This window comes from Trachurus japonicus, chromosome 20, assembly GCF_045865225.1.
Source record: "Trachurus japonicus isolate A0001 chromosome 20, Traja_1.0".
Lineage (NCBI taxonomy): Eukaryota > Metazoa > Chordata > Actinopteri > Carangiformes > Carangidae > Trachurus > Trachurus japonicus.
This window is the reverse complement of record NC_140926.1, coordinates 13,989,932-14,110,200: the sequence shown is the minus strand read 5'-3', so window position 1 is coordinate 14,110,200 and position 120,269 is coordinate 13,989,932. Positions and strand designations below refer to the sequence as shown.

Sequence of the window (120,269 nt, the reverse complement as noted above, 5' to 3'; positions counted from 1 at the left end):
ATAATAAACACTTGCAATAATATTTTCACAGCAAGCTCTAGCCTGCTTCAGATCAGACCCTCGCACAGCTGTGGAGTGGAGTGGAGTGCAGTGCAGTGCGCTCCGACCTACACACATGGGCACACACATGCAGACACAGACACACACACACGCAAACACGCACATGCACTGGTTCCCTTGTCACGCACATGTCACGTCAAGCTCAAGCAAAAACAACATTTTAAAGGCTGAATTAATTCACAAACTGGTTTCCACACGTGACAACACACACGGTGTCTGCAGCAGAAACTTTACTGTAAGGGAGTTTACTGGGATGTTCATTGTGGTTATTATGAATCGTTATAACTCTGAGTTACTTGACTGCTTCTCTTAGTTTGTCATACCCATTCGTTAAGTTGGGAAAATAATGCATTGCGTACAGTACTTGCTGTACCACAGTGCTATTATTTTTCTTGAAAAAACAAACAAACATTTTATCTTATAGATTTTTTGATGCAGTCACTTTTTTCGTTGTTGCTATTTCTCCATGTTTACTTGTAAAGACTAATAAAACATCATGGAAAAAAGAGAGGGAACTGGGAAACAGTTCAAGTTAATCTCTTCAAGACCCAAACTGAGCCACTGCAGCACTGTGATATTGCCCTCTAGTGGCGTCAATTTAACACTGCAACATTTGAAGAAAAGTGAAATCAAGCATATGAGATCATGACTATCTTTTTTTAATTTTTTTTTTACCATTCTTAAGAAGAAAAAGTGTTAACAATTTGACTACAATAAACTACGCAAGAAAACCTTTGACCAACTTTGCAGAAAGAAAAAACACTTTTACCAAATATTCTATTGATATGTATATCCCATTCTAACTCAATGTGGTTCAAATGCTAAAACAATACAAGGAAATAAGGATTAGTACCACTTTCCTCTCTATATAAACAACCTGCTGCTCAGATCTCAATGACAACTGGACAATGCCTATATGTCACTTTGGTCTCCATCAAAGGCAGCAATATGAGCCAGTGTGTGTGCAAGGTTTAGTGTGTGTGTGTGTGTTTTTCTGAGTGACTTCAGCCTCCTTCACTGAGGTGAAGTGGGGGCAACTTGAATGTCATTGTATGTGTGTGACGTGGTCCACTCTCACTGCATCTCATACAGCATAGGAAAAAGGATAGATAGATAGATAGATAGATAGATAGATAGATAGATAGATAGATAGATAGATAGATAGATAGATAGATAGATAGATAGATAGATAGATAGATAGATAGATAGATAGATAGATAGATAGATAGATAGATAGATAGATAGGGAGTAGAAGAAAGAAATGAGAAAAAGAGACAGAGAGGGCGATAATAGATAGAAAGTGGTAGATAGATAGAGATAGAGGGGGGTAGAAAGAAAGAAGTTAAAAGCCAGAGAGTGAAAGAAAAGAAAGAAAAAGACAAAGAGGGAAGGGTAGAAATAAATAAAGAGAAGTAAAAAGACATAGAAAGGGGGTGAAAGAAAGAAAGAAAGACAGAGAGGATAGATAGATAGATAGATAGATAGATAGATAGATAGATAGATAGATAGATAGATAGATAGATAGATAGATAGATAGATAGATAGATAGATAGATAGATAGATAGATAGATAGATAGATAGATAGATAGATAGATAGATAGATAGATAGATAGAGGTATGAGGGAGCAGTCACATGGGAAAAAGACAAAGAGGGAGGGGTAGAAATAAATAAAGAGAGAAGTAAAAAGACATAGAAAGGGGGTGAAAGAAAGACAGAGAGGGAAGATAGATAGATAGATAGATAGATAGATAGATAGATAGATAGATAGATAGATAGATAGATAGATAGATAGATAGATAGATAGATAGATAGATAGATAGATAGATAGATAGATAGATAGATAGATAGATAGATAGATAGATAGATAGATAGATAGATAGAGGTATGAGGGAGCAGTCACATGGGAACTTTCCTCCGGCTCTGCCATGAAGGAGGGGGTGAATTGAAAGGCACTGAGGTGGGGTTAATCCCCATTCACCCCGTCCTTCACTCACCCCGGCTGGGCACAAAAAGCCCCGCCTGCCTCCCACTGCGTCTCCATGGTGACCTCTGACCCCACGTTTATGGCTGCTGTCCCCGGACCCTTTATGCCTCCATTCTGTGATTATCTGCAATATTTACTCCTTTTAAATTTCCCTGCTTGGCATTGTCGTCGCCCCCACACAGCTCTCCTGACTGACTGGAAAACTCAAGTGCTCTCATTCCTACTCCAGCGTCACCCCTGAAACCTTAAAACCCTGAGCACACACTACCTGAAGTGGGAGTGAGTCAGCTTAGCTTACCACCACTTATTTATGACTTCTTGATTCAGGCGACAAGGAGCTACACAGAAGAGCAGCCGTCAGTAAGTGGAAGTGAAAGAGGTCCTGTGTACCTGTGGCCTAGTGGTGGTTACCATGTAGCTGCAGCAGCCCTGGTTCAGTTACAGCTGTGGTGCTGCTGCTGCGTTGTATGGCAGGCAGATTTAACATTTAAAAGCTAAGTTTGACTATACGGAAGTAAAATTGTAGATATCAACAACATCTTTCTGACTAGTTGTAATTACGATTTGGATAGCTGGATTTTTCATTCAAGATATCTGTAATTCAGTTTTGTCTAGTCAAAAAGAACATTTCAGATATCCGCAACTACGTTCTTCCTAGGACAAATGACGTCACTTTTGCCATTCATGTGTATGAGGTTTGTAATTACAGATATCTACGATTCAGTTGCAGATATCCGCTATGTGAATTACAGATATCTGTGAGTGAATTATGACTATTCCTAATTCCAGTTTGAGATATCTACAACGTCATTTCGCCTAGTCAAACCTTAATTTAAGATATCTGAAAAGGGACATGTAGATATCTTTAATTGAGATATCTTGTACTGGAATTATGACTAGTCAGAATCAAATTGTAGATATCTCAAACTGGAATTAGTACTAGTCATAATTCAGTTACAGATATCTGTAATTCACATAGCAAATATCTGCAACTGAATTGTAGATATCTGTAATAACAAACCCCATACACATGAATGGCAAAAGTGACGTAATTTGTCCTAGGAAGAACGTAGTTGCGGTGTCTGAAATTTTCTTTTTGACTAGGCAAAACTGAATTACAGATATCTGCAACACATTTCCAGTCTGGCTTTTAAATGTTAAAATGGCTTGCCATAGTGTTGCATATTTTTTACCTCTCCAGCTCTCCTACTCTACGTCTCCTGAATATCCTATATATAAATATATAATAATGCTAAATATAAAAAGAAAATGTTTCACGTCTCTACCACTCGAACCACTCACTTCTTAGCTCAGGAGGAGGGAAATGATTTCATCTCCTCCTGCCGATCCCTGCAGTTATGTAGTGGTTGCATTATGTGTGCACCCACTATGTGTCAGTGAATCACAATTGAACCTAATTGCCTCTGAGTGTTTAAGAAAAACAGATTCATAGTAAAAGAGTGAGAACTGAAAGAGTTACACACAAGATTAAAGACATGGACATGAAAGAATCAGAGAAAAGAAGAAAGAACAAATGTTTGTGTGCATGTGCATGCGTAGTATGTTTGTGTACCATAAATAGCCACAAGAGGCCATACTTTAGTCAAAGCCACAGTGGAGAGGACCTAATGGGTTGAAGCAGCTTGTCACTCCTCCCCCTCTCCCACTGTCGCTGTTTTTTCTTCATGGCTTTTAGGCACGCAACCTCCATCTCCCTTTGAAAAACACAAATTAAACAAAAATGCAAACTTGTAATATCAAACATGTTTCAGAGATGTGGTGACAGACTATAACTAAACCAAACCACAGCCTCTGGAACAAAAAGACAGATGGACGGACAGACAGACAGTCTGAGTAGACTGAACATGGACCTTAATGTGGATTTGATGAGGCTGAAGTTTAAAGTCTTTAGGGGGCCAGTGCCTCTGGGCCTGAGACTCCACCTCCACCACACTGCATCTCAGACACACACACAAATGAACAGTCTATTTTTGAAGTGACATACGTATACACACATGCTTTGCAATCAAACTTTGAGAGGATTATCTGTGGAAATAAATATAAACTACTATTTTTGCATAACTAAATAAACCTGTGATTCAGTTATTTCATGTTGGGGATGCATATGAATCTGCAATTAATGAAAACAGAAACTTACTATTCTTTTAAAGCTGAATGGTTATTGTTTTGATGTAGATACAACTTTGTTTAGAATAAATGACACCATGAGTTCATTCAAATGTTTTAAAATTAAAATCAATTTAATTCAGTCTTTAAAATGCATAGATAAAATACCAAAAGATGTGGTTTAAATAAAGCATGCTCAGGTTTCTCAGGGTGGATAGGAAGCTGTCCTCTTGTCATCTCACATGCGCAGACAAAGAAAACCATCCTTCTCTCCCTCTCTGCTTCTCCATCTGTTGTGGGGAAAAGAAAATGTGCATTTTTAGATGAAAGTGATTAGAGTTTGGAGAAATCTGAGCACATCTACCTGAGTCTCTGTGTGTGTGTGTACCTGTGCTTTTCCATCATTGATTTCTCCACTTGATCTGTAAGATTCAGAACCAGCAGATCTGCAGTATAAAAACAGTCCAGGGCTCATAAATGATGAAACAGAGACACGTGCAAATTGTAATTTATGAAAAGATATGCATCCTCTTTCTACTGTATCATATGTATATCTCACTAACTTACAATATCATGGAGGTCAGCAGCAGCCTTCCCCATTATAGCGTAGCAGACCATAAAAGCTCAGGAAACCTTTTTCAGGTGTTTTGAGTTAATTATCTGATTACAGTTTGTCTTTTGTCTCTTTTGATTTGATGAATTTTGTGTTTTCATTAAATGTAAGCCGTAATCATTACAATTGAAAGAGATAAAGACATAAATTTGTATTGTACTGTATTTTGCAATGAAATTCAGTCTGTGTGTAATGAATCTATATAATATATGAGTTTCACTATTTGAAAAATTTACTTTTTCGTGATATTCTAATTTATTGAATTGTGCTTGTATATTTCATATTTCAGTTAGTCAGTCGAAATTATTTTGTGAGCTAATACTCACATTAAAATGTTAAATTTATTATTAACACTTGTTATTAGCATCCTTCTCATCCAGCTGAGCCACTCACCGTCTGTCGCCATGACCTGCCTGCGCTGGCAGCAGCATCGACACTTCAGGACTTCCACCCTCAACTAGCAATGACAAGAGAACAATGATTTTCTAGCCATATGAGATGATCAGACGGACAGAGACGCGTCAGATTGACCCACTGTACCTGTTCTATGTGGGCTGAAGGCAGAGGCAGGGATGGGGGAGACAGAGGGAGGAGCTTTGGAGGAAACGCACTGTTGCTGTTGCTCGATCAACTCCAACAGTCGACCCCTGGCCGCTGCACTCTGCCTGTTCAACTCTAGGAGGCGCTGTTCCACTTTGTTCACACTGAAGGTATTGGGAGATGTTGCCTGAGCAAGAAAGAAAGAGTGAATATGATCAACCCTGAAACTAATGAATGGTGCTTGGTGCAGAGAGAGCTCTGCCAACGTCTCATGTGTTGAGTTTCAGATTATCAAATAAAGACTTTCAGACTCTTCCTATTTTGCCACATTCAGTTCGTTCTTCACGCTCCTAAACACGGCTAAAAAAACATCTTTTGTTCATAGCATTTGATTTGGCATACTACAAATACATCATCATCCTCTGATTTTGATTTAATTGCATCCACTGTTCTTTCTCTCTGTCCGTTTCTCTTTTTATATTCTTTTGTCATTGTTGTTCTTGTTTTGCACATAATTGTAAAGCACTTTGATTAACATTTGTTGTTTTTAAATGTGCTCTATAAATAAAGCTGACTTGACTACTCCTTTGCTAATTTGAATGTGAAGTTACCGGATTTCAAAGATGAAAGAAATATCTACCTAATGAAAATGAATATTATTCTGTACCACTGTCATTGTGACAAGGTGAGAAGATGCTTCACTCACATTTAGATTGTCTTTTAATTTCTTTTGCTAGATGATTAGAAAGTGCTGCATATTATCTGTAAAAGAGGAATTCTATCTTCATAAAAAGACATTTTTTAACGTACTTGAAATGTGTGTTTTAGGCTCAATCCCACCTGATGAGTCCCACTTTCAGCGACCTGGATGTTCTGGCTCGGTCTCCCTGTGCTGCTGGACCCTGACGTCCTCCTCTCTCCGATGCTTCGAGGAGAAATTCTTTCACAGCTGCTGGAGCTCAGTCTCCTCTGCTCGCTGCTACTGTTGGGCGAACCTCTGCTGGCCCGTGACCCGAGCCTCTGGGCCTGGCTGAGCTGGGCCCTGATCAGCTCATTCTGTCTGCTCAGCTGTGCTATCTCCGCCAGCATGGCCTCTGGGTGGAGCTGCGGGTTTGGAGGCTCAGAGGCCAGTGACGGTGAGGAGATGGAGGGACGGCTGGTCAGAGGGAGGCTGGTGAGGCTGGAGGCTGAGCCCTGAGCTCGGACGTCCTCACGGGACCGGAGGTTATCAAACTGCTGGTACGACGGTGCAGGATGAGTCACTGTGAAAAAGAAAGGGCAAAAGCATGATTAGATTTCTTGTGTATGACCATGGGAGGATGGCGTTGGCACAAACTGTTGAAGATAACCTTTACTTGGAATATGGTTCCAGTTGTCTCCTTGTCGAGGCGGAGAGAGCAGGACGGCAGGAGAAACAGATGCTTGCCTTTGCTCGGGAACAGGTGCAGGCTGACAAACTGCAATTCAGCAAAATGTAAATCAAGTATCCACCATTTACGATCCACAAAATGATCTATGCACACACACACACACACCTGCAGCTTTGATATTAGAGTCTGGAGGTGGGTCGGTGTTTGTTTCCAACAGTCCAAGTCCCCCAATGACCAGCACCACAGCATCCACCTTCTGCTCCAGCTCTGTGATCCGCTGCTGGACGCCTGCCTGTGAGGAAACAACGGGAAAGAAACAGAATTTATCTGTGCAATTTGAATCTGGACATTAACATAATGTGAGGCCATGAGGTAAACTCTGTTTCACCTTCAGAGTAGCAGCCTCCTCTTTCAAAGTCAGAGTCTCTGCAGTGAGCGCATCAATCAGCCCTCGCTGCTCCTTCAGCTCCTCCTCCAGTCGCCTCCTCTCCTGAGCCTCTTTCTGAACTTCCCCCTCAGTCTGACACAGAAGGAGAAGAGATTTAATTAATTTAAAACAGATGCCATTTCAGTAAACATTATGGCTGCATTGCCTCTCCTTAGAGTTCCACAATTATTGCTTACAAATGCAAAAGTAAAAGAAGAGTACATGAATAGTTTACATTGCATTTATCACTATGCAACAATTAAGTAACAAAAAAACACAAAAACTAAATGACTGGAAGTTATCTGAAGCTAATGCCTGCTTGCAAATAAGAACATTCAACATCATTCACATGTTCTTCACAACAACAAAAAAAGATGATATGTGATACAAAACGCAACAATGCTACAGTAATATTTATTTCATTAAGTTTATGGACAGTGTACACAGACGTTAAACAGATGATGAACAGATAAAGATGCGTGTACCAGATTTAGCAGAAAGCTAATTTCCATCTGCCGTCCATATATGGTCCTATAAGCCCAATAATGACAAAACTATGATCTCCTAGTGGGACTTGAATGTGCAGAATATACAGTATGCTCTGAAAGAGGGAACCAACAAAGACATAAAGTTGCTGAACCTTTTTGAGGAGATGCACCAAACGTCCGAGGGTGGAGACCAGCGCAACAGAGAATCCAGTGAGGCCTTGTGTCCTCTGCTGTTTTGGACTCTGTGCCGAGCCTGGTGCCGTGTCAGGACTCAGAGTGTCCAAGTCTTCCTCCACCTGACCCAGCATCGACTGCAGCAGGCCCAGACTAGACTGGTCCCCACTCAGAGAGCCGACAGTGGAGCCATCCAACTCTGAACTTTGAGAATTACACTTTCTGGTCCTGCTGGTTTGATTACTAATCCTTCCTGTGGAACACAAAGAAAGAAACAAAAACACTTTTTTAATACAAATGCATTTTATAGAATATTTAATTTTGATAATAACATCTTTCCTGATAGTACCTGATTGGGTAAGAGGCTTGTCAGGGTTTAGGACCTGACCAACCAGGACAGACGGCTCCTCCTTTGCTTCCTCCGATTTGCTGTGTCTGGTCCGAACACGCTGAACAGCCACCGTGGCATTGAGAGCTGAAACAAAGTGTGATCATGAACGTATGTGTTGTAGATCTTCCACAACTGATCAATCATTCATTTCCTTTTAATATCTTACCTGTTCGGTCTGGTGCTCGGCCTGATGTGCAGGGGGTTGAAGGAGCACTTCCTCTGTTGCCCCGGTCAGAGATGGGATGACGGACTTTCTTCTGTTGTGTCACTCTGCCCCGCGCCTTTATTTTTCGTGTATTGGCCCTGCAGTGGGATGTAAAGCATTACTATATTATTTTGCCATTAACATGAAGCATACATTGCATTACAATTTCTTATCGCAGTGGGGTCCACTGGTATTTAGGTATTATCTGTTCTGCAGGTATAGTACCTCCGGATTACAGGATATCCTGAGCTGCCAGAGGGACAGGCATCTTGATCACTGTAGTCTTCCTCTGAGCCTTCAAGTTCATTAAGGGCCTGGAGTAAAAAATTCAACACCACACATGTTGATACATGAAAAAATAATTTAGGATTCAATAGACTTGCAGAATATTATTATTACCAGAAAAAAACAGATAGGTGGGTGAAAGTTGGTGACAACATACTGTGAAGTGTCATATCCCAAATTTATAACATTATTGTGATGCACACAAACCTGCTGGTCCATCATAGACTGGCTGAGCAGTGACAGCTGAGTCGGAGGATCTGGTCTCTGGAGAACAGGCAGCTCTGAGTCTGAGTCACAGTTTGGAGCCATGGTCACACTGGGATGTCCTGTCAAAAATACACACAGGATTATTTGGACAGAAATAACCGAACTTAGTCCTTCAATTTCTTTTTCAAATGAGTAACTGACTAGAGGAATAAGTATGTTCTCCATCTGATCACTGTGTCTAAGTATCTATTTTACAAAACAAGTTGCGTGCTACCAGTCTGCCTGCGTGGAGCGTCTCCAAACAGGTCTTTCACAACAGCCATGGCTCTGTCAGAGCGGGCCAAGACATCCTGCAGCAGCAGCTGGTCAGAGAAAACCTGCAGCATCACAACACACCACAACCATCATGGTAAACTCAGTTGAGGGGAAACGTTTGGTTAGGATTCCCATTTTTGTTTCCTTTTAACAAACAAAATTGTATTCCCTTTTATTCTAACAGCATCAGGTCAGCACAGAAATCGCAAAACATAATAGAGAAGTCATCTTCACTGACCTCCCTGATGATGCTGAGGCTAGCCTGGTCCAGAGGTGCAGGACTCCCTTCGTGTCTGAGACGCCGTTTCAGAGCTTTCTCTCTCAGCTCCCACTGAGCTGCAACCTTGTTGTGGGACTTGTGAATCTCATGCCGGTGATTCTGCACCAGAAGAGAACAATGAGGCAAGTGTATACAGACTGCAGCAAATACTCCTTTTAATTATTGGTGGTTAACATTTAATTGAATAATTAAGGTCTAGGAGGACTGTTGAAAAATCACTGCTATAACTACTGCTGTAAAAATTAAGAGCCCCAAATATCCAATTTAGCTGATATGAAACAGAAAAGCATGAATAGCTTTGCTAGTGAAACTCAGTACTCCCTCACTATTTATGAACTGTTTCAGTAACTACTGACTATTCTCATGTTCATTTACTATTGCAGTACATAATAAAAGATGAAACAGCAAACTCCTTCTCTAGTGAACAAAAAACAGGCTATTTTCCATAAAACAACTTGATGGTCAAACATCTTACCAGTTCAGCAGTTGTCAGCTTGTGCACAGACAGGTCATTGACAGTGCTCTGAAACCAACAATGGATAGGTGACATTAAAACATCTCTCTCTTAAACTGAAGCTTCAAGCTAGTAAGTGAAATGAACTCTGAGATTTAATCATTTGAACAAAAATGTGTATGGTCTCAAGTGAGGCAACACATTTAGTAGTGGGGTAACTTGTATTGAAAGCAAGCTTCACTTTAAACTCATTTGTCCTTGAACAGGTTGAGTAATATTCTCAGTTATAAGAAAGAAAATTGTGTTTTTTGGGTATTCTTTGTGGGGCATATGCATGCTAAGCTTTTCTTTACTCACCACCCACTCTCTCTTGGGAGCTGCTGCCTTCTTGGGGCGAACAGGCCTCTTCCCTTTGCTGTGTTGCTGTAGTTGTGGACGCCCCACTCTCGCAAACGACATCTGTTCACAGGTAAAACATGAAGAGGTAGGCCTACATGATGGTTCACAGCCTAAACACTGTGTTGTTTTCTAACTCAGCTACAGTCAGCCAGCCTACATACTACTCACTGGTAAATGGGAGCAAGCAGCAACTAATTAAGCCAGCTATTAGCTACGGTTCCTCCCCGATGATCATGTGAAGTCTGAGCATTGATGAACTATTGATGCGTTAGCGAAAATGTGTTTAGCGACAGAGCTGCCCGCTAAATACTGAAATAACACTTACGTTTTCTGTCTGAATCCGCTGTTTGCTATAAAGAGCAGCGTGTCAGACTGTGCCCGTGTAGCTCTGCCTCTTCAGCTTTCAGGTTGAGGGAGATGAACAACACCAAACTCTCCCCTCAGTTTGTTGTGGCAGTTTTTCAACAGTTGCGCGCCACTTCCTCCGCTGTTGCCACGGACACCGCTGCTACACGACGGAGGGGCATGATGGGAAATGAAGTACTGGTGGCGAGCAGCAGGTGGCATTCAAGGTGGATCATTAGTAGGCTAGCAGAGGTATTATTGACTTTTTCAGTGTTAATACCGACAGAGACCAAGAAAGTAGGTGTGTAAATTAATTATTAATATGCCATATAAGCAGACTACACATCGAAGTAATTTCACTTTACGTAAGTATGTTTCTATTTTATGCTATTTTTGCCTCCAATGGTTCGTGGATAGTGTTGGGAACTCTGCTAATATGCTAATAATGTTTCTTTAGAAACTCAGTTTAATGAGTTGGGTGAACTCTCGGCAGTCAGTTTATTGGAAATTCAGAGCAAAATTGAAATACATTATATAAAAGTTCTCATATTTAATTCTAGCTTGGTAATAACAATATATATATTTTTTTAGCCACTATGGCTTGCTTTGGGGCTAAACTGGTTCAACTTTTACTGGACAATGTAAGAGACTGTTTCTATGTGATCTCAAGCTCTTTCATAAACTTGAATCTAGCACCACTCATTCTCTTATCCATCCAGCTCATGCTTTTTGCATTTTGCCAGATGTTTGCACAGGCGCAAACATCTGGCAGCACCACTAGATGGCAATGTCAGCATGAAAACCCCCTTCTGTGTCTAGGCTAACAGAACACATGGAAGTGCAGTGACAACTTGATCAAAACAGAGAACTTCTAACTAATATTGACCAAACTCTGCTTCTTTTCACCAGGAGAAAACTGACAGACTAGTTTACTCAGTCTGGGAAAGTGACATGAATTTATGGGAATTTAATCCAAGCAAATCCCTGATGTTGTACAATGGAGGGATTGACAGCAATATGTGACCGGAAATCTGGCATATTGCCTTCAAAATAAAAGCGTATGATCCTTTTGGTTGATGGGAAGGTTGAGAGTGAGGATATCAGCTTTTGACAGGAATAAATAGCAACGATTGTGGTATATATAGGCTATATAGGTATCCACAATTGACATCTAGTGCAACCAAGCGAAAGTAGGCTCCTCAATAGAGCAACATGCACATTGTGTTTTGAGTGTCAGGGTTTACTTTGAAGAATCAAACAGGAAGTTGTAACTAAGTTTAGCCTTTGTAACTTAACACTGGTAAGTTTATTGTTGTATCGTGGAGAGGTGTGTATTTGCATCTGACTTTTTACACGCCCCTCTCACTGTGACTCTGAGGTGGGATAGACTGCGCGCTTCAGTTCAATCTGGTTAGACTGCTCGGCTGACTGACTGACTGACTGACTCCTGCTGCCCGACAATGCTGCTTACGGAGCCACTGAAGTTGGAAAAGTTGTCTTTACGCACGGGGCTCGCGGTGAGTGGACTCGGGAGTGACAGCAGCTGTGCGCACATGGATCAGACTACAAGTGGTGGTTTCTCTTCATCCCTGTGGAAAGTCATTTGAAGAGTCAGGACGGAGACACGAACAGCGTCGCCACAGTGCCAGAGGAGAGCTATTAGTCTGTCAGTGTTGGATTTACCACAGCTCAAAAGCTTACAGTTGGACTTTGTATAGTTTGTTATAATCTCTGACTGTTTTTTTCCTCCAATAGTAACATTAAGTGTTTTGGACAATTATTGGATAATAATCTGCCGAGAAGTCACTTTTGGAGACTTTGGATCTGTTTTACGCACGGGATTCCTCTAACAAATGACAGCTTCTAAGTGGTTTGTTGCTCTCCCACTTCACCCCCTCAGCTCCCTTCTTCATCGCTCTGATCACCCGTGTCACCCCCTCCACCTCCACCGGGTTAGACGCGGGGAGTGAAAGCCTCGCCGTCTCTTCCAGCGAGCCAGCGTGCGGCCGCGGCAGGCCACCTGGCCCAGGATGTGGGGAGGAGGGTTCCCGATGTCTGTCACCGCGATCGTGACAATGCTCCTGGTCATCATAGACGTGAAAGCCAGCGGGGAATATTGCCACGGCTGGCAGGACTCCCAGGGCGCGTGGAAAGAGGGTTTCCAGTGCCCGGAGAAGATCGACGGAGAGGATGCGATCATCTGCTGCGGGAAATGTGAGCTGCGGTACTGCTGCTCCAGCACGGACGCGCGGCTGGATCAGGGCAGCTGCGACAACGACCGACAGGCTCAGGAGCCCGGGACGGGGACCAAGGAGAACAAGGACAACGGTGCAGGTATAAGCCCAAAACTTCTACTGCAACTACCCCAAAATACTAAGAAAACCAATCACTCCTTTTTGCAAATAGCCAAGGTAACTTGTGCGTAAAGGAAAAGGGGAAAAATCAATTTAAAAACAACAATTAATGTATAAAAGTAGGAAAAGTAATTTAGTGAACTGGTGGCCTGCATATGTTAAAGTTTGTTTCAGAGTAGCTATAGAGACTGTCAAAGTAAAAGCCTGTAATCCCCATTATATTCACTGTGATTTATGACAAAGAGAGACAGTGGGGTAACTTAAGAAGGTGAATTAGTCTCAGCCAAATCTTTGTTTTTTAAATGAGCTTCCATGTCATTACAATAGGAACGAATTAGCAACTTAAATAAAAGTGAGGCCAGATGATGATGTAGGCCACAGTGGGGTCCAGGCGTCTGAGACTGCTTTTCCACTCTGCAATATATTATGTTTATTTGCACTTTGAGCGTGGAAGTGAGATCAGATCACAAGTGGTCACTCGAGACTCATGTGGAGCTGCCAGGTGTGAAGTGACGCGCTTGGAGGTGTCCACTGCTGATCGGATAACCATGTTAAAGTTGGGTCTCTGAACAGGGCCTAAGTGAGTTAACGCCGTGCCCAAGGCGCATCCACTGCAGGATGTCTTAAATTTGATATTGTAAATTGCAGACCTAATAGAGGCTCTGGTTTCCTCTCATAAACCCAGCACACCCACTGTATCTCCTTGTTATGGGCTTCATCTGCTCCGCGTCCCGGTTGGCAACGACAGCTGCACAGGAGACAGCAGACTCCTCCAAAAACGAGTTAACTGCACTCACAAATGGCACACTGTGCCGCGCTGCAGCACTTTATAAATAGCTGTGTTTGTCCTGGCCTGTAACAGTGCAAAGAGGGGCCGGGCTCAGATCACGCTGTCCCCACGGGGATCAAGTTTGGACTTGACCGGATCTTGGACAGTGGCTCACCCAAAGGCGCTGACAGCTCTGTTCATAAAAAAACACAAATCACGTTATGTATCATTTCCTACCAAGCTCAGGAGTCGTTTTCCCATCGTCAAGTTGCTGCTGTAATCCCTCCCACTGCAGTCTCCCCTGTGTCTGTGCTCCCAAGGGATTCATAGTCTGATCTGCTTTAAACACATACATACATAAAAACTGCAGTTAAGAGAGGCGTCATTACTGAAACCCTAAGGCGACATACAGTGTAACCCATATTTTCCAACTTTTATGGTGGATTATGTGACTATACAACATTTCTTTCTCTACCCTGGCTCCCCATTCATCAGTGCTTACGTTCCCATGTGCTAATCTACAGTAAAGCCTCTTGAAGCTGCATCATATTGTGAGTAAAAGATCAAAAAGTAGATAACAGCACTCCAGAAAAATACAGCGTATATTGGACATCAGAGGAAAGGGCAACACAGGCTTATTTCATGTTCCCCTGGAGGATATTATGCCTTCTTTTGGACCTCCAGCTACAATCTGTCATTTGCTAAGACTATCATGCCTTATCACTACAGGAAGAGGTATATACATTTCGTTCAGTGGCCTCCAGCCAAAATAACTTAAAGAAAAGCAGCTTTTTCCTCACAAAGAAAAAAGGAAATGTGTTTTTTTTTACAGAAAGCCCAGCTCAGTTGGTGTATTTCATTCATTTTTCATATGCTTGCAGCTTATTAATCATCCAGGAAAGATACACACTGTAATGTCAATGGGTAACAGGCAGGAAATTATTAATGTGCTCAACATGAGGGAACATATGGTATTTAGGAACAGAAGAATGCCCGTGGGATAACAGAGGGGGAGACGAGAGAGAGTCCAGCCAGCCGGTCACAAAGACTGTGCCCAAAACAAGAGCTTTAGGAGAGGGGGGCTGCTGCGGCGGCATGGCTGCCACAGCTTAACTGCAGCAACAGGTGTGGAGGAGTGACAGGGAACAATAGGAGCGTTTCAACAACCATGTGCACAGAAAGTGATTCCTGCGCTTAGAAAATCCCACAAAGCAAAGAGGCAGAGAAATAAATTCCTTCTTTAAAAAAACTGTGGTCGATGATCTGGTGCTGAAAGTTTTCATAATATCTAACATGTTTTCTTGTTCAGCGGTGGAAAACTAGCCTATTATGTATATTTATTCAAGTAAAGCTACTTTACTTGACTTAAACCTCACCACTACAGCTCAGGGAGGGAAATACTGTAGGCTATTTTTGTAATACAATGAATCTAAGGAAAACATAATCAGACAAAGATTAAGATTTTACATAGCCTAAGCAATATATTATAATCTTGATGAATGTTTCAGGTCTGTGAGTTGTTAGCATTTCCACCTAAAAGCAATTTTGCTGCTAAACTTCTCACATTGTTAAACTAATGACGTAATTGGGCCCAGCAATGTAAAAATATCCAATACAAATGGGGCGTCATGTTCTCACACACATATTCACTGGCGCTGGTTCACAGCCAGTGCTAATGTAAGTTCAAAGTTTCAACACTTTTATTTACGACTAAACACCCTAAAAACTACCAACGCTCCCATCAGCCTCTGCTCTGCATGTGTTGTCATGCTAAAATGCAAAATTAACATGGCTAAGGTAATATAGTGAATGTTATACCTGCTAAACACATTAGTACTGTATGTTACCATGTCATTGTTAGCATTGTTAGCACTGTGCCTTTGTAAACCCTATAGCAACAGCTAGTAGCTACCTCCTCACACGATCTATTAATAGGCCTACATGATAATATATTATTCACAGGCACCATTTTACTACCTAATGGGTTCTGTTTTGAATAAAATAATGATGCTTTTACTAAGAAAACTTAGAATAGTTTTACTTTAGTACCCATTTGGGCATTTTGGGCTTACTTGTACAACACTGTTCTAAATAGTTGTATTTTTTTTTTACCTAAGTGAAGGATCTGAACTCGTCTTCCAACAATGCTGAACTTTTCCTTCCTTCGTTGCTGATTTACTGCTCAGTATTTTGGATGAACAAACGCATGAAGAAAGTTTTTGCGATTACTAATCCTCATCAACCATGCAGAGAAAAGGGAGTGGAAGCAGAAATGCTGAGGTGGAGGCAATGAAAGAGCAGGAAAAGAGTGCAAGAGTGGAAGACTCCCTGGGACATTTCTGCTCTTGTAACTCATATGTGTTGCCATAACAGAGTTCTTGTTAAAACCTATTTACTGGAAGGTGTGTAGCTATGAGGTAGGCCGACGTACGCCTCTGAAGTTGACACCACTTCTTGTCAAAGGGAAATGGGTCAAGGTCCTGGCTTGCTTCATGTCACAGAGTCTCGGCCTCCTCATGCTGCTGCTGCTGGCCTGTGTCTCTTGACACCTGGACTTAGCGCCTGAGCTGGTGAATGTCCTCCAGCTCTTAACAGGTCCCATGCAGTAATCCTTTTAATACCCTGCTACTTTTGATGAACATTTTGAGAAGTTTCTCAAGGCTGTATGGATGCATTTCAAAGAGCACCAGAGACAAAAGGAAACTGGAGCCAGGTGCCACCTTCTCTCTTTGGCATACAGTTACACCTCATAACACATGGGCACATTCAAAGCAGAAAATAAGTACACCCTGTGGGAACAATAAAACACAACTAATCACTTATAATGTAACATGGTCGTTTTTTTTGTGTGTTTGTAAGGTGTTTGTGTGAGTGCGCATGGGAATGGGCGATTGAGGAGAACACCTCAGGGCATGACCTCATCTTGCCCGTCACCCTGTTTCTGCCAAAACCATTCACTCCGTGCCTTTTCTGTTTTGACTTTTTTTTTTAAAAGGTACAGTTAGTGAAACAATGTGAATTTGTGAGGGAAAGTTATTGTTGATCATGTTTCAAAGTTTCTGTTGGACCGTCTCCTGCTCACTTTGCAAATTTACAGACTGAAATTGAAATAGTCACGTATCAAAATGTCAAGACTTTTCCCCATTTGTTAATGTGTTTGCTGTTTGACCTCGCAAATGACACTGATCGGCAGAATATTGAATTACACAACTGTTCCAGGGCTGATTTGCTGTTTTACACAGAAAGAACGTAAAGGTCAGCGAGAAGGGAATTGGCCTCAGCCCCCTTTGATAGAAAGGGGCTGAGTAACCTCACATTCAGCTATATTAAATCAGTCAACTCATAATACCCTGCTTTAAATGGACGCCAAGTTACTGCATTTCAACTTGAGTAACTTATTTTCAAAGGCTTGGTCATAAATAGCTGAAGAAAAAGAAGGGTCACAAATATCTGCTGGCAGCCCGGCCCTGCTTAAGAATGTCACCCGAGCAAACACGCACACACACACACACACACACACACACACACACACACACACACACACGGGTCTGCAGGGTCGAGGAGGCTGGGGACACAGCAGGGTGCCCAGGATTAAAACAGATCAAAACAAAGTTAATAAGTGCTAATGAGAGCCTGGGGCTCCATGGGGACCCAATCCCAGTGTACCGTTCATTCTTCTACTCCAGTCCAAACACTCCTCTCTGCTCAGGCTTTTGTTTGACTGTCTTACCCGATCTTAACTCACATGTGGGAGCTTTGCCTTTGCTGGGAAACGAGATGCAAGAGTGTGAGGCGGCATCGCTTTGAAGCTTAATGTGCAACTTAGAAGTCAATATTTTGCCACCATAAAAGATGTGTGAACATGTCTCCTCTCTCTCTCTCTCCCTCTCTAGTGCCCATTTATGTGCCGTTCCTGATCGTGGGCTCAGTGTTTGTAGCTTTCATCGTGGTGGGGTCTGTGGTCGCTGTGTGTTGCTGCCGCTGCCTCCGACCCAAACAGGAGCTGTCATCACCCGGCGCGTCAGGAAGCGGCGCCAGCGGCGGGCGTCTCTTGGAGACCATCCCCATGATGGCCAGCACCTCCAGAGGCTCGTCGTCCCGCCAGTCCAGCACCGCCACCTCGTCCAGCTCCTCCGCGCCGCCCGCCGCCCCCCGCCCCGCCGCCCCTCAGCTCATGCGGGCTCAGGCCTCCTGCTGCCTGCCGCCCGACGCCAGCGTCTTCGTCAACATGCCCACCAACTTCTCAGTACTCAACTGCCAGCAGGCCACCCAGATCATGCCTCACCAGGGGCAGTTCCTGCACCCACAGTACATTGGCTACGCTCACCCTGTGTCCGCTACCGCGGCCTTCCTGGACCCCACCCAGGGGGGATACAGACCCCTTCAGTCCCCGTGTCCTCCTCCCACCGGAGGGTCCAGTGTCACCAGTGACCAGAAATACCCTCCAGTGACAGTGTGATGAGGGGCCAACATGCAGACCACTCTGCCACTTTGTTGTGAAGACTAACTTGTGAAGTTTAACCTGTGGGGGCTGCGCCACAGACCTCTTTGGGGGATGCTGCCAGGATGGAAAAAGAAAAGCAGGGAGTCAAACTCACATGAAGGACTCATAAAGCCATTGCTGGCAGCAGGGCCTGCCCTGCTATTGTGTGTGGTGTGTCTGTTTAGTGTGTCATATGATCTCTTGCCAAGCTGGAATGAGCTAAGCTCAGTCTATGAGCGGGTAAGAAGGATGCATAAACAATTTTTTGTCTTGATGCAAAGATTAAACTGCATATTGGAGAGTTACACAGCCCAGATGGGTGATAATGCACAGCTCACTGCAGCCTGCAGCTCACATAAAGAATGTGCATGTGTATGTATGTAATGTATGTATGTGTGGGAGAGTGAGAAGAAAGGATTTGTTGGCTTGTATCTGCTTGAATGACTGATGACTGGATGATTTATAGCAGTGGACTGTATGATAAGTGGCTCTTGGGGCAGAAAAAAAAATTGTGACCACATGCTGTGTTTATGCCATGTACACATCTGCACTTGTGAATGGTTGTGAAAGGTTTATACAATACAGTATGCTGTGTGTTTGTGTTGAAAGAAAGTATGTGAAAAGATGTTTGTACTGTATGTGCGTTAGTTTGGGAGAGAGTGTGAAGTGCGGAGGGATGTGGTCGCATGAGTAACTGTGAGTGAACTCTGTGTAATGGGAAATGCAGGTGGTGTGATGTGAAAGGCAGTTGCAGTTTCCCTGCAGACCATTTAAACTCTAATGAAGTGAACACAGGACACAGACTGTGACGCTCCACCCTCCTATACAACCTCCCTCCTGCCACCCAAAAAGAAAAAACACACAAAAAAAAATCTCTGCCCTTGCTGCCCCGAGCGGAAACACACAGGCACAAAAAGAAAAAAAAAAGACAATTTGGTGGTTAACGTACCTGAATGTGTGACAGAGGAGGAGTGAGGCAGATTACCGAGTTAATTATACAACAAAACGTCCCCTTCGCTTCTCTGTCGTGAGAGGTGCGTGTACATGTGTTTGTATTTAACACTCCTACAGTTCAGTGCCTTAGCAGAGGGCATGGGCAGCTTTGAGTCATTATTTTCCACTTAAGAAAGGCACAGAAATGGCTGAAATTATTGGGTTATTAAACAAATAAGTAAATAAGAGTGAAACCTGCATTTTGTTTTCAGCCATTCTGGGTCCTGTCTGTTGTGCAGCTGGGTCACTGGTAACTCACAATTCACGGTAATATGCAACTTGAGGAATGTGCTGCTCCAGTGAGTGTGCAGCCTCATTGGATGTCCAATACAGTGGTACAGGAACCGGTATAGGTCTGTGTACCTCATCTGTACTCCGAGCACAATGTCTGTAAGATGCAGTAGGCAGCTTGTGTGTGACAAAGTAAAGAGTTTCTGTAAAAAAAAAAAAAAAAACGGTGGATGAACTTTGGTCCAATGTGTTTTCTCCCTCTGTGAAATACAATGATTTGTTGCAGGAGTGACACTTTTCATATGAATTTAAAAATAAACGACCTTTAAAACAGGAAACACGTGTGGAGACCCATATGTTTCAGTGTTTTATCACCATCTACTGTCAGAAATAATAAATAAGAAGATTAAAAAAGGAAAAAAAAAAACTTGGGGGAAATTTCTGTTTCGCTTTTGTCCAACTGAGTGGAAGATATTTACAAACCAACACATGGATACAGGACAAAAAAACAAACAAACGTGCTGTGGATGGATTTGTGCAGACCTGTCTCAAATCCTTAATCCCTTGAAACAAAAACACTCTCTTACTTCATCTATTAGAAACACAGACACTTCTACCACCCGCAGAGGACAGAACAAATACCTGTCACATCACCTGCCACACAGACAGGAGGAATAATAAACCGCAACAATGGACAGTTCAAAGCTACGGTGACGCGGAGGTGTAGTTTTGGCAGGCAACTCGACTGCAGTAATGTGGAAAGCGGAGCGGGCCTGGGCCGTTGGGGGAAGTCACTGGGGAAGGAGTTGAAAAAAAAGCATAAATGGCCTCTCTGGCTCCTGCTCGGCTGTGGACCAATGGATTCTCCATACTGGAGCAGCTGTAATCGGTTTGGGCTGGGCCACATCCAGGAAGGTGGGTGGGAAAGGGATCTCCAGTTGGACTCCAGTGTCCAGTGAGGCTGGGGTGTGCATTAATCGGCTAATGGTCTATCTCCTACAACTCTCCCGAGCTTAAAGGGAGCGTGGGAGAGGTTTAATTCTGATAGTATAAAAGGTTATACGCACCTGATGCACAATTCAAACCTTTTTGATCCATTTTAAGCACAAACTGTGAACCAAACCTCCTCCCCACCGCCCCGCAGACACAGTATGACTCAGAAAATCTCACCTGATTGCATGAGCAGACAGCTTACAGTCAACAGACGGAGACATTTTGTCAGGCCATGGATTGATTAGATTTAATGATTAGGACTCAGATGGACATCCCCCGTCTCCCACCCCTTCTTCGGTCTTGCATTCCTTAACCAGTGTCCTCAACACAGAGCACACAGACAATGGACTCTACATTCAGACAAATCCCAGAGCCAGAAAAACACATGATCCCGGCAAGAGTCTCAATCAAATCCCTTCTGTTCGAACGCCTATTAGCACTAGTTCAAGTAAAATATTCCCTCTAAAACATGTTTTGACATATGAGTACAAAAACAGGCATTAATGAAAAGAGAAAAAATATAAACACATAACACATTAATGTCCACTTTTAATAAAAAAAAAAAAAAAAAAAAAGACCAGTCCAGTAAAGAGTGGGAATCCAACAGAAGTGAAGACGGAAGTGCTAATGCCAGGCTCGCTGATCCTACGTCAGCTGACGGTGCTAGACAGGCGGCATCAGAAATCACAGGAGCGGTCAGAATTAAAAACAGGAAAGACAACGTGAGTTTTTTGGAAGTTTTTTTTTTTTCTCTTCTTTTTTTTAAAACGGCCCGGGGCGATGAGGAGATGTATGTATGTATGTATGTGCAGCAGTGGAGGAGAGATGTGGAAGCTGCAGAGCGGCGGGCGGGCGAGGAGATGGGACAGATAGGAAGTAAGAAATGAAGGGAGCGATAAGCAGGAGGAGGAGATCCTAGGGGGGGAGGGAGGAGGAGGGGGAGGGGGAGGAGGAGGAGGAGGTGGTGGTCCAGTTTGGGGGTGAGTGTTGTGCCTCAGTGGCATCTCTGTGGTGTTTGGCAGTGAGGCTTGTAGCTGCGATGAGATGAATGGGGGCTGTAGCCGGGGGGTTGCAGGGCTCCGGTGGTCCTCGGTCGACACTTCCCTTCCTCCTTTTTTTTTTTTTAAGGAATTCATCTGCATGTGTGTGCGTGTGTGTGTGTGCGTATATGTGTGTGTATATATGTGTATGTGCATGTGTGTGTGTGTTTATTTTGACGTCCCTTCCCCTCCTGCGTCGGGCGTGTGATGACAGACTCACAAGATGAGAGTGGGGGGGAGGGGGACCGTGGAAAGCGAACACACACAAACAAACGCACGCGGACCGACACACACATGCACACAAACACGGGAGCGCCAATGCGTGCAGACATACATGCACAGGCAGATACAAACGCACAGGAATGCACACACACACGCACACACGCACACACACACACGTACGTTAACACACAGTGGCATGATCCAAACCCAGTCTGAGGGGTATACAGATATGAGTATCAGTCTGAGTTGGACTTGTCATGTCTGTGCGTAGATATGATTGCTCATGCCTGTGCAGCTCGTGTGAGAGTTAGAATAAAGTTTATTCCGTATAATCGGCCTGGTCCCTTCTCTCAAGTCAAGTCCTCCATGCGTCAGCGACGGCCTCCACACCTGACCGTGACCCCCACCCCCGACGAGGGGTCAGGTCATAGTTCCAGTAAGGCCACAGCGGGGGTCGGTCACCCAGCGTGAGGGTGTTGCATGAGTCTGTCTCCGCTGTCACCTTGACAACTGTTGCTATGGATGAGCCAAAGCCTTGGTCAGGGGTGGGGGCTAGAGGCTGGGGCGCTGGCGGGTGGTGTCGTAGGAGCGCACTACCTCGGACTGGGACACCACACCGTGCTCCTCCTGAGAGAAGGCGTAGCCGTCTGTGGAGAGAGGAGAGGAAGACGGATCTCAGGTTAAGAATGAAGTAACAGCTTTCCTTTACGATATCTGCATTTTTAAAGGATTAGTTCAACATTTTGGCAAATTGGCCCATTGCCATAATCCCTATAGTTTTAGGATTTACCTTTGTTACCTTTAATTGTCGGTGCAAGCTATTTTTAGAACGGCAGAGCAGAGCCGTGAGCTGCTCAGAGCTACGCTACGGAGGCTAATGGGATTTCTTGGTTTCCCTCATCAAACTCATCAAATACACAATCTAACAACTCCTAAATGCTCTTGTGGACAAGCTGTGACCTTCACATTCACCACGCTATGAGATAATAACAGAACGTTACCAGACAGAGCTGTTTTTGAGGTAAATTCATGCAAAACCGATGCTACACGTTCCTGTCGGGGGCAGTTTTTCGGCAAGCAGTCTCTGCCTCGAAAACAACTCTGTCTCGTAATGTTCTGTTATTATTTCGTAGTGTGGTGAATGTGCAGGTCACAACTTATCCATGAGAGCGTTTTGGAGTTGTTGGATTGTGTATTTGATGAGTTTGATGAGGGAAACCAAGAAATCCTATTAGCCTCCATAGCGTAGCTCTGAGCAGCTCGCGGCTCTGCTCCGCCGTTCTAAAAGTAGCTTGCACCGACAATTAAAGGTAACAAACCTACTGCTAAGACTATAGGGATTATGGCAATGAGCCAATTTGCCAAAATGTTGAACTATCCTTTTAAATAAGACTGAGAGTGCAGAAAGGACCGACAACTGAGAATCTGAAACCAAGGGAACTTGTGCAATTTGCTTGAAAACAACAATCGATCAGTTCCTAAAAGCAGTATGCAAATGTATTCCTTGTTAATACACAAATGTATTCATTGTGTCAGCTCTGAAAATTGAGGGTTTGTGTTTCACTGGTCACCATGTGTACGCATGTGTTTGTGGCCAAATATTGTCAGAATATTGGAAGTCGACTTCACGAGGAGAAAAAGGAGGAGCTGTGCTGCTACATAAAACATTCATTTCTTTCTGAATCCTATTTATACTGGCAGAATATACGTTGGCTGTAGAGCTAGATGGGGCTTTCCAATACTCAAACGAGAAAAAAACACAACAGTGAGTGACAAATCTGGACTTATATTAAGCCCAGGAAGATGCATAGATTAGTCTTTGGTTGTAGTGTGAGAAAGTAGCCTCAAGGCCTGTTTTTGTGTGTCTGTGTGAGTGTGTGTGTGGACTCACGTGACACAGTCTGCTGCACAGAGTTTGAGCGTCCTACACTTGAAGGTGTTTTCCTAAAGACTCTTGTCAGCAGATGGGCCCGTTCGTTTAGACTGCAGAGAGATGAAAGGAAGAACGGTTAGTCCCAAAAAGCAGCAGAGAGAGTCTCTGCTACTCACACAACTACACAACAACGTTACTGGCTACTGGAAAATATCTTTTAATCACTGCCAACAACTATGCATACATCTAAGGCACCATGGTGATTAAGGGAGGAGCCCCCCCCAAAAAACCCTTCAGTGTACCAAGAAAAAGTGAATTTCACCCAAAAGTTTGTAGGAGGTGGATTTGATATTGCTTCTGACATTCAATTTAACCCAACCGTAATTCATAAACCGCCTGCAGGGCAACAGGACATCCACAGTAAACTATTCCTCACTCCCCACTCCTCTCTCCTCTCTCCTCTCCTCTTAACTCCCCCTTTTCCAAGAGGAAGACTGGATCCTCTGTTCTGAGACCACACGCCGTCATGGCTCCTCTCCTCCCATGACCAAAAATAACTAACTCTTTTCCAGATTTTGCACACAAATGCACGCATGCACACACAAGTTGTTAATTTGGTACACCTCCTCTCCGGTTTCATCACCCTAATTGCAGCCATTAAAATCATTAGACAATGGTATTACATGTGCACCTAACACTTGACAAGTCCGGGAAGTTGACTTTTGCCAATTAAATGTGAAAAAACACTTTTTTTTTAAAGCTTATCTGCCAATGGAGCATAAAATTCATACAAGCGGGGTTTCCCTGGAACTAATGCAGCAGTGGTGATGATCAACGAAGTAGTTATGGGGAAGAAAAGCAAGCCTCCCTGAGGTTAAAATTTGGAGCAAGCAGTTAGGAAATTCTTAACACTGAATGTGACTGTTGGGAACTCTCACTGGAGTGTGAAAAAAACATAAAAAAACATAAAAAAACGAGGAGGTCTGAAGTTTGTTCAAGTTGTTTTTTGGCCAAAAACAGTTAGAACGACTCAAGATGTCCGCTCCCTCCCTGTGATGTTTCATCCTGACAACCTGGTCCAAGGATGTGCACCGTTTGAACTCCTCCCCCGAGACACTCCTGCAATCTACCTTTCCAAACCTTCCCCATGCCTACCCCAGGAACTAAAACACAGATGTGCTCTTTTCCATTTTGCTCTCTCTGCCCACCCTTACTTTACACTTTTTATTCTACATGGAGACGGACCAAAGAGCCTGGGTTTTAACGCCGGGTCAGTCCAGGACGGGGCCCAGTGTAAGGGTCAGGAGGAGTGCTGTGGTTACCCACTCATCCCTCCCCGACCTGAAAAACATACCTCAGCGCTCTCCAGTCTTGGTTGACTCACATCTGACTCATTTATTACAGTAAGTCTTAATATCAGAGTCTCATATAGTCTTAATAATCCTCATTAGCGAGCAGTGGTGGTTGTCAAAACACAAGAGGTATTTACTGCAACGAATGGTATACGGTTAGACTTTGGCGCTGAGGGATCAACTCCAAAAAGCTCCCTGGATCTGACAAGCCCATGCTATGTCGCTCCGGGGAAGCACAATGAATAACCCCCCCCGCAGGAGTGGAATCGAAGCAACTCATTTGACTTAAGAGCCATTTTAGACACAGACTGAGCAGGTGGAGGCTGGGGTGGTGGTGGAAAGCTGTGCCCGAAGCAGCGTTGTCCGTGCAGCTTAGGTGTAAATAGACCGCCTAATGTGGGAGAATGGATGTGATTGGGCAGAGACTCATTGGCTCGCTACAACTATGACCTCCGTGTCCTGCATGAATTGGTACAGTGCTTCATTTATCATCAAAATATACATCAATCAATCAAAAGTAAGTACTCATTGTGCAGAATATAACTATCCATAGTGGAGAAATTCAATTTCTATTAACATATTTTCTGTAAAATTATAAATGATTGTATTTAGGTGTCTCGTTTTGATGTATCTGATCAAGAACAACTTTTCTATTAAAAAATAATATATTTATGTTGTGGATTATGTTTTAAATTAGAAATCAGAATCTGCTAAATAAGATGTAACTAAAAGCAAACAAATAAAGGTAGTGGAGCAAAAGGTATACAAGTTTCATATGAATATATTGGGGGTTAAGAACATAAATGTACCTCAAAATCTTACTTGTATACAGTATGTGTATACTTCCAGAGACGTCTACAATCTATAAACTATATAAACACATCGCTAACGACACCACGCACACAAGACTAGGTCACAGCAAGAGATCTACAGGCAAATCCAGTAAAACACACCAGGTCTGTACAGCAGTTCAAATTCATCCAGCTATGAAGCCATCCAGTGAGAGAGGAGCAGAAAAAAAAAATTGACATAAGAGGAAATCCAATTTGAACATGAGGGGAGAGGGCGATTGAAATATAAACAGGAAGAGTTGTGAATGGAAAAATAGGTAAGAGTCACTCCAAAGCAGCGAGCAGTTGGGGCACACAGGTCGTTTGAGGTCACAGTTCACACAGCGGGACAGTGCAAACCCACAAACTACCTCAGTGAGCTTGTGACAGCTCTGGCTCTATGGCACCTCAGCCTTGGCTTTGGCCCTACGGACGGTGCCACGGGGGGAAGCAGGAACACCGTTTATTTCACACACACAAACCATGTCACATAGTTTTATACCCAACCTGCACATGTACATGCTGTGAATACTTTAATAACCACTAGATAAAATTATTATTAAAGGGATAGTTCAACATTTTGGCCATAATCTCTATATAGTAGGTTCGTTACCTTTAATTGTCGGTGCAAGCTGTTTTTAGAACGGCGGAGCAGAGCCGTGAGTTGCTCAGAGCTACGTTATGGAGGCTAATGGGATTTCTTGGTTTCCCTCATCAAACTCTTCAAATACACAATCCAACAACTCCAAAACGCTCTCGTGGACAAGTTGTGACCTGCACATTCACCACGCTATGAGATAATAACGGAACGTTACGAGACAGAGTTATTTTCGAGGTAAATGCAGAGACTGCTTGCTGAAAAACTGCCCTCGACGGAAACGTGCATCAGCGGTTTTGCATGAATTTACCTCGAAAACAACATTTTGGAGTTGTTGGATTGTGTATTTGAGTTTGATGAGGGAAACCAAGAAATCCCATGAGCCTCCGTAGCGTAGCTCTGAGCAGCTCGCGGCTCTGCTCCTCCGTTCTAAAAACAGCTTGCATCGACAATTAAAGGTAACAAACCTACTGTTATGACTATAGGGATTATGACAATGGACCAATTTGCCAAAATGTTGAACTATCCCTTTAAGGTAAAAAAAAAAAAATCAACACATGACGATGCAATAAACTGGATATAAATGCAAGTGGTATCCCATGATGCTTTGCTGAGTATTTTATATACCTGCGGCCGCTGGAATCTCGAAGTACAGCTGCGCCTGGGTCGACGGCCCGAGCCTCCAACTCCTGCACCTCCTCCAGGAGCGACTTCCTCACAGTGCGACGGGTGCTGCACGGGAGAGAGACGGACTCATCAGACCCGTGAAGGAAAGTCTGAGTGTTCGACTTCACAGACACGTGTGATTCATAATATAAAAGTGTGCGTAAGTGTTGACACAGACTCAGTATGGGTTATGTAAACGCTTGGGTTAAGTTAAATGGTCTCTGTATGGAGTTCCCATGTATTTATATTAAATGTGTTCTACTTACGCTGTCCAAGCAAAGTCTTTGAGTAAACACGCAGTAGGCACCAGGACCAGGCCCAGCCAGAAGTGCCAGCACTGCATCACCCTGCCAGCCTGCAATGACAACACACAGGGCTCCATTTATTTCGCTCCTATATTAATTCAAATCGAGTGGTAAGTCATTTTTCCTCCGCAACGAACACCGACACACATGTGGCATAGGCAGAGAGAAATGTGAGACGCAACACACAGAGCATAAAGAATCAAGAGTTTGCCAAAAACTGAATACCCCATAACAACGTTGGCCAAACATAGTTAAGAGCTTTCTCACACCCCGTATCTACACCACAAACTGGATTTAGCGCAGTTATCCCACAGCTGAAATACAATGATGCCAAAAGATAAAAATGCAAGCAAGTAACCACAGATCCGCCCCCCCCTTTCACCTTTCTCTGCAGTCCAGCTGCAGCCAGCCTCGCTGACCTGTGACCTTTATCCTCAGTCCGTCTCCAGGGATTAATCACACATCCAACCACTGTCTCAATTTGTCCGTCTGTCTGTCTCCCTGCCCGCTCCTCCTACGCACCTCTGCTTCTCTTCAATCTCCCTCTTTCACAACTTCTTCTCATTATTAGCGTCTCTATCTTCTGTTGCTTGTCCTCGCCTGTTTCCACAAATCCCACAAAGTTTTCTTTCTTTTTTTTTTATTATTACCACCACGTATCTCCTCCTCGCTAATCTGTGTGGCGTCTCCACAAAAACGGACTCTTTGTTTCTTGGCGTGAATTCTCGAGTCAATGGTCGCAAACACTTTATGCACCATGACATCTCTTTACTTCTACTGCTTTATTGCCTGTATCATGTGTTTCCTGTGTCCTGCGCTTTAGTTTGGATCCAGAGAAAGAGAGACAATTTGGTTCCCTGAGGGGGGAGGCAACAAGGAAAAGGAATCAGAAAGCCATTAGTGTGTGTATCCCCTGCAGCAGCTGGAATCACAACCAGAGTGCGGATGATCCAACTGGACTCACAGACACTGTGTCTTTCTGTGAGTGGCAAAAACCTAAACACAGAAACACACAGTTCTTCCTCTTTTTTTCATTTTTAGCAGCACTGGACACACGGTATATCACATGCTCTTTACACCCTGTGTGGACGGACTCGGAGGGAGGCTAAATGATTTTCTATGCTTTGTTATGTCCATAGAAACGGACTGTTGGTTGGTTTCCACCGCTTTACAATCAGCACACATAGCTGGACACATAATATTATAGCGCTTTAATTCTGACACGCACACACACAAATCTACACAGAGTTATTCTGAGAGGAAACAACACACAGCTCTTTTCCATTACTCTGTCCCCCCATGGACAGATGGAAATATAGATAGCGAGGAGCTGGGAGAAATAAGAGAGGTAATAGGGTAGTTAGGGGGGATGATGGAGGGTTGGTGGTGGTGGTTCAGTGTCTCTGACCATTCCCCAGTTAGACCGAGCAGCTGCAGAGATATTTGACCGCATTCCTGATTTCTGACACAAATTGAATTAATGGGCTGAGGGGAGCTGAGACGGCCTGATTCCCCTTCCCCTACCCGCTCAGTGGGGCACCTCACCTCCCCCCGCCCACCCTGCGTTTATCCCCAAACTCTAAAATGAGTCTCTCAATCAAGGGGTGCCCCATGTATGCTCTCCTCGCCCCCACTGGACCCTCATCATCATCATCCCCACCACCAGCAGCAGCAGCAGCAGCAGCAGCAGCAGCCCACCCTCTTGAGTCAACACCTCCACAGAGGGCAGTAAAAGACCGGGGGGCTCGGGTGACACGCAGCAGGTGCGGGGAGCCTGCTGAGAGGGGGCTGGAGGGGCATAAATCTCCCCCCGGGGGTTCCTGCGGTGCCGACGTGGAACACCCAAGAGGTGAGTCTCCAAGGCGCCATGCAGCGGTAACCAAGAAGATGGGAGGGGCCGGTGATGGAGGAGGTCGCAGGAAAAGAGATGTAGAGGATTGGACGGGCTATTTTAACCCCACATCACCCCCCGACCCCCTCACCCACCCCATGTTACTGAAATGAGTGACACATGTTTACGGAGAGCGGACTAACCTGGCCCAGCATGTCGGGGGCGATGGGGATGGTGGGCCAGATGGCCGAGTAGACGGCGAAGAAGACCATCCAGAGCGCCATGCTGCCCCAAACCGCCAGGTGGGAAAACTACAACAGGAAGAAGGAGAGACAGAAAGAAGAGGAAGAAGGAGAAGAATGGGAGGGGTAAAGGAAGGAGAAGACGGAGATTAAGACGCAGAAAAGAGAGACAGCGTGAGGTCAAATAGTTTACATACAGCTCATCCGGATATAGACAACCTTTCCCTCCCTCCTTCTCCTGTCTTCATCCCACTCTCTGTGATCTGCTGTAAGTGGACACTGTGTGAATTCCTGCGGGACCCTGCTTCATTACTGCCAGGCTGTTGTGTGGACAGCTGAAGGGACAAAGGTGTCAGCGCCCCTCTCTGTCCATCCTGCCAATCTCTCCCTCTCTCCCTCTCTCCCACCAGCAGAAGCAGTGAGACAATTCATGTCAGAGTCCAAACTACGACTAAGTCATCGCTGCTGACTTGACCACAGATTAAAGTTTGAACTAAATCTTCTGTTTATTCAGATATTATTAGTGCACAGTCTTGTAAACTGTTTCATGTGCATCAAATATTATACAAATCATAAAACATGTGGCATATATCTAGTATCTGGTGTATGTTAACAGTCAGGAGTTATTCAGCAGAGTGTTTGGGGTGGGGGTGGGGTCATTGCTCTTAACCCATGCCGCCTGTTGATGATCTGGGACACATGGTGCGTTGAAAACAACTCGGAAGTCTTAAACGGTTAGAATTAAAAAATTATAAGTTATGTGTTTTGGTTTTAATGCATATTTTTTGGTGTATTATTGCAGTATATGAAATAGGTTTACATTAAGCTGTGATTGTTGTATTGTATTAAATTGTGTAACCAGGGTTCTAAATTAACACCCGCCAACCCGCCAAATGCGGGTAAAAAATCATTTTGGCGGGTGTTAACAAATACTTACTAGCCAGTTTGGCCGGTGATGCACAAGGCAATCATCACGGCCAGAGCCGCTCTACTGTTGTCAGTCAATTTTCCCCCTGGCAGTACTTACTACATTTCCCATGAACACTACATGCTACGTGATGACGTATCAGACGCCCATTGGCTGCGCGCAGGCCGGTGTTTCACGCTACAGCAGAGAGGAGACTCCAACACGTCGCTTGCGACTCACACCGGCCCGTAGTTGAAGCGTGTGTGCGTGCATGGGACCGTTCAGATGCAACGTGTAGACGCGCCACATGCCCGCTCACAACTAGGTGAAGCCGTAGCGGCGGCAGACGATGCGTCACGGTTTGTTTGTTTTTTCATCCGCGGTGCTCAACTTTTTGGGAGGCAGCAAGCAAACTGCATGTCATGTGAATCGATCAGCTGCTGCACGGACCTGCTTGTCCTGCAGTAACATGCTACCTGGCTCTCAGTGCTTGTCGGTGTTGTGTCAAATCCTGGTTCCCTGTCCAGCTGGTTCTCCCCTGTTTCCCACAGAGTTCTGCCCCCACATGTAGAATGTGTTTTATAGAAGAGAAACACTGAAATATCCCCCATGTCCACCTCTCAGTCTTAGCCCAGTCCTTCATTGACAATAGTTACTGGACTAGTTTTTTTTTTTTTTTGTCTAGCTAACAGAATACAGTTGTGTGTAAAACTGAATAAATAAATAAATGATAAAATAAAATAATAAAAACAGGATTTTAGGGTAAGAGTAGCTTATAAGGTTTGACATCACACATTACCTGTAGGCTACTTAATCATTTGCAAATATGTACGAAGACATTTAGGCTACAATGTGATGAAATTAATGAGAAATACAATTCTTTTGTGAACATTTGCCAAGTGGTTTGGAGGTTTGTCCATGTTGTTTTGAGAATGTGATTTCTGTTTTGAAAAATGAGCCAAACCAATGGAGAAAAACTGTAATAGAGGAGGCGCAATACCTGAAAGTAATTATTTCAGTTGTCAGTATGATAGCTAGGCTAAAAACATGCTGTTTTCATGGGAAACACAGTATGAACGTAAAGAATCTCTCTTATTTTCACCGGAAAAAATTTGGCTAGTGGAAATCCTGATTGGCTGGTAACTTTAGAAAGTTACCAGCCAAATTGGCTGGTGATCTAAAAAGTTAATTTAGAACCCTGTGTGTAACAGTTATCTAGGCTATGTGCACTCATCTCCGGTCTCTCCTCTCCTCTTCATTTGCCTCCAAAATAAACATAATTTGCTGCTGCATATATTTTTCGTATGGGTATCCATGTTTTTTCTCTTCCAAGTTCCTGCAGCGCCGGGAACGCAATGATGTCGGAAATTTCTGAGTTGGGAATTCCGACGTCCAAGTTGTTTTGAACGCAGCAACAGTTCACTTCAGTGCAATTATGCGTGCCATGTTGGTTAAGCTAGGAAACATGTGCTGCATGTAAATTTACCATTTTAGTGTTTTCCTGCAAGCTTGATTTTTCATTTCCAAAGTTAAAATTTCAATATATCAAAGTGCTGTGATATTGTGGTTCCCATTTTTCTTGATTTTGTTTGTTCACAGGAAATCTGCTCAAAGCCCCTCCGGCTGTTTGGTTCACAACCTTTATAATATAAACTTCTACAGATGAGTGTAAAATTATATTCTTAAAGGAATGAGGACATCTGTGTTCAATTAAATCTGTTTCACTCTCTGTATTTAGTATTAATCTAACAGATGGTAATCTCTCTGTTTTCTGATCTGTTTTTCTCCTTTGCTTTGTCTGAGCTGTAACGCCGCCCATTCATGCCTCACAAGACTCATATGTTAGAAGAAAATTCAACACTTCTCGCAGGTTCATCACAGTAAACGCCTCGTGATGACGCAAATGGTGAAGAAGTGTTATTTTAACGAGTTTTATTGTCAGTGGATAAGGTTGAAGTATTGCACAGTGGCGATGAGGGAGAAAAAATATTTTAAAAATTGCTGTTCTCCTACCAAAGGCGTTTGGGAAAAAAAAAAAAAAAAGGCGCAAGCAAGTGCAGTTTGAGAAACCTCAAACCTCGGCCACAAGATCAAGGTAAGCCACATCTTTTCCCAAGCCTTCCCTGACTGTGAAGCATTTAGACCAGGTTGTATGAGATCCTCACAGAGCGCGCCCCTCCTCTTTATTTATCAACGGTTCAGTAAAATACAGCGCATGTGGTGTGGCATATTAGAGTGTGTTAATGTTCCTACCCTGGTCCAGGCGGTGGTCTCCATTCCAGCTTTAAGACACACTGTAACTACCACATACTACACACACACAGACACACACAGACACACACACACACACACACACACACACACACAGGCAGGGGAGAAGGAAGGCAAATAAAAAAAACAAACAGAAAAAAACAGAGAAACCGGATTAATTCAGTGGCGACAGTGCAGATAATAAACATTAATGTTTTGCAGTAAACTCAGCAGAAATACTCGAGGCCCCCGCAGAAGACCCCTGCAGTCTACACACACATAATACAACAAATAAACATCACTGACATTCACATGAGACTGTTAGGGAGTAAAATGATAGCGGTGGTGACTGGGAGATGGAGAGAAAAGACGATGAAGAGGAGAGGAGCCAGAGTGGCTAGACGAGTGAGTTCAGATTGACTGGAGACTCATAATGACTCGGAGGAAGCTGGTGTGTACACAAATACTGTGCAGATGCAGAAATATGAACGCATCTGAATGCCAAAAGACACACACACACACACATTCGAAAGAAAAAAAAGTAATACAAACAAAAACAGACATAGTAAATACAAGTGAGATGCTTACTGTGTAGACCATGTTTCCTGCAAACAGGTAGTCGTTTCCTTGGCCGTTCTGGAAAGGAGAGTCTGGAGAGGAGGAGAGAGAGAGGAAGAAGATGCCTCATGACAAACCGCTAACCTTCACGGTTTGGGGCCGGTCAGTAGAAATTACTGCGCTTAAGTCACTTACCATGCTCTAACATCTTAAGTGGAAACCAAAAGAGAATAATTGAATGAATCAGTGCGTTGATACAATGTCCCCAAAACACCTGAAAGACAGAGACAGAGAGAGAAGAGAGACGGGCAGAGACATGTCAGTGCTAACTAATGTCAAAGCACATTTATGCCCACACACATACAGTAAAAACATACAAAAACTGCAATTCTTCACGCTAACACACAACTGCCACTGTGTTCTTGCCTCCTGTACTGTACACACACACACACACACACACACAGATTACCACACACTCACACACATACAGTAGCTTGGGTTGCTGCTGGTGGTGTACCCTCTAAAAATGAAAGACTTCCTTATTCTGGCCCTATGAATCTCATTAGGGGTTGCCATGGGAACGTCCCGGCCTCCATGCCACACTTGTTTACTCGCCGGCGTCCCAAACAAACAGCAGGCATCACTCATCGCCGGCCCCCACCGAGCCGCCACGGCCACGCGGTGCGACGGGGGCGAACGCAGAGGGTAAAAAAAAAAAATGACATGACAGATTTATCTTTGATTTTTAAGACGCAGCACGTGGTTCGTTTGCGTGCGTTGGTGAACGTAGACCGTCAGTGCATGCACGCGTGTGTGCAGTAGGGATGTCACGATTATAGATTTTCTTGGTCAGAGAAATAATCACGGTATTACGATTATCACAATTATAATGCATTAATTAATTTCACAACACTATGTATGTGCAAAATAAATGTCAAACTAATTAATTAAGCTAATCATTTACACAAAGTATCTATTAATAAAGGACCAATTATATTCCTCAGGGGAATTAATTCTCATTTATACCAAATGTTTAAGTTTATTTAAAGCAGAAGTAAGCGATATTTTTGTGTTAATATAAGTCTTAAATAGTTATATCTTCCGACAGCAATCACTTACATAGAGTGTTTGGACCGAAACACGGGTCTGTCAGTCACTCTGCTCTGCTCTGAGCCGAGGAGAAAACTTTTCTCGTATCCTACAAGTTTTATCCAATGAGGAGAGAGAACGGCATGCAGGGCTGTGTGTGCAGCCAAGGGATGCGCCTGAATGTGGTGACGTAGGGACGAGGGCGGGGGTTGCTAACTCCATCGGCTGACAAGACGTAATGGTGCGTTCAAGGCAACCCATAACTCGTGTTTTTCCGACCTGTGAAGTCGTACCAGTTTGATCTGGTACGAGTTCACGGGTCAGAAGTTACGAGTGGCCGTTATAGTGACTTTCACAGGTAAAACAGGTCGGAAAAAATTGAGTGGGTTGCCTGGAACGCTACAAAGTCGTAAGTCGTGACTTGAAGCTGTAATTTACGGTTTCAAAAGCCTGCCTGGAACGCAGCATTAGCCAAAACGACCGGATCGCTTACTTCTGCTTTAAATAATTGTTTTTTTTTCAATTACAAATGACACACAAACTTTTAAATTCGTACCAATTCAATGTTACATTAGGTAAATGGATCAGTATCTGTGCATTTACCTTTACTTTGGCGCACATCTGTCGAGATGGTTCCGACATAATCTTTTTTGGAAAGTGACGGTATTTAGGAATCTTTGCGATAAATTAATTGTGGCGTTTAATACCACGATTAATTGTGAAAGCGTCTGCAGCTCTTACCTTGGTGTTGAAGCCCTCGGCATTCTGGGTGATTCGGTAGAGCTGCGGGAATCGGAGCATGTTCTGCTGGCTGCACGGCCGGTCGAATATCCCCAAAGTGAACGGAGGCAGCGCAGTAAATATCTGGATCACACACACACACACAAGAGACGTATTCAATCATTAATGGACATAAAGACTGAGCTGTGTGTATACGAACATTTCAATTAGCTGGAATATCGATGTTAATATCAGGCTCAAAGCAATTAAAAGGAGTTTAACGTGGGGCCTGAAGGCAACACACACACACATGCAAACGAATGTCTGGCATGTAGAAAGAGCAGCGATAAGAAGACAAAGTGGAGTGATTGATGGACAGATAGGCGGAGGGTAAGAGAGGACAATTAACATCAGCTAAGTGTGTCTGGGGGCTGATAAGAGAGAGAGAGAAAGAGAGAACAGGAAAGGAAAAGAGTGAAAGAGTGAAATAGCATGTGTGAGGACGGATACTCACCACGTTGTAGAGGCCGATACACCAGCGCTCAAACAGGATCTGGCCAGAGAACCCGTTCACAAAGGCAAACCAGAGCTGGGACACAAAGAGAGGGATGAGAGAGGATGAGAGGAACAATAGTGGAGGGTAAAGCCGCCTTAGGGAAGCACTGATAGTGGGAGATGGAGCCAGATTTATGCCTCTGTACACAGTTTACCTTGAAAAATTAGCTAGAAAGTTTGTGCACAAAGCTTTTTCTATCTTATAGCGGGTGAAGAGATGAGATCCTTCTTACAAACTGAGCAGAGGCTTTCGGATTTTAACTAAATGACACATAAAAGGCTGATGAGTAATTCATCCAAACCTCATTAGGAAATATCACCTGTGCATCAGGAAGCAGCTGGGTCGACATTCACGCTCCTATTTTTGGAAATTGCTTTGTTTACAAAAGTTATTCCACTTTTGGTGATGACAATTATCTTTACATTGCCTTTTTTTTTCTTTCTCGAATATAAAATACACTCAGCTGCACTTCCTGTGGCTCCATTTAAACATCTGGCACGAGGTTTTAAAAGCATTCCTCGCGCGAGTTGTGGCTGGCTCCTAAACCACTGTCTGACTTTATAGAAGTTCATTTACTGAAACACGAGGCCTAAATGTGACTCTGGCCCAAGGGAAACCTTCATTAACACCTCGCGCTCTCTCTCACGGTTACGCAGCAGCAGCAGCAGCAGACACAGGCTGATCCAGGGGCAGATAGAGAAAATGTTTGGGGCCACTAGTGGGAGTTTTGGCATTCCTGGGGCATACAGTGGAGCATACGGCCCAGGGGTGAGGTCAGATACACAAAACAACACTCTCACACACACACCCATCCCCCTTATTCTGTCTCCACTAAGTGGACAGAGACCGTCTCTGACCTTTGACCCCGCAGGGAGCCAATCATGTGAGATAATCATACTAACACACACACAGAGTGGTGGTTTGAGTGGGACAGTGGGCTAAAGGCTGCGGCTCCCATGCCGACCTGCACCTGCTGGCATCCTTAATGTCAGACAGAGGGTGATGGGGGGTTTGGGGGGTGGAGCACAGCTGACAAATACCCATCATAACAGGCAGACCAGGGCTCCAGTGTTGCCCCCTTCATCTCTCACACACGCACACACACACACACTTGCACAGAAAAAAAAATGTTTAGATCAGTAGTGACAAGACCTTGGCTCCAAGGGTCGCCTGCTGTGTCTATGTCTATGTGTGTGTGTGTGTGTGCATAAGAGACAGAAAGCAGACACCAGAAGGGCACCTCGTCCATCACTGTCAGCCATGTCGACAAACAGCTGCAAAACGTCTCTGTTAATGTAACTATGTGTGTGTAAGTGCGTGTGTGTGTGTGTAAAGCAGAGAGGGTGTGTCCTACCTCGATAATGTAGAGGACCACGTTCTTATAGAAACAGTAGAGGATGCACTTTGTCACACGGTTGTAGCTCCACGCCCCGTGGACCAATAGCAGCTTCTCCAGGTAGGAGAACTGCCAATCGGAGACAAGAGGGGAAGAGAATGAAGATTAAAAGGAATAAGAAAGAGGAGACATGGGGGGGGGGGGGTGAGCACTGATAAGAGGTAAGCTGTGTAAGACGCCCGGGGGCTGTGGTAAACAAGTCAACAGTGAAAGTGACAGAGACAGACACAGAAAAGACGAGAGTCCTGGTTGGATTTCACTGAGCTGTCACTGTGATGTTATTTAAATTATTGAGAAATCAACCATTCAAATCTAATTCTAATTTATTCTCGTCTATTATTTTTGCTTGTCCAGTACATAAAATAAATACCAGATTTTCAGACTTCAAATTTCTTATTTAAGATATTGAATTAAAATGACATAAAACAGAGAAAAGTTTACTCAGATATGCAACAAAAGAATTTAAAGCTTTTAATAAGAAATATTCTGTAAGTGTGTTTAAAGCAGAAGTAAGTGATATATTTGTGTTAATATAAGTCTTAAATAGTTATATCTTCCGACAGCAATCACTTACATAGAGTGTTTGGTCTGAAACACGGGTCTGTCAGTCCCTCTGCTCTGAGCCGAAGAGAAAACATTTATCGTATCCTACAGTTTTTATCCAATGAGGAGAGAGAACAGCATGCAGGGCTGTGTGTGCAGCCAAGGGACGCCATGAATGTGGCGACGTAGGGACGAGGACTGTTATGGTGCGTTCAAGGAAACTCGTATTTTTCCGACCGTGAAGTGGTACCAGTTCGATCTGGTACAAGTTCACGGGTCTGAAGTTACGAGTGGCCGTTATAGTGACTTTCACCGGTAAAACAGGTCGGAAAAACACGAGTGGGTTGCCTGGAACGCTACAAAGTCGTAAGTTGTGACTTGAAGCTGTAATTTACGATTTCAAAAGCCTACCTGGAACGCAGCATTAGCGAAAACGACCGGACCACTTACTTCTGCTTTAAGTATGTAAAATCAATTTGTTCAAAAAAAAGAAAAGAAAAAAAAAAACAGAGAAAAGTTGTAAATCACCACATCAGCTCCTACAAGGCTCCTTGTTATGTTTCACTTATGAGAATTTAACGATTAGCTATCTATAACAATCAATTTCCTCAATAAATCAATAAAAAAAGAGAACAAAGCTGCAATTTTTATTGGATAAAAAATAAAATCATGCCTCAATCAGCTTAAATGTCATTACTCATTCCTCTGTATTTACTTTCAGGCTTTCATCTCGACTCAGAATACCAACACTGACATGATACTTGAGGGACCTCCTTTCAGCTGTCCCCCCAAAAAGCGAGGTCAAAGGTCGGGATCAACTGAACATTTGAGCAGGTAAAGGATTCAGTGTCTCGCCTGAAGACACTTCGGTCCTGGTGGACAGCCAACCATGTGTCCATTGTCTCCGTCCATGTAAAGCCTGTAATGTATCTGACCACATGTGAATGAATGACTCTCTCCACCCCCCACCTGTGCTATGGAGTAGTCGGAGGAGTTGGTGGCCTGCATGCCCTCGTTGCCGCTGATCCCCACGCCTACGTGAGCCGTCTGGATCATTCCCACGTCGTTGGCCCCGTCGCCTATCGCCAGCGTGATGGCTTTCACGTGTTTCTTCACCATATCCACGATCTCCGACTTCTGCAGCGGAGACACTCTGAGGAACAAAGCAACGGGGGAGACGGATAAGAGGCGGGGTGGTGGTTGATATTAAACGCACACAGCTGTCCTCTTTTTTTTTTTAAGGGGGCTTGAGGGTGGAGACGTGGGGGAAAATTATAAAACACTGTGAGAAAGACAGAAGGAAAACAAGATAAATTTAGAGAGAACGAAAGAAAGAAAGAAAAAAAACAGCCATTAGGAGAGAAAAGAACAAAGTCTGGGAAACTAATAACTGGAAACAGTTGAAAGGGGAAAAGTGGGAGATGGATGAGCGGCTGGCACGGCTCTGTTTACTGCTCTTCACCAGGTATTAGGAAACAATGATTCACTGTTCTGCTAATAAGACTCCGCATAGCTCGCGTTTGCTGTGTTTATATACGATGTGTGTGTGCATGCCTGCGTCTTAGAGTGTGTGTGTGTGTGTTTCCAGTGGTACTCCACCCTCTTGACCTGTATCACTGATCCTCTGTCTGTAACCGGTTCTGTCTCTCCGCTGACAATGGAGGACAGAGGGCGGCTCCATTACAGGCGCATCCCCTCCGGGCCGCGCAGACGAAACGACGGCTGCCTAAGTACTGTGGATATTTTTTCAAGTGCAGCGAATCCATCCCACATCACCCACTCTACTGTGTCTGTTATTTCCCTATTGATCCTTTAGGTAACACTTTACTTGAATGGGTATTCATAAGATTGACATAACAGCTGTCATAAACATCAATGAATACTTATGACAGCTGTCGTTAAGTGTCATTCGGTAAGTTATGTCACTTTTGATGCAAAGTTGACATTATTTCAGATGTTTTTGTTATGAGAACTTGACATCATTTTTAAAGTTTGGCAATTAGGTCTGCTATGACAGTTTAAATTGTCTTTATGTCAAGTTGTCAGAACCAAAACATCTCAAATAATGTCAACTTTGCATCAAAAGTGACATAACTTACCGAATGACACTTAACGACAGCTGTCATACGTATTCATTGATGTTTATGACAGCTGTTATGTCAATCTTATGAATACCCATTCAAGTAAAGTGTTACCATCCTTTATTATCATCACCACCCCTCCCCTCCTCCTCCTCCTCCTCATCTGCCATTGGAATAAATGATGAGTGAAGTGAATACAGTACTGTACGTATCATGTTTAACCGGTTTGAGGAGGTTGTGTGAGAAAAATCCAACCGCACACGGTGTTTACGCTCTGGACCCTGAGAATAAAGACGGGATTTGTCTTCATCTCTGTTTTCAAAACACACTTTAGTATATGAGGAGGCGGTTCCTGCTGCCAGTTCACTGTCATTCATTCAGTGAGTCTTACCTTTTATTACCTGCGACCTGTACAGTGAAAACAAATACATATCCAAGAGGAGGAGATATGGAGGGGGAAAACTGATACTGGAACTGGGATTAAACTTGGACAACAAAGGAAGTTATATTTCCCGCAGTAAAGGACTGAGTTTATGTACAGCGTTAGTGCCAGAAACTGTCAGTGGTAAAGGAAGGGCAGATTTTTCACAGTAGCACAAAGAAGCTGTGCAACAAACACGCCACTGCATTTATAAAGATTAACCTGAATCCAGATATTAGATATTTATATTACATTTTACTTGATTATAGTAATTACTGGAGCCTCAGTGATGCATTAGTTCATAGTAATTTGAGCATCAACGTTGAACTATCCACTTCAAACAGTTCCTAGAGAGAGGAGGAGCCACTTACACAATGACTGTGTGTCTATGTGTGTGTGGGTGTGTGTGTGTGTGGGTGTGTGTCTGTGTGTGTGTGTCAGGTACAGCTGTAGCACTACATCCGCCGCTCCATGTTTGTCAATGCTCTGATAATGATATTACAAAATTAAATTATGTGCGGCCGCATGAGCCATCACATGCAAACAGAACACAACTGGATGCTTTGATGAAGATACGGCAAAATGAAATCATGAGCAGATGTATGACTAGTCGCACACATGCGCTCTCTCACACACACACACACACACGCAAACACACACATACACACCCTCAGGCTGTAGCCCACAGGTCATAAAGATGGTTAATCTTCTATGAATATGGAAGTAGGATCATATCCCGGTCAAGTTTGAATCACAGAGCTGGGTGGTCTGGTGGTTAGCATTCATACATTTGTGTCCACAAAAACACACACATGTACAAACACACACGCACGCACGCACACACACAAACGCACTCCTCTCGTCTCCCACTGCACGCACTGCCAGATATTTCCAGGGGAAAAACCTCAGACAGAGTCTTGGCCTCTGAAGCCGCTGCTGAAGGATGGGATCAACCTCTGCTCTTTGTTTTTCCTGTTCCTGCGTCTGAAGTGTGTGCGAGTGCGTCTGATCACAAATCTCCCTTTATCTCTCGCTCTCCCTCGCTCTCGTTCCCGCTCTACCTTTCCTCTAAACACTGCTAACAGTGTCTGGGATTGTGTAAAGTGGCATTGGAGAGATGAAAGTCTCCCGCCGCTCTTCACGGTGGAACTGAGCAGAAAATAAGCAGCAGCTAAGTCCTCCTATAAACAAACGCACAGTGAAGTCAGGAACCCATGCGTACGAGTGCACTCCACTCTGCCGCCCCTGAGACGCACACACACACACACACACACACACACACACACACACGGACACACATTCCCAAACCATCACGTACATACAGCAGATGAAACCTTATCTCACAGACACCTCTATACTTAAAAGTCAAAGCTATAGCTCATCGGACGCGGGCCGGGCGCCTAATTAACAAATACAGAGAAACGGATGCACAAACGCACTCATTACAGGATTCACCCACAAATTTGATTAGATAGACACACACAGACCTCCCACGGGGTTGTGAGGTAAAGCTAAGGTTTCTAAGGGGAAGAACACAAACACAAACTTTTCCTCTCATCAGTATTTTCTTCTTCGTTCTCCTCTGTAAATTAATCTCATGAGGTCTCTAATGTAACTTATAATGGGACATTATAAGAGGGTGCATGTGCATAAGGATCAAAGCAAAATATAAATATTTACCGGTATCCAGTCAACAGATTTTTTCCTTTTTTCCGATTTTTGTGTAAATATTTAACAAATATCTAAAATGTTAAAAGTGTAAACACAAGCAGCTTAAATAAGATATGATCTAAAACAGAGTTTTCTGTGTAAATCTTTGGTTGTGTAGTATTGAACAAGCCTCATACTAACAAACAAAAGCTTTAAACCATCGGTTTTCTCTTATGCACATGATCAAAACTCAAGAGTTAATTATCGATCTCAACACTGGAGATATTAAATTCAAACATTCAATACTTCACATGCTTTCAAATTTGGTCCTGCAGGCACATTTGGCTTTGAATGAAAAAAGAATTGATGTTTGATACGAAGCCGCGGCCGAGGATAGAGCAACAGAGGGACGGAGGTGCACAGAGAGAGGGATGGAGGGGAGGAGAGAAAGCTGGAGGCTGTTTGCAAGGCCTGTGAGACCTGAGTCCGGATATGGGCTGGATACGCAAGAGAGTCAATTACTTCCCTCCTGGCTGCAGCGCACACACATACTCACACACACTCACACTCGCACGTGCACACGTACTTACATGCGCACACACAGACAAAAGACGAGTGGAAACTCTTTTATTAAACATCACAGCTGGTGCTGAATGGAACATGACCAAAAAAGGGAACGCGCAGTAAACATCGTATGAACAGAGTGCACTTTGTATCAATGGCAGTGCCTGTGTGTGTGTGTGAGTGTGAGAGTGTGTGTGTGTGTGTGTGTGTGCATTGGTACCCTTTCCTGATGTACAGGCAATAAGTGAGTCATGACTTTGACATTTCCATGCAGCTGATTGTATTACATTACTCCTGCTGAGCAGCCTTTTATCATCCTCATTCATTTGCTGACCGTGGGCAACCGACAACCTTTACACCGACACATGCAGGTATGCAGCGGGCCCATGCATGGACACATACACACTAACACACTCACACACTTCTACCTTGCACACAACACTGAGAATTATCCTAACTGTGCCAACTAAGATTCACAGTTGTTAGCTTTTCCAAAGAAACCCAAAGGATTTATATCAAAGATGTCGTCTGTTGTGTTTTTACAGTAAAAACAGGTGCAGGACAAAAAGAGGCTTTAGTGTTTTTGTGAAAAAAAAGGCATTTGCAGGTCCAAACAATGAATTAAAACGCATTCAGGAGGTTGTGTAGACAACATCTCTTCCCTTTTCTCTGGACAAAGGGGAGTTCCCACAATAGCACAATGATACTGTGTATCCGTAAAAAAAACAAAAATGTTTCTGATACAGAAAGCTCATCCTCCTGATAGATTAAAATTCCAGACTTTGTCTAGACTTCTTGCGGACTGATTTGTTTCAGCTTTTTTTTTTTTTTTGGTCACAAGACGTAAGCTTTGTCGGCAGTGACATCTTTTACGAACATTGTGCGCGTTTGCGTAGGATTTTCTGCCTTCGTGATCCTTTTACAGGCACCAAGTGCTGATTTAATTTGCCCTACTTTTCCATGCTCGGTTTCAACAGCATGAAATTTCATCAAAAATGACCAAGACAAATCGTCATTTCCTTTTCGTTTTGAATGATTCCATTTTCTGAACCGAGGATAAATTTGCTTTTCTTCCAAACAATAGTTCATTGAAAGCTGAAATATCAATAAACGGATGAACGCTAATACTGTAAAGAAAAACACCTATTTATATCTATATTTTTTGTCAGAATTAAATCGTTTTCCAAGCTCTCTACCCTGTAATAAATCCAAAGTGTGTGTGTTTTTGGATGTGTATGTGTTAGAGTCTCCCCTACCGGCAGCAGATGACAGCTTTGCAGGACAATGCCAAGTCGAGGAAGGCCTGGCGGAGCTCGAAGGACAGTGCATATTTCAGAGTCTGACCATCGATGATCAGCGCCAGCTCATTTTCCTTCCTTAGAGAGTCACCCAGCGACGAACAGTGAGTTGTCAGTGTAGCTCGAGTGGCCTGCATGGAGACAAAGACAAAGAGACATGAGTTTTCTCTGGAGAGGAGGATGTGCCATTTTTCACCTTCAACTTCCAGAGGTAGAGAAGAGTTATAGTTTATAGTTGGGTTAAAAAAATGTGTTGCATATAGTCTGTTACTGTTTGCCCAAGACAGCACATAAACACATTAGCACTTTTGATGAATTGCTATTGGCCACCAGTGGAAACCTAACCTCTAACCATCTTAAATCCTACTTTGAGTCGTCCTAATCAATCTCAAATCTAAACCTCACCTTGAAAGTGAAGCTTTCTCTTATGAGATCTGGCAGCGGCCCTTTCTAACTGTCCACATGTTCAGGTTATATGTTTTTTCTGGGGATACTGTGGGCTCTAAAGTGGTGAAAATACAAATCACACAAATCAAAACACGCAGACCAATTTGTTGAAAGGTCAAAACCACCGGCAGTAAATGGAAGACATATGCTCCGGGTTGCACGGGCCCCTTTCATCTGGGGGGGAAAGAATTTGCTTCTGTGTGCGCTAAACAATTAAGAATGGCAATATAAACTTCACAGTTGTTGTAGAGATTATCACAACACGTCGATGCAACGAGGTCCAGAGGGCGAATTCAGCCCTGCAATTAAATCGCAGAGCAGCAATACGTCACCGAGGGAAGAAAAATGGCAAAAAAAAAGAGGTAGAATGGTAAACTCCGACTGGACGGGTTGGACTAACATGGAGACTAATGTGCTGTTCATTTATAAAAGCAAAGTGTAAAGTGTGTGAGAGAGTGTGAGTGTGTTTGTGTGAATGCCAGCTCTCCTGAAGGGCAGTCGTTTGGGGCAGTTTTGATGGAGCTCTTGATAATAGAGGAACAGGGATTAATAGAGAAAATAAACATCCCACAGAGATGTAATGAATTCCATGTGGAGGAGCAGGCACGCTACAAGCTACCAGTCAGGCCCACACACACACACACACACACACACACACACAAACCTCCACCGTCTTAAATCACGCTTTCCATGAGATCCCAACGCTCGAGAGCATAAACAGTCTAAAAATAACAACATATGTCACATATATAATAAGATGCATCAACGGTGGCTTTTGTTATCCATCACTGCTGGAAATAAAAATAGTTTATTGTCCGATTTCAATTATTAATTGTCATTACATCATGTCAAGACCGTTGACACTGATTTCTGCTCAACTCTCTGACTCGCTGTTTACAACCCGCTCTGTGCATTAAGAGCAACATGGGATGAATTCAGGTGAAATCCTTGAAAAATCACTGCAAAGCTGCACAGACAGAGCAGGAATGTTTTATCCATCAAGCATCAGCCAGTATTGTCGCAAACAGCTCACTTATTTTCTATCTGGGGACAGATTTGTCAGCCGTGCATGTGGAAATCAGCTTATACACATAATAAATAAAAAGGGACGACGCCGAATGCGACGCCAGATAACATGAATTGTTTGTGGAAACATGGAAAATTTCAACTAAACGCACGGCAATAAGCTACAGAGACTAAACCCGAGACACAAAAAGGCACAAACATTCGAAAATCGGGCGCCGTTATGAATGTGCATTGTCCTTTTCCAGTGTGTTACTGGCAGCCATCAGACCTGAGAGCAGCACAGAGACGACTCCTCTGTCAAACAACCAGCATGTGTAAGAGATAACACGGCACGCACACACACACACACACACATATGTAATACCATCACATCAACAATGCAGCCTCTCTTCTTCCTGCCAAATAACGACGCACACGTGTTCGCTCTACACATTAAGTATCCCCTCCTCGTCCCAAAAACTCCCTGCTCTTGTTTTCTCAGCCTGAGGCCGTGTGTTTTTCTTTGTGTGCCGGAATTCCTGTTTGCATTCACCTTTTTCCCCCAAACAGGGCAAAGGAAAACAAAAACATAATGAAAGGATTAAAGGAGATTACAGGTTGTCAGAGTTGTGAAACTCAAAGGGGTTATGTGTGTATATGTGTGTGAAGTGCATGTGTTTTTACAGAGTACAACATGTGTATGCATGTGTGTGTATGTATGTGTGTAAATGTGTGTGTCTGCTGCGCACATATGTAGTGCATGTGTGAGAGATAAGAATCTGACGATATCTCTTTTTCCCAGCTTGTCCTCACCCTGTCACAGAGGAATGGACACAGAGTAAACAGCATTGATTGGATGTTGATATGATATCTAACTAAATCTATGTATCATTCAATTTTACTTAAAGGAATAGTTCACCAAAAAATGAAATTCACCCTCATGCTGTTGAATACTCCGGAGTAGTTTTTTATTCCTCAAAGTGCATCTGGAGACCCGGGAGGGGGGTTCGTAGTCCAACGAAAACGTTATAATATGAGAATCAATAGAGCCCGACACAAAAACATCCATAAAACTACACAAAAACCTTGTAATATTCCTTTATACTGCTCGTCCGCTGCAATCCAAGTGTCCTGAAGGGATACAGTCCAGAGTTTACTCGAAACTACGTCATTTAGGACATTTTTACGCAATACAGGACTGTTTAGGCTGTAAAAATGTCCTAAATGACGTTGTTTCGAGTAAACTCTGGACTATATCCTTTCAGGACACTTGGATTGCAGCGGACGAGCAGTATAAAGGAATATTACAAGGTTTTTGTGTAGTTTTACTTTGAGAAAAGGGCTTATTTGAGTATTCATCAGCATGAGGGTGAGTCAATATGACTGAATTTCATTTTTTGGTGAACTATTCCTTTAAGAAATCTGACAATGACTCAATGGGTAGCTGTGAGATTTTCACTATAATATCAGGCTGTGTAATGATTGGATCATAGAACAAAAAAAAAACAAGAGTCATTTACACGGATCAACCCCCACGTGAACGCAAACATTCGCCAGCTTAGCATCGAGGTGCTAATACACCACAGTGACTTGTCACAGCAGGTCCAGTCAAAGCTTCAGCAGTGGCTAAGATATCCTGGGATAATAACCAGGCTAAGTCTGCAGGGAGCTACAGGAGATTAAAAAGGTAACTAAGGTACAAACGCTAGTTAGCTCCTAAAGCTAACAGCCACTGAATAGGAGCAAGTCCAGACTGAACTGTGTTTCAGTGAAGAAACAAAACAAAGACGCTGCCTTAACATGAAAAGAAACAGCTCACAAGTATCCACTGTGATCTGTTGGCGCTTTTCAAAGAGAGCAAATATGAGACCAAAGAAAAATGCATGACTGTGTAGTTTCCCCTCTTTCTCACACTAAATTAGCTGCTATTTCTGGAGAACCTTAGATGAGAAAAAAAAATTGCTTAATTCTCTGATTGCACCGGTTTGATTATGACAGATCTCATTAGCAAGCGTTTTTCAGTTCCAAAATAAATGTTTATTTCTGTTGTGCATCTGACCTCAAAGAGGGCAGCGACTCTAACACGCTACGACACACACGCTTTTGTAAACCATGTTCACAGGCCGCTCTGCGTGGAATTTTATCTGGTTTATATTTGGATCTAAGAATGGGCAGGGCACGGAGGCAGTTTGAGATATCACAGGTCACCGTCTCTCATTGCATACTTTACCATAAAATACACTAGAACAAACAAACACACACCCGCACACACACAGATTTCTCTTTCTATAAATATAAGTCAGTGTAGTAGGGATGGGGGAAGCCAAATGTTGATCCAGTCCAGGCCTCCCTCTTCATTCAAAGAGACCTCGATCATCAGAGCGATGATAACAAATGTACATGGTATAAAATACACAAAAAAGGACTAAGCAAGATGAATGGGAAGAAGGTACAAAGAAAGAGAGAAAGAACAAGGACGGATGAATGAGTGTGAAGTGAACAACGGTTTGGAGAAGGAGGCCGAGAGCCGCCGAGTGAAAAGGAGGCGGAGAAAGACACGCTCATATCTGAGGTGCAGATTCTGTCACCACTGAGATTTAATACACCGTTTAATTATCAGACGGTGCATCTGTGCAAACACCCACATCCTCTGCTGTCTGCACCAGAAACACACACACACACTGGTGCTGACAGAAAAAAAAAAAATCTGACACAGACACACATGTGGTCTTAAAACAGTGGGAGGCCAAAAACTATTATAAAGTGAAAAATGCCAGAACAATAGTGAATGCAAAGCACTATGAAATGTATATGTGTGTGTCTGTGTGTGTGTGTGTAATTCTCTGAATGTGTGTGTGTGTGTGTAAGGATGATTAATGAGCAGAAGAGTGATGTTGTTTGTTTAAGAGTTGTACTGCGGGCAGTGTGACAGGGAGAGGGAATAGTGGGAAAGTTAGATGTAATGTATATTCAGAACTATCAAGCTGATCAGAGTAAACAGTGTGTGTCTGTGTGTATGCATGTGTGTGTGTGTGTCTGTGTGTGTGTGTGTGTCTGTGTGTGTGTGTGTCAGACCCAGAGATACAAATAGAGATAAAACATTCATGTGTTCATACGCTTAAATTCTGACTAAACCAAAGGAGACAAGCCAAAAAAAAAAAAAAAAAAAATTGTGTCAATCTGTGTGTGGCATGTGCTGTGGAGGTGACAGATGGCGCTCGTCACAGCTTCAGTGGTCACAAACCGTTTACCCAGGAGGCATTGCTCACAGGGTTTGTTTTGATGCAGAGGAGCACCAAAAGGAGATCGCATTACCCCTCACTCACCGCCTTCACATGGCTCTGCCAAACCCCCCCCCCCCCCCCCCCCACTCCTTCTTCTCCCCCTTTCTTTCTTTCTTTCTTTCTTTCTTTCTTTCTTTCTCTTTCCTTCTCCGTCCAGATCGTCTATCTCCTACATGAAGTACAATAAACACATCCTCCCCGTTTTTATTCACAAACCCACTTCAGCAAAGATAAACAACATATTTTGTTGCTTGTTCCTGTTCTCTCTTTGACTCTCGCTCTTACACACACACACAAACACACATTTTTCCTTTCACACACCACAGACGCTGTGTAGTCGCTTCCTGTGCACAGAGAGGGTGCTGACAGATGTGGAGGCAGCGGTGTGAAGGAGACACGGAGCGGAGAACGGGCTCGGTCAGGGGAAAGAGGATGGACGCCAAGTCTGGTTACGATATAAAAGGGGCAACTTTCTTTTTTTTTTTTTTAATAAATAACGGGGGGTCGACTTTTAAGGTGCGATTCTGATAAGAAGCCTCTGTTTTCGCTCATGTGCAGGTTACAGAACACTACATGCACGGAGGAGCTGGTGCGAGTTATTTTAAGTGTTGAGATAAGTGTTGCGCTGGGGACAGTGACGCTTTCATCCAAACCGACCACCGGTCACAAGCAGAGCTCTGTGAAGTCCGTCCTGATCGACAGGCATGACTGTGACACCACCAGCGCACGATACATAGAAACATGATACAGAGAAAGATTCTTCCCCCAAATCCATGTGTCCAAATCCAGATTTCTTCATAGTTGTTAATAATGACCTTGACCCTCTGACATCAGATATGACAAATGTTTAATCTGATGTGAACCAGCATCAACTTCTTCCTTTTTAAAACAAAAAAACAAACTGCAGGGTTCCCACTCTTGTCTTGAAATCGGACATTTTCAGCTGCTACAGTCTGACGGACATTAGTTTTTACGCCATACACTGATTCATCCCCTGTCCAATTCAAGCTTTGGAGAAGTGTTCTTTTCAACAATGGTACTTTATTTTGTAAATTTAATCAGTTTGTTTCTATGTTTATTCCTCTCTCTCATTCTCTCTCCCAGAAATCTGATTTAAAAATGTGCAGTCTATGGCTCTAACTTATGAAATAATGTCTTAAATGCTTAGAAATTATGACAAATTAATCATAGAACAGCACAAACATGTTTTTTTGGGGGGGGAAACGAAATCCTTAGAAGGGTCTGAAAAAGTCAAATAGAGCTCTGGTAGCTGTGATTTTCAAGCTTTTCTCAGGACATTTGACTTTTTCTCTCATTTTCCATGTGTTTTCCAGGTTTTCCAGATTTTCCAGGACCTGTGGGAACCCTGAAACTAGGATTCATTGCAGTGGTTTTTCATGTGTTACTCTGTCACACGTTTGCTGCGTTGCATTTACACCCACGTCGTGTAAGCGGGTGCTACAAAGACCCCGGCACTAAAGTGTACTATACTATAGATCCTGCACTTGTCACATGAAAAATTCCACTCCTGACCCACGGTTGATGTTTAATGTCCACCAGCTGTCCCGCCGTCTCTAAGCACCATATAGAAATGTGTTAATACAGTCACTTTACAACCCCCCCTCCTCCTTTTTTCATGTTAAACATCCTCTGCGGCTGAATAGAGCTTTATTTATTCAGAAATGGGACATTTCCCGTCCGTCGACTCCACAGGACAGTCTGGGTCAGCTGCAGGACAAGAAGAAACCCCCCGGAGCTGGATGAACATGCAACACGACTTGCTCAAGGACACATCAGCAGGGTGGACTGTTGCCATCACAGTGGACTGAAGCCAAACTCTCCAGATGAACGATGAAGTCCCCTCTCGGCCGAGTTGTTTCGAGTTGCTGCTAAAGGCAGGACGGGTAATGAACGGAAAGTCTCTGTCTGCGTTTGACATCAGAAAGTCCAGATCTACAGTGCTTACACGTAAAATCGTCTTCAGGATAATTGTTTGTTGGTATTTTTAGCATTGGATTATCAATAAAAAACGCTTTTATGACCTTTTCTCTCATTAGTCATTCCCATATACTTTTATTCTGCTTGGATTTGTCTGAAAAATGTGTGATTTTGTAATTTTCCTTGTTGTTTATCCTGGCAGTTCTTTCTTTGGACAGAACTTCTCAGCAGTGACCTAAATCGTCCTGTTGCTCCATCCTCATTAGACATTATTCAGCTGTGGAGAATTTTTTTTTTCTCTCTTTCCCTGAAAACATTTATTTTGAAATAGATGAGTTTATGTCTCCAAATGGAAGTTTCCCAAGGAGGACTTGCATAACACTCCCTTTGGGTGCAAATAAAGCTTATGGAGAAGAATTTCAAATATGTATGATGAGAAGTTAACCTGTTTTCTCCCACCCAGACTATATCGACCAGGCAGAAATTAGACCTAGAAATGTTTACAGGAACAGTAGGACACATAATAGAAAATGGTAGACGGGCGGCGGCTAATAACATCTCCCAAACCATATTAACAATGATCCACTTACTGTGCTAACTGTATTGGTTTTAACCCTCCTGTGCTAAATGTATAGCGAATTTTCAGGCTAAAGTACTCTCATTGCTCCGAAATGTTCACCCCGTCCAAATCAATTTAGCCAGCGTCTAAGTGGCTTTGCATGCTGTCTGGCTTTTGACCAGCAGTTCCCAACGTCTGGGAGCTTCCAGACCCCGACGTCGATATGCACAACAACACTTCACAAACTATTTCTTTTTTACTACAGGCTGGCACAATAGAGGAGAGCAGAATGATCGTAGGTGCGAAGTTGTGCAGTTAAATTTAACGTTATTAACAACATTAAAATCCTTTCACGCTGGATTCAAACTGGATGTAGTGTTAACCACACAGGGCTCTAATGTCACGTTCATCGTGCTTCAGTCTAGTAAAACTCACTCCACAAACTCGCAGGCCAAGACACCCACAACCTCTGCAGTGAGTTACATGAAGCGGGGAAGTTATGAATGTTAACAAAGATGTCTCTACTTCAAGGTTTAACACACACTTTGGGCCCACAAACCCAGCACTCACACACAAACCCATAAACAAATACACACAAGCACGTACGCACACAGGGCCTACGCTTAAAATTTTATGAGCCATAATCTTCCCCATCTCACGTATAAACAAACGGTAAAAGTGAACACACTGTGATTGCGATTGTGTGCATGTATGAGTGTGTGTGCGTGTACATGTCAGAGTGTCGGCACACACGTCTGGGACTGTGAGAGTGTGTGAGACGGAGACAGACACCGAGACACATGATGTCAATCAAGTTACTTAGGTAAAAAGTCACACATGAAACTTGAACGCAAAGAACACATAACTGGGGTAAAAAATCTAATCTGCAGATAAAGCGTGTCTCAGATCTGAGTCTCACAGGAACATCAAGAGACTTAACACATGTATGCAGTCTGTACATTCTCCCGTCTGTACATTGAGTTAAGTTAAACATGGGTTAGACCGAGGGCGTCACGAGAACCACGGCGGTGCGGGGGTGATGCCAGAACTCAGACCGTGTGATGCTGCTGGTTTTTCCCCAGAACCAGAAGCGCCAAGGTGGTTAGAAAAGATGTGGTAGGTGGATGCAGAATACAATCATCATCATCATCACACTCGAAAAGAAGAAGGAAGGCGCAGTAAATAATAACAACAACATGTGGGATGGCGGCAGAAAGTGCAGGTGCAACAACAGATCTGTTATATTATGGAAATGTAATAAACAATTTAAAAAATTGGCCCATTGCCATAATCCCCCAGTTTTAGCAGTAGGTTCGTTACCTTTAATTGTTGGTGCAAGCTATTTTTTAGAACGGCGGAGCAGAGCCATGAGCTGCTCAGAGCACACAGAGTTGTTTTCGAGGTAAATTCATGCAAAACCGCTGATGTATGTTCCCGTCAGGGGCAGTTTTTTGGCAAGCAGTCTCTGCATTTACCTAGAAAACAACTCTGTCTCGTAACGTTGTGTTATTATCTCATAGCGTGGTGAATGTGCAGGTCACAACTTGTCCACCAGAGCGTTTTGGAGTTGTTGGATTGTGTATTTGATGAGGGAAACCAAGAAATCCCATTAGCCTCCGTCGCGTAGCTCTGAGCAGCTCGAACGAACCTACTGCTAAAACTATAGGGATTGTGGCAATGGGCCAATTTGTCAAAATATTAAACTATCCCTTTAAATGGTGCACTGAGCATTTCAAATTAAGAGGAGAAAAAAACCTCACTCTTCTAAGCACCTCAAAGACAGATCAGTACACAGAAGTCAAGAGGATCGAGTTTTACCTCCTAACTTTATACTCACAATAAAGGCTAAGCTTAGCTTGTTAGAATATAGATTACGATCTAAACTGGGTTCACAACATCAGGAGGGAGACTACTGTCGTTACAGTATATACTGACGTTTCAAATGACTATTTTTACACAACTGCTCTCACAATTTACACTACTGTTTGTACAACGACTATAGAGAAGTGTGTGTATTAGCCTCTGTTTGCTGTGGTATTAATTTTGGTTTCATTGGTCTTGATAACGACTGTGTGACAACGCTGTGTGGTCACTGACAGCCAGGAACTGTTTGTACATACTGTATCTGTGATGGAGACTGAAGAAAAAGAGTGACACTTGTCTCTTTTCATCCCTTTCTCCATCAGGACACCAGAGACTTTAATTACCTGCCCCTGTAAGCAGACAATGAGCCCCACCCACCGAGCTGCCGGGGACCACACCTTTGTTCCCACGGTACCCTTCCTAACCATAATCCCCCCCCTCCAACACACACACACACACACACTGTCACACACACAACTCTCCACTGATACTGTAAACACACAAAAAGTCTCAATATTGTACAATGTGCGCACACAGACGTGAGGAGGAAGAGGAGGGTCCACTTACGTCCAGAGAGTCCTCGTTGACGATGATGAGGGACATGCCGTGTGTCACCAGCCGACAGGAGTAACCTGAGACGGAGAGCGGGCGGTGGGAGAGAGATCAGCTTTACTCAAAACACAAGTGGAGAAAAAAAATGGTGTCATGTTCATGTGAGTTCTGCTTCACACACACACACAGCGACCAGATCTCACTGTCACCGAGCAGCCTGCAGTGATTTGTTGCACATAGGCCAACTGTATCATGCGCTAATTAAACATGCAACCAATAATGATTTATGGAAAAGGTGTGTTTTTTTTTCCTCAATCCACTCCTTTTCAGATGTAAAACAACTTATCAGGTGATTGACAATTGGCTTTATGCACAGCTCCACTACTTCCTGAACTTTAGCCAGCTCCTTTATTTCCTATTTTCTGACCATTGTTGTGAGGTCGTCTGACACACCTGGATTAATCAGTTTGTCCAATAATGTAAGACAGGAAATAAAAGAGCTGCCTTAAATTCAGGAAGTAGTGGAGCTGTGCATAGAGCCCATTGCTTTGTTCACTGCTTTTCATTGTTCTGTCTTACCACCGTGATTGATTTTCAGTTTTGTTTTTCTTAGTTTTTTTAAACTCTTGTCTATCATTTCTTATTCATTACATATTTCAAATAAACTTAAACATAAACATCGCTGACAGTTATGCTGAAAACAAGTGTAAGAAAAATCATGTGCGTAAAGATGTTATGATGTCACCCATACCCTAGTGGGAAAATGAAAGATTTGTATAATGTGAATAAACTTTTTTAAAATCATGATTAATAACTAATTGCGTAACAAAAGTTGTGCAAATTTTGCCTTCAACAAAGGCAAAAAATTTAAAACACAGTAACAGACACAAACACACGTACGAAAGACAGAAAGGATGACACGCTGGTGTGAGGACAAGACGAGACAAAAAATAAAAACTCCAGAAAGTCCCAACTTTCCCCGACTTTTAAACAAATCTCTGTGCAGAAGATCTTGTTTTTCAATCCTGGACTTCTTCCACCAACCGACTGCCAAGAGAAACCAAACGCTCTAATGTCATCATGGTCGTCTCTGCCACTGAACACTGGCCGCTGGCACATTTCACTCAGAGACTTGGAGGCACGTCTGGCATTTCACGGCCCCACATAACTGAATTAAGCCCACAACACGTATAGTTTTCTACAACTGCTACAACGCACGAGACTGCAGCTTCCACGCCTATTAATGGACTCACATTAATCACTGTCCTTATTATATTGTATCTATCTGCAGTGCTTTACTTTCAGATGCTCACCTATGTTGATGGCGGTCTCCTGCTTGTCTCCGGTGAGGACCCAGATCTTGATGTCGGCCCTCATCAGAGTGGCGATGGTCTCTGGCACGCCGGCCTGGAGGCGGTCCTCGATGGCCGTGGCGCCCAGCAGCAGCAGGTTCTGTTTGGTGTAACGGAGCAGCGTGAGACGTTGAGGACTCAGAGAGAGAGAGACTGTAAAATGTAAAATGTAGCACGGAGGGGGTGGAGGAAGTGGGTTAACATAAATCATATTTAGGCTACAAGTTCAGCCAGACATCACCAGTCTGTATGTGAGGGCTCTTTCTCTCCAGAGAACATCATCCGTATCTAATTTAAGGACGAGGACGATGCCAGCGGGGTCAGTTCAGCTGGTGAGGGAGCTGCAGCGAGAGACTTCTGTACCAACTCTGTGTCCTCATGCCAAGACGTAACCCATTACCTTTCCCTCCTTGCTTTAATTTGTTCAGCATTTAAATGCTCGTGTACCCTCATTAGACACACTCGGGCGCACACACAAACACTCGCACAGACACACAAGTTAACACTACTGTGTTGTTGACTCCAGTTTTATGGGGCTTTTGGCAGGCTGGTGCAGGTAATTACCCTTGTGGTCTCCCAGTCTGAGCTCCCCTCCTCCTCCTCCTCCTTCTCCTGCTTCCTCTTTTCTACTCTTCACTTACTTTTCTCACCTTGACTCTCTCCTCTAAATCCCTGGTTTTCCCACCTACAAGTTCATACGACTGAAAAACTCTCATCTGAAATGTGAGTGCGACTGCATCAGTAAACCTTCTCCAGTCGACCAGTGTGTGTGTGTCTTTCTGCTGTGATGTGAAAGAAAAAAATCCCACAATGTGTGCACAAAGGTTTCAGAGTGTGTATTGTAAGGTTAGTGTGTGATGAGCAACGAAGTGACACAGTGGGGAATAAAAGAGTCACTCTGCCACCTGCTGGCACATGACGTGTGTGTGTGTATGTGTGTGTTTCATGTTCTTTCAGGGCTCTGCTTCATATTAATCTACCAATGCTTCTGTTCAGTTTTAGATCTGCTATATAAGAAATTTAATTATAGATAAATGTTTCCACTCTGAAAAGCACTTACAACTCTTACAATTAACATATGTTAAAGGGATACTTCACGCAAAATCAATAATTCACCAATTTTCTACTCACCGTCATGCCAAGGAAGGATTTGGAGTACTTTCTGAGTCATCAAAACGCTTTTGGAGTTCCAGGGGGGGTTCGGGTGGCAACGGATTTTCATATAATGGCGGCGGATTGTGCTCACTTTTGCATCGTCCAAAACACACACTATGAAACATCCAGATACTTCCATACTGCTCGTCTGTACTGACGCAAGTGTCCTGAAGCCACAACATGAAAACATTTTTTCTATGTTTTGAGCCTTGTTGTAGTAGTACTGTAGCTCCCATGGCTGCACCAGATGTGCGAGATTTGCAGCGAGATGTTCTTCCGTGTTTACATCATACATCCAAAGGTTTACAACGATAAATGACTACAACACTATTACAACAAGGCTAAAAACAGTGACCAAATACATTTTTTCCCCAACAACTTTTTCATGTGGCGGCTTCAGGACACTTGGGTCAGTACGGACGAGCAGTATGGAGGTATTTGGATGTTTCATAGTGTGTGTTTTGGACGATTCAAAAGTGAACTCTATCCGCTGCCATTATATGAAAATCTATTGCCAGCTGAACTCCCCCTGGAACTCCAAAAGCGTTTTGATAACTCTCCAAACCCTTCCTTGGCATGACGGTGAGTAGAAAACTGGTGAATTATCGATTTTGGGTGAAGTATCCCTTTAAGATTTGCAGGCACTTTGTTTTACAAAAGCACACACACAGAGCGACAGAGAGAGAGAGAGAGAGAGAGAGAAGGTGTGTTCACCTTTTCCAGTAGTTCGTAACACTCCTCCAGCTTCTGAGCGCGGTCCTTGAGTATGTTGGTGCTGATGTGATTGTACTCCTTCAGCCAGTCCTGGTAGGCGCCTTCCTCCAGGTCCACATAGGCGAAACACAGAGTCCTCAGACCTGGGGCGGACCAGAGGGGAATAAAACGATCAATCACTGTGGTCACGGAAAAGCAATAGATCATGTATTTAGCTGAGAGCGAATAGCCCCAATGTTTTTCCATTGGAAAGATGAGAAGCCGGTCGAAGGGATAAAATCCAGGGCCAATGGTTCTGATCTAATTTAAAACTTAGACTGAAGTGGAGTCAGGTAAGGTCAAGCCTTTAACACTCTGATTTATATTCAAGAAAACGTGTCCTCAAAGGTCGGAGTCGTAAACAACTTCTGACATACAGTCAAGTCAAAAGGTCTAAGACTCCTCTCTTATTCGACTGAAGGGGAAAGTTGGCTCATTTGGACACCACTGCATTGCAGCATCCACCTGGTGCCTTTGTACTTTTCATCCTGACTCTAGGTGGTTGGGTTTACACAGGAAGGGGGCAAGTCTTTCAAGCTGTAAGACTAAAATCCAACCAAGACCAAAGACCTTCATTGTTACAATTCATATCACATAGAAAAAAAATCAGTTTAAGTATAAAACTCTCAAATTCATTTGCCAGAGTTGGAAAAGTTCAACAAAACCATGGACAAAATCTTTGAAATCATCATAAAAGGTTAAAGATATTACTAATACAGAGCAAAAAAAGATATACCCCAGGAAGAGTGAGGTGAATTCAGGAGAAGGGATGTCGAAGAGACACGTCATTTATCACACAGAGAAAAACAAACATCCAGTGAAACAAAAGAAGTGTTTTTACGTCTTACCTTCAGTAGCAAACTGTTCCAGATGAGCAATAGTCAACTCTTTGTACTGGGACGCCTCTGTCAGACGCTCAAAAATGACATTATCCTGTAAAAACACAAAGTAATTGGCTCAGAAGTGAAATACAATGCCTTGTGAAAAATAATCTGGATTCATTTGGAGCAGTGACGGCCAGTGATAATGAGATAAACATACAGCTCCTTTGCAGTAGAGCCGTAGCTTCCCGCTGGGGGTCCTGACCACCACAGACATACGTTTGCGGTTACTGTAAAGGAAGCACCGGGTTTAGTTTCAAAACATACTATAGTCTTATATCAGTGAATTATTTACTGAGTGAGAGGGATATTTATGGAGTATTACCTGGAAAACTCCAGCACATTCAGCAGCTCATAAGTCATCTCTTTCCCCCTCTGAAAGACACAAAGAAACGTCAGTCGCTGCTGCTGCTGCAGAGTGAGCCGCTCTCACTGCAGCGAAGCGCAGCACACGGACACACACTCACGGCCTCGATGATGACGGAGTGCGGCGTCCTCGCGGTGAAGACGAAGCCGAGTCCTTTGGCCCCTTTGACCAGAGCTCCTTCGTCTGGCGAGGAGGCCTGGTAGATGAGCTGGTTGCCCTCTCGCTCCGGGACCACCGTGTGGCAGACGGCCATCATCGTCAGGAACTCACAGATCTGAGGCGATGTAGGCTGAACACACACACACACACACACACACACACGTGCAACCAGAGCAGACACGGTTATTAGGACCAGACTCGGGTCGTTTTTAGGAAGATTTATGAGAACAGCTTCAGAGACACCTACGTGGTCCTTCTCAATGTTCTGGATGAGAGCTGGGTCGTCAAACTCTGTGGAGTTATTGCTGCTGGACGGCAGATTACTGTGGGGCAAAACATTTATACAGAGAGTTATTTTAGGATGGAGAAAAACCTCTTTCATAAATCAATAGTATACGGAAGTTAGTTTTCTATTCTTTTTTAGCAGGATTTTATTTTCTACCTTTATAAACACCCAAGAGGCAAGAAAAACTTGATATACCTTGATTTTTTTTATTGATTTTTTTTAATTTTTCACCTGTTAGAGCCTCTTTGACTGATTTGTGGTGTTGGTTCTTCGTTTTTCGTTCTTTTTGGTTTATGATGAAGTAAATACGAAAAAAAAAACAAAAAAACATTTACAACTTCTTTTTTCCCCCAGCAAAAAAAGAAAACTTGGTTCTAACAACTTATTAAAAATAAAATGAATAAATAAATAAAATACATTTTCAAAATCACTTCATCATGGTAATATTTCACACATGTAATTGCAGGCTAAATTAAACATAACCCTTTGTCTACTGTCCTGTTCAGAGCATACACAGTACATTTATTTCTGAAAACATGCAAAGTCTGAAATAAAGAAAAGAATATTGGGAAGGGACGACAGGTGAGACGGGAAACTAACCTGAAGTCCTCCATTGAACGATCACAGTCAAGATCAGGGAAGTGGCTGCAGTGACGAATCAGGTTGTAGTGCAAAAGGAATCAGTTCAGAATTAGCCGATGAGTCGATTAGTTCATTTGTGCAGATGTGCAAGAGTTCAGTCGAGTGAATTAAGAGCAGCTTGATTCTTTACTACAAGTTAGTCTGAGACATGAATTAGTTAGAACAATTAATTAGAGATCAAAGGTTCAGTGCAGAAGTGCATTGACTGGAAACCTAAGATCATTTTCTTTTAGTGGGAGTGTCCGTTTACAGGAAGAGCAAAGAGGTAAGAATGCGTGGTAAAAAATGAATGACTGACCCATATGTTATCCCTGCGATGGTACACTTCTTAAAGTGCATCACGTTACAGGTCAGAGTGCCCGTCTTGTCGGAAAAGAGATACTTCACCTGAAAAAGACAAACAGACGGCAGGGCGATGAGAGATAACGCAGGCCTGAAGAGAGCAACATGTGACGGTAACTCTGTCTGTCTAATACTGACTTGACCCAGCTCTTCATTAAGATTGGACGTTCGGGCCATGGCTGGCGTGTCCGTCTCTGAGTAGTACATCTCCACATCCTGCAGGGGAGGATGAACAAAAACACAACTTATTTGACTTGTTTGCAGTTCATTATATTCGACGCTGTGTATTATAAAAACACACAGATGGTTCATACCCAGTTTATGAAGAGGGCCTGTGTGAACTTGACCACCTCCAGGGTGACCAGCAGGCTGATGGGGATCAGGTTGTTGTACAGGATGATGAACGTCAGCAGGTTGTACGCAAAGTTAGTGGAGATGTCACCTGCACACAAACACAAAACACTCCCTCATCTACTTATTTGTGTCTTAATCCTAATTCCTTATTAAACTAAGGAGTCTTACAGGACTTAAGGGATACGGCAGCATCTTTTTTCGTGTCTTGCCTCACTCCCGAGTCCGTGACAAGCAGATAGACACCATCCTTTCGACTGTGCGTACAGTAACAAGGGAGATGGAGCCCGTATCACCCGTAATTATCTTTAGCTCAAACGCTGGAAGTGTATAGGAAGGGATAGCCTGCCTCCTACCCAAGCCGAAATCAGCAGTCAGAAGCTGATTTCATTCTAAACTCTGTAAATATATCACTTTATCGACATTTCAAACATTTTTAGGCGAGAAAGTAGCCGTTTAGATCAGCAGTGTGTCGTTCATTTGTCTAAATACCAGCTGTTTACAATTTTGTTCGGACGAATTCGGCGCTACTCAAGCTAGCCGTTGTGACCATAGACATACTTCTGGTTACTTTCAGAATAAAACACCCGTTGCCCTTAAAATACAGAAAACCATGACGATAGAATTTGTGCTTTTACTTTGAAATAGGAAGCTAACCTACCCTCGATGTAGCTAGCTTGAACCAAAATAAACCGTCTTTGCTTGAACCCTCCGTTTTGACCGATCTCGTCCTGTTACCGGCATTTGACCGCTCAAGATGCCTTACCGGAGAGTTTTGTCAGCTCTGAGATGAAGATCGGCCCGCGGGTTTCCCTTTAGAGTTGCTGAAGAGTGTCTCTGATGACTTTAGGTGGAGGCAGGCTAACACTACCTATACACTTCCAGCGTTTGAGCTAAGCTAATTACGGGCGATATGGGCTCTCCCTTGTTACTGCACGCACAGTCGAAAGGATGGTGTCTATCTGCTGGTCATGGACTCGGGAGTGAGGCAAGACACAAAAACAAAAAAAAAATGTTGGCGTATCCCTTTAATCCTAATTCCTTATTAAACTAAGGAGTCTTAAAGCAGAAGTAAGCGATCCGGTCGTTTTGGCTAATGCTGCGTTTCAGGCAGGCTTTTGAAACCGTAAATTACAGCTTCAAGTCACGACTTAAGACTTTGTAGCGTTCCAGGCAACCCACTCGTGTTTTTCCGACCTGTTTTACCTGTGAAAGTCACTATAACGGCCACTCGTAACTTCCGACCCGTGAACTCGTACCAGATCGAACTGGTACGACTTCACAGGTCGGAAAAACACGAGTTACGGGCTGCCTTGAACGCACCATAACAGTCCTCGTCCCTACGTCGCACATTCACGCGCATCCCTTGGCTGTACACACAGCCCTGCATGCCGTTCTCTCTCCTCATTGGATAAAACTTGTAGGATACGAGAAAAGTTTTCTCCTCGGCTCAGAGCAGAGCAGAGTGACTGACAGACCCGTGTTTCAGTCCAAACACTCTATGTAAGTGATTGCTGTCGGAAGATATAACTATTTAAGACTTATAGTAACACAAAAATATCGCTTACTTCTGCTTTAAGTTGCAGGAAGCGAGGTGGGGTGTGTGTCTGTCTGTGTGTGTGTGTGTGTGTGTGTGTGTGTGTGTGTGTGTGTGTGTGTGTGTGTGTGTGTGTGTGTGTGTGTGTGTGTGTGTGTGTGTGTGTGTGTGTGTGTGTGTGTGTGTGTGTGCTCACCAGCACGGGACAGGTACCAGCAGGCGTCTTCAGTGTGCTCTCGGTTCCAGATGGCAGCGCCGACAGAACTGACCAGCGCCATGACCAGCAGGATCCCAAACAGGACCAGGATCTGCATGTTGGTCACCCGCTCCACATTAGAGCGCTTCAGTGGCGCCTTGGTGGAGTTCTGGGAGTCGGAGATGGTCAAACACAAATACTCAACGTTTTATTGAGTTACAAAAATGTCTCCAAGAGGAAAAAAAAAGTCAACTTATTAATTTAAATTTGGTGCATGAGGACAAACATGATACAAATATAAAATGTTTTCGTTTTATCATATTCTGGCAGAGGAATGTGTGAGCAATCCCAACACTGAGGATTAAAAGTACTTCTCAGCTTGGAGTTGCTCCCAGTTATAAATGCGTCACACAGTTAATTAAAAGCTGTAAATGAGTCCCATGAAATCCACAAATATCAAAATTCAACTCGAGAATTTTTTTTTCTCTCTCTCAAGATTTTCACAGCCAGGATTTTTCCGAGTTTCACAAAGTCACACACACATACATACACACACAGAGGGAGAGTTTACCTGCATCAGTTTGGAGTCATGACCTGTGTAAACAACGATTCCCACAACCCACTGAGTGTTCCTGAGCTGGGCGCCGCGAAGCAACACCTGGTCCGGGCCCAGGGGAACCGGACTGGAGAGGAGCAGAGAAAGTATGAGCACAAAATATGAAAAATGAACATACAGATTGAGGGCGACCTGCATTTTACGAGTTATATGCGAGTAAAAATACATGCAAAAGGAGATTACTCCTTTAAGTCACTTCACACAATTTTTTGGCCTCATTTTTTAAAAATAAAACTATTAATAAATATTTTACCTAGATTTCTGTGACCTGGATGTGGTGACTATCAAATCTATGACATATAAGTAATTTCATCCTGAGGTCTTTGCCACATCTGTGTTGAAATACAACTGACTTATTTTCCATGTTTAAAAAGAAAAGAGCATATAATACTGTGAAACTACCATCAATCAATAGCTGATCTAGAAAAAAAACTGCGTATGTGGGTCTCACTTCTGGTTCTCCAGCCGCAGAGTGCCGGTGAAGTCATACAGGTGTCGATTGGGACCTTCACACTCCAAACGACCAGACAGGGCCATCAGATCCTCCAGGGTCTGCATAGTAGCTGTGAGTGAGAGACCCTGAGAGAAAAAGAAAAAAAATCAACCACATCAAGTAAAGTCAAGGGAAGTTCATTTAAGAGGCAACTTAATGATCACAAAGTATGTTACAGAAAATAAAGTAACAAAAGCAGGAGACTGACAGAACAAGAGCAGGAAACACTATCAGGTCTCTCAGGTGAGTGACCTGTTTGGATTCAAATGAGAGACTGCGAGGAAGTAAATAGTTTCATCTGATACAGTGAGTCCTGAAAGTCGATGCCATCGCTTTCTACCATCTTTAATTAATTTGCTCACTTGCATCTACTTGTACTAAAAGGTACTGGATGTTTCTCCCTACTTAAACCTGAAGCACAGAGCTCTGTCCGGGTGGATCCGCAGCTCCTTGTGCAAAAATTAGGATTTAATCAACATCTATGTGCACTGGGAAATCTGACCTGTCTGATCTTTAAGTTGGTTTCTCCATCCAGGTTCGAGGTCTCAGTGTAACACATGGCCTGGGGCTCACTGTGGAGAGGAGGCAGAGTTACATTAAATTACAGAAATGTGATGAATCTTTTAGTCAGTTCACAGAACAAATCAGCCGGTGACAATTGTGAATATTGACAAACTGATTAATCGATTAGAAATTTGCTGGTTACACATTCACGGATATTAATATTCACTTTCTTTACATAATTTCAACTGATCGGTTTGAAGACAACTACGGTTTCAGTGACTTACACTATTAAAAAATCATCGTTATTATACATTTTGTACAAACAATTAATCAATTAATAACAAAAAAGTCAGTAGACTGGTTAGAAAAGTCATTAGTTGCAGCCCTGAGATTTAGTCTAACACACAGCAAATGATTAGTATACATTAATGGGGGACGCATGTTAAAAGGCAAACATGCACAAATGTATATTTATGCCCACACAAACACACACACACACACACACACACTGGAGTCTGACCTGGAGGACACTATAACCATGTCAGCTGGAAGGTGCTGCCCATTGGTCACCTTCACTATGTCTCCTACTGCCACCTAGTGGCCAGGAGGCAGCATTGCAACAGCGTGAGAGAAGGAGAGAAAAAAAGATGGGGAGAGTGAAGAAGAGGGATGTTAAGATAAAAGGGTAGAGGGAAATAGGAGGGGGCGAGAGAGGAGGACAGAGAGGGGAAACAACAGGCAGGTTAATGAGTGACCAGCCAAGAGGCAGCCTACAGAGAGGGAGGAAGTGACATGAGATAAAGTGACAGTGAGCACAGCGGTGCAGAGCTGAACCTGTTTGGATCAGGCTGCAACAGAGGCAGACCAGAGTGAGATACAAAGATTACAAGCTTGTAGATAAGAGAAAGAGAGGGAGAAGAGAAAAGGAGGTGTTCATGGTTCAGCTCATTTCAAGGAGACAAATCATAACACTGCATCCCATCCAAAACAATTATAAAACCGTAGCATTGGGAAAACCATTTTAAAAGACAATGTGACGGGATAAAGTTTGAAATCCAAGTGAGATAATAAAAAAATAAATAAAATTATCTGGATTCTCTGGAAAAATCTGTATGATAACATCCCCATGTTGGTGTTCATCATCCAGACAGACAACAAAAGTGCGTCAGGTCTAAACTATTCAACCCCGTTCTTCAGGGCACTTGTTCTCCTGAGATCTGCAGGCAGAGACTTGTTTCCGCCGGTACGCAGACGGGAGATCAGCTTAACTCTGACAAATAACATGATCATCACGGGTAACGTTGACTGCAGCGTTATCGATTTCTAAACACAGCTCTTTTTCCCAGGATCCTCCTCATGGCTTTTATAGCAGAGCACCACTCTGCTGCTGAGCCCACACCATGCAATTAATCTCTGTGTGCACAACTGTTTCACGTTTTAATGCTGCTGTTTTTCATTTTTAAATGTTTTACGAGCCAAACTGTGATGAAGTGAAAGTAGAAAGTGAAGCATTTCAGGGGAAACTACCCGTCACCACCTCTTTACAACACAAACATCACTGTGTTAACAAAGCAACTGGACCGGATTCCTCCACCTGCACTGACCCTGAATCAGAACGGGGCTTAATTCCTGGTCTCTACTGTTTTCACGCTCAAATCTGATTTGATTCGATCCGCTGGACCAGGACTGTACACAGCTGGACTCGGTTAATGAGTACATTCAAGAAGAAGGTCACATTCGGCGTCTAAGTAAGAACAGACATTGCACTGGGACAAACTGTGTGGCCTGAGGAACGCTGGATACATCAACAAAACACAAACACACACACTTGTTATCTGGCTCCAAAAAAACATCAATACAAATTGGAGGAGTTTTATCTTATTGCCAACGATCCGAGCCGAAAAGCAGAGATGGATGCTGACCCAACACAGACTGAGTGGCTACAGAGAAATCCTGGAAACCACAGAGCAGGTGAAGACGGCACGTAAACACTGAATATTGAAAAAAAAGGAGAACTTTGATGTTAATCTTTAGTTTTAGACAATAAAATATGATTCATGTATTTGTTTTTACATTTTTCCTGCTTTTGTCTGTTTGCTTTACCTTATATTTACATTATTATTTTAAAGGGATAGTTTAACATTTTGGCAAATTGGCCCATTGCCATAATCGCTATAGTCATAGCAGTAGGTTCATTACCTTTATTTGTTGGTGTAAGCTATTTTTAGAACAGTGGAGTAGAGTGGCAGGCTGCTCAGAGCTACGCTACGGAGGCTAATGGGATTTCTTGGTTTCCCTCATCAAACTCATCAAATACAAAATCCAAAAACTCCAAAACACTCTGGTGGACAAGTTGTGACCTGCACATTCACAGATAATAACAGAACGTTACGAGACGGAGTTGTTTTAGAGGTAAATTCATGCAAAACCGCTTATGCGCGTTGCGTTCAGGGACAGTTTTTCAGTAGTCTCTGTATTTACCTTGAAAATGGCTCTGTTTCTTAACGTTCCATTATTATCTCATAGCGTGGTGAATGTGCAGGTCACAACTTGTCCACAAGAGCATTTTGGAGTTGTTGGATTGTGTATTTGAAGAGTTTGATGAGGGAAACCAAGACATCCCATTAGCCTCTGTAGCGTAGCTCTGAGCAGCTCACGGCTCTGCTCCGCCGTTCTAAAAATAGCTTGCACCGACAATTAAAGGTAACGAACTTACTGCTATGACGATAGCGATTATGGCAATGGGCCAATTTGCCAAAATGTTAAACTATCCCTTTAACATTTCTGCTCTTGTTCGCTCTTATACAAGTGTGTCTTTCTAAGCGTGTGTGCGCCTCACAGTGTTATTCCAGGTCACATCTGCCAACAAACTGACTCGTCGAACAGGACGGAGCAGTGGGGAAGCAAAAGCACAGGAGTCGATGAGTGAGAGAGCGACAAAGATGAAGTCTGCAGTGTTAGTGATACCTGTTTCCAGATGATTGTCTGCCAGGCTCCGTTCCGCAGCACTGAGAGACAAGGACAACAGAGCCATCAGTCAGCCTATAGAGCACCTCTCATACAGTATTCACAGCCGCTAAACTTTTGTCTGGGGCTGCGTGGCCCGCGCTATAGTGAGTGAGTGACGGGCAAGAGCCATTCACTCAGCCATGAAAGGAAAACAAAACCACACAAATAGATACGAGCACACTCATGGAAAAGTGCACATACAGTTGATGCACACTAACAAGCACACACATGATACCTGTTGTCTTCTTCTTGTTGACTGTGTTGTCCGCTTTGTGCCTCTTCTGTAAAAGACGCAGATTAAGATGCGTTAGCTTTCAAGAAAAAAAAATCATCCGCTGTGCATTTCCTACTAGAAATATTTTTAAAAAATGAGTCAAAAAGCCTGATCGACTCACATAGTCCTCTATGATCTCTTTGATCCCGGCCACAGTGAGGATGAAGATGAGTGGGACCAGCGTGGTGTAGCGACCGGTCGGCGATACATCAGGGATTTGCTGAAGAGAGTCAAGAGAGGCAGCACTCAGAAATCATTGTTTTGAGAGAGCGTGGAGGAGACTGAAGCACCCAAAAAGAGACCGTTGCAGTTGTTTCTGCATTAGACAGATACACGCCGGCTTTTCAGAGCAGCTGGTTCAGTTTGCACGATGATTATTATAAACAGAGCTGTTGAGATAAATATTGTTTTCAACATGCTCGTTTCTGCTGATTTCAAACCACACAATGCAGTGGGCTGAGCTGTGTTAACACAATGGAGGTTAGTGCTATTTTTCTTTGAGGATCACAGAGAGGAGAAATAAACCCAAGTGCTTCTCCATCTATCCATGACAAAGAAAATAATTACACACTAATAATGTATCTAGAACAGCACTTTAGATTTACTGTCATACTACTTACTATCTTCCAATCCTTCTTAATATTTAATGTGTTACTAGTTTATTAAAGTATTAAAAGCTGTCATAGGGATAGAAAACAAGCAACATAGTAATATCTAAACGCATCCATGCTCATAAATGTGTACTCTGACCCAGATGGTGAAGTAGTCGAACTTTGTTTAAATGATACTTTTCTTCCGTTCCTTTTAGCTGCATCTTAAACTTTTGCCATCGAGAGACGCTCTCTCAAAAATCCATAATACAGCTTTTCAAAAATAACTTGACTTGTGGGAGCACTGGGAAGTTTTTTAAAAACAAGACTCTTCATGATCTATCATCTAAAAAGCCTGTGTGGGCCACAGAACCAAACTGGAGCCAAACAAACAGCACAGCGAGCCAACGAGCGCTGACGGCTGCTGTTAGCGCTCCGTGCTGTGTGTGTGCTGCTGGTTTACCTGCATGAGTGCGATGAACAGGAAGAAGGCGTTGGCCGCCCGCCTGATCTGCTCATACAGGAACCGGGGCAAGAAGGTGAGAACCCCATATTTGGTGGTACTGCAGAAGGAGAGAAGGAGACAAGGAGACAGGAGACTTACACTTTGTTTATATGAGGACAGCGGGAGGCAGAGCCAGGGAGTGCATTAGTAAAAGTTCGACTTCATGCATAAATTGTGAGCTAATGATTTTTGTACCTGATACGCTCAAACAGCATTACCTTAAAGGCTGAACAACAAATAACTCTATTTGGGTTTTATTATTGTAACAAAAGAAAATCTATTAGAAACAATCAATTCTCCTCAGGGAGGTCTAAGAGAACCATTAAAGGCTGCACACACATTATACCTATAAATAGACCACTAAGTTTAATCTAAATGTTTAAATTTAGACCCAAAGTCACAGAAAATAGGTGCAAGGACCCTTGGCAACCTTGACCTGTCCGTCAATCAGCTGTATTGATCAGACAACTGTATTGATCAGCCTTGTTATAGCCAAGAGCTACAGTAAGAGCTTTTATGGAGGCTAAAAATAAAAATGTCAACCTTCAAGACAAGGCCTGCTGTTTTTTTTTCCCCTGTGTGGCCTGAGTGAAAAGTAAGAGCTTCTGCAATGGCTTTTGTTTAATGGATAGTGTGTGTTTCCTTGTGAATTTTTGTGTGTGCGTGTGTGCGTGTGTGTCTGAGTGCACCCCATGCATGCACTGAATGGCTAAACACACACTTCCATCACAGCTCAGGATCTCCTAGGAGATGAACCTGTACCCACTGTTTCCGTCTTGCCTCGCTCACACGGTCACAAAACTACAAAGAGCAGGACGTTGCACACAGCCAAACAGCTGTTAGTCTGCCACACACACACACACAGACACACAGACACACAGACACACACATTAACACACAGAGTATCCTGACTCTGATGCTCTGCCTTAGTGAAACTACCCCTATGATCCAACAGATAAAACCCCTTTAATCTAATCCAAGAGAAGCGATACCAGACTTCACATACTCACAATAACATACATGCAAGTGAAGTTTCTACTGGAGCAGGAAAAAAAAACAAATCTAAAACATCTGGCTGTTATTTTTCATACTATAGATGTCCAACTGGTGGTGTTAACAGCTGTTAGCTGCAGGGTGGCGCTCTCCTGCCGCCGTGTAGCTTTGTCATGTTTTTATTTTAAAAAAGGTCAGTGTTGTTCATACACTTCAGGGCAAAAGAGAAAGTCAGAGAGGGTTTATCTCTCTAAGTGCAGGTTAATTTTCTAACGCACCAATGCTCACCTTGGTAAACGATGAAAAAAACAAAAAAAAAACAACTGCGTGCAATGAAATATAAAAGTCAAGGACCTGAGGAATGAACAGGAGGTGCGTTGAGTTTACAGATAAAAGCTACAAGGCTTTAATCTCAGGAAAAATCAATAAGGGTATTGAACCTTTAAAACATAAACTACAGAGTTACAGGAAAGCAGGGACATCAAAGGGCACACCTCCAGCTGCTGAACGCCCCCGACTCTCCAATGAGCATGCAGCACGGGCCGGACGCTACACGTGATCCAATCAGAGGAGCCAGGAAGTGCCCGCTCTAATCTTATTTGCAGAGCTGAAATAGGCTCTTTTAGAAGTGAAATTGAATCTCCTGACAATAACGGCAAGACTGCTGCACGCCAAACCAACAACAACAACAACAAGTCTTCCACTCATGAACACGGACCAATGGCGCCAGCCAGACAATTTTTTTTTTTTAAACACAGAGGCGGTATTATTTCGGCATCTATCTGAATCAAACTATTAGGACCTAAGATCACAGTCAAGCTCATATAATTATTACACACAGGGCTGGAAATCGACTCAAATGTTCAGTGTTGTACCACAGGAGGCCACCGAGAGACACCACTACAACAATGTTATGACCTTCTGTGGCTTGAGAAAGTAGAAGTGGACCATAAATCTTTGACCACATTTCATCACAAGTGCAGCCATTTGCACAAGTGCAGTCAGATTATCAGGCGTCTTATATTCCAGTGAAATCCACACCTACTCTCTATTTGTCAATCAACACAACCCGAGAATACAGTACACCTTTGATCAAACCATCCACCGACGTCGTCGCCTCTAATTTATGTAAACACATGTAAGCATAGATAAGTTCACTTGTACTGGCGCCCTTGAATAAACATGAGGACGTATTGATTAAGCAACACTGTGATGCTAAGTTGATAACCCAAGCACTTTTTTTTTTCCCAGCCGTGAATCTCAAGCGGACTTCAGGCAGGGGCATGTCAAGCCTCACCCTTTGGGACTGCTGTAGAGCTGCAAATAATCACTTAATAGCTGATTTATTAAATAGCCTTATCAATGGTTTCTCTTGTGAAGCTTTACTTACTACAACATTCTTTATGTGATTGTGGTTTAAGGCTAAAATTGGAAAGAAGAGGAAACGTTTAAAGAGAAAATAGGCGGTCACCAGTGGTCCAAAGTCTAATAGTGGCATGTGTTGTGAAAAACACACACAAACAGGGTGTAATGCCCTTTAACCTGGTTGAACTGGCGCCTCTGAGAATAATCATAGTGAGGGTATCTATCTATAAAGAAAACGTGAGCAGAGGTTTGGCATCATCATGTGCAGGCTATTTAGCATTGATTTAAAAAAGAAAAACCTATTGGAAATTGGAAATAAACTATCAGTTGATCAACATGACCATTGCTCATAGGGCTATTCATTTAGCCTACTTTCAGTTTACACCAATAAGGTGCATGATGACAGATTATCAGTGGCCCAATAATAACACACACAATAATGACACCTTACCTGACGTGGTTGTCGCAGAACTTGGTGGTCTGGGCCCGGTTGAGCAGCACCGTCCGCGCCGTGGCGTCTACCGGCTCAGCCTGGGAAGTGGTCCCGGACATCTCATCATCTGCCTTGCGGTAACCGGCGGACGAGCAAGCAGGTCCTGCACCGTTGGATTGATGGGAGAGAGGTGAAGCTGAGTGAGTGCGAGCGAGAGAGAGACAGAGAGATAGAAAGAAAGAGAGAGAGGGGAGGAGGGGGGAAGAGAGAGAGAGTGAGAGGGGGAGAAGGAAAGAAAGAGAAAGAGAGAGGGAGGGAGACAGAGACATAGACGGGAGACGTGGTTTACAGTTCAAAAGCGAAGGCGACCAATTACTACTAGAGGCTGCTGTGCTGCTAGAGCCGGCGGCGGCGGCGGCTCGGTCCGGTGACGTTTCCCCGTTAATAATAATAATATTAAACAGCCTCCCGGTGCGTTTCTGTATTATTATAATGCAGGTATCGTCAATGCACAAGTGAGCGCGGTTCGCGACGCCCACGGGACCCCCCGCGTATAATAATGGATGTGCTGAGGGATGCACAATGGCGAACAAACACGCACACACACACACTCACAGACACACACAGACACACCGGGTTTGTCTCGTTTTTTTTTTATTATGAGCACGTCAACTTGTCCGCAGAGGAGACCCGGCGCATGTCGCGGCTCAGCTGTCATTAAGCCTCACACACACAAAACGATCCCACTTATAAAGAAGAAAGTGACAGAGAGGAGAGGAGGATGCAACACGCTTTCTTTCTTTCTTTCCCTCTCTCCCCCCCTCTCTCCCTCTATCTCTCCTGCAGACTCCCTGCCTCTTCCCCGCCCGCCTGGCTTTGTCATCTCCGACTCCAACCATTTTAAAAGCGTCGTGATCTCCGCTCGGTCACCCCCGCATGCAGCTCCAGGAGCGGGACGATATTCACGAGGAGGACCGCACCACCGCAGAGATGCTGCATCCATCCATCTATCTACGTATTATCTCTCCATCTATGATCCTGCTCCTGCTGCATTGTTAAGTAAGCGAGACGAGCAATGCAAACAGGTCTGGACACACCACAGTTTACTCAGCTGGCAGCTATCCTACAACAACGGCGGACCTGGGCGAGGACGGATGCAGCGACGGCGCCGTGCCTCCTCTCTCCTCCTCCCGCGGGCAGGCTGAACAAGAAGAAGCTCCCGGCCCTGGTGGTGGTGAAAGATACTGTCCCGCCGAGCTCCGCAGCCGGGTCATCTGGCCCATGCACCTGCCTGCCGCCTCGAGAAGCCTCTATTCGGCCTGTGTGTTGGACTATCTCCCTCCCTCCTTTTACGGTGGATGCCGAGCGGCTCAGCGCTGCAGACTCAGACAACGGGAGGAAGCCATATGGAGCTCCTTCAGTGCAGCCGAGGGGCAAAGCCGGGGCGCTGCTTTTTAAAGGGCCAGAAGCCCGATACCGCCTTAAGGTCCATGTGTGTTCAGGCCGGCAAACACACACACACACAGACACAGACACACACACACACACACATGGGTCAAATGACATCCCGGAGGCAGAAGCCATTTATCAGGAGGTCATTCATGTCTCACGCACCGGTGATAGCCTACCTGTGCAACAACAGCGCATGCAGTGTCCACTTACAACAGGTCTCTGCAGATATGAATAGCCTATCTAAAGCATTAACCAGGTGAGCCACAGGTAAGATGCTCCAAACATCCTTATAATATAATATCCATCATATCCACTGCAGCTTTCTAGTCAGCAATTCACAGTGAGCACCAGATGCATCACTAAACGTTATTAGCCTATATGAATCTAATTCTTATTTGTATGGCAGTGGTTGGATGTGTGTGTGTTTATCAGTGAATCCGAAAGTGAAAACAACAACAGACCAACTGCATGAATAATTGAGAAAAGAATAAGCACGGGCAGGTTTTAGCAGATTGAATTTCTGCAGCCACGAAACTCTATTTCTGCTGCACTACCATCCCACAATGGAGGGATCACCCCTCATCGACCAATTAGCTTGATATTGTTTTCTGCCACTTATGCTTCTTGTTACTCAATTAGAGGAGGGATTTTACAACGACTGGACATAAACCAGTGAGATTTATCTACTGAGTGTGCCATTTATCACATATACACATCAGTTTTCCACTTCTCTGGTAAAATAAACTTATAGTGGGAAGTGTTTTTAGCAAACAACTACAGCTATTGCATAATTTTGATTACAACACACATCATCGGCACTTATTTACTTTTGCAAAGGAGCTTAACTGTGATTTAGAAACTAAAAGCCAACCTTTGTGTGGTGCCGTTCCACAAGAGCGAGGGTCAAAGTCTGTCCCAGCAGCACCCTATCTCACATCTCTGTATCTCTGACCAGGCTATTACCTCTGGCCCTGACAGAGCTACAAGTCATTTCACACAGTAAACGACACTGAGGTCAATCAAGATAGCGCGTGATTGTAAGCAAATGATTAAGGATGATCCAAGGTTAAAGGTATGTGAAGGCAGACGCACATCAACTATAATGTCATCTCTTTTTTACCTTTACATACGTCTCTCTCTCTCTTTTCATCATGCGTTATCTACTTTTTACCTCACTGGTAATTTCTTCCACTTTTTAACCCCCGTAGAGTCGGAGCAGATCGATAAGGGCCTTCTCAGCAGCACCACTTTGACTCTGATTCATTTCTGAGGAGATCAATGCCTCCGTTACTCATCTCTGATGGAGTAGAGGCGAAGTCACCTCCGTAACTCATTACTGATGTGCCACTGATGAGTCAGCAGCAAACCCCAGCAGAGCACACAGCCGGGTCAATTACACTCGAAGCTCCCGGGCTCGTCAGGTACCGTGGGTCTGATAACCTACTGCCAGCGGAGGTAAGACTAGACTGATCCTCTCCTCACAAACAGCCTGATCTCATACCCCGCTCGCAAAAATACAACCATCCAGAGTGTGGATGGTTGTATCCCACATTCTCAAAAACATTACACTGCAACTTCCGTCCATTATGTAGCAAAGCCTAATGGTCCTTTTACTCTTTTATCTTCCCACGGTGCATACCTAAGGTACTAGAAGGCTATTACACCAAACACGTTTTACACAATGGGCAAATAAAACTAACTGTAAGCATAACAAGGACGATGCAATCTGGAAATACACAATGAAGTCCATCTCACACATTATATGTAGGAGATGATACTCATAACAGGCTTTATATTAACTTTGAAAGGAGCATTAACTTTGTGCTTCGGGCTGAACCCAAGGTGCGTTGGCCTGGGGCCAAACTTTCACAGTTAAAAAGCAGGCTAAGCTACTAAATAATGAATCGAGACAGGCTGTATAATTCATCTACATTTTCCATCATGGCAGAATGTATTTCACCAGACAACCTGCCTTGGTGCTGTGCCCTAGCCTTCACTCAGGAAACGACTCACATATCAGCCATTATCAACCCTTGACAGACAGGTCTCAGGTTTTAAACCTGAAACAGCCACAGCTCGCTTATTACAATACAACAGATAATGAAACATCTTCCCCGATATGCCTCTGTGTCGCTGTGCAGTCAAGAAAGCATTACCAACAGTGCGCCGTCCACCATGGTTACCCCTACGTCCCATGGCTGTCCTGGTCTCTGAGGTCTCCCTATTTGCAGGACATGGTTGACTTGCTCCCAGTAGCTCCCAGTGGGTCCATTTTGCACCATAACAGAGTCGGAAGTAAGGCGAGAAAGCCTCTTAGGAGCCAAGTGAGAGAGCCTGATAATCCCCTCTGTGTCTGCTCTGCAACTTCACCTGCTGCTAATCCATAGCCTGATAATCCTACAGGTGAGACTGCAACACGCACACAAACATATATTACACTTATGTATGCATATGCAACATATACACACACTGGCAATGTAGTATGGACACACACTCCACGTCTCTCTCTCCCTCTCTGTCTTACACACACACACACAGGTAAACACACATCTTTTAATGGCAAAAAACCATGCAAGGCCCCGACATGCAGCTGCTCCCCTGCCCACCCTCTATAAACTCAGCTCACAGTGATTTCTGTGTCATCCATGCATGCAGCAGTGTTCATGTACATGCCTATTCAGGCATGCCATGTCCATTCATGCATGTGTTGTGTTGTGTTGTATGGCATGCATATGCATTCATATTGAATGTTTTCCATAAAGACCCCGGTGCATATTGACTTGCCCTTCATCAGCATCGAGTCTGACATGAGCGGTCACCCCACTATCTACAAGCACATGCAGTGAGAGGGTTAATTCATCACTCCAGGCCCCGAGGAGCTACAGATTCTTCTGGGTCCACAGTGGAAACAGTATGTGAGTAAGCTTTAACCTTTTCAGACGAGAACCAGAGACTTTCAGTAACTGGACTTTGTAGCTCTTGAGGGCCGGGGGTTTTGTGAGACGGCTGCTCCTATAGCTTGCTGCGCATGGCATGGCTACACACATGCACTTTGAAAAACTCGGGACACAAACTGGGCGTCATCCAGTTCAATTCGAGCAAACTCACTTTTGTCAAACCTGTCTGTGAGGCGGGCGCGCATGGTAGCGCCGGTGCCCTGGCCTGGGTCCTGCAGTTCAGAAGCCTCCTGCCTAATGGTGGTCAACACTAACTGCTCTGTGGGCGCCAGAGAGGCCGCGGCAGGAGAAAACAACACACACACACACACACACACACAAGACAACAAGTCAATATACACAATGTACCGCACGCAACACATCTATATGTTACTGTGAATGTGTTTTGTATGTGCCTGAGATGTATGCATGGTTGCACATTGAATTGGACTTGACCATAAATGCTTGTAGCTTGCCCAGGAGCGCCCCCCTGTGTCCAACTCCTGTAAATGCATCATTGCTGTAACTCGTTAGGGCCTCTCTCTCTCTTTCTATCTCCCAAATGGCATCTAAGGTGGCTTGGCAGCCATGGCGACCAGTCACTATCTTCCCAGAACAGATGTATAGCTGACAGTTGGCTGAGCAGCATGACTCACAAAAACAGGCCGTAACACTGTGACAAGATGTCTCCCTAGATTTAAATACATGGGTTATCCAAGGCAAATAGCAAAAAACTGAAACATTTTAATTATGGTTTGTTTCAGTTTCTATTGTTAAACAATTGAAACACTTTTTTTCCTCGACAGTATAATGTGTTTTCTCATCCAATTTGTGGTGTCTAAGTGTAAAAGATGCTCTTCAAAGCTCTCACTATTTATGCTCTCCAAGCAAACAAATAAAGTAACCGGATTCCTCTGTGGATGAACGTGTTTCAGAGTGTGAGTAAATGTGACAGATTGGTAGCTGCAGACGTCATCACCAGGGATGTTGCAGCCCGCTAATTGGAGCAAAGAATCAAGAGGTCAGGCTCCAAGAGATTACAGTAAAGGCAGCGTGGAGATCCAAGGAGGAAGCACATGTACGTACATGTATGACTGATGGTGATACTGGAGCACTCCTCCATGTCCAGTCAGTCTGTGCTTTAAATACAGATATAACTTACGGTTGCTAAGAAAAACCAAACAATGATCTATTCATGTTACCGAAAGGCTCAGATTAACTAGTGAAACTCATAAGTAAAGTTCTTCAACATGACTAATAGGTTTATATCACATCATCACACTTTTTACTTAGTGTTTCTCCTACCTTTTGAAATCCAGGCTGATTACTTTTAACCATTTAACCGTCTCATTGCAGAAAAGTGCTGCCTCAGTGTCAAGAGATCTAGTCGTTTATTCCCAACAACAAACAAATATACGGGAACCTCTGGCCTGAAGACAGCATGACCCAGTGGGCGCTCATCTCTGTTCACAGTTTGCCCTGCTTTCTATTTCTGGAAGCTGCAAGAGGCATGCACACACACACACATACAACACAGCAATGCAGCCTGACAGTATGTGCCAGTCACTATTAAAAGCCACTGAATGAGCCAGCCACACCTCTTCCAGGACAATCTAATCTGATGTCTGTTTGGCACATGTGACATCATCCGATGCAGTCTCTTGTCTGAACATCCATCATCTGTCCAGCTTTGAGGATAAGGTGAGTTTTTTTTTTCCTTCTTTTGCCCCAAAAAGTGTAATCAAGACTATACAGTTTGTCATTGAGACTTCTCTAAAGTACACAGCAGCAAGCAGACATCCACCTGAATCCTACCTTTACAAGGCTCTGAATGAGGAGGCTCTGCAGGTGAGGTTATAGACTCAATTCCGGACGGCTCAAGTAAAGAGTAAGGAGCGCGCTTTAAAAGGTCACGTGGTTTTTAAGTCGGCGAGGTAATAGGCTGTTCTCAGACTGATCTATAGCAGCTTGGGTTGGACGGTTAAAATGCAAAATAACACATATTACTCACTAAAATAGATATGCACTAACACAAATGGATATTAGGTTAATAAATCTCCTATATTTAGGCGGGCAAACACATAACAAAATAGCTCATATACTGTGATCCAGTAGGTAAAGATGGGCTACAAGAGGCTGTTGCAACAAAATTATATAATACCATAAGGATGCCATGGCAAATTCACTACCATAAAAAGCGATAAGGTCATAGGCTACAACGCAATTACATTCATCCTACCAACAATAGATAGGCTTTGTTTTGTTATCTTAATGCAAAACACTGATCCCTACACTGGTATAGCTACATAACATTGCCTATATAAAATACCTGCTCATTCAAAGGGCAGACTGTGCTACCTGAAAACAGGCACCTGCAGTCCGCCTGCATGTCCTTGCATCCCTCAAACGTTGCCAAAAAAAAAAAAAAAAGAGTGAGAAATGAGTGGGACTTCAGGATAAATACCGGTACAGCAAGTCACCCCACATGCATGCCGCAGTCCCGGACATCACCGCTTCGAGTTATTATTCCAAGCACATACTAAAATACGCATGATTATAGCAATACAGGCCGCTATACCCCCGGCCAGGCCTGTTTTTAACAATGACATAAACACGGCTTTACATTGACAGGTCACGAACTGAAAGGCGGGCGGACAAATTGCAGAGCAAAGGTTTTAAAATGGTGTTTGTTTGTTTTGTTTTTTCTTTTCGGGGGCTTACTTACCTCCCTCGCTGTGTATCTTCTTGGCTCTCCGGTTGAAATACATCTTGCTGGTGGTGAACGAGTGTGAACGGTGAGGCTGGGGCGAGGAGGCCGGAGCGGTGGCATGCTCATGGCTCAGCGACAGAGCGGGGAAATGCTGCTCCGGGCCCGGGCTGCGGCCGTTCCTCCTCCCGCTGCTGCTGCTGCTGCTGCTCCCGCTGCCGCTGCTGCTCACGGATCATTATTTCTCGGCTGGACCGCGGAGGTGATGTTGTAGAGGACGGCTTCAGTCACACGGCAAGTCACACGGAATAGAAAGGGTCCCACTTCCGGTCACAGGTTTCACAATAAAGGACGCCAAAATAAAGACGCTTGTGGTCAGTTTGCAGTGTTGAATTTCACTTTTACCAGTTTAATCGCTTTATATGATTTTTTATAAGTTAATGAATTAGTTCAGAATTAGTGGCTACTCCATGAATTAAAAGAATAGTTCACCCAAAATTCAAATTGCACTCATTATCTACTCACCCTCATGTCGACTAAGGGCTGGGAGAAGTTTCAGAGTCCTCCGTGGCTTCTCTGAGTTACAGGGGGTCTCGGCGTAGCACTGCATGTCCATATAACAGTTGCAAATGGATACCAACTGTCTTCGTTACAAAAAGACACACCAAAAAACATCCAAACACCGCCATGCTGCTCGTATGTAATGTCCGTCTTGTATTGAAGCCCCGAAATGCGAAATTACTCCGAGAAAAATTAAATAAGTCTATATTTCAAGCTTGTTTGTAACAGAAGCTCCTCTTCCTCGTCCGTCCAAATCTCGCGAGATTTGCGGTGAGTAGATAATGAGTGAAATTTCAATTTTGAGTGAACTATTCCTTTAATGCTAATTTGTGGGCTATTTCACAGATGGGCTATCCTCAACCACAAATACCGGTAGTACAAATTTAATTTTAATACAACAGCCCAAAAGTAATGAAGACTATGACAGGCCATATTGCTAAAGATATGATAACCCTTTTGTCATTATTTTATTTTCACAAATGGATGGATATCTTTGAAATGTAAACACATCTATTTATTTTATATTTGAAACAAACAAAAATACTTGATCGGCCTAATAATTGCTTTCTTTTGTTCTATGTGAATAGAATATCTTTTGAATATGGACTATTTCTGTGGTAGGAATGGGGGTGTATTGATAAAAATAAATAAATAAATAAAAAACTCCAATAATAATAGCATAAGTGAAATGGTGCAAATCACGATTTTAAGAAATGATTTATAAACCTTTATTTTGAAGGGCTACCTTACGCTGTCCTTTCTGTGTTTCTGGCTTTACAAGTCTGATGCACCGTTAAGTTGATCACGGGGGCGCGCATCGGATGATGACATGCGTGCGCGCACCCAGTCTTCTGACGCAAAATATAAAACACCAGAATTTTTTTATTATCTTTTTTGTCGAGTCAGTTGTTCATTGATCTGGAACTAGTGGCTTAATATTTGTTTCTTTTAATAAGTCAAAAAAAAATATATATATAGCCTACTAAAGAGTAAGATTTGACGTTTGCTAATATGTAAAAGTAGTAAACTTTTGCTGACCAGCGTCCACAAGTGAAAATAAATGTTAATATGTTAAATGTTACCATGAGTGGACCTAAACTCACCAGATATCAGTCTTTTCCCACATGTCCAAGTTTGCTAATACTAATATAACTAACATTATGGCCACTATTTGCCATATCACACAACAGGTAAGAGTAACCTAAACCCCTGAGTATGAAATTGGCCAAACGGTTTCATTTGTACAAAGCAAGATAGTGTATGTTTAGTACAAAAAACAAACAAAATAAAGCTACAAAAACTTATACATCTAGAAAATTAATTTTGTGGAATAATCATTGTCTCCCCTTTTTTTAGCATGATTATTTTTTTCAGTTCAGCCAGAATATGCACTCTTTGCACGTCTTTGCTGCACACACATGTACCTGTATAGATTTGATCATTCATTCATAACAAAGCTGCAATTCATGCCACTGTTAAGGAGCAGAGAAGAAACCCCATGTCTTCATTTTATTACATAGTAACATATTCATCATAACTGTTTTTATTTACTCTCACACATTGTAACATAATACATATTCATATTTCAAAAGTTGAATTCCATCTTATTAAATAGGAACAGAATAAATATTCACTTCTGCACCGAGCAGCCACGATCCTCTCCAAGTCTCCATGGTGGACATTCACTGAACAGAAGCCTTCTGAGAACCAGGTTTATTGGGACACTGGACTTTTCCTTCAGCACCCACACACACATGCACACACAAACACACTCGGCCCACTCACACATTCTCACATACTACACTGCGTCATTCTTGCAGTTTCATTAGTGAAATGTTAACTGCAGAAACGAAGTAGCTCCTGTGTACTGTAATTGTTGATGTACAAAGTGACACTGACTAGGTGGTTCTGCTAAATAATCCACCTGTGCTACACTAGAAATGCCAATATTGAATGTTATGGGAAAAAAATGAAACCATTAACAGCATACAGGAATTTCATACTAATACCTGCCTTATTCGGGTGCTGTACTGGAACTGACAAAGATATGACAGATCAAACTGACTCAACAAGATGACTCTTTACCAGACTCATGATACAGTATTTTGAGACAGAGTTGCCGCAGATGCTCCGAACATTAACAACTTTCCAGAACCTATTCCATGAAGACAGATTTCTGAGTTAGCTGGACAATTGTAAAATCTTCAGCAATTCAGTTTGTTTTTTTGTTTTTTTTAATAATTTAAACAATCTAGGTTTTTGCTCAGCAGATGTCTTAGGCTAAGTACTCAGTGCAACTTCTTAACACAGGTCCCAGGGTGTTTTGTTAGGTATGTATCCAAATAAGTAACAGGAACGTTGCTTTCAGGGTTAACGTGACTTTCTTCTGAGATGGAAATGATAATCAGGCATTACAATGTAAACAATGAACATCAAAACAAAAAAATACTGTTTTTTCTCTCTGTATTGCACAACTCACACTAAATTACAACTCTTTTTCCTGATTATCACATGCCTTTTTGCCATTCAACTGAATAGTGCTGCTCAAATGGGTAATGCTGATGATTTAAAGTGGCCTATTTTTGTTGGTTGCTTTCATGGATGATTCCTGTCATGGAATTATATGGGACGGATGTATGGAGAGCACTTAAACATATTACCAGATGTACAGAATAAAACTTATATCAAAATTAAATACATTGCTCATACACATCCTGATAAATCATACATTTCATAAGCAACTGTAAAGGGACACTTTAAAATTCATGTTTTAAGCTTTAAAATGGTTAATGTTTAAAAAAAAAAAACTGAAGGTTTCCTGTTTCCATTCCTAACAGATGGCATGTGAGGAGCGTCTGGCTTTAAAACCCTTAAATACAAGCACTGGTGAGTTATTTACAGCTTATACTGAATAAATCGAGTCTAGAAGTGATCTGTGTAGTCCAGTTGTGACAAAGAGACGTCACATGTATCAGACATTGAAGAGTTAAAGTGAAGACTAGTCAGCAGCGGCTACAGGAGCTCCTTAAGCATTAATGCCATCCATCGACATGGGTCTCTGAAGCATCGTGACAGAGACCAGCAAAACAGGTCACAGGAAGAAGAAAAAAAAACAGGAAGTTGCTGAAAACAAGGAGTCTAAAAAAATAAAGTTTTGTTAATTCTCTGCATTTATAGTCTCTTTTTTTCGCACTTTTGGTTCAACCTTCCTTCAACCGCAACACAATTGATTTTTTTTCCCCCCCAAAGAAATTAAACCATGAAAGCGCTATGTACATGCAAAGCCCACTTGGGTCTGCTCAGTTCAGCCAGCCAGGAACGTGACAGTTGCGTTTTTGAGCAAACAGGTCAGTCATGATGCACTGCAAGTATGGGCTGCCTGCAGATGGGGCAGGTGTTGTTTTCAGAGAGCCAGCGGTCGATGCAGTGGATATGGAATTCATGAGAACAGGGCAGACGGCGCAGCTTGTTGCCTTGGGCATACTCATTAATGCAGACGCTGCACGCGCGCCCCATCTCCCCCTCCAGGCTGGCCTGACCATACGTGCGTGTGGATAGATTGTCAATCTGCTCTTTGGTCAGGCCCCTGGGGTGTTCGTCGTCCTCTTCATCGTTGAGCAGGAAGAAATGCGCCAGCCGCAGGATGGGTAAAGTTCCATTCTCCACCAGGTTGTTGGTGTCTCTGCTGGTGGTCCGTCCCTCCGTGGTGCTCACCACCCCTCCCCCAAGCCTGGCCTGCCCACCCTGGTCGTCTTCACTTCCCACCAGCCCGACCCTCTCCTGCTCTACGCCCACTGTGCCAACCGGGCCAACTGCACTTTCATTTGTATGCAGACGACCGGTTGGGCTAGTGTTACTATTTGTGCCAATAGCATCTGTATGGCTAGGTGCAACCGTTTCAGAATCGGCCTCCGTCTCCATCAGGGAGCTCAGCTCCCCAAATCCAGTCATTATCTGTCGCAATATAGAGCGCAGCGCGGTGGAGTTGGGCTCCCCCAGGCCGGTCTCGCTGATGCGCCTCAACGGGATCCTGATGGTGCTCACATAGGTGCGGATCCCGGCTCGCTCAGAGCGGGAGATGGTGCGTCTAAATCCACCACTGTCACTTTCAAATGTGACTGTATTCTCTGCGACCCGTGCGCGTGATCGTGTTCTGCTGGCGATGCTGTCCCGATCTCGGTTCTCGCCAGGTCTAATCCTCCTCACCTGCAGGTCCAACATGATGGTCGGGTGCCGTCGCACCGACGAACTTCCGGCTCCTACTACGTGCGATTCGCTCTCGCGTTCTCCCGGCTCTACGGCCGGCTCTGCGAGAGCTGCGGGTTCTGCCACAGCCTCCCCTGTCTCCATGGAAACGGAGCTGACGCCACTGCCTGGCTCAACGGTGTGGCCGCTGGAGCCACCGACCCCACTGCCGGACGGTGGAGCGGCACTGACAGCAGGTATCCTGTGCAAGGGAGAACGGCTGCGTCTAGACAAGCGGGATGAGACCCCGCCCCCTGCTGCAGCTCTGCGCGCACGACCGCGTGATCGAGTCCTGCTGCCGCGTGATTCGTGTCCCACTGCTGGGGCCTGAGACCCAGATTGGGGCGACACACGGGGACAGTCTATAGGAGCAGACATATCATCATGCCCCTGCTCTACTTCGGTGCTGTGGGCTTGATGTTGCGAAGGTGCAGCTTGATCCGGGGGAGGGTTGGGGACAGCGGGAGGCTGCGCTAGAGGCTGCACGGCGGCACCTCTCCTCTGAGCGGCGGCCGGGGGGTTCACTGGTGCAGGAAGTGCAGGGGGGCTCATGGAAAGAGTGGTAGTGCTGCTGCGTGTACGCCGCGTCTGCATCCTCCTGCTGAGGACCGGCCGTGGAGTGGGGTACGGAGCCGGCCTCGACATGGCCGAAGGGCGAGGGCTGGAGAATGAAGAAGCGGTGCGTATAGAGGGTGAAGTTGTATTAGGAGCAGTCACTGGCAGCTCTGCAGCGTCCGCAGTGTCATTATGCTCCCCGGGCTCTGGCTGATCGTGGTTGATGTTGATTTCTAGACTAAAGCGGAACTCTCCACTGTTAGGGTTGGTCCGGCTGACAGCGCGCCATGTCTGGTTGCCGCTCTGCCCGCTGCGGGTAGCGTTACCAGTACGTCTGAAAGTGTTCAGCCACTCCAGTAATGAGTCACCATTAGAGGCCTCTGCTCCAGGCTCTGTGCCCCCTGTGAAACAAAAAAAACATTAAGACTGTAAACTAACATGAGTTTATCCCAAACTCTTTTCTCTGTACAGGAAAACTCTAATAAAAACATTGCAGTTCCCTTGTCCAATATTTAAGCCAAGCCGTTTCACACTTTATTCAAAGCCAGCATTTCCATTGTATTTATTATCAGGATTCACAGTAAAACACCATGTGTTGCACCCTTGTTTAAACCTTGCCTTGTCATCTGTTTTACTGTGCTCAAAGTCTAATCATAAAACAATATGCACTACTATTATTGAAGGTTTTTTGGCTTGTTCATTAATTAATAGTCATTTAACCTGCGATAGATAGATCAAATAGACAGAGGTCAGCCTGCCTCCTCCCTACCTGCCCCTCGTCTCCCGCCAGCCCCTCTCTCTTCTCCCTCACCGCTGCTGCTCTGCTGCTCTCCAGAATCAGCAGTCTGTGAGCGCTGCTCAGTACGAGGCTGAGATGAAACACGTTCTTTTGCTCCGTCAAGACGTTGCTGCAGCTCCTCAGCGGTCACCTCCCCTATGAAATGTATACACACAGACAACATTATGTGCAGTCGGCAGCATTTTTGCTCCTCTACCAAGACTGGCTATAAATATCATATATTGTGACTGTGGCAAGTACATTGTACTCTCTGTGTGTAGTCTGGAATATGTAAACTATGGCAGTACGGAAAATCAGTCTGTACGTTAACATGGCAAAATGTATTCCTCCTCACCAGGTGTGCCCAGCAGGTTGCTGTCTCTCATTAGCCGATATTCCTCTTCACTCAATTCATTGATGAAGTGATAGTATGCCTCCTCTCGTCGAAGACGCTCTGCCTGCCTCCGCCGTTCGTCTCCCCCACCAGGAGGGTCCATCACCGTGAAAAGTGCTGGCAGACAGACGAGGGATGGTGTCAGTCAGGGGTGGAGTATCACCAGAAACTACCCACAACAGCTTTACATTTAGCACTTAGACAATAATGATTAAAGAGCTTCTGTGGATTATGAAGACCTGCTCATTAGTCAGTACAATATGTTGCACAATTGGAAGACAAGCTAAGAGCTATTTGATTGTCATCTGAGAAGATATCTAATAAACGTTTTGCACAGCTGGGTTATCATCATGCACTCACTGTGTTGAATTTGACACCAGATCAAAAATGCAAATAAAATCACAGGTGTTCGTATACAGTAGCATTTAAAGGGACTAATCTCCAACCAAGGACGCCAGTTGAGGCAACGCCATCCATTTTCTATCGAAAGACTCCACCAGCAAAAGACAGAGTATGGCTACTGTAGTAATCTTGCTAAAGTTGCTAACGTTTAGCCCGCAGACTGGCGTCCTACATCCACCCAGTTTAGCAATAATAGATACATGCTCGATTCATTCAATGCAACAAAACAACCCTCCCCCAAAAAAAACATCCTCCTACAAACGCAGTCTTCACGTGAGCTAATACTAGCCAAGTTACAACAGTAGCTACGGAAGGCCATGTAAAAGGCAGGGGAATAATGCAACAAAACTGGCGTTGTCATCCTGGTTAGCCACCAATCACCGGCCTAGCCTGAATGACGGACACGCCGAGCAGCCAATCGCTGCCCTGCAGAGGCGGGACACGGCAAAAAAAAAAAACTAAACTGAGGTCTCCTCCATGTAAACCCAGGGCAAAGGAGGAAAGACAAAGAATCTAGCCAGAATTATTACAGAATAAGACAACACAGATGTTACCGCCTGGCGATGGTTGAAAAACATTACCACGGAAAGACGACAGACGGCACCTGAGTACATTTCAAGACTGCGAAGTGTCATTTTGAATGCGCAACGGTTTTAGTCGCTAAGTGAGCGCTAACGTTAGCAACGAGCAGCAGCAGCCAGCAGCCGTCGACACCAGTGTTAGCCGGGTTAGCTCACCCACCAGCGAGCCGACAGACTGAATAACTCCGCACATATTAATATGACAAACTGTTTTATCGAGCAGTTACCGTACACGGGGTTGAGCACTAAGCCCTGGCGTAGTTTTATAAGAGATGACAATGACATTAAATAGGAGTTTAGTACCTGACAAAGCAGCTGTAATATGGACGGTTAGCTCTCCTCTCCCTTCTCTCTCAAACCAAGATGGGACCAGTGGCGCTACACCACCACACAGTCCGTGGAGAAACAGCCTCCCCTCTGACACATTTGTTCCTAGGTAACGCAAACTGTACAGTGCACTACAAAACATTCATGGCTCAAGGTTTGTTGTCCGGAGATACACATCAACAGCAACATTATTCAGTTCATTTTGTGGATGTGATTTAAAATCAGGATGTTTTAAAGGGATTTTTTTTCCTGAAGTTTACAACATGGTTCTCTTACAAAATGGGGAAGACCCATGGGAAGACCACATATCATAAATGTATCTTTAGGTACATTTTCATCACATTAGATGTGGTTAAAGGGTGTTTTTTTTCTAATGACTAAACACTCAAAATGCACTGATTTTATTTACACTTACATGTCAAACTTAAAATGCAAGACCTTACGTCTTCACATAAATAATAGATTTTAGCTTTTACCATCCAGAGTGATGAGCTCATGTCTGTAAGACAGCCCTTAATTACCTCCACCATAAAGTATTTAATGCATATTTACATATAAATTCCCACGCATTGTATTAGGTTACACAACAAACAACACTGGGCTGCATTATACAGATTATGCTACTGCCAACACATAATAATAATAATCTGTAATCTCATTTCATTGTATTCTCTTTAAAGATGTCTAAAATAGTTTACGTTTCTATTCATGTATTTATTGGATATTGTTTGAATTGATTCTCCAGTATTTTTCTTTGTCCCATAAATCACTTTGCATCATCTCTGGGCTTTAAACGTTGAACAAAGTCTACTATTGTATTTATAGTAGGCTACGGTATTTTTGATTGTCAAGTACCGTATTTGTCAATAATGTACTGAGTGAATTATAGTGAGCAAAATACAGTCATCCAGGTCGAGGTCCCTTTAATTCATATCCGATGAATGTTTTGTTTTTTTATGACTGAGGTGATAGAGAAAAATAAGTAAGAGAGGCGTTTCTTTAATGACCTGTTTTACAGCATTGGCTTATGCCACAGTGTCATAAACCAGGAAACAATTTTGTTAAGACTGTAGAAACTTGTAAGACAGTTCGTGTGGATTTCCACGTGGTGTGTTTAGTCTGTCTACCCATTTTTCTGGAGCTCTTTCTCTGACTGCTGCAGGGCTTTAGTCTGGTCTTCTTTACGACGTTTTACGACAGTGCCGTCCGACAATACGCCGTCGTTACCGAGTGAAGTGCGTCTCTCTGGAGCAGATACCGGCTGAGAGAAACGCAGGCAGCAACAAGAGAAAGGAATAAATTTCGGGCTCTTTTCCCACCTGGAGTATCTCCGAGCATCGCGCATCTCCTCCGGTACATTACATTTACAACCCGAGAGCTCGATGTGGAAGCTGGGTTGAAGGAAGAAAGGGCCACGCTGGGGAAGGCAACTAGCTGAATTACCAAACCGAGCTCGTTGGAGTAGCCCTAGTTGCCTCCCAAAGCGACGCTTTAAAAAAAAAAAAAAAAAAAAAAAAGGAAAAGGGAAAGGAGCGGATACATTTTAGCTTCCCCAAAAACAGTGGTGAAAATGGACTATGATTTTAAAGTCAAGCTCACCGGCGAAAGAGAGCGAGTCGAGGACCTGTTCGAGTACGAAGGATGCAAAGTGGGAAGAGGCACCTACGGTCATGTATACAAAGCGAAGAGAAAAGATGGGTGAGTTGATGACCAACAAGGCCTCTAGCCACTGAACCCTGCGCCAGCCAGCCCCCCCTCCCTCTCCCAAATACATTTTAATTACTTCTCTCATGTTCATCCCCCCTTTTAAGGCCACTGGCAGAAGGAGACATGTTGTTTAGTAAGAGATTTATAACAACGAGGAGGGGAGGGGGGGCTGCACTGTCAAGGCTGATGGCTGCTGATGAAGCCCTGTCATGTATGAAGACACTGACATGTGACTCATAATTGTGATTGCGGCTACTCTCACCTGTATTTGGGTTGCATTTGTAATTTAAAAAAAAGCTGAGGCCCTCTGTTTTGTCCTGTGTTGCAGCTCCATAATATGAATTATTCTCTTATAAATAAATATTGGAGCTATTTGTAGGATACAGCAGGTGCATATTGTGCCAGCACTTGTTGATGGTGTCAGTGCATGGAGCCTCTTCAGGGGGACAGTGTTGCTTTTTGTGTGAAATATTAATGTTTAATTATAGAGGAATCTGGCATCTGAATGTTAATATTGAGGCTTTAGTTTTGTTTAAAAGCTATTCTGTTTTTAAACTAAGACAGTGTTTTCTTGAGTAAATTACAATACACATGCCTGCTGTAATATGTGTTTGTTAATGTTGCTGTCATGCAATTTTTTTGTCTCCTTTTGCTTTCAATCTTCCTCATATTTGATTTATTATATTCTTTGTGGAGACAGGGAGTGAAGTCCTGTAAAGTTTCCCATTCGGACCCCAGACAACGGATGCTGCCAGTGCCTCAAACCCTCAGACCGTCACAGTGCAACCTACCTCCATTTCTATTTATGTCTCCTTTTTCTAATGTAATCTCTGTAACAGCCTTAGCTATGTCGGGAGCAGAGCTGAAGGCAGCCTGAGCTCCCCGGCCCATATTAGGCCCATTATCATGGCCCTGGACATACTGGCAGCCGGAACCACACAAAAGTGCCCCAAAGTGTTTAAAGATGTTTGTGTTCGCTTTAGGAGGCTGCTGTTTATGAGACTGTGAGCTCATTTGTGCTGCAGCAGTTGGACGAGGCCTGAGGAGGCACAAAGCATGGGTTTATGAGATGATTTAGGCTAGGAGGGAGGGAGGGAGGGGTTGTTACCAATTCATTCAAGTGCGAGCCAGTCCCAGTGCTCTGTTTGTCCCTCGCCAGCTGCCAGACAGGGCCTGTTTCCTCTCCCCTTCTATTGTTTTGAGCCTCAGAGGTGAGCTTGATTACACAAATCTGGAGGTAATGCAACTCGGCCTCTTCTCAGAGTCCCTGTGCCAGCTGCCAAGTGCCCCCCTTTATGTTTCTGAGCAGACAGCCCTCTGGAGGCCTGCAGTCTGGTCTGGTGTTGATGTTGCTCTGCCTCTCTCTGTGTTTTGTAGGAAGGATGATAAGGACTACGCCCTCAAGCAGATTGAAGGCACTGGCATCTCCATGTCAGCCTGCAGAGAGATTGCAGTAAGGACTGATAGGCTTACTCTATCCCCTTTGTTTAGTCGCCGTTAAACACCTTCGTGCCATTCCTAGGTGGTTTACGTAATGTCTGAATCACCTTCCCTCACAAAGTAGCTTTTGTTAAGTCAGCAACAGATACAAAAAGGAAAAGCTAAAAAGAATAAGAGAAGAACATTTTTTATTTATATGCACAGAAGACAGACAAAATATTATGAACATAAAGTTAATCATTTGACACTTTGTCAAACAAAAGGAAAGTTGCAAAGCTTTTGTTGCAGGTCTATTATTTAAATACACACGTTTACTGTTCTGTGTACAGAGGTCATACATGCAGCAACTAGACTGTTATCATCCATGATTTCTGCCATGAGTATATGGTCCGTTGTCTGAATGCGTTTATGTGTTGCAGCTGCTGCGGGAACTCAAACATCCCAATGTCATCTCACTGCAGAAGGTTTTCCTGTCACATGCAGACCGTAAAGTATGGCTGCTCTTTGACTACGCTGAACATGATCTTTGGGTAAAATATACGCACGCACACACACATACACACACACATTGAAGCAGCATGACATGGCTGATCAAACATACTGGTATCTGAGCTTCTTAATATGCTAATGTGATTGGGATTGCATGTTTTGCAGTTATGCATTTTCCTTACTATTCACTTTTTAATTACTAGTTTAGAGCAACACACATGCATATGCTGCACATTCCTACACAGATTACTGTGCATACTCACAGTAGTCTTAGTTTAGAATTAGGTTATAAATATTCATGCCTTCTGCTGCTATTTGCACATATGTGAACATTTCCCTTTTTTTAAATGTAGGACAAATGCGCAGACCTTCACAAATGCAGAATTACTCATGCTGCTGATGCATATACAGCAGACTCACATTTACCATCAGCCAGTAAGAAGGAAGTTCACTTAAAATCCTGTTAACGTGCTTGAAAGTCTCATTAGAGAAAACGCATGCACCCAAAAGTCTCCACCATTTGGTAGTCGAACCTCTGATGCTTTTACAGTTGGCAGTTACAACTGGCGGGGTATTATAACTGAATTAAAATGCCATTTTCTGCCACAGAGCTGCAGCGCTCGCATTCCCCTCATAAAGAAGTGGGAACACATGCCACAAACATCAGAGTTGCTCATCTTGCCTGAAGCGTGAACTTACATTTGCAAAGCCATACAAATGTAGAAAAGGCCACAAAATGATGCATTTCACTTCTCACGTATATTGCACACGTCACCGTTATTATCATCTCGTCTCTCCATAGCACATTATTAAGTTCCACAGAGCGTCCAAGGCCAACAAGAAGCCACTTCAGCTGCCGAGAGGAATGGTCAAGTCTCTGCTCTACCAGATCCTGGATGGCATCCATTACCTCCACGCCAATTGGGTCCTTCACAGAGACCTTGTAAGAGGATTTGGGGAGGGGGAGCGAGAGAAAGGGAACGGGAGGAGAGGAGGGGGAGAGAGAAGATATTTAACAAGGCAACAGTTGATGAAAGACTGGATTGTTTTTGGATAGATAATCAGCTGAAGCCCTGTGAGGTTGTGTCATTTTGTGTGGGTCATCATGTCACGGTTCATAACTACACGTTTTAAGTGTTTCTCCAAAAATTTGGCCAAAGTTGAACAAGTGTCGCAGGCTGCATCATTTTCATTTTTATAGACACAATTAGTCTAGAATATTCATTGTTGTAGTCGCTTTGGTGGTTGATTTTTACAATGAACATTTTACTTTCGTGATATTTTTGTTATTCACATCGTAAGGAAACTTTACAGGCTTTTCCATATTGTAAAATATTTTTTAAATTATAGTTGAAATATATTGTCAGTCTCACGCCTTTTAACAGCCGCAATATGGCAAAGCCAAATTATTTTCCATTTGCATTTTTGACTGACATTGGTGAGATGGAAATGGTAGCTCACCTCTCCTTTGGGATGCAGTGCTTTCTTTGTGTCCACTAGAGGGCAGCAACATTGAGTTTTAATTACACACCACATGCACAACAGCTACAAAAGCTAAACCAGACAAAGATGAATTAACTGTAACATATTTGCTGTTATTTTTAAAAATGCATGTATATGTTCAGAGTGTAGAGGCTTTATAAAAAATGTGCATGTCTCTTTGTCTCCACCAGAAACCAGCTAACATTTTAGTGATGGGGGAAGGGCCGGAAAGGGGTAGAGTAAAAATCGGTATGTATAATGTTTCCTTTTTTTTTTCTAAATGTAATATATTGTTTCAGTCTGATATTTAGCTGACTAATATGTCGATTGTTCAGCGGACATGGGGTTTGCTCGTCTCTTCAATTCACCGCTGAAGCCTTTAGCCGATCTCGACCCTGTGGTGGTCACCTTCTGGTACAGAGCACCTGAACTACTGCTGGGGGCTCGGCACTACACCAAAGCCATCGGTGAGAACTGTGGAGCTGCCGTATGTGTATGTGTATGTGTATGTGTGTGTCTTCGTCTTCGCTGGCGGCTTAAGTCGGTGTGTGTGGTCTTCTTCTTTCAGACATCTGGGCGATTGGCTGCATCTTTGCAGAGCTGCTGACGTCTGAGCCCATTTTCCACTGTCGCCAGGAGGACATCAAAACCAGTAACCCTTACCACCATGACCAACTGGACCGCATCTTTAACGTCATGGGCTTCCCCGCTGGTGAGGCGCCGCTGCTGCCAGACCAAAGGGAGGAAAATACTCAGCAAAGAATATTCCACTCTATTTATTTCTAATATTTACTACGTTGATCTCATTTACTGTTTTATTAATGATTTACCTCACCTGAGTCGAACAGGGATGTTTTAAGTCGTGATTTTCCTTGCAGTGCTGCCTTTTCAGTGGAAAATGAAGTGGAAGAATAAGCAGTTTTTGTTCCTAACGGAGGCAGATTATCTCCTTGGTCTTTGCTTGGTCTCTCTCTCTAGGCAGTAATGTGATCTGTGGGCTCTGAACATCAATCCACTGACACGACAGAATAAGCCAAGTCACAAACACAGAAACTTTTACTTGTGGAGCTACATTCGGGCCTACCGTATATTTTCCAGTTCACTTAAGCTGCTTCTTATCTTTTTCTTTATCTTTTCCTTCTATCATCTCTGCTGCTCTAGTTGTGTAATTCACCAGCCACTTTGTTGGATTTTGTTTTAATTCCACTGGGCCCACAATCCTTAACCGTCAATCGAGGACATTTTGCATCAGGTCAAATGTTACAATCCGAAATTAAAAACAAAAATCAGCGTGCTCTTGTTGCAACAAGGAAATTGTTTTTGTGAGCTATTTGTGCTTGAAAAAGATTGTAATCCAGACTCTACGTTTTTAAGTAATCTGTTCTTGAAGGGAGGGAGGGTGTGACATGGTGTAATCCTGACTTTCCCTCATTTGACAGATAAAGACTGGGAGGACATCAAAAAGATGCCAGAACACTCCACGCTGATGAAAGACTTTAGGAGGAACACGTGAGTCTGCACGGCACCACTGTCCCAGTTTTATTTTAAAATTTGAAACAAGAGTCTGAGCAAAGTGCTCCGTGTTCCTGCTTGTGTAATAACACTGCACGTTCTTATACGGGGAACAGTTCTGAAGTCATCTGATCGTACTGATGTAACTCGCTCCTTCTCTGTCACAGATATACAAACTGCAGCCTTATAAAGTACATGGAAAAACATAAAGTCAAACCAGACAGCAAAGCATTCCACTTGGTGAGTTACAATACCTCGGTAAAAGCTGATACATGCAGTGACATAATACTATTTAATGGCAATTCCATAGCAGCTCTGCAGCTATACTCGGAGTGTGCTCTGATTATGCCACTTCCATTAATGGTGACTTAACGCTGACTTCCTGTGCAATTAATTGAAGCTCCAGAAGCTGTTGACGATGGACCCCATCCGTAGAATCACATCTGAGCAGGCCATGCAGGACCCTTACTTTTTGGAGGAGCCCCTGCCTACATCTGAGTGAGTAAACCCATACATACTACATACAGTCTATATCCATTTCATCTATCCTGTGCTGCTCCTTAGCTTGAGTCTCATGACCTTGGGACGTCGACCACACTGAATAGTCCCCCCCCCCCCAGCCAATTAGCTCTGAGTCATGGGAGTGAATGTTTTGAAGTTGACAAGCCTCTTTGCCTTTTTTTTCTCCAGTGTGTTTGCAGGCTGCCAGATCCCCTATCCCAAGAGAGAGTTCCTGACAGAGGAGGAGCCAGAGGACAAGGCAGACAAAGTAAGAAATCCATACGCCACGTGTAGCTTTTAAATTAATACAGGGATCTTATTTCATGATTATATGAAGGAAGATACAGGGAACCATCACAAAGAAAGAGGTACTGTGTATTTACACAGTAGGGCGAATAGAAATGTGGTTAATGCACTCAGAATGTACTAGGGCTGTAACTAATGATTATTGTATCATATTGTATTATTGTATATTGTATTATAATATATAATCGATGAGTTGTTTGGTCGATAAAATGTTAAAAAGTGTTGAAAAATGTCAATCAGTGTTTCCCAAACCACAAGATGACGTCCTCAAATGTCTTGTTTTGTCCACAAACCAAAGAGATACTCAGTTTATTGTAATAAAAGTGAACGTACCATGTGATTTAATCAAATTTTTTAAAACCCTGTGTAGAAAAACCAGCAGCAGCAACAGGGAAACAACCACACGAACGGGGCAGGGCACACCGGCAACCCTGACAACAGCCACGCCCAGGGCCCGCCCCTGAAGAAAGTGCGAGTTGTCCCGCCCACCACTACCTCAGGTGGCCTCATCATGACCTCAGACTACCAGGTGAGTCATATTTCCAGGATTTCCATGGGTATGTAATGGAGAGTGGAAACAGTCAAGAGCAAAAACAAACTACCAGATGAATGCTGATTATTATGTATCAATGTTTTAGCACCTCCACTCTCTCAGATCAGCTGTTTTGGCTTTTTTTCTAATCACAGTCAATCCATAAAGCACGATGTATGAAGACTGTAGTTTATGTAAAAACAGCTGTGATACAATAAACCATGGTTTAATTGCCGCGATGTATTCATTTTCTAGAGATAATGTGTTTAGAACCAAAGCAGCTCCTCGTCATTAGGCAGCTGACGTCCAGTGTAATGGTGCACTTCATGATGTTTGTCCTTTGGTTGACACTCACGCCAGTAATCTGATCAAATTTTGCACCATTATGATTATTTGAATCCAGTTATCTTGACAGATGGATAAAAGATAGCTCCCGTCCTTTCCTCATGACCATCAATGGGCAGCGATTGGATTTTAAACGAATGTCTTTTCCTTCTTGCAGCGCTCCAATCCACATGCTGCCTACCAGAACCCTGGACCAAGCACATCACTGCCCCAAAGCAGCATGGGATATTCCACTACCTCCCAACAGCCTCCCCAGTACTCCCACCAGACCCACCGCTATTGAAACAAACCCCCCCTACACACACACACACACATACATATATACATACATACACACGACACATACACAGCCCTCACCGCGCCCACCTGAACGAATGTACTGTGGGATGTGGAGGTGTCCAAGGCAACAAACTCCCCCATCCCACCCAAACCCCCTCCCACCCCACCAGAGGACACCCTCTCTGCAGCAGTCTCCGTTTGGCCAGAATGACAATAATCTTCACTTCGTCGAGACAACACACCGTAACCCCAGTATTAGAAATATTGCTATAGAGCAAAAACCTGACGGGTGAAACACAAGGTGGGAGGATGAGGAGAGAGGACGCTGTGGTCGAATCCATCCTGTTTCTGTTACGCAGATGTTATCGAACCAGCCAAGAGAAGACGGCTTGGTTTAGGGAGGGGAGGGGAGGGGAGGGGTTTCATTAAGTCCGTTGTCATCTCCTCCCTACTTCTTCACCTGTCTCCACACCTCCACCTGCCCCAGCCAGTTTCCCTCTTCCTGTTGAAGCTTGGATGAGACTGAAAGCTGCTATGTGACTGCCAGCGTTGACAGATTCCCTGTCCGTCTGTCCTCCTGTCTGTCTGTCCGTTTATTTTGTGAGTGTGTGTGTGTGTGTGTGTGTGTGTGGCCCCGTGAGGGCCTCAGCTGAGGACTGAACTGAGCTGCTGTGAAGGGAGGATGTGGAGCCCCCACAGCTGTGGCGTTTAGGGTTTTTGTTCAGAAAGGACAAAAAAAAGATGACAAAAAAGATTTTAGTAGTTTATAATTTAATCAGTTTTCATGGTTTTGTTGTCATGGCGAGAGTGGCAAAGCAGCTGGCGCTGGCTGAGCGCTCAGCTGCTGTACGCTGTGGGCAAGCCTTACAACATGATGACAAAACCAACCAATCGCATGGAGGATGGCAGATGGAACATGCATTGTACTGTATTGTATTGAAATATTTTACATGAAGCAAGTATCCTGACAATAAAAGTGGAAACATGGATATTGTTGATATTTTAAATGTGTGCATCTATGAGCAGCAGATGTGTGATGCTAATTTTGTCAAGTGTTCACGTAATGGGCATCTTACTTTTTTCTTTTACCCAGTTTTCTTTATGGTAACTGAATTTACATCTAACAATAGTTCTGAGTGACATTTACATTTCTCTTAATATCACAACCATAAGATGAAAATGTATTGTTTGACAATCCCTCGATCAAATTCACACAATGTCAGACTGGGGGGAAAAAGGGCATACATATACTGTAAGTGTGCTTACATTGCATTTTTTGACCAAACTTCCCCAGGTTTACACATACATGTGTGCCTTGGCACTCATGTCTCAATCAATTATAAATGTAAAACTGACAGCTGTATAACATTTGCAGGCTTTGCCTCCCCACTTGTCCAGGAATAGAACAGCATTTTCAATAATGAAACTCCCTTTCCCTTTCTAATGGACTAAACCTTGTCTAGAGTCCAGAGATTATTCTCTCCTCCCTTTCCCTTTGCTTTGATGACAGTTTTCGCCCTCAGACTGCTTTTGTCTGTCTTCTAACACACCTGGGAAACTAAAGCACAGATCTATGTATAGCAGATCCTCCCATTGAACCTCTTCCTGCAGGATGCTGGCCCAGCTATTTCAGTCTGTTATACAATACTATCCCAGCTCATGCTCAGCATCACTGCCTTAAACATGTTACAACCCCACTAAAAAAAAAAAAAAACCTCTCTAGCTCTCAGCTCGCTCATATTAGTACTTATTTAAATAGGTCTTCGTCTCTACAAATTCCCCACAGGCCTCAAAATTAAACCCCTTATAATTTTGACAGGGTATGGGACCTAGTTGCATAAAAAAAAAAAAAAAATCCTCTAAGCTCTTCAGCAACGCCCAATCGTAGCCCTGCCCCCTCCGTATGCAACAGCGCTCTGAAGCACAGGACTCTCCCTGTCACTCATTTACTCCGAGGAACGCGATTGGTTGAATCGAACGTCCATCACGTGTTAAATCCCCAGCGTCGAGCTGTGATTGGCTGACGTGGCCCGGTGGGCGTATCCCCCGTCCTCAAAGGATTTTTCCCCGGAGTGGCCAGACGGGCTGGGGGACACAGGATGGCAGAGCTAATAGGAGTACCTAACGGGACATGCGGACGGGCTGATTTCTTCTAATATTTCAAGTGCTGGTGAGGGCCTACTCTACTCATACTTTTTTTACAACGACTATAACAACACCTTTTATCGTTACTGTGAAATGTGTGTGCTTATTTACCTTGCTTATAATCTCCATTGGTCCAAACTAAGAAGTCGACCACTGGACATTAAGCTAGCTAACCAAGTGGTCAGTCGGAGCGGACCCCCCCAGTTGAGGATAATAAACGGACAGTCAATATTTCCCCGTTCTGCTGGGTGACTTTAAAGCTTATTTATTCATTTATTTATTTTTTTAAAGCATGATATTGGTGATGTTGGTGCCTGTGTAGCCTACCGGCGCGTTAATCAGCTGTTGGACACTGGGTTGGTCAAATTTAAGATTAAAAACTGGCAGAAAAATCCACGGGAAACCGAGGTAGATGAACAGATGTGGGTCAATCCATCAGTAACGGGAAGCGACGGTGCGGAACAGTGATTGATCGCGGTTGCCATTAGTTCACGCCTGTGTGTATTTGTGTGTATGTGTGTGTTTCTGTAAATGTGCGTCTATCATCATCTGTGGGGATGGGAGTAAGGGTGTGTGTGTGTGGATAAATGGGGGTTTTAAGGCATCAAACATCAAAAGTACCGTAGTACATGCCATGGTATGAATTAATAAATAAATGTTGGCATCCATTTGATAACATTAAAACAGTAAATCTGAATTAAGTCTTTAATATTGAAGTCAGGCAAATTAGTTATAGATGATGATGATCCTATATAATGACAGCTTAGCCTATATTGAAAGCTAATATATACCTCAGTATGTGGCTGCAGCTATTCACTATGAATTAATACACCCACAATAACATTTTAGACTAATTGATCAGCACTGATTTATCTAAACTATTAAAGAACATATAAAGTTTAAAATGCTTTTAGGTAAAATCTTATTTAGTGAGGGAAAACAACCACAACAACTTTGGAATAGTCCTTTTATACCAAAAGAAGAAAATAATTCACATTTATGCTTCAATCTACAAATGATGTTTTGAATATTTGATTGATTACCTATACTTACAGCATTTTGAATCAATTAATTGACAAACTACTTGATGAATCAGCAGTTAATCCTGTTGTAGCACCGTTATGACATTATGGGGATTATGACAAGTTTAGGTCATGTCTGCATTAAAAAGTCAGGTATTTGAATCAAATTAACCCTGCAGATTTACTAGACAGATATTAGGGCGAAGACACTATCTGCTTTTAGATAGGTATAGCCTATATTGTATATCACAGAATGATATATCAATAAAAAAGCACATATTAAGCATTTACACTGATATTCACAGTTTCAGTTTGCTCTGTATCATTTATTTGAACAAAATAGGTGTATTATGATAATATTGCATCACATAATCTGTTATTTTCTCATTTAACTGTTACATTATCAAACATCTTTAGTAGATATTATCATTGTGGTCAAACTCAAACTCTCTGACCTACCCTTTAGTATCCACTTTTACCCAGAATGCATCACAACGACGAGCACTCACCATTGATGCCCCTGAGTAATTCTGGAGCAAGTCGACGTTCCTGGACAGGCAGGCAGGCAGGCGCAATGTCACAACAGAAATTTTTTTACATCATATTGAGGGCAGCGTGACCTGACGTAATCCACGCTGCATTATTCATAACATCAGGACAAGCAGCACAACACAAGAAGCTGTACTAGTCGGCTCATAAATTGATAATGACGACTCCCCTCTCTCGGATCTTAATGGAGTTCTCACATCTGTAGTAAAAAAAAAAAAAAAGGGGGGCCTTTTCTATCTCTCTATATGTCTGGGAGGAGGAGATGTGGAGCCACAAGTCACAGGAGGGGAAGTGAGTTTTACTCTGAGTGCAGCAGCCTGACAGTCGCCCCTCTGAGGATCAAAGACATTTTTTCCGTTGCGGCCGATGGGACTGCTGTTAAAACGCTGCTAATGGGACATTTGAGCAGCTACCTGGTGTGTTTGTGTGTGTGTTTGTGCATGTTTATATGCTCGAGTGCCTCCGACCGTGTTGCATGTTGGGTTGTAATTATTTATCCAGGGCACATGAGGATATAAAAAATAAAAAAAACAGAGCGAGAAACTATACGTATGAAAGCATAATGAGGTTTTTCTGGTCTCTGGTTGAGTTGAGATGTTCGGTCTTTACTCTCCCTGTGTGAGTGGTGGTGGATGAGGGAGGAGCAGCTTTCATTGCAGGAGTACAGGGGGCCTTAAAGAAGGTCGAAGAGGAGGAGGAGGAGGAGGAGGAGGATGCATGGAAGAGCCAGTGCTGTTGCCGTGTGAACGGAGCTCTATTGTCCCGGGAACCTTTCAGTGGCTTCCCCCGAGGTCCCTGTTTGTACCCTTCCCCCCACCCAACCCAACACACTCTCTCTCCCTCATACTACACACACACACACACACACACACACACTTTGTCCACCTCTTAATGTTACTCCAAACCCCGTTCTCGCTCTCTCCCACACTGTCTCTTTTCTGTCAAACACTCTTATCCTACTTGGTGTCTCTCTCATGCACCCTCCTCTTCCTCCTCTTCCTCCTCCTCTACTTTCTCCTCATTTCTCACAAGCAGACAAGGCCCCCCGTCCTCCCTCATCCTCCTCCCTCCCTCCTCCCCCCTCTTCCCCTCTGCTCGCCCCCAGCCGCTCATTATTTCGCCTCATTGATGTGATTGTCATGCCAGAGCCAGACAGTAAAAAAAAAGCAAAAACATGCAATCTTCTCATTTGCATCTCCTCCTTCCGATGCAACAAGAAGCACCATGTTTCCAAAATGTTTATCCACGCTGCCTAAACCCGACCAGCTGCTCTGCTTTGCACCGAACCAAACCGAACCAAACTGGACCTTTAAGTGGCTGCATTCAGTCAGTGTCCTTTGTGGCAGCACAAGATGGTGTAATTTTACCCTTTTGTTTTCTCTCATTGGCGTGAGGCTGTTAGGGTTTGCAGGATGGGGGGGTAGAGGGGAGTAGGGGGTTGGGGGGTGGGGGGGGGGGGGTTTGGCTATAGCTCAGAAAACAGGACTAGATGAGGACTCTCTCTCACTCTGCTGGTGGGAACAGAAGGACAGCTGTAATGACACGATCTGTGGTTACAGTAGTTTCCTGCTGAGACGCTGCTACTTTTCTTTGTTGTATTGGAGATAAAACATCACATGTGATTAAGTCTTCAGTGTTTACAAAGAATGACTGATGAATATACACTGTATAGTCGTTAGACCGCCTTTAGCTTTGATTACGGCACGCATTTGCTGTGGCATGGCTTCCATAAACTTCTGCAATGTCACAACATTTATTTCCGTCCAGAGTTGCATTAATTTTTTCAAAGATTCTCAATGGGGTGAAGGTCTGGACTCTGTGGTCACATTGGACCACATTTCTTCCTTGAAGATGATGGTTCCCCATTATCCTTCTAGTTTCTAATAATGCGTTGGACATTTCTTAACCCAATTTTAGTCTCAGCAATCTCCTTGGATGTTTTGCTTGAATAGAATAGAATAGAATAGAATAGAATAGAATAGAATAGAATAGAATAGAATTAATAAAGTATATTCTGTTCTATTCTATTCTATGCTATGCTATTCTATTCTATTCTATGCCAATAATTTTACTCTTCTGAAACAGATTAACATCTTTTCCACAACCGTAGGATGTGTCTTCCAACATGGTTGTTTAAGAAATGAGACTGCATCAGTTAGGGTTTAATAAGTTGTTGCCAGCTGAAACATAATCATCCATGCAGTAATTATCCAATGTGAGGCTCTTACCTATTAGTTTAGTCAAATCCAAGTGGTGACTTATTTTTTAGACAGGCAGTGTATAAGACTAAGTTGAAGGAAGGCCCATATTTTGTAGTTGTGTGATGATCCCAAAGCCTGTTTCCGAAAGCTTTCTGCAAAGCCAAAGCAATACGAGTTGTATTTCTAGTACCTGTCAGCTATTATTAGCCTCCTGTAAGCCTGCCAGAGCCCCTGTGTCTTTGCATCCTGCTTTTTTCTACTTTTTTTCCCTCTTCTTCTCTGGCGTGGCTGCACAGGAAAAAGCTCTGGAATTGTAATTAAGAGTAAAATCGTTTGATTGGCGAGTCTGACAATCGCATCATGTGAGAGTTTTGTATTGGAAAGTGTGTATGGGTGCGTGCACGTTTCCATCTGGCTTTCAGTTTTGTTTTTTTTTGTCCTCTCGGTCTCGGGTTTGCTTCTTGAGTCGCCGCCGCTGTATTGTTCTGGCCAAGTGTTTGGACAGGAAAGAAGAGACGTGTGACACGGGGAAGGACCAGGAAACAGGAGCCAGACCGAGTCGGCAAAAACAGGAAGCAGGAAGAAGAGCCGATAAGATGGCCGCTCCGATGAACCCTGAGATCCTCTCCCGCTTTGAGGTTCAGAGCGTCTGATGAAAGTCAATCTGGGTTTAATTTTAGACCGTGAAGTTCAGAGTTCGTGTGTTTATGGATGAGAGAAAAGTCTGTAAACTCTGGATTCTCTGGAGATGAAGTGATGAAGCAGGTTCAGGATCTCTCAGGTCCTTTGTTCTTGTTTTTTCTTTTTTATCTAAATTCCCGTGTTTTTTGGTGCTGGACATATCCACGAATCTCTGTTTGTGTCGGGAGTCCAGCTGGGCCAATGACAAGCCGGCCTGGGATTAGCTGGCACGCTGTATCTTCCCATCTCTAATGCTTTAATCTCTCCGCTGGTCGCCACAAGTCTTCTGGCTTTGGGACACTTTCGGTCATCGTTGTCAGTTTTTCTGTCTACATGTCTGCCACAGTGAATACACAAAGGATGGTCAGACAATGAAACCCAGTACAACAACAACAACCTTCTAAAATTATACTCTAATATTAAGTTTATAGAGAGGACATGACCTGACAGACGGGACAGTAGATTTATTACAGTCTTATTGCATTTTATTCTAACTGTGACTTCTTGTTTAAAGGGATAGTAGCATTTTTTTAAAGTGGGGTTGTATGATCTACAAATAGCCCCTAAGTACTTTAATTGCAGTAGCAGACTCTCTACACTCCTCATGTTAGCAACGCCAGCCCATAGCCCTGCCCGGAGATTTACAACATGCATTGTTGTGAATGGACCCAAAGAAACGGCCTATTTTCGTGGCCTAAAAGAGGTTTTACCTGAAAAAAAAATACACAGTTCCATTGTTCGCTATTATATAATTTTTTCCAACTCCTCAAAGTGCAGGAAAAACACAGTTTTTATTTGGACTTAACCAACTGCTGATCGGCGGGCGCTAACCCTGGGCCGGAGGGATACGTGAGTTGGTTAGGTCCAAATAAAAACTGCGTTTTTCCTGCACTTTGAAGGGCTGAAAAAAATTATATTATAGCGAACAATGGAACTGTGTATTTTTTTTTCACATAAAACCTCTTTTAGGCCTCGAAAATAGGCCGTTTCTTTGGGTCCATTCACAACAATGTAAATCTCTGGGCAGGGCTATGGGCTGGTGTTGCTAACGGGAGGAGTGCAGAGAGTCTTCTACTGCAATTAAAGTACTTAGGGGCTATTTGTAGATCATACAACCCCACTTTAAAAAAATGCTACTATCCCTTTAACGTCTCTGAACTCAGTTTGACCTGAAAAAATATCAATTATTAATTCTCAATCCGTGCCTTGGGATTGGTTTTGTAGCTACTTTTCAAACACAGTTCTCTGCTTGTGTACAATGTTTATTATAAACTAGCGGTCGGTGATTCAGTTTCCATGTTCAAATCTCTGTAAATGTGACTATGGTGACTAAACAAACAACTTGCATTGTTTATTCCAGTCAGCCAGAAGAACAGTCATACTTGTAGAAAATTTGATTATATAACTGAATATTATGCCCTGAAGTCCCAGAGAAGAAGCACTGAAACTAGAGCTGAAACTTTTTAGTCAGGTAATGATTCACTAAGAATATTAATTTAGATCATCGATCCAATCGATTAAATATCTAGTCTACAGTTCCAGCTTTCCAAATGTATATTTACTATAGTTTTCTTCTCTTGAATTTTGGTCATTTTAGACTGTTGGGGTGGCAAATTGATGTAAATATGGCAAATTCAGCTCTTGAAGTTTTGCACATGAAACAATGAATCACTTAACTTAGAAAAAAATAATTTATCATGTCAACTGGAGCTTTAAAGCAGAAGTAAGCAATCCGGTCGTTTTGGCTAATGCTGCGTTCCAGGCAGGCTTTTGAAACCGTAAATTACAGCTTCAAGTCACGACTTACGACTTTGTAGCGTTCCAGGCAACCCACTCGTGTTTTTCCGACCTGTTTTACCTGTGAAAGTCACTATAACGGCCACTCGTAACTTCTGACCCGTAAACTCGTACCAGATCGAACTGGTACGACTTCAGGTCGGAAAACCACGAGTTACGGGTTGCCTTGAACGCACCATAACGTCTTGTCAGCCGATGGAGTTAGCAGCCCCCGCCCTCGTCATGGATCTATTGGTCTTCGTCCCTACGTCATTCCCTGCACACACAGCCCTTCATGCCGTTCTCTCTCCTCATTGGATAAAAATTGTAGGATACAAGAAAAGTTTTCTCTTCGGCTCAGAGCAGAGCAGAGTGACTGACAGACCCGTGTTTCGGTCCAAACACTCTAAGTGATTGCTGTCGGAAGATATAACTATTTAAGACTTATATTAACACAAAAATATCGCTTACTTCTGCTTTAATATGTAATATATTGCCACAACCTATGCTATATACTGTATAGATGTGTTTTAGTTGTTCTGTCTCCCTTTCTGTTTTACTTCTTTTTATATCTGTTTTAATTCTTTCTCTTGTCTGTTTTTAAATAATGTTTGCTTTTTATGTTCTTATTTTGCTAATATGTAAAGCACCTTGAGTTGTCTTGTTGCGGAAATGTGCTATACAAATAAACTTGCCAAACTTAGCCTAGTTAAGTTAAGTTTATTGTTGTCGTTGCATAAAACATAAAACAAAATTTAAAGTGCAAAGTGTCACTGTCAAATAAAGAATTATTAAATAATATTATTTATATACTATTCCTCAACTCCACAGCTGGTTCAGTGTCTTGCTCATGGACACAGATGTTTGTCAGCACCTGTTTTCTCCTTCACAGACAGTCTCTATAAGAAGGGCCAGGCTGGATGTCTAAAACAGTGTGCGCTTGTTTCCCGTCTCTCTCCCCCCTGCAGTGTGTGTCGGTGTGAAGCGTCGCCATGCCGCTGGTGAAGAGGAACATCGAGCCGCGCCACCTCTGCCGAGGGGAGCTGCCCGACGGCATCGGCAGCGAGCTGGAGTGTGTTATGAACAACACGCTCTCTGCCATCATCCGTCAGCTCAGCAGCCTGAGTAAGAGTCCACACACACACACACACACACACAGACACACACACACACACACACACACACACACACACACACACACACTGACGCAGGCTTGAGGATGATGCGAAAACAGCAAATAGAGGATTTAAAAACAGGAAACTTCAACCGCCTCGGGCCACATAACCCCGCTAAGTCTGATGATTGTCTACATTGTGTGTAGCCTCTTTGTAGCAGGACAAGATCACATGCCTTCATCATTAATCCTGAAGCTGTGATTGATTTGGCCGTTGTCATGGTTACGGCCGGGGCCTAGGGGGGTTACAGCGGCCTCGCGCTGGAGCACAGAGGGTTGAAATGTAATCCTTTTAGATGGCTCTGCAGAAATGAACTTATCTGGACAGCTGTGCGCACGTGACAGCGCAGATACACTCCCTGTGTGTTAATGCGCGTTTGTTCAGCGTCTGTGTGTTTTTTGCATACGACTCGTGTGTTTTTATAATGCATGCTATGTTCCCCCGTTAACATATTTGACATCCATCCTCCCAGCCAATGCCCCTTGTTTCATAATAACCCATCAACACTGCGCTATGTGTCGTCATGTGACAGTTACCCCTCAACCGTTTATCCTCAGTTGCACTCGTCTCTCACACTAACTATTGTCTGTGCACCCTGACAGGATAAATTCACCAGGCGTTTATGTCGTTAACCCTTTTACTTTGTGGCCCCGGCTTCATTCAATCGCTGTCAAGTCTCTTATTGTGTCAAGTTCCTGCGTTGGGAGTGGGCCTTTCAACAGCAGCTGTGTGGGTTAAATATAAATACTCTCCACAGGCCCGGCGGGGCGGATCCACAGACATATACACTGTGCATGTCTGTGTGCACATGTATGTATGTTTGCAGGCGAGCCATATGAATCCCTCAAGAGGGGGTCAGAGGTGACGGGGCTCAGCGCGCCGGATCTGTGATTCTTCCTTCCTCTAAATATTTTTCCTGCTGCCCATCCTGTCAGCGGGAGGGACAGAAATAGTCCTCAATGTGTGTTTGTGTGTCTGTTAACCATACAATACCACTTTTGTACACACACCTTTACTTAAACAATGTTATAAGACACTTGCTATAGCGATCAACCTGAGTTTTCAGTATGGCCCACTTCCTTCTGCTCTTATTTAGTGAGGGTTAAAGATTTGTAGCCGTTTCACACTCACAACTTTTACTGTGTGACTTCCTCCTTCTCCCTTCACTAAACCTTGTTCCAGAGCAGGATCTTCTCTGCTTTTTAGGGTCAACAATACAAGTGTGTGTGGAGATCAGAACTAAACAACAAAATGTTTTCCATCCAGTCAAATTTCAAAAGCGGCCGAGGGCCATCCTGAAGAGGAGGCTGCCAACAATCAATAGTGATTGCTTTCCATTTGACTTTCCAGCAGGAGCCTCATCATGGTTGATTTGAAATCTAAACAAGCAATGTTGGTTTTGCGTTCATTTAAAACTTTCCCAACTAAGATTAGATTGACAGTTACTGCATTTTGTCACATTAAATTTTTTCCCTTTTTTGTTATACTTTTCTGCCTTATCTCAATTTGTTGTGGTTATTTTTTAAAGAAACTGGCTTTGCACTTTATTATATATATATTTAAAAAATCTAATTCCTTTTTGATTTGCCCTTAAATATATTTACTATCTGCGGGCAATTTACATCAAGAAACCCCAACAAAATATTTAAAGGTATAAGGTTAATAGGGTTAGGGTTACACTTTCCCAACTTCCCTATACATATAATGAAATTTAATGAAAATACATCTGATACAGAATATAATTCCTCTACATCAGACTCAAAATAATGACAACATACAAAAAAATAAACACAAATATACCATTAAAAACTTAAACAACCCATACATAATATCACTTAAATACATATAACAGAATAATCCAGAAATAATCTCCCACATTACTACATGCTGATGTTTAAATTTCACCCGGCAGCAACAGTGTTTATGTTGAGGGTCAGTTCACTTCATCTCTCAGGCTTTTCAGCCAGTATGTAGCCTATGTCGACATATGGAGGACAGCATGTGTTAATGAATATGAACATAGTTAAGTTTTCTCCTCTCTTCTTTTAAACTGGAGTTGAGCAGTGCAGCATTTACCAATGTTCAACTTTTCTCACTCAACAGCTTGAAATGAATAATAGACTCCAGAGCCCAGTTTAGTTTAATGGCACATCAACACCAGCTGTTGAGGTAGAGGACAGTCTGGTCTGGGGTCCGTTAATAAATTGCTTATGAGCAATGTTACTATATAGAGAGAGACGCCATTTCCTGCACAGACTGCAAAGACTCTCGTTTCACATTGTGTCACATTACCGGCGTATTATTGATTGATTGTCTTCGGTCTCTGTGGGGATTTACTTGGCCCCAGATAATGATTACAAGTCTCCTTCTTTCTCTCAGGTTTCCTGTCTCTTTCTGGGTTTTTTTTTTATTTTTTCCTGTGTCCTTCTTTTGTCTTCTTCAGGTAAACATGCCGAGGACATATTTGGTGAGTTGTTCAACGAGGCCAACACCTTCTACCTGCGTGCCAACTCCCTCCAGGACCGCATTGACCGGCTGGCCGTCAAGGTCACACAGCTGGACTCCACCGTGGAGGAAGGTGGGTCCGAGGTTAGAGGTCACAGGGCAGAGGTGCAGCTCAGTGTTTTCGTATGAAGTTCTGCAGCTGCACATCTGTCAGCCGTAGCATGAGGCCAGACTAGGGGTGGGCGATATGGCGATAGTAGATTGATGATATAGTATTGTTTTTTTTAGACGATGGATTGTCAGTGAAGTGCAGAGATCGTAGGATCGTCAGGGAAAAAAGGTTCAATCGAAAAACAAATCAGGTTACAAATATCTTCCCATAATTTAGTTGAGAAAGGGCAAGACCAAAATAAATGAAAAACATCTTCAGGGTGTCCTACACAGAACGAGCAGTTTAAATCTATATCTTTTTTAAATCGTTGTAAAAAAACTTTAGATGGGTAAATTCTGTGAATTATTTTAAAAGATACTTATTTTACCTTATTATTAACTATATATCTAGCAGATAAATTCCAGATTTTTTTTCCAATTAAGGTTATTAACAAAGTTATTCCAATAAGCTATTACATATGGAGTTGATACGACTTCTTTCTGAAATAAAGAGCGTATATTATGGTTACTATTGCGTGTCGAGGAGAAACAAATTTGGCCTATATCTAATTTGGTTGGATCAAAGGGCAAGAGTGTTGGGTTTTGTACTAATGTACTTCTAAATAACATAATTGCTCCAGAAGGGAAGGTGCAGCTAAGTTCTGCAGCTGCACATCTGTCAGCCGTAGCATGAGGCCAGACGCTGCTCTGCTGTGTCACTCGGTTATTTTTTATACCCGTGTTACTTTTGCCATTGTTTTTTTTTTTTCTCTCTCTCTTTTATTTCTTCCTTTTTCCTTCGGACAACTCATTCATTTGTTTTCTCTTCCTGTTTTTGTGCTCTCACAGTTTCCCTGCAAGACATCAACATGAGGAAAGCCTTCAAGAGCTCCACCATCCAGGACCAGCAGGTGGTGTCCAAGAGCAGCGTGCCCAACCCGGTCAAGGAAATGTACAACGTGAGCGACAAGCCTCCGCCACTCAACATCCTCTCATCATACAGGTTGGTGTTGTTGTTGGTGCCTACACACACACACTCAGCAAACACTCGGACCACCAGATTGTGCTCCTGCTGCATAATAACTGTCACTGCTTTGAAGTTTATGGTTTGATGAGTCATTTGCAGACATTTCTCCCCCACACCTGCCACTTTAAGTTTTTAAAGGCTCAAATGTTGATCAGTAATGTGGAGGCCAAAACAAACATTTCATAACATCCATAGACACCAAACGGACAGATCTATTAAATAGATAAAATTACAAATTAAAACAATGTGTTACGTGTACAATTTTAGTCTTTAAAACTCTTATAAAGAAATGAATCAATTCCTAGAAAAACATGCCTAAGGGCTCTTAAATAATGTTTATAAAAATTTAAGATATTTGTTCTAGTCTGCCATGTTTAGAATAAATTAAATAGTTTCCTGAGCCTGTGCATATTCTCATTTGTCCAGGTCATAGTATCTCAAAGGAATTTTAAATCGAAAGCAACTGGACTTGGTTATTTGTCTAGGAAGACAAATAACTAAATAGTTTCATATTAACCATTTTGGTTAATCCAGAATATATGGCACACTTCTCTTCACGCATCACGATTTATCGATCATCCTAATATTTTAAGCCTCTCTACACCTTTCAGAAATATTCATTCGATTCATCCATTTTCTAATATTTATCTCCATGTCACATCTGTTTCGTCATAAAGATTTTTTTTATATTGTGGTTTACTCCAGAAAATATGATGCAATAATGAACATTTCTGAGCTAGATTGTCTCTCTTGGTTTTCTGTCATACTTTGCTTTACTATGTTGGCTGGCGTGACGGTAACACGGGAGTTAAATTAAAGTCTGTGTGGCAGTGAAAGGTCTTAAAACGTCTTAAATTGAACCCGGTGAACCGTGCAGAAACTCTGTTTAAAAGTTCTTGACTTTGACTGGTTTCTGACCTACATTCACGGTGAAGCAGCACATTCTCCGTTTCTCTCTGGTAGCTGCTGTCATGCAGTGCGCTTTCCAGTACTTTAGGTGCATTACATATTTAGCATGGCTGACTCCAGTGGGAGTCCAACTCTTAACCCCGACAACATAGCACACTTTTCTCTTCTCTTTCTTTAGACTTTCTATCCTTCTCCCGCTCCACTTTAATCTTGTCATTTTCGGTCCTGCTGTCTGTGATGAGAGAACAGACCCACTCATGATTTCAGCCGTGCTCTTCCATCAGCCTCCTCCACTGTTTCAATTCTGGTGTCTTGTCCCTTTAGGGATGACCACAAGGAAGCACTTAAGTTCTACACCGATCCCTCGTACTTCTTTGACCTGTGGAAGGAAAAGATGCTGCAGGACACAGAGGACAAGAGGAAAGAGAAGAGGAAACAGAAGGTACAGAGATCTCAGGTGTCATCGTACGGTTTACAGTAATATATCAGGATTTCTGTTTGCTGTGGTTTGATTTTTAGATTGTACTTTCCTGCCAGTCGATTACCAGAGTCTGTTATTGATTACATACATGAAATGTGACAACATGACGTCACCAGACTATAAAACATACAGTAATTAATTTTCATTTATCCTCAGTCAGAGTATCCCATAATAACAAGTGACCACAATCAATCCTACATATTGTTGTTTCTGGTTTGACCAGTGTTGGGCAACTTACTTTTAAAAAAGTAATTACTTATAGTTAGAGTTAGTAACTGAATTACTACATTATAAAAGTAACTAATTACCAGGAAAAGTAACTATTATTTTTTTTAATAAAATGCTCAATTATGTCAAATTCCTTGGAAGTCGATGGACTGAAAAAATGTGTATATAACGTACACTTTAATGGGTGTTATTATTTTGTGACGGGACTTCACAAGTCAAATAACGGCGCGTTTTATTGTCAGTAACGGCGTTATAACAGGGGGAACAGTAACTTTTTTGATTACTCGTTATTGAAAAAAGTAGGGCTGTTAGTAACGCCCTTATTTTTTAGATGAGAAGCCAACGCACACTGTAGTTTTTTAGAGGTGCTGGCGATGGAATATACTAGAAACGCTGCACACTCAACTCCAAGTGCAAGAAATGTATGTGACGTTAAATCGTCAATTAAATTTCTTGCACTTGGAGTTGAGTGTGCAGCGTTTCTCTTTCCTTCCTAGTTAACGTCGTTATTCCCATCCCTGGGTTTGACCTTGGTTTATAAATATGCATGTTTTCTCTTTCTTCCAGGAGCAGCGGCGTGGTGTGGATGGGACGTTACAGCGGGAGGTGAAGAAGGTCCGCAAGGCGAGGAACCGTCGACAGGAGTGGAACATGATGGCTCTGGACAAGGAGCTGAGACCGGACCATCGACACACCATCCACCGCGACAGAGGGGCTTCGTCTGAGGGCTCGATGTCTCCAGAGAACAGGTAGGTGTTAAAGTAAAAGAATATTATATCAAAATGTAAAAAAGCAAAAAGAAAAGAATAGATTGTGATATGAGATTTTTATTCTGTGGGTAATGGGGGCGGGACTAGATAAGCTTTTGCTTCTCCCGCTTTCCCTTTCGGCCATGTGTATTGTATTATTTGAACTAAGATGAAGTGTGATGATGATGATTTAAATTGACATGCCCGAAATAAACAAATTGATTGATTGATTGATTGATTGAGGTGAACACACACACATTGTAAATCTGGAGTGTTACTTGATGTTTCCTCACCTCCCATCGTCTCTCACCAGGGGTCATGGTCCTGATCAGCACCACTACCCCAACGCCATGAACCACGCCGGCCACGCCCACACCTACTCCGGCCCACCGCCGAGCGTCCTGGCTGCCCAGATGGCTGCGGGTCACCCGGCCCGTGGAGGAGGTGACCATGACAACCGGGGCAGGACGATGATGGCCTATCAGGGCGGGACGCTGGGCCGCGTTCACCACCACCAGGTCCCGCTGCCGCCTCCGCCCTCTGAGGCCATGAACGGTGGCTCTATGTCGCTGCCACCAGTGGATTATGGGTAAAAACACACAAACCAAAGCCTTCACACATATGCTATAACAATATCTAATGGTGTTAAAGGGATAGTTCAACATTTTGGCAATTTGTATAAAAAATAATAGGTTCGTCACCTTTAATTGTCGGTGCAAGCTGTTTTTAGCGGAAGCGGTTTTGCATGAATTTGCCTCTAAAACAACTCTGTCTCGTAATGTTCTGTTATTATCTCATAGTGTGGTGAATGTGCAGGTCACAACTTGTCCATGAGAGCGTTTTGGAGTTGTCGGATTGTGTATTTGATGAGTTTGATGAGGGAAACCAAGAAATCCCATTAGCCTCCTCTGAGCAGCTCACGGCTCTGCTTTGCCGTTCTAAAAATAGCTTGCACCGACAATTAAAGGTAACGAACCTACTGCTATGACTATATAGGCATAATAGGGGTTATGGCAATGGGCCAATTTGCCAAAATGTTGAACTATCCCTTTAACACACTGGTAGTTGAACTTTGAGATAATGCTGCCACCTAGTGGGTCGGTGTCTGACGCCGTCATCTCAAACCCTGATGACTGAACCTGTAACATCACATATAAACTACTTACTCACTACTTATTCTCTGTCCTCTGTCTTTCTTGCAGTATGGACGGCTATGCCAACACCGCTCCCCCTCCCCCTCCTCCAGCCCCTCTCATCCCCTCTGCCCAGACCGCTTTTGCCTCACCTCCTGGAGGTCCGATGTCTCCCGGTCCAATGGTTGGCGCCGGCGGCTACGCTCCGCCTCCGCCACCTGTGTCCGGGGCCCAGGCAGCTCCACCTCCTCCTGGTCCTCCACCCCCTCCCCTTCCAGCTGGTGCCTCTCACTTCACAGCCCACAAGATGTCCTCCTCCGCTCCCGTTGAGACCACAGTGGTCAATGATGCCCGCAGTGATCTGCTGGCTGCTATACGTATGGGTAAGAGATGTATATGTGTGTGTATGTTTGTGCTTAGGTGGCATTTTAAGTCAGTTTCATTTATATAGCACCAATTCATAACAAGAGTTATCTTAAAGCACTTTACAAAGATCTAGACTTTCATAATACAGTAGTATCTTCTTTTGAACAGAACACATTTGTATTTAAACACCATGAAATGCAATAATGCTATTGCACAGTACAAACTTTTCATGTTTTTGTTTTACAGCATTGTATCAAAGACGATTCACCAAATTACAGAAAAATATTCCTCAGGAAATTCAGATCTCAACAAAATCATCTCAATTACATAATGACAAACTTCTGAGCACATATTGTATTAAAAAGTGAAAAATAATATTTTACTTTGAAAAGTTTGATTTTCAGATTATTCATTATATATGCTCTTAAATTTGAAAACATGATTAAAAAATGCTATAATAAATGTTTCTGATTTTACACCACATCTAATAGGAAACACCTTGAGGACACTGATCAGGCAGCTTGATCAAATGTTTAGTTTTTATAAGTGAAAAAAAAACAACATTTTAGTTATTTTTGGGGATTAGGCATTGTATAATCTCTCACACACAGAAGTGGATCAGACGGATTTACTACTAGACCAGTTAAAAACCCTTCTCTAAGCCACTTTTCTGAAAGAAAATACTAAGGTGAAAACATCTGAATAGTCATTTACAGTTTTCCATTGCACTGCTAAATGTTTTATGTGCATAACTCTGGTTAAAGTCAACTGAGGGAATATCTCTGAGAGGGTTTTGCATTATAAATGAAACAGACTCGACAACACCCGTTTATTTTAACACTACAGTGGAGCTGCTTCTACAAGTGACTCTAAAGGTGTGAATGTGAGTGTGTGAGGTTGCTGGCTCCACACCCCCTCACCCTATAAGTATAAGCAGTATTTTTTCTACACCTTCTCTTGTGAGTGTTCAAATCACAGATTTTCCCGTCATATTTCCCTGCAGGCATCCAGCTGAAGAAGGTGCAGGAGCAGCAGGAGCAGCAGGCCAAGAGGGAGCCGGTCGGAAACGACGTGGCCACCATCCTGTCACGACGCATCGCCGTGGAGTACTCCGACTCCGAGGACGACTCGGAGCTGGAGGAGAACGACTGGTCGGATTAACTAAACACGTGGAGGGGGGGAGAAAAAAAGAAAGAAAAATGGGATAACCACTGAGGATGCACACACAATAAGAGGACACACAATCAGCCAATCTCACACTCACTTGAAGGAATGCCCACTGTACCACCGTCACGGGTGATCACACACTTTTTGTTGCTGAAAACACACACACATACACACACAGACACACACATACACTACCACACCTACACACGATCACATGCTGTAGGTTGATATATAAGCTGAATGGTCCAAAACTGGAAATCTGGGGGTGTATTCAAGATGCATAAACACTGTAAAGAGACGAGTAATATACTGTAACGCTGACCACTCTGTGAAACATTAACATTCAGTCTGACTGTTTATATGTCAAAGCGTTGTGAATACACCCCAGTGGATGTTTCTCTACCTGTAATAACACTATAGACGCCGTGTGAGGGTGCTTATGTCATGTATAGTCAGAGCTTCAAAGTTATATAGACGGATTAGAAACTTTCCTCTTGAGCTAACCAATGTACTTGTCTTTTTTTAATGTTTTTACTCAAACACTTGCGTATGCCATAGATCATGAGGCAAGTTTTTAACATGTAGACGACAAATAACTGGAAGTGATGAAGTGACGCATGAGCTCAGCGGCGGTCGGCGACGATGATGATGCGTTAGATCCAGACCGCTGCTGGGGAGGAGCGTTTGAGATGGAAAAAAAAACAAAAAAAGAAGAAAAAAAAAGTCTTACTGATCATAAATATGATAATTGATTGAGCCATCTGCGTCTGCAATCGCTCACTGCTGTGAGGGAGGGGACGGGTGAGGATGTGGGAGGAGGGAGGGGAGGGAGAGGGAGAGGGGGGGCGGTCATGTATATGCTAGTGTGAGCTCTGTAACTTTTGACCCAGAGAAAAATAAAACTGAATGAATGAAGGATGGTGGCCTGGTCCTGCCACGTCTCTTTACTGTTATCCTGTCGGCCGCTGCGAGACGACACATACCTGGCTCTAAGACTTCAGTTTCCATGGTGACAGTACAGCTAAGAAGGGAGTTGCCAGGGAAACGGAAGAGTGCGAGGAAAAGAAAAAAAAAAAAAGGAGGGGAGGGGGGGCACCAAGCCAGGGCGAGGATGAACAAATTAGTCAAGGCAGGAGTTTTATGCACAGCACATGTTTGTTTTTAATACAAAATTAACAAGATCTCTCAATTGAGTGAACTAACCAAAGCAATAAAAAGTACAACTAACACCTTGGAAAAATAGACACCACGTTCACACAAATGTTTTTTTTTTTCTTTGTTTGTTTTTTACAATATCTCAGTTAAGTTAGTGCATGTTGATTATCGTTAATACGTTTCATTTTGCAGATACTTAATTTGTTGTGCCATTTTCATCCAAAAAATAAAGTGCATTTCACATTGAAAACTACGCATACGTCTACACAAGATGCTGTTTACTGCAGTGTCCCCACCACCACCCACCCCCACCCCCAACCCCCATCTCCAACCCCCCATCTCACCAAAACACACACACATTCACAGGCCCTTGAGTGTTTTGATATTTAGCTCTAGATTAGTAACCACCCGGAAAACGCCTCCACGCTCCAACAACCGTTATTGGCTACACATTTTCTCAAAAAAAAAGGAAAAAAAACACCCCAGTTTGCTTTGTACATCTCTGTGCACTGTGGAAACCATTCAGTAGATAAACAGGTGTGTGTATACAGAGAAGTATTACATCCAACATCACAGTCTTTTAACTATTCTTGGATACAAAGCCCTTGGTCACACCTGCTCAACCATGAAAATCTCAACAATATCGTCGGCTGCACGAGAGGGAAAACATTCACCAAATCAGAGAAAGTCTTCTATCTGTCGTGTTTCTTCTCTGTGTAGCCAAATCGGCTCCATCGTCCGTCGACCAGCCTTTACAAAACTGGTGCATATTGAAGCGAGGAAAGTGAAACCGTGACAGGACAAATTCTACATTAAAAGCTGATGTGGAGAAGTGTCAGTCAAGAAAAAAAAAAAATGGTGCGACCCAACTCATCCTCTATACGTAGTTTGACTGGCTTTGGTAGCACCATGCACGGTGGTATAAAGTCCCCTCCTCTTATGCATGCCTTATTTACAGAAACGAACGAGTCAAGAGGAAAAGGGGGGTAATCGGTTAAACAATTTCATTATTACTACATTCAGAAAAAGGCTTTACAGCGCCGTTATTATCATACAACATCAGAATCTGAAAGAATTCAGGCCAGACTAAAGTGGAAAAAAATAGAACTTCTCAATGAATATAACAAAATAGACTTTTCTCCAAAGGTAAAGGAATAAGAGTTTGTGATGGTTTGTGATGTGCCAGCCTGACCTGTTGGTGCTAATCGAATATCTACAGGGTTCAGTCTGACACTGTGCACAAGTTCACACACACACATACACACACACAAACACACACACACACACACACACAGGCTACGTTCCAATGCTCATGCTTTTCTTTAGCTTTCCTTGCTCACAGCCCCCGCCTTGTATTATTTCATTCTGAACTGAGACGGGAAGCAGCAAGGAAGGAAGGAATGAAGAAGCATTATCTTTTGAGATTGGAAGTGGCCGTTTTTAGCTCGTAGAATCATTCAGAGGTCACTTAACGGACGCCTGCCTCGACAAAGACTAGATTGATTTAAAGTAGAGTGGTGGGATATTGTTGATATAAAGGAGACAGAAAACACGCAGCAGGACTAGGATTCCCAGTTCAGTTCAGAGTCCCTTTTTCACTTTGGCTTGAAGTGCTGAAGCATCCGCATCCTCCTAGTCCTGCCTGCCTTCGAAAAAAGCTCGACACACACGTTAGCGAGGCCACTTCTCTCAGAACTGACAGGAAGACTGGCAGCATCATCCTCTGAGGTCAGGGGGGGTCAGCGGGAGTTTGTGTTTCTCAGACCCACTCGCCCCCCTTTTTTTTTTACGCCCTCGAGGCAACACAAGACACAAGGAGACAGATTATGGTCTGCTGAGCTGCTGGAACACAAACAAACACACATACATACACACACACTGGACACACACATGCACACACCCAGAGGCCATGCAACTCATACCGTATGCACAAAAAATAAAAAAATAAAAACACAGTCCCAGATCACACACTTTTTGACACTTGAGGTTACGACACTCAGGACAGTTCAAATGCTCACAAAAGGCAGAGGCAACAACGACAGACATAACAGAAATAAAAATAAAAAACGTCATCCCAGTGTGACCAATGATCAAAGCTTGATTTTTTTTTTTTTTTAGGGTCAGAAAAAAGCATTGTGGAAGAATGAGGCAGTGGCGTCACCGAGTCAAATGAGTCGTTTGATCCTGTCCACTTTTTTTTTTCCAGCCCAGGAGTGATCATCCCATCACTGAAGCATCACTTGAACCTGTCGACTACGACACATCCCCACCTGAGTGGCCATTACGGTGCTTTACACTGCGGGAAGAAGAAGTCATGGTGGGACGTCGTGGATGTTATTGCTGTCTGAGTATTGCTTCACATCTAATAACATAACTACCATCTATTGGCTAGTTATTGCTGACATGATGTTGCGTGGATGAGGAAATCAGCAGGTTCGTTTAGAGACCAAAAAGATAAGGGGTAACTCACTCAGAGCAGCTGGTGGAGGGGCTGTGATATGATTTCCGACTAAATTACGGTAAAACTGACCTCAGAGCAGATCTCTGAATGCAATGTATCTGCTCTGTGCATCAAAATATCCCAAAAATTCTGCATTTACCACACAAAAAAACAAAATAAAACAATGGTGCAACTCCTGTGACCATCCAGTGCTGATTGTAGGTCAGGTGGAGCACACATTGTACATAAACAAAATTATTAGGGTCATGATGACATCAGGGTACCATGACACATTGCCTCCAGTGGCCTGTGTGCCTACCACACTGAACTCAACAGGGAGGATCTGTGCTTGTTGCATGCAAATTACACTGAAGTAGCATGCAGACCAGATATTATGTGGTTTTGGGTTTAGGAGCCAAATAATATCTAATAAATAGAATTACATTCAGATTTTGCAGAGAGAAATCCCCCTGTATACTTTTGTCTATATGTTTGTAGAGATTTCATCATAAACATGTTAATTAAATCTGCTATGGGGTAAATTCAGGGGCAATAGACTTCATATTCCTGTTACCATCTTTACAAAAAACGAGCTTAAGCTCTATCACTAATATCTCAAATGAACACCATTAAAGAAAAAGCTATTTCATCTCCAAAGGTGGGAGAGGAGGGATATACGGTGGTTACATAATCCGATAGGCCTATACTTGGTTTGATGCTTCCATACCAATAAAAGATGGAGGAGAGGAAGAGGAAGAGGGGGGGGGGGGTTAATGGTTGAGGGTCTCCTGGGGCTTTGTCTTGAGCCTCCCAGACGCGAGCACAAATAAAAAAAAAACACCATTCGCGCGCAATCTAGAGAGAAAACAAGTCAGAAAAGGGGTGAAGCGAGAACAAGAAGAAGAAGCAGGAGAAGTAGCGGGTTGATTTCTTTCCCGGCGCCTGTGGAGGACGCAGGGCGCGGATCACAGAGCGCCGGCTCTATTTTTAGCTCTCCACGGCTGTTTAGCTTTCGACGCACGTTCAGAGTGCAGCAGCAGAGCGCCGGGATGCTGCTCCAGCTCCAGACGGGCTTCACTGTGGAAATGCCTGCGTATTCAACCGCGGCCACGCTCCCCTCCCCTCCCCTCCTCTCTCCCCTCCCACCCAGCTCCTTTCCTTTCCTCTTCTCGCTGCACAGACCGCTTTGTTAATCTGCCGCGCGCTTTTACGCACGCACAGACCGCGAACACCCCTCCCTCTTGTATGTGAACAAAAACAAGCACGTGTCAACCAAAGGTCTGGTGCTGCTGTTAACTATATGCACATCCTATATGTACAGCTGCTGCTGCTGCTGCTGCCAGGAACATGTGATGCACTCAGCGCTCTCTGCAGAAACGAGGAAGGGCGTGGCACGGGTTGAACAGGAGGGGGCGGGATGCTGCCGCCCCCCTCGCACTGGTGGCTGCTTTTACTGGGGAAGACAGTGAGATACTTTGCCCTATGGTGATTGAAACAAAGAAAAAAAAAACAACAAAAAAAACACGCCATCCTTCCCGATGGGCTGTGGGAAACCAACCAAACTGCCTCTGCCAGTGACAACTCCAGCCAGAGCGCTCTGCCGCCTCCTCTGACCTCCAACTGCTGCTGCTCTCTGTGACACCGGACAGAGCCAGTGAGGAGCAGAGCTGACCCAGGGCGCCTCTCTCTTCCCACCTGGGTCTGCCTGGTCAGACGTCGCTAGGGGTCCTTGCACGCTGGGCCACCGTGGCAGGCACACAGCCGCAGCACACCAGCCACAGCGCCTTCTGGATCTCCTGGTTCCTGAAGGCGTAGATGACCGGGTTGATGACGGAGTTGTAGGTGGCAGGCACCAGCGTGGCGTAGGTGTAGAGCGGGGGGTAGGTGTAGTCAGCAATGAGGGAGTAGACAGTGAACGGCATCCAGCAGGCGGCAAAGGTGCCCAGGATGATGGCCAGCGTCGACACGCCCTTCCGCGTGGTGACGTAGTGGGGCGTGGCGGCCAGGAAGTGGTGCTGGAGGGCGATCTGATGAGCGTGACGCATCACGATCTTGCAGATCTGGACGTAGAGTTGCAGCATGAGGCCGAAGAGCAGCAGGAAGGAGACGGACAGCACGGCGATGTTGTTCTTGGTCAGCGGCCGCACCACGCTGCACGTCGCCTCTTCCGCCAGGCAGTTGACCCCCGTGACCGGCAGCAGGCCCAGACACAGGGAGAGCCCCCACAGCAGCACCAGCATGGTGTAGGTGAAGGCCGCCGTCCGCTCCGAGTTGTAGGTGAGGGCGTAGTAGAGCGACAGGTAGCGGTCGATGGTGATGGCCAGCAGGCTGAAGACGGAGGCGGAGAAGGAGGCCACCACCAGGCCCACGGTCAGCAGCTGGGCCGAGTCGGAGCGGAGCAGGTAGGCACAGGTGAAGTGCAGCACCAGGCCCAGGCCGGCCAGCAGGTCGGCCAGCGCCAGGCTGCCGATCAGCAGGAACATGGGGGCTCGCAGCGCCGGGTTCTGCCAGATCACCAGCACCACCAGAGCGTTCTCGCAGGCGATCAGAGTCCCGGACGAGCACAGCACGATGTCCCAGGGGTTGACCAGCAGGGGCAGCTGGCTGGGCGGCAGCGCGTCCTCTGGCGGAAACGTCCCCAGGCCGGTGCTGTTGTCCATCGGTCCCCCGCTTCCGCTGGCCCACGCCGTGGGGTCGGTGGACAGCCAGCTGGGGGTGACCGGTGACGCTTCACTCATTGTGCCCCCCGTCTGAAAAATTGAGACAAACACACACGTGACGTCTGTGCAAATTCTCATTTGTCCAGGTCAAAGGCAACTGAATCAAGTCAACTGGACTTAGTTTTTGTCTCTGAAGACGTTTCGCCCCTCGTCCAAGTGGCTTTGTCAGTTCATCGGGCTAACCAGTAGTCTACATGAACTGATGAAGCCACTTGTGTAGCCAATGTGAATCTGGCCATCTGCGTTGTGTTTCTTCGGTACTGACTGCCCCAGGTGGGGTTCGAACCCTCGTCTCCTGCACGGCAGGCGACGATGCAAACCGTTTTGCCAAGAGCTCACTGAGCGCTTGGCAGTCAGGCTTGCATGTCCTTTATGGGTGAGTGAGTGCACCTCCGTTACACTTGGATAAGGGGGCGAAATGTATTCAAAGACAAAAACTAAGACCAGTTGACAAAAACACACTGACACACCTTACTGATATCTGATCTGCCTTGTCTACACACTGCACATACACACACCACACCATAAATACATTTTTTTTTTTATTTAAAGTGTGTGTACATACAATTCAGATAAAAACTGTGGGGGCAGTTGTCCCCCTGCTACCACCTCTGTGAAGGCCTCTGCTTTTTAGACACCTGACCTGTGTTACTCATAAAGCCAGGGATATAGCCTCAGTGTGTGTGTGAAGGTAAATGCACATTATGTAGGAGCACACTGTGTGATTAAAGACCTTGAACTACACAAAAACGAGTCTATTTTTAAATAATAAATCTCCACAGCAAAAACGTGAAGCCATAGTCTGAGATTAAGTTGTTGCAGACAGTTAGAGTAATGAATTTTCCTCTAGGCTTTGAACGCAGCGATTGTTAATGCTATTATAACAGGGCCCTTGCATGTGCATATAGGTTAGACCGCACGTGAGAAGCTATTTATTAATGTATGGACGAGGAGGACGGAAAAACCAATGCAGGCTTTGCTCTGCAGCAGCTTTTCAGGCCACATTTCCAAACAGTGGGGATCTATAACCCTCCACCTCCACCGGCATCGGCGGTGATCCACGCAGCTGTCAGGAGAGCAGGTGCCGCTCTCCACGGCACGAGATACCGCACCCGTCATGGAAATAAAGTCCCTCGCGCTAACGCCATTTATGTGCATGCACCTGCAGCTCACAGCGGTGGCCAGATGGAGCTGCTTCACCCTGTGCACCTTAACATGAGAGAGGGGGGGAAAAACACAGTGGCAGCTCCACGTCAGCGAAAGGATGCTGGAGGAGGAGGAGGAGGAGGAGGAGGAGGAGGATGGGGGGAAAAAACACACAGGGTGCATTTCTCCATGTAGCCTAAAGGATGCTCAACAAGCAGCAGCCAGCCTACCTTGACTCCGTGAGGTGAGACTCCCCGTCTAGATGGAAGAACGACTGTCCTGTATCTCCATGTTAGTGATGAGGACGGTGCGGCGCCGAGGGACAGAGACGCAGCCCGGGAATGAGGAGGAGGTCGAGGGGGGGTATGGAGATGCTGGTCCTCTCTCTCTCTCTCTCTCTCTCTCTCTCTCTCTCTCTCTCTCTCTCTCTGTGCCTGAAAGCGAGGATGGTGGTGGTGGAAGAAGAAGAAGAGGAGGAGGAGGAGGAAGAAGAAAAGAGCGCGGAGCGGCTCTGCCGTTAACGGCGCATCGCCGTGGACTGCGGCTGTGCAGGGAGCAGCGAGCGGAGCAGCGGCGGAAGAGAGGAAAAAGGAGGAGGAGGAGGAGGAGGAGGGTGTGTGTGCATGTGTGGAGGGGAGGGGGAGAGGAGAGCAGGAGAGAGAGGGAGGGAGAGAGAGAGAGAGGAGGGTGAGGAGGGGGTCGATGATGAAGGAGGAGTCCCAGATGGGCCAGACTCCCAAAGACTGGTTGAACTCCGCGTGCAACAGCCAAATGTCTGGTCTGTCTCTGTCTCGAGGACAAAGACAGGTGCAAGTGCGCGTGCAGTGCTCAGGTATCCATGTCCCACGTGCCTGTGGGCATGTATTGTGTTGTCTGAGTCAATCATGCATCTCTGATGCAACATTTATCTCTCCAACCAGTTTCACCTGCACTTTAACTGCAGTGTTTTGTTTTGTTTTGTTTTGTTTAGTCGGTCTCGGTTTCAGACTGAGCTGCTGGGACTCGGGTTTCAGGTGTGAGGATGAAGCTGGAGACAGGGACTCGCTTTCCTCCTCCTGCGACGCCCTGCTATTCTGGTCCCGTCTGTGCTATTAACAGCAACCCTGATGTGTGTCAACCCCCCCACCACCTCCTCCTCCTCC

At 43.8% G+C, this 120,269-nt stretch overlaps 7 protein-coding genes across 26 annotated transcripts; 3 read left to right on the top strand and 4 right to left on the bottom strand.

The window, feature by feature from the left end:
• Positions 1-4,291: 4,291 nt before the first annotated feature.
• On the bottom strand, positions 4,292-14,049 carry spice1 (spindle and centriole associated protein 1). 2 transcript variants are annotated; one of them, XM_085763115.1, is made up of 18 exons: positions 14,026-14,049; positions 10,279-10,380; positions 9,943-9,990; positions 9,426-9,566; positions 9,147-9,249; positions 8,873-8,991; positions 8,606-8,694; positions 8,342-8,478; positions 8,134-8,259; positions 7,763-8,037; positions 7,084-7,215; positions 6,861-6,987; positions 6,681-6,782; positions 6,166-6,587; positions 5,326-5,512; positions 5,179-5,242; positions 4,561-4,618; positions 4,292-4,462 (listed from the first exon to the last, which is right to left on the bottom strand). In XM_085763115.1, exons 1-18 carry the CDS (start codon positions 14,047-14,049, stop codon positions 4,406-4,408), a joined length of 2,313 nt encoding a protein of 770 aa, XP_085619241.1. In that variant the 3' UTR covers positions 4,292-4,405. The 2 variants fall into 2 exon arrangements, with proteins under 2 accessions (XP_085619241.1, XP_085619242.1); XM_085763116.1 differs by lacking the exon at positions 14,026-14,049 and adding an exon at positions 10,646-10,813.
• Positions 12,029-19,833, top strand: shisa2b (shisa family member 2b). Its single transcript, XM_085763117.1, has 2 exons — positions 12,029-12,999; positions 17,682-19,833. Exons 1-2 carry the CDS (start codon positions 12,696-12,698, stop codon positions 18,245-18,247), a joined length of 870 nt encoding a protein of 289 aa, XP_085619243.1. The 5' UTR covers positions 12,029-12,695; the 3' UTR covers positions 18,248-19,833.
• Positions 19,834-20,708: 875 nt separating this feature from the next.
• On the bottom strand, positions 20,709-77,382 carry atp8a2 (ATPase phospholipid transporting 8A2). Of its 18 annotated transcripts, none has more exons than XR_015034487.1 (38): positions 77,045-77,228; positions 74,492-74,599; positions 69,950-70,127; positions 67,099-67,198; positions 66,167-66,265; positions 66,007-66,052; positions 65,730-65,770; positions 63,283-63,356; positions 62,761-62,830; positions 62,217-62,344; positions 61,721-61,832; positions 61,150-61,318; positions 59,380-59,507; positions 59,204-59,281; positions 59,022-59,110; positions 58,682-58,726; positions 58,043-58,118; positions 57,737-57,925; positions 57,595-57,644; positions 57,430-57,499; positions 57,237-57,321; positions 56,350-56,492; positions 54,442-54,580; positions 53,144-53,208; positions 43,439-43,611; positions 38,436-38,619; positions 36,882-36,992; positions 35,486-35,560; positions 34,993-35,115; positions 33,358-33,436; positions 33,193-33,254; positions 32,608-32,664; positions 29,409-29,516; positions 27,336-27,424; positions 27,031-27,135; positions 26,177-26,231; positions 23,642-23,733; positions 20,709-22,397 (listed from the first exon to the last, which is right to left on the bottom strand). XR_015034487.1 is itself a non-coding variant. In XM_085763101.1 (37 exons), exons 1-37 carry the CDS (start codon positions 77,085-77,087, stop codon positions 22,303-22,305), a joined length of 3,645 nt encoding a protein of 1,214 aa, XP_085619227.1. In that variant the 5' UTR covers positions 77,088-77,316; the 3' UTR covers positions 20,709-22,302. The 18 variants fall into 18 exon arrangements, 11 of the variants coding, with proteins under 11 accessions (XP_085619227.1, XP_085619239.1, XP_085619232.1 ...); XR_015034486.1 differs by lacking the exon at positions 26,177-26,231 and adding an exon at positions 25,929-25,959; XR_015034490.1 differs by lacking the exons at positions 26,177-26,231; positions 74,492-74,599 and adding an exon at positions 25,929-25,959 and having other exon boundaries at positions 69,950-70,094; positions 77,045-77,316.
• A 1,680-nt stretch (positions 77,383-79,062) lies between these two features.
• rnf6 (ring finger protein (C3H2C3 type) 6) lies at positions 79,063-84,916 on the bottom strand. Of its 2 annotated transcripts, none has more exons than XM_085762811.1 (4): positions 84,846-84,916; positions 83,521-83,676; positions 83,157-83,321; positions 79,063-82,788 (listed from the first exon to the last, which is right to left on the bottom strand). In XM_085762811.1, the coding sequence occupies exons 2-4, from the start codon at positions 83,660-83,662 to the stop codon at positions 80,936-80,938; spliced, it is 2,160 nt and encodes a 719-aa protein (XP_085618937.1). In that variant the 5' UTR covers positions 83,663-83,676; positions 84,846-84,916; the 3' UTR covers positions 79,063-80,935. The 2 variants fall into 2 exon arrangements, with proteins under 2 accessions (XP_085618937.1, XP_085618938.1); XM_085762812.1 differs by having other exon boundaries at positions 83,199-83,321.
• Positions 84,917-86,077: 1,161 nt separating this feature from the next.
• cdk8 (cyclin dependent kinase 8) lies at positions 86,078-94,451 on the top strand. Its single transcript, XM_085762824.1, has 13 exons — positions 86,078-86,567; positions 87,954-88,029; positions 88,436-88,546; positions 89,308-89,448; positions 90,179-90,236; positions 90,323-90,454; positions 90,556-90,699; positions 91,427-91,496; positions 91,667-91,739; positions 91,900-91,997; positions 92,190-92,268; positions 92,677-92,835; positions 93,341-94,451. Exons 1-13 carry the CDS (start codon positions 86,440-86,442, stop codon positions 93,464-93,466), a joined length of 1,395 nt encoding a protein of 464 aa, XP_085618950.1. The 5' UTR covers positions 86,078-86,439; the 3' UTR covers positions 93,467-94,451.
• A 1,098-nt stretch (positions 94,452-95,549) lies between these two features.
• On the top strand, positions 95,550-111,666 carry wasf3b (WASP family member 3b). The gene is made up of 9 exons (XM_085762938.1): positions 95,550-95,632; positions 102,805-102,961; positions 105,455-105,589; positions 106,456-106,609; positions 107,867-107,984; positions 108,819-109,000; positions 109,314-109,589; positions 110,203-110,516; positions 111,503-111,666. Exons 2-9 carry the CDS (start codon positions 102,829-102,831, stop codon positions 111,658-111,660), a joined length of 1,470 nt encoding a protein of 489 aa, XP_085619064.1. The 5' UTR covers positions 95,550-95,632; positions 102,805-102,828; the 3' UTR covers positions 111,661-111,666.
• A 3,774-nt stretch (positions 111,667-115,440) lies between these two features.
• On the bottom strand, positions 115,441-119,485 carry gpr12 (G protein-coupled receptor 12). Its single transcript, XM_085763454.1, has 2 exons — positions 119,358-119,485; positions 115,441-118,011 (listed from the first exon to the last, which is right to left on the bottom strand). The coding sequence occupies exon 2, from the start codon at positions 117,997-117,999 to the stop codon at positions 116,971-116,973; it is 1,029 nt and encodes a 342-aa protein (XP_085619580.1). The 5' UTR covers positions 118,000-118,011; positions 119,358-119,485; the 3' UTR covers positions 115,441-116,970.
• Between the last annotated feature and the right edge of the window lie 784 nt (positions 119,486-120,269).

Bases quoted from the DNA above. Each gene is read 5' to 3' on its own strand.
- shisa2b (XM_085763117.1), top strand. From the start codon at position 12,696: ATGTGGGGAGGAGGGTTCCCGATGTCTGTCACCGCGATCGTGACAATG. The intron at 13,000-17,681 runs GTATAAGCCCAA...CTCCCTCTCTAG, and splicing joins GAACAAGGACAACGGTGCAG to TGCCCATTTATGTGCCGTTC.
- spice1 (XM_085763115.1), bottom strand. From the start codon at position 14,049: ATGGGAAAACGACTCCTGAGCTTG. The intron at 8,260-8,341 runs GTAAGATATTAA...ACTTTGTTTCAG, and splicing joins CCGAGCACCAGACCGAACAG to CTCTCAATGCCACGGTGGCT. The intron at 6,588-6,680 runs GTAAAGGTTATC...TCTTTTTCACAG, and splicing joins CAACTGGAACCATATTCCAA to TGACTCATCCTGCACCGTCG.
- atp8a2 (XM_085763113.1), bottom strand. From the start codon at position 77,087: ATGTATTTCAACCGGAGAGCCAAGAAGATACACAGCGAGGGAG. The intron at 67,199-69,949 runs GTAAGGTGTCAT...CTCCTTCTGCAG, and splicing joins TTCTGCGACAACCACGTCAG to TACCACCAAATATGGGGTTC. The intron at 57,500-57,594 runs GTAATACTCCAT...CTTCCTTTACAG, and splicing joins AATGTGCTGGAGTTTTCCAG to TAACCGCAAACGTATGTCTG.
- rnf6 (XM_085762811.1), bottom strand. From the start codon at position 83,662: ATGGACCCTCCTGGTGGGGGAGACGAACGGCGGAGGCAGGCAGAGCGT. The intron at 83,322-83,520 runs GTGAGGAGGAAT...TACATTTCATAG, and splicing joins CAACCTGCTGGGCACACCTG to GGGAGGTGACCGCTGAGGAG. The intron at 82,789-83,156 runs GTAGGGAGGAGG...TTTGTTTCACAG, and splicing joins TGGCGGGAGACGAGGGGCAG to GGGGCACAGAGCCTGGAGCA.
- cdk8 (XM_085762824.1), top strand. From the start codon at position 86,440: ATGGACTATGATTTTAAAGTCAAGCTCACCGGCGAAAGAGAGCGAGTC. The intron at 86,568-87,953 runs GTGAGTTGATGA...TGTGTTTTGTAG, and splicing joins AAAGCGAAGAGAAAAGATGG to GAAGGATGATAAGGACTACG. The intron at 90,700-91,426 runs GTGAGGCGCCGC...CTCATTTGACAG, and splicing joins CGTCATGGGCTTCCCCGCTG to ATAAAGACTGGGAGGACATC.
- wasf3b (XM_085762938.1), top strand. From the start codon at position 102,829: ATGCCGCTGGTGAAGAGGAACATCGAGCCGCGCCACCTCTGCCGAGGG. The intron at 102,962-105,454 runs GTAAGAGTCCAC...TGTCTTCTTCAG, and splicing joins CCGTCAGCTCAGCAGCCTGA to GTAAACATGCCGAGGACATA. The intron at 110,517-111,502 runs GTAAGAGATGTA...ATTTCCCTGCAG, and splicing joins GCTGGCTGCTATACGTATGG to GCATCCAGCTGAAGAAGGTG.
- gpr12 (XM_085763454.1), bottom strand. From the start codon at position 117,999: ATGAGTGAAGCGTCACCGGTCACCCCCAGCTGGCTGTCCACCGACCCC.